Source organism: Canis aureus, chromosome 23 (genome assembly GCF_053574225.1).
Source record: "Canis aureus isolate CA01 chromosome 23, VMU_Caureus_v.1.0, whole genome shotgun sequence".
Lineage (NCBI taxonomy): Eukaryota > Metazoa > Chordata > Mammalia > Carnivora > Canidae > Canis > Canis aureus.
The window spans coordinates 4349409-4493587 of NC_135633.1; the positions used below are offsets into that span (position 1 = coordinate 4349409).

General features: G+C 35.6%; 2 long non-coding RNA genes and 1 other non-coding gene across 7 annotated transcripts; 2 read left to right on the top strand and 1 right to left on the bottom strand.

Moving 5' to 3' along the window:
• Positions 1 to 21890: 21890 nt before the first annotated feature.
• On the bottom strand, positions 21891 to 87165 carry LOC144294513 (uncharacterized). 4 transcript variants are annotated; one of them, XR_013361874.1, is made up of 5 exons: positions 87102 to 87164; positions 52537 to 52619; positions 50151 to 50284; positions 47226 to 47331; positions 34327 to 34517 (listed from the first exon to the last, which is right to left on the bottom strand). It is a non-coding gene; the product is annotated as an uncharacterized LOC144294513 (long non-coding RNA). The 4 variants fall into 4 exon arrangements; XR_013361876.1 differs by lacking the exons at positions 34327 to 34517; positions 47226 to 47331 and adding an exon at positions 21891 to 22397; XR_013361873.1 differs by lacking the exons at positions 34327 to 34517; positions 47226 to 47331 and adding an exon at positions 48469 to 48810.
• Positions 25524 to 37093, top strand: LOC144294512 (uncharacterized). Of its 2 annotated transcripts, XR_013361872.1 has the most exons (4): positions 25524 to 25718; positions 27819 to 27849; positions 30827 to 30971; positions 36356 to 37093. It is a non-coding gene; the product is annotated as an uncharacterized LOC144294512 (long non-coding RNA). The 2 variants fall into 2 exon arrangements; XR_013361871.1 differs by lacking the exon at positions 36356 to 37093 and having other exon boundaries at positions 30827 to 31035.
• LOC144295595 (U6 spliceosomal RNA) lies at positions 86525 to 86631 on the top strand. Its single transcript, XR_013362676.1, has one exon. It is a non-coding gene; the product is annotated as a U6 spliceosomal RNA (small nuclear RNA).
• Positions 87166 to 144179: the final 57014 nt, after the last annotated feature.

Consider the following 144179-nt stretch of genomic DNA (forward strand, 5'->3'; position numbering starts at 1 on the left):
TCCAAATACGGGGATGTTACCTATCACATAAGAATGAGGGCCTTATGATCTACTTTGGGGGAAGGTCAGAAAGTCCTTCTTGCCCTGTAGTTTCTCAAATTCCTTCCGTTTAAAATATTCAATTTGCCAAGGTCCATCTTCATGGGGTAGTGTGTCCTGAACCCCATTATCTACAGTAAGTAAATGGGACTCTAGTATGGATATATGGTGTGTGTGGATGGTTGATGGTGTGTGTGTATTCTCATTTTTCATATGTTGATGATGAAAGAGCCTATATGAGATTTGGCACCTATGTGAATTTAGTGAAGATAATGCAATAATCTGAGATCCCTGTTGCATGATGGCAAGCTTTTATTCTAAGATGCTGGTCAATTGCTTTTGAACTGCTTTGGGTCCTGGTTAACAGAATAATTTCAAAGAAAAATTTCTTACAATAGTTATGGAAAAAATGTGTCTAACACCTTAATATCAAAAGATGTCAAAATGTTGTTTTAGCCCTTCCATTCAAAATCATCTCAAAAAGCATTTACAGGGCAGCATGGGTGGCTCAGTGGTTTAGCACCGCTTTTAGCCCAGGGCATGATCCTGGAGACCCGGGATCAAGTCCCATGTCGGGATCCCTGCATGGAGCCTGCTTCTCCCTCTGCCTGTGTCTCTGCCTCTGTCTCTCTTTGTCTCTCATTAATAAATAAAATATTTTTTAAAAAAGCATTTACAATAGCATTCTATGTAATACTTTATTTTTTTCTAAAAGATGTACCTATTTCTTGGATCCCTTTAAAAGATGGACAATGTCTACCACAAGAGTGGGAATGATGCAATCACTGATGAGGCCCAGATCCTGACCTAAAGTAGTCCTAGATTCAAGTCATTTTGTTTTCTGAGTACAAACCACATATTTAAAAAAGAAAAAAAAATTATAAGTAGATTTGTGAAGAGTGTTGTGCATTTCAGACATCAGAGAAAATACATCCTGTCTATAGCCGGAGTTATTCAATAGAGTTTATAAATTTTAAGAACTGCTATATAGAAAACCACATCAAAGTCTTGATTTCTTCCATGGGGTTAATAATAGTAGTTTTCAGCCTTAAAAGAAATTAAGGCAGAAGGAATAGAAGTTTCTTAAAATTAAAAAAAATCATGGTTTTGAATCATCTAAGTTGGCTGATTTGATGTGCTGAATTTTAAAGGGATAAGTATATTTCAGCTAACTAATCAAAGCTACTTCAGAGGAGAAGACAAATACTTGCATGTGGCCTCACATGGTCCGCATTGAGTGAGCTTTCTTTTTGGGTCCCAAATATCAAATTGATATGTAGAGGAGAGGAGGAAGACATCAGCATAATTTAGCACCATGTCAGAAGCTGAAAAAGGACACAGGGTTCTCGGTATCTGTAAACGTAACATGGGATCACATGATGATGCAGCCCCCCTCTCTCTTCACTCCCAAAATAAGTCAGTCATCTCTTCTTTAACCTTGGCTACTGGATTCAGTTGCTTTCATCTTTGTGAAAATAGCCAAAGTGATCAGAGTAGTGCATCTAACATGATGTGAGCGCTATGTCTTTCAAGGAATGACTGAAAGAGCTGAGAAGGAATAAGGGGGGAAAAGACAATCATCTGCCCATATCCATCCTAAAAGCTAGAGTGGAGAACTATGACTAGTTTGATAGATGTAACAGAGAAGCTGACTTTCCCTTAACGTAAGAGAGAATTTAAAAATGATTAGAATTGTTCAACTATGAAATAGGTTATCCCCCACAGTGATTTCCCAATAGCTAGAAAATGTTACATTATGGTCAGGATGAGCATGTACTGGAGAGCAATGCCCCTCAAGTTTAATCTGTCTAAAACCACCTGGGGATCTTGTGAAAATGAAGGTCTCGATTCCATAGGTGAGAGAGGGAATGGATCGTTTCTTATTTCTAAAAAGTCAATTTTGATACTAATATTGCTTGTCTATGGACTGTGCTTAGAATATAATGTAGAGAGATTGCAGAGACTTTTTCGTAGCTTTCTTTTAACCTTGAGAGCTCACTAGCTCTTGATGGGTACGGCATGAACACAGAAGTGTCTCAGGTTAGACATTTGCTCACCCATCCCACTCTGGTCAAGACAGAAGTAAAATTTTTCACAGAATATGCAAGAAGAACAAGTGAGGCTCCATTGCCTAATGGAGAGGAAATCTTCTTCCCAGTATGTGTGTTGCCACACACATTACATTACTTTTGCCTTCTAAATTAAGTTTTTGAAAACGAATGTCACTCATAAACTATTTTCCAGTGCCTTTTAGTAAATACTTGTATTTGTGTCGCTTCTCCTTGCTTTCATTAATATTGTTGGTAATGAAACTCTTTACTACGATGACTGCATCAAGGTCGTACCTAACTCCATATGGATCTCAACCAATTGCATGTGGCAGGTGATAATTTGAAACATTACTCAACTTTCAAAGTCTTTTCTTGTGATTTTATATCTTTGCCATTCTTGTTATAATGGAGGACAACTAAAACTTCAGACCCTTGGCCATCAATTTGAAGGATGGTGGCTGAATCATCTTTTGGAAGAGAATGTCTGGGCACTATATCTTTTTTTTTTTTTTTTAGCACACAGAAGAATACAAACGCTATTTGATTTGGCCATATTTGAATCTTTTCTTTGAAGATGAATTGCAGTGTGTGCTGCTTAAGAAAGTTTTGCTCAATTGGTGCTTCTCAGAGAGATGGTTGATTTCGGTTTTAGTTTATATCAAGGACTAAAAGGAAAATCAAGGACTAAAAAATAAAGATTCAAAAATTATTTTCAGATCCTCGGATAGAACAGGCAAAACAATCAACATTTCCCCCGTCTCACTTTGAGATTTCAAATCATAGTAAAAAAAATGTCATTTCTATAGTTCGATGTTTAACTCACATTTCACTCTTTTAATATCCAAGCTTAATAACTCTATCACCTTTAATGAGCTAATCTGTACCAATAAGTTCCAGAAAGCTGAAAGGAGTGAGGAGAATAAAAAGAATTAAAAGGTTTTTTAATTTTTAACACAAGTAACCAAGAAATCTAATTAAAGAAAATATATTAATTGGCTTATTCCAGATTGCATGGCAAATCATGATAATTTTAATTTGGAGCAAGGAGCTAAGCTCTAAGCTTTGTGCCCTGACATAGAAACCAGTCTCTGATTCATCAGATGCAATAAAGAACATTTGCCTTAGAAGAATTTAGGTTGACAGACTTGATTCATCCTCTTAGGGGAAAGTAAAACCATATATTCCTTGAGTTCAGATGTCAATCAATGAAAAAACAATTCTTATAAATAAATAGTTTATTGTTATCTCATCTATCTTCCTGCCTCCTCTAGAATGAGACTGTCACAAAAATATTTTAGAAGAGTAATCTTGGCTCAGGTCCATGTCTCGGAAGTGCATGATGAGCTATCAAAACCAGTTCTATAGAGTGTTAGCTTTACGAAAGATGGAAAAATACATTTCTTCCAAACTCAATGAGAAAAATAAACTCTGGGGTGCTTTAGGTTATAGAAAATTACACAAAATCATCCTGAGGTATATATGTGTGTGTTACACATGCATGTCTCTATATGCACACACATATGTAACATGTATGTGCTACATATATATGTAACCCATACATGTATAATATATAAGGGTATGTGTTAGGGTCAGGGTCATGATTATCACTGGTGTTCATGTTTCTTATCTCCCAAGTGATCTTTACATTGTCTTGTAGCTCTGAAATTTATGACTCTCATAGTCTAGCTGGAAGAAATCCTGTGAAAATTCTTGAGCTGGTGGAAATCACACAGTCCCTCACTAAGCTTCTGGTGACAGGATGAAGAAAATGCTCAAAATGCATGGTTTTCTCTTGCTGTGGCCTTTGTTCTCTTCCTGTAACTTTTATTGTATGCATAAAGAGAGGGTCAAGAATTTGGTGTGTTTCACATAGCACTCCTGGCAAAACTCAGAGGAAGTTTAGGGTTAGGTGACACATATTCAGAATAGAGAGATGATAGGTAGGTAGATAGATAGGCAGCCATATCCTACCTACATATATATATATATATAAAGATCAGTGACTGTTAGAGACATTGAAAAAAATGAAATTATCTTAGCAATAAGAGAAATATGACTTGGAAAGCAATTTGAATACTAACTATCATTATAGGTAATGATAGGCTCTTATCTATATTCTGGGTCCATACAACACATGTTCCTTAGACTGTAATTCCCGAAAGTAATGTCCTAGTTTCTATTTTGGTAGAGCATTTTTGACAGCCACAGAAACTTATTCCTGGATACGTAATGCTTGCAGTCTTCCGTAGTAGTAGTAGTAGCAGCAGCATCCCTATTACTGAAACCATTTCTTTTGAAGTTTCTTTATTTTCCTGGGCGATTTCCCTAAAACCCAGTGGCACAGTAGTATGTGATAAGGAAGCAAAGTACAATGAATGGCCCCACTAAGCCAATAGCTCCTCAGCATTAGGATGCTATTTTTCTCAAAGATTTATGTCCCGATATAGTTGGGGCTCATGATTATAGCTGAAGGTTATGATCTTAGAACTACTGGAAAAGAAACAACAAGCAGCGCAGAGTATGAAAATATAGCCCGTTCAGCTTGTCACATGCAATTATCTCTGCAAAATAGAGATACAGTTACACACAGTTTTTGCGTGAGAAAGCTATTTGGTCAAAAATATATATTCTTATTTATGTATTTAAATACCATATTAAGAAGGGGAGAAGAAACTGAGAGAAGTGCACGTGTGTGTGTGTGCGCGTGTGATTGTGTATTTCTTAGCTGGTCAAAGTGTGTACGTTTATATTGCCAAATAATCCAGAGGAATGCATGATTATACCCTGCAATGTGAAAAAACTGTAATTTTAACATTGTATCATGCGTTGACTATGTCTGAAGCACTCTTGTAAGCCAGCTACGTGTTAATCATTCAATCCTCACAACTCTACAAGATTTTATTATCATTCCCAACTGAAAAGTAAGAGACCTGAGATCCCAGGAGGTAGAATGATCCATGAGAGGTCAGGGGGTTCATGTTGGTGGAACCAGAATTCAACCAGGACAGTCTGGCTCCGGAGTGGTCTCTATCCATCGTTCTCCTGCATCTCTTCACAAATAGAGAACTTTAACCCTGCTTTCTCTGCTCAGTTAATAGCGTCCTTGTCTCACTTTCCTGAAGCTGTGGAAGGGAGATGTGCAGCCTTGACAATCAGGCACTGCTGCCACATTTCCACAGTCCAGTAGAGATAACTTGGTTAAAAAAAAAAAAAAAAAAAAAAACAAAAACAAAAACAAAAAAAAAAAACAGTTCTGATCAAAATGTACACTTTTTTTTTTTTTTTGTATCACACTGCCCCCTTGCTACTAGGTAATTTGTAAACTTAAAGAGCTAAAAATAGTACAAATGTAGGTTTTTACACTTTGCGTTGCATACATTAGAATAAGAAAATTCTCATGTGCATTTTTAAACTGTCATTTTCAGTAATCAAGAACCTGTCATTTTCTTGTGTGCTGAAGAGCTCAGTCTCAGCTATTTTCAAAGTTACACGATGGCACTTACGAATTGAGAACATAGTAGGTGGGCTATTGGAAAAATGTATGAAAATATGAATGTGTCCATCTTAGATTTGAAGCATCAAGGACTGTATGATAGCATGTTTTTAAACAGTTTAATTAAAATATTCAGCCTAAACACCTTTAACTTTTTTCTGTATCATTTAAAATTATTTTTTAAATAAATAATCATCTCTATGGACAAGAAGCAAAACCCACTTTTATGTTTTAAATAGTTTATTTCACATAGCCAGCCCTTTCAGTTGAATAGAATCATCTGTATTTTTTTTAATGGAAACAAAAGAGAATCATGGACACTCATAATCATCTCTTGAAACAAAGTTTTGGGTTGGTGTTGGGATTTTCCCTAAAGATCCAAATTCACATATACGGCCTACCCCAGTACTACTGGGGAGCCCTCAGATGTAGCATAAGACCATCCAACACCCCCTAAATCTTAGACATAATGGCTTCATCAAGGTTTAAGCAAAAGAATAGCCCAAGGATAAACTCTATCATCTTTCTAGAAGAAAGTGAATGTTTTTTGAGCTGACACACCCTCACCTCCCTGCTCATACAAATGCACGGATGTCTTCCTCAGCAACAGAGAGAACTTGTCCGGTTTTATTCTGCAGACACAGATCCACCTGCGTGGTCAGTACGTAGGGTGCTTATTTCTTTTATGGTTCTTAAGCTGCAATTTGTTTTCTGTGTTCATCAGCTTTTACTGTTATAATGTGCTTCCAGCTGACGCTTCTACAGATGACGTAGGCATAGTAAGGATAAGAAATGAACATTTCCTGTTAATTGTATCTATGTATCTATATCTATATACCAAGCTAATCATCTATCTGTGTGTGTGTGTGTGTGTGTGTGTGTGTGTGTGTGTATGAACTTTAAGTTTCAGGTGATTTTAGGCCCATTGGCTATTTTAAGACACAGAGAAATCCTTTGTGGTTTTATCCCAATTCTCCTCAATGGCAGCACCTTGCATAACTATAATTTAATTTTCCATAACAAGAAAAATGACCTAAATACAATCCATGAAACTTATTCAGATTTGAGATTGCACCAGCTTACATTTTGACTTATTTACTTCAATTGAGTCTTCCAATCCATGAACACAGTATGACTCTCTCCTTTTTTTTTTTTTTTTAGGTCTTTGATTTTCTTCAACAGCCTTTTGTAATTTTCGGTATGTAAATATTATACGTTTTGTTAGATTTAGACAAAATATTTCCTTTTCTTTGGAGCCATTAAAATCTGTATTGTACTTCTGATTTCAGCATCCACATGTTTGTTTCTAGTATATAAAAATGTGATTGAGGGGCACCTGCCTGGCTCAGTCAGTAGAGGATGCAACTCTTGATCTCAGGGTTGTGAGTTCAAGTCCCACGCTTGGTACAGAGAAACTTTCAATCAATCAATCAATCAAAGAAAAGTTTTTAAAAAAGTGAAAGTGATTGATTTTTGTACATTGACCTTTTATACTTGGTAAAGTCACTAATTCTCAGAGATTTTTCTTTGTTGTAGTTAAATTATTGCTATTTTTTATTGACTTGTTAGGATCTAAACAGATAATCATGTCATCTTTGTAGAGGGCAGTTTTTCTTTTTTCCTTTCTAATGTGTATGACTTTTATTTATTTATTTTTCTTAGCTTATTGTGCTGGCTAGAACTTCCTGCACTATGTTGAATAAAAGTGAACAGAGGTTATTCTTGCCTTGTTCCTGATCTTCGAGGGAAAACATTCAGTCTTTTATCATTAAGGATATGAGCAACTGGAGATTTCTTTTACAGATGCTCTTTATCAGAGTGAGATAATCCCATTCTATTCCTTACTTGCTGAGAAATATTATCATAAATTGGTGTGGATTTGTGTCCACTGCTTTTTTTGCACCAATTGCTATCATGCACTTTTGTCTTTAACTTCTTCATAAGGCAGTTACATCAATTGATTTCCAAATACTGAATTAGTCTTGCTTCCTTGGAACCAATTCTATTTGATGATGTTGTGTATTTGCTTTATATATTGCTGAATTCTATTTGCTAATATTTTGACAAGAATTTATATGTCTATATTCATGAAGTATATATATTTTTTGGGGGGAACTCTTTCTGATTTTGGTCCCAGTGTAATACCAGCTTCATAAAATGACTTCGATTATGTTCTCTCTCTTCTATTTTCTGACAGTGATTGCATAAAATGAGTGTTAGTTTTCATTTAAAAATTTGGTAGAATTTTTCAGTGAAGCCTTCTGAGAGTAGTTCTTTTTTTTTTTTCCTTTTCTAAATGATACATTTATTTATTTTAGAGATTGAGAGAGAGAGAGAGAGAGAGAGAGAGAGAATGTGTGGAGAAAGAGGCAGATGGAAAGAATATCCAAGCCAACTTCCCCTGAGTGCAGAGGCCAACATGGTCCTCAGTCTCATGAATGATGAGATCAAGACCTGAGCCAAAACGAGAGTTGGATACTTCACCAGCTAAGCCATCCAGGCACCCCTGAAGTTTCCATTAAGGGTTACATTTTTATTTAGATTATCTATTTTACCTTGACAGAGTTTTAGTAGCTTCTGGTCTTGAGAATTTGTCCATTTCTTCTAATTTAACAAATTTTTCAACATAACATCTTTCATAGCATTCCCTTCTCTTCTAAATGATGTAGCCTCAGTAGTCATATTCCCCATTTCATCTGTAAAACTAATATATGTTTTTTCAGTGATATCTTTTTCATAATTTTTGTTTTCAATTTAAGTATGTCATTGCATTTGAAGTGATCATCTTGTAGAAAGTACATAGCTCCATCATTTTATTTTTTATTTTTTATTTTTTATTCTTTATTCACTCTTCTAGTCTACATTTTAATTCATGTATTTAGACTATTTATACTTAATGTAATTATCACTCAATTGAAACTTAAGTCTTGCATTTTACTATTTTTGTTTTTGTTTGTTTTCTCTGGTTCTTGTTTCTCTGCTTTTCCTCATGTGGTAATTTGAACATTGTTTAGCATTCTGTCTTGCTGTATTTGCGACTTTTTTCAGTATATTGCTTTTTTTTTTTTTTAGTATTGCTCTAGGTATTACAATATATATATGTATATATATATATGTATGTATATATGCAACTGCTGTCTACCATTTTATTACTTCAAGTGAAATGTAGACTCTTACCCCTTTATGAGTTCTTTTATACTGAATGTTTCTTCTCCATTTGAAAATCACAATTGACAATGTTATAGTTTTTGTTTGAAAATTTGATTTTTAATCTTTTCTTTTATAAAGTTTATTGCTCTTTCCTTTTCTGGAATTTTAAGACTTCTGTAATTAGTGCCATTCTGTCTTGATAACTTTTTTGTTATTCTACAGGAGTAGCTCTTCTAGTGACAGATTCTCATAGTTTTTTCTTCTGAGAATTTTTTTGTTCCCTCTTCATTCCTAAATGATACTTTCATTAATTATAGAATTCAGTTACACATTTTTTCTTTCATCATTTGAAAAATGTCATCTCCTTGGCTTCCATGGCTTCATGTGAAAATTGTTATCATTCAAGTCAATGTTACCCTGTATGTAATTCATCCTATCTCTCATCACTTTCAGGATTTTTTCTCTTTTTAACTCTTAAGAGGTTAATTATGATGTATTTGCATTTATATTTGAAAGTTTTTGACGTTTTCAGGAGATCCAACTTTCTAAATTTATAAGTGTATGTCTTTTGTCAAATTTAGGAAATTTTGAGCCTTTACTTTCCAAATATTCTTCTCAGTGTTACTCTTTCTCCTCTCTAGGATTCTAACAACAAAAATTTGGAGATCATTCATTACTTTCTTATAGTATATATTTATTCTGCTATTGAGTCTCTTCATTTTCATTTAGTTTTCTATATTGTATTTTTCAAAGTCAATTTTCTTTTGGTTGTTTTTCATATCTTTATTGCTTTGGTGCTTTGATGAGGTTCTCTCTTTTTTTTTCATTTGTTTAAAGGTTATTTGTAATTGGTTGTTAAAGCATTTTATGATGGTTACTTTAAAATCTTTGATAATTCCAACCTCTGATTTATCTCTATATAGTATACAGTGATCATTTTTTTTCTTATTCAAATTGCGAATGTCTTGATTCTTGGTACGATTAATTTTTTTTTCATTTATTGTATACATTTTGGTTATATGTTAGAATACATCATGTACCATTTAATTTTTTTAAAAGATTGTATTTACTTATTCATGAGAGACACAGAGAGAGGCAGAGACACAGGCAGAGGGAAAAACATGCTCCATGTGGGGAGCCCAGTGCGGGACTTGATTCCAGGACCCCAGGATCATGCCCTGGGCCAAAGACAGACACTCAACCACTAAGCCACCCAGGCATCCCACCACTTAAATTTGTTACTTTAGCCAACCTGTTGAAATAAGCATGCGGAATTTGTTTTGGCTTTGGCTCCAGTAACAATGTAATTTTTAGAGATCTTATGTTGCTTTTGGTCTGACTTTTGTCTTTTGTTTCTGAGGTTCTTGCTAGTCCCTCCTGGTGCTGCTGGATTGCCTGGTACATCTAGGTAGGGGATAGAAGATGCAGCCCATCTAGACAGAGAATACTTCCTTAGGCCTCTTCACTGGACATCTCCTACCACTTCCTTGTCATGCCACAGTGTTGCCCCTACATAGGCACCATTCCCCATGACTCCACATAGGGACAGTCTCCCTAGTCCTGGCTTCTTCCTGTTGGTTCAATCCCAAAGCAAAACCTATAGCTCCTTGGGGGCTGAGAGTGCTTCCATAAACCAACACACTGTTTTTTGTAGAAATCACCTGCTGGTGCATGGGATTCCTCATATTTTCAGTGGGACTCCCATACAATCCACAGTGAATGCATCTACCTGGGCTCTCTTCTGCTGCTTTGTTGGGGTTCAGAAGATACTGGGTCTGTATTACATTCTGGGCAGGGTGGAAGTCATGAGATGCTACTCTTCCAATCTTGTGATCTTTCTTTAGTCCATCTTCCCTTTCTTAACATTTTTTTTTTTTTTTTAGTATCCTTCTTTGTTTACTTGTTGTTGATTTCTGAGTTTTATAGTTTTATTAAGGGAGAATTGGAAAGAGATGAGCTTATACCATCTTATTGGGACTAGAAGTGTACATTCCCTGTTGATCATATTTGTGCTTCTCAGAAATAGAATCAAATAGCAAATTGAAATGATCACTGTAAGAATGGGTAATTGGCATATTTAAGTGAGAAACTAAAAATCCAAACAAAACCAGGAATAAGTTAAAGTTGTAGCATCAGAGCTCTAAGCATTGGCCCTGGGGGAATTCTTTCCTTGTAAGGAACTTCCTGCACACTTAGTATCAAAACTTCAGTTCGCACACTGAGTGCCTCAGACAATAACATTATCGATCACCAATTATTCTAACTCATTCTAATCCCCTCCCTCCCGCAATCCAAGTATATATACATGTAGTTTCTTAGAGTTCAGGATATACTGTTACCTAAAATCCTTTCAGGAATTACCAGTTTTACACTAAACCAGAGTGAAAAGCAGCAAAAGATTTTATCGGAAAAATGGTAAAATTGAGTTTTAGCATAAGTGATAAAGCAAGTGTCGTTTCAATGGATTCATTAATATATGGTAGCTATAGGTCATAAGATTTAGTGAGTAAAACTGAAGTCAATAGTTGGGTAATGAGTGGTCATAGCAAAGAAACTCCATCATCTTAACTAGAAAATGTTAAACATTTACAGTCACAATGTAAAAACTACTTACTTATTTACTTACTTTTTTATCTTCTTTCATATATTCATTTGGGTGAATAGTTTTTAGTCACCCATTGAGTTTATTTTTTGTTTTTTCCCTGAATTCCAGTGGAATTATGTTCACATGGCTTCTCCCTGTTCTTACTGTTTCGTGGGGTGCTTTGTATAAACTTCAGACCTTTAGTTGGTTTGTAAATAAATTAATGGAGTAGAGCAGAGGAAAACTTGACATTTCAACTGGGATAGATTTGTCTTCGTTTATATTATGAGCATATTGGGCTGGCTATTTCCACTTAGAACTAACAATATTATCTTTAGCATGTTTTTTTTCTACTTTTCTAATACCTTTAAGAGAGACAATTTCAAGTAATATCACAGTGCCTGTTGACCTTAGTTATCTTTTATCCTTATAAAATTGTTCTCTACAAGGCTTATTTCTGTAGAATATGAAGCTGTTTGTTCTTACATACCAGAAAAGAATCTCACAAGATAGAGGATAGGTAGGCATGTAGATAGATAGATAGATAGATAGATAGATAGATAGAATGCAAAATTGAGGATATAACTTAGCCTATCATTCCACAGTCATCGTTTAGCTATAACTACTAGATAATGTGAATACATATATATTTTTTTAAATTTTTATAATAAAGTCTTCCAAACCCAAAATAAATTTGGCAACATGTTAGTGTTTGTTAATAGTGTACATATTATTTTATGCATTTTTGTAAGTTTGAAATATTTCATAGGATGAAATATATTGTAACTCATCATGTGCTTTTCTCTAGCCTACACTAGACAGTTATATTAAAATGTTCTCAATACTCTGCATCCCCATTTCAAGGGAATATCAAGGAAAAATTTACTATTTCTTTTCACAGGGGAAACAAGGACAAATCCACTGAAGGCCTTGCCATTTATATAAACTGTATTTTGCTTCTTGGAAGAACATTTGTTATTCATCATATATTATATGTCGTTTTCTGAAATACAAGACTTCATAACCAAAGCAGTGGTGGGGGAAAATTTTTTTCTATTTTTAGAACAGAAGTAATCCTGTGTTTATCAGATTTTCTGTCCATCATTCCTTTTTCTTAGTGTCTTGCAATTATTAACATTCTATTATTGTGAGGATACATAGGACCACTGAAATAATTATTTTTCACATTATTTAGTACATACTAAGGAAGAATAAAATTTTGGAGTTCTTATTTAGCTAATACGAAATAAGATTATACTACTTGATTTATACAGTACTCTTCTGAGGGAATTACAAAAAGAGAGAGAATATAAGTGGAGAAACACCTGATTAGAAAATCATTTGGGCTCTGTGAAAGTACCCAATATGTTCTTATGAGAAAAAGTGCTTTTAGCAAGCACCAGAAGTACAGTAATAAAATCTTTTTTGTAATAATCAGGAAGGATTTGACCAGAGTGCAAGCTACTTGTTACTATGAATAAATTAGGTTGTCTTTATATTCACAGAATAAGAGTTTTAAGGGGATTTATACACCCTATCACCCAACTGCTTGATTTTATAGTCAAGGAAACTGAGCCCCAGAGCAATTGAATGATTTGCCCAGTAAAGCACCTGCAACCCTCACATATTTTATTACAGAAAAATAAAATCTTCTAGTTTTAATAATGTTTTTTGTACATATTTCCTTGTGTCCTCCACTCCACTTTCGAAATATGCATTTGATAGTGATAAAGGATTTGAAGTCTAAAACCAGAAGTTGAAAAATCTTACTGATATTCTTTTTTTATTTATGCAAACTGGAAAATCCTGAATCTCTGAAATATAAAACCCATGTAAACACAGGATAAAATAGTAACTCTGATCTTCATAAGATTTAAGATTGTTCTTTATTCAAGATTTTGCCAGATATTTTATAGACGTTTTCAATTATCTTTCTACCCATGTTTTATTTTTTTTTTCTCCTGAGGGTATAATGGGATAATATATTGAAATTGGTGTCTCTTTGTATCCAAATTCTTGTATTTTTCTATAAATGGACCTATTAAATACTATTGTTGGTATGTTTTGAATTACTATAATATATAATATTGTGGATATGTTTTGAATCTATATTTATCACATTCAATACATATTTTGCATTCTATTGGCTCACTCAATATTGTGTAATCTAAATCTAGTTTATTCATTTTATTTACTGGATAGAAATTTATTACATGATTTTACATAACTAAATTTGTCTATCCCTTTTTTCAGGAACATTTTGGTTTCTAGTTTTTTGATTATATACACTTTGCTGTAAAAACTATTCATCTACATATTGTGAAAGAAATCTTACACCAGACAGAGTACCAGACAGAGTAATACAAAGATGTTATTCAACACTAAACAATGTGGAAGAGAGACTGAATTTAATCTCACCAAAATGAAAGTGGGAGGAATTGTAAGCATGAGGGTGAGCAAGCAGAAAAAAAATGAGTGGGAAATATCAGAAAGGGAGACAGAACATGAGAGACTCCTAACTCTGGGAAACGAACAGGGGTGGTAGAAAGGGAGGTGGGCAAGGGTGGGCGTGACTGGGTGACGGGCACTGAGGGGGGCACTTGATGGGATGAGCGCTGGGTGTTATTCCATATGTTGGCAAATTGAACACCAATAAAAAAATAAATATATATATATATATATATATATATATATATATATATATATAAATACTGGAGGTTGTGGAAGGTTGGTTAATGGGACATGTCCAGCACAGTGAGTCACCCTTGAGTTTCAATCTGTGTTGCTACTGGCCTTATCAAAGTTAGGTTCCCACAGAATTTTTTTTTTTCCCACAGAAATTTTATTTACCTCTGCACCGTACAACTCCGTATTTTATGTGACAGGCTTACTTACAAGTTATGGGAAAAGAACAGTGAAAAAATAGTCAAATGTTTGCTCTTCACTGGAGCTAATGTTCTTGTGGAGATAGGCAATGAAAATAACTAAAAAGATAGTTAAGCTTCAGACGTAAATAAATTAAAAAAAAAGAATTAAGAATGGGAACCATTAGTTTTTCTTTTTTTAAAGAATGGACAGCACATTCATCATTAAGAGAATTGTATTTAAGACATGGAAGTAGATGAGGAGCAAGCCATGTGTTTATTGAGGAGAAAGAGTTACAGATAAATTGAAGAGCAAAGACAAGACCTGAGGCAAGAATATGCCTCATGGGTTTGAGGAACACCCAGATGGACACTACAGCTAGAGCAGATTGATACACCATCTGGTAGACACTTTTAACAACTTTGACTTTTACTTTGAGAGAAATAGGGAGCCAACAAAAGTTTTGAGCAAAACAATGATAATGACACTTAGGCACTAGAAGTAATATTATGACCACTCTGTTGACAGTAGAGAAACAGTTCTTAAGAACAGGAGCAGGAAGGGAATTGGGAAAGCTATTCTAATAAGCCAGGTATAAAGGTAATGAAATAATTGTCAAATAATTTGTATTTTGAAGGTGGAGATAAAAGTATTTTGGCGAATCATAAGCCGGCTGGAGTGAGAGTGGAAAGTAAAGATGAATTAGAAATTTTGGGCCTGTCAATTAGAAACATTTTCATTTTGCATCTGTTTCTTTGAGATGGATAATTATAAAACTTTATTAGATCAAGATATGAAAAAGCTGAGTATATAGATATAATTGTAGTTTCATGGGAAACATTGTCCTTTTTATTTTATATTTGAAAATCATTTGGACAATTCTTGGCTCTAATTTTGTAAAGAAATTTTTATATGAGCTTGTTAAAGTCTGTGAAAATCCTGATGATATTTTGCTGCTGTCATTGTTTTGAATATATTAACAGTTTTACTCTCCTGGTGAGTAAAACAATAATTAATTACTTATAAATACATTATCCATATAGCAAATTTTATGTCTTTATTGCCTAAACTAGGCCTTTAAGATTAATCTCAGATAATTTCCATTTTCATTGGATTAACCTCTTTTAAAAATAATTTTAATTAAATTAAAATTGACATTCAGGTAAAAAAAATATGCAATAACATATTTAACCAAGAAACTGGAAACTGTGACCTAAGTTCTTTTAGTCAAAAAGAGAAAATAGCTTTTAGAATCTAACATAAAAAAATTCCCAATTAAAACTATCAAAATTACACGAGAATAAGCCATTTAAATGCTTTGAATAGAAGCTCAAAGAACAGATATAATTTGATGCAATGGCCTTTAATACTTCAATGTTCCCTGGTGGCTCAAAGAAATAATTTCTACTTGACAGATGTAGTAATTAGGAAATACTGCACTTAATTATTATAATTGGGATTGGGTTAGATTTATAGATGACTTTAAATAGAGAACATAAATTAACTGGAATAGTTACAAATTGATGTAACAAAAGAAAGTCAATGAAAATATTTTAGTCTATTTCAAATAAGGCTTAAATTTTTGAAAAAAATATAATTTCAGGATAGAAATAATTGTAAAAAATACCTAGGCTTAACATGACTAATTTTTACTCTGATTAGATAATCACTCTAATTAGCATTTATATAATTTAAAGATTCAGATCTTTATTGATCACTTTGAAATAGTATTTAATGAAATTAAATACCTGGTTGTTTTTCAGTCCCGAGGGGAAAAGATAATGAACATTTATAATTGGCTATTGCCCCAAGAGAGTTCGTCCAATATGTCCCACTGACTACAAATTGTATTTGCAAGTATCTATTCTTTTTGCCAGTAAATATGAACAAAACAAATGTCACAGAGATTTTTTTTAAATTTTAATAATTTAAAAGCTATTAAGATACATTGAAAATAAATTAATCAACTCCTTGTACCTGCTATGAAAAGAAGTGAAGATGAGATGATTCTATGTGTGAGTTCCCACAATCTCTTTCTCATAATGTGTGTTTATGTGTTCTGTATATTATATATATCAATAATTTGAGCAGCTGCAGTACTATAGTTGATTTTCTAAAATGTTTTGTATTACCTGGGAAAAAAATCATATTCTCCAAATAATTGACTTAGTGACAGTGGGTGGGGAATGTGTTAGGAATTATGTCTAGTTGGCCAAATCCAATTGCTACACTGAATTTATTTTAATTCCTTTGTTGCTTCTTTTTTATTATCAAGGTGTATAAAATGCATATTGACTGGTAAACTTTTGGAGTCAGTAAAACAGCATACTATTTTATTTTTATTTTTTAAGATTTTATTTCTTTATTTGAAAGAGAGAGAGTGCATGCCCATGCAAGCACGCCCACGCATGAGTGGGTGGAGAGGCAGAGGGAGAGAGAAAAAGAATCTCAAGCGGACTTTCTGCTGATCACAGAGCTGAGGACCTTGAGAACATGACCTGAGCTGAAATCAAGAGTCAGATACCCTATCTACTGACTCGCCCAGATACCCCATCATATCAATTCTGTAAGTGTTTGTCCTGAGGGTCAACACTGAATGGAAATACACTCTATATTTTATTATCTATGAATGCAGGATAAAAAATTATCCAATCAGACACATACAATGCAGAGAACTTACCCGACATCAAACTTCACTACTAAATTCAATGATATGGGTCATTTTGAGCTCTAGGAAAAGCAGGGAACATTAATCTTAGGTCCTGTCTGTCCACATAAGAATGTACTTTGGACCAGATTTTTGTTATGGATCTCTCTAAATATTGCAAACAAAGTATTACTTACAGAAAGTGATGCAATTTTGGTAATCAAACATCTCCATTTTATACTCTGATAGTTATATAAGGTGACATTTTGTAGAGATGAGCAGAATGTAAATCTATACATTCCACGATTATTTACCATAGTTGATCCCAGACAGAACAGGTTCAGCCTGCTAACAGCATTCCATACTTATGCATTTTTCCACGGATTTCCCCATAATTGTGTCTGCCAGTACATCTGTCACTATAATCTTTAGCAATAATTTTCCTCCCTTCCTTCCACTCTTCTCTTTCCTTCCCCCACTTTTTCCTTCCAGCCTTTGATTCTTGGATTTCCACAGGAAAAGTAGGAGTTAGATTTCAAGTGTTACTGCCATTACTTTCTTTCCAACATGCAAAGAAAAATAACCACCTAAAGAAAGGATGACAAGTCTTCTGAAATCTCCCCAAGTCATATCAGATGTGCCAAGCACCTAATACGCCTCCTTCAAACAGTGCAGATGAGTAAGGTTCTCAAAAATTGGTTTACTGTATGGTATCACTTGTATGTGGAATTAACAAAAAATCTGACTTCATAGAAATGGAGAATAGGATGGTGGGTTGCCAGGGGCTGGGGAGAGGGAAACAGGTCAAACTTTCAGTTCTGAGGATCTCTTGTAGAACATGGTGTCTATAGTTAATAAGGAAGTATTGTACACTTGCAAGGTGTTGACAATAGATCTTAAGGGCTCTCACCACACACAAAGTTAACATTGTAAAGTGATGACCACGATCTTACTTATCTTGATCTTGGTAATCAATCCACAGTGTAAACGTACATCCAATCATCACGTTATACACCTTAGGTATATGTAATCATATCTGTCAAGTGTTCTTCAAATAATAAGTTCGAGGAAAAAAGAAAAAAAAAATTGTTTCCAGAATCACTTTTGAATGTGAAATTTTTAAAGACATTATCTCACTCTAGATTAGAAAAGGATACAAATTGAATGAGCACTAGATCGCAGGCAATGAGCCCAAATCCTGCTTCCGTATTCCTTGTAAGAAATTACACTAATTTTCAAAAGGAAAATAAAAAGAGTGGGGACATATTTATTTATTTATATATTTTAGATTTTTATTTATTTATGATAGTCACACACACAGAGAGAGAGAGAGAGAGAGGCAGAGACACAGGCAGAGGGAGAGCAGGCTCCATGCACCGGGAGCCCGACGTGGGATTCGATCCCGGGTCTCCAGGATCGTGCCCTGGGCCAAAGGCAGGCGCCAAAGTGCTGTGCCACCCAGGGATCCCGAGGGGGCATATTTATGATATAAGAAAATTATAGAAGATGCGAGATTTTTAGCTTCTTTGTATGTAGTCTTTGGGGGAAAGACAAAAGTTGCTTCAGATTTTCCGAATCAAGGAATCATTGGTAAAATCCACCTGTGTAAGATTACTTTTTTTTTTTTTAACAAAAAAGACAAGTAAAGATTGTATATTTATTTTAAATAACATTAATTCCATTTAGGATTTAAGTCTCTTTTAAACTGAAGAACAAAAGATAGTCATGTGGGATGGTACCATTGACCACTGATCAGTTGATTGATTTCCTTGAAATTGAAACACCCATGGAAAGTGAAATAAGTCAGCAAAAAGAATTGTGGTGTAATAAATATAAGATAAATATACTCACAGAATGATTTATCTTACCATAAATTTAATGAGATGGTAGAAATTGGGCAGCATCTGTCATAGGGAAAAAGAAAGAAAATTGGAAGTTAACATCATAGTTATTCTAGAATTCGATATTTATTTTCTAGATTTAGGAGCAAATTTCATACGTGGAAATGGTTTAAATGAAAATTGAATGTGAAAGTAAGTGTCCTTTCATTTTTATCACAAGTACCTCTGTTCTATTCCTTATCTTTCCTCCTATGAAATCTGCTGCTTCACATGTCAGTCACACTTCGAGAAAAATTAAATTTCATTTTAACCTTACTGAACTGTTTAATCAGTTTTATTATGCCTACAAGAATTCATCTTTAAATAACTTGTCAAAACCTCTTGCAGAAGAATTGAAGAAGAGTAGCATCTGATTAAAATGCTGGGTAAAAATATTGTCAAATAAGTAAGTTCTAGAGGCGCCTGGGTGGCTCAGTCGGTGAGGCGTCTGCCTTCGGCTCAGTTTATGATCCGGGGGTCCTGGGATTGAGCCCCACGTTGGGCTCGCTGCCCAGCGAGGAGCCCGCTTCTCCCTCTGCCTCTGCTTCCAGCTCCCCCGGCTTGTGTGCTTTCTCTCTCTCAGATAAACAAATAAAATCTTCTTAAAAAATAAATAAATAAATAAATAAATAAATAAATAAATAAATAAATAATAAATAAATAACTTCTTTCCTGAATGACATAGTATATCTTCCCTTCAATTCTTTATCCATATGAATTCTGCCTTGTTCTTAATATAACATGTTGTGTTGTTCTGTTTCTACTATATTATAGATTGCATTTCATAATTTAATGATTCCGATCATTCCATGTAGCTGATGCGTGATCACTGATTTCTGGTAACCTCCTTCCCATAATAATAGAAGAATTGTTCCTCCTCATGTCCTCTGCTGCGTTGCCCTTTGTGTTCAAGTAGACTGTGGCGGAATTATTGTCTCTCTCACCTGTATCGTTAATTTCCTGTGTATATTCCATCTTTTTCTTTTCTTTCTTTTTTTTTTTTTTGACACACAGGTGCCTTAAAAACAACCATCATTAAAAGAAAAGAAAAGAAAAAGCCTCTCCCACCCCACTCTCCATGTTACCTGTATCTTGAATCATCTCACATCGCAAAGCGTCACACTTGCTGTTTCCACCGCACACGACTCATTCTTCCTGAAAGCTATTCCTCTCGGGCTTATTAAAGCCTCCAACGGCAAGTACGAGGCCGAAGTCAGTGAGTAATGATTCCTCCTCCTCCCACTCGGTCCCTCAACGGTATTCGGTGTGGTTGGCATCTCCCTACTTCTCTTGGGGGGCTTTGCTGTCTAAACCCCCTGGACGCCACACTCATTCCTCCATCCCCTTATCATCTGGGCCATCTCAGCCTCCCCGGCGCCCCCCCAGACCTCCAGATGTCGGCCTGCCCAGTGCTCCGTCCCCAGCCCGCCCTTAGAGGTGCCATCTCGCTGTCAGGACTGCAGTAAGATGAGCAGGTGGATGAATTTCTGGTCCGCAGCCCTCGCCAGGAACGCTCCCCCGAGCTGAGATGTTCCGTGTCCAGGGAACATGACGTTGCCGCATGTGACGTCAGGCTCCTCCCCCCCTCCCATTGCCCGTTCGAATGAACCAACCACCCAGTGACTTCTGCATTTAAATATTTAAATAGTTCTTGATGTCACAGGACACGACGTTGTAGGATGTGACGTCAGGCTCCTCCCTTCTCCAATTGGCCCGTTCTAATGAACGAACCACCCCGTGACACACGACACACTCAAGGCTACGAAACAAAGGCGCGGAGACAGATTCAAACTGAAACGAATACTCGGTTGACAACGTAGTGGGTGTGACCCCGAAGCGGAAGTGATGTCACAGGACACGACGTTGCCAGATGTGACGTCAGGCTCCTCCCGCTTCTCCGGTTGGCCCGTTCGAACGAACGAACCACCCAGTGACTTCTGCATTTAAATATTTAAATAGTTCTTGATGTCACAGGCACGACGTTGCCAGATGTGACGTCAGGCTCCTCCCCCCTCTCCCATTGGCCCGTTCGAATGAACGAACCACCCAGTGACACACTGAAGGCTATGAGACAAAGGCGCAGAGACAGATTCAAACTGAAATGAATAAGGTTGACGTCGTATGGGGTGTGACCTGAGAGCGGAAGTGATGTCACAGGACACGACGTTGCTGGATGTGACGTCAGGCTCCTCCCCCTCTCCCATTCGCCCATTCGAATGAACCAACCACCCAGTGACTTCTGCATTTAAGTATTTAAATAGTTCTTCAGTTGCCAAATCAGAGCTCTTGCCATATTTACCTCCCTCAAATTGCTCCTTCCGGATCCCTCCTCACTAACTGGTTCCAGCTCTGTTTTGAGGGCTCACGGCACCCGGCCCCAAGAAGCACCCATCGGGAAACAGCAGAAGTGGTGTGTGTGGCTCAGGAAGTAAGCGGGGGTACTTTCTGTAAAGAATTCTGAAATGTCACACACACACACACAAATACCTAAAATCTTAACCATGCAATGGGAAACCTAAATAATGTCTGTGGGAAAAAAAAAAAAAAAAGATTGGCTCTAAATTCTAAAATATCTTCCCTGATCACCATCGCTTCTGAATATATGTCAATTAAAGTGAGGACTTTTTTTTTTTTTTCTTTCCACTCGCCCTGTGATAGGCCCCTGGTTGCATCTAGAAGGTGATGGGGGTGACTCCCTGACACACAGACTCTGCTTTCCTTGCTCCTCTGAGGGCAGGCAGTGCCCTGGCTCCGTGTGGCCTGTGGCTGTTTGCATCTGTGCCTCTAAGCCCTGTGGCACGACACATCCTTGCCTGTGAGCAGAATATTCAAAATAAACAGAAAAAAAATAAAATAAAAAAAAAATAAAAGTCTTTGATTACACACTTTGGAAATTCTGTAGGGACGTTTGGGCTGTCTATTCTCGTTCAGGATTTGAAACAGGGAGATGGTTCAAAGTGTTATTTTGCCTGCTAAGTGTAGATTCTGGTTCCCATGAGAGAACAGCCTTCCTGAATGTAAATACCACCTTTAAAACTAAAAGGCAAAAAAATTAAAATAATAATAATAATAATAATAATAAATAAAAAACTGAAAGGCATTCTTCTTGATGATGGTCACTTATATCTTAAAGCTAAATGATGAGTCGAGAAGGTGGTCATTATTACTCAGTATCCTGTAATTATTTTTCAAGACAATTGTGTTGTAGGGAGGAGAAGTCACTGGAAGTGATGCTCAAGGGGTTTCTCAGGCTGTGCCCCCTTCGGAGCAGCCTCTGAGGAAGCAAGAGGTTGGAAGAGGGTGGAAAGAACACGTGGTTTCAGTTGTCACTAGTCCCCGTTAATAATGTTAAGGGCTTCTCTTCTCACCTTGGTTCTGCTCTCCTCTCAATGTTGGTTTCAGCCTGTGGTTGGTTTATTGTCAAGTAGCCATAGAAGATGGATGCAAGCAAGTCCAGCTTTGAATGTTTTGGTAGCTTATCCTTCTGGTTATGAGAAAGACCATCTCCCCCCCACACACACACACCACCACATATATATGAACTGTAGGGGATCATTCTCATTGGCTCAGTCCAATCTTCAAGCCAATAATCCTGACCACACAGATGGGGTGCTCTTGTACATGATGGATCTTCCTCCATTTATGATGGGGTTGTGTTCCAGTAAACCCATTTTAACTTGAAAAAATCCTAAGGGAAAAAAATACATTTAATGTATTTTTCAAGGTATACTTAACCTACCAAACATCATAGCTTAAACTAGTCTACTTCAAGTGTGCTCAGAACACACCTGTATTAGCCTACAGGTAAGCAAAACCATGTAGCACAAATCCCATTTGATAACAAAATGCTGAATAGCTCATGTAATTTATTGAATATTGTGCTGAAAGTAAAAAACAGAATGGTTGTAGGAGTACAGAATGGTTGGAGGGGTACAGAGTGGTTGGAGGGTACAGAACAGTTGTATATATATTGGCTATTTACCCTCGTGATCGTGTGGCTTCCTGGGAGCTGTGGCTCACTGCCTGGCATCAACAGAGAGGATCCCACTGCAGATCACTAGCCCAGGAAAAAGTACAAATTCAAAATTTGAAGTAGGGTTTCTACCGAATGTGTATTTTTTTTTTTTTGCAACATCGTGAGGTGGAAAAACTGTAAATTAAGCCATCATAAATCAGAAACCATTTATAGTTTGAATTAAGTCTCTGCTCCTTTTGTTTGCAGATTCTCTGTGATAGACTTAGTATAGTCACACTGATTGTTTTAAGATTAATTCCCAAAAGAAAATTAAAAAAAATCTCATCACAACTATGTGATAAAATAAGGGAAGACGGGAAATAAAATACAAAATGTGGCCCATTATAAACATAGGAATTATACACTTTTTTCTACTTCTTTTTCTTGGATATTTATTCAGGAAACACTCAAGAATATCTTTATGAGATCAATGCACACGCATTTCCCTACATTTATTAATATTGCCATATTGTTTTCCTAAAGGAATGAACATTTTGCAGGACAGGGAATAGTTGAATAAACTACTTTTACAATAATTTCACCATTGTTACTAGCATTATTTTCCATTTTTCACAAATTTGAGTATAGTAAATTATAATTTATTTTTTAGTACTGTGATGTAAAACATTTTTAGTAGAGTCACTCCTAGTGTGGTCGAACATTGTTTTATACATATTATTCTTGCACTATTATTTCTTATGTGAACTGCTCCTTTATGCCTCTCATCCATTCAACTATTTTGAAGATTACTAGGTTTTATATTCTAAAAACAAATGTACTTCCTCATTCTTCTGTGTCTTTTTAATTGATTAATTATTTTTCAGAAATGATCAGATACAAAGTAACTACTAATTGAACTACTACTGAGAATATACAGTGAAGAAGAACATCTGGTCACACTTTTCCTGGAGTTAATTTTATTAAGTCTACTTAACATTTCTCAGAAGTATAAACAGTGTTCTGTTTCTCAGAAGTATAAACAGTGTTCATAGTCAACCATGCAAATATTTCTTTTCTACATTTTTAAAATATTTGTATTTCATAATTTTAAAAAATCTGAAAAAAACAAAAAACAAAAATGAAAAATTATCTGTAATATTCAATGTTTCTAGGATTTCTCCTCTGAGAGAGAACTTCACAGGCATTAATATATTTTAATAGCCTTTTTTTTTATTAGCCTACTGTTTATTTTTTGTTTTTTTTAAATATTATTTGCGGAACTTTTGAAACCTATTTTTCAGAAGCATTTTAATATATGCATTTTCAGGCTATCAACTTATTTAACTGGTATTGATATTCTATTGTACCAAATTTATTCATTTATTTATTTATTTATTTATTTATTTATTTATTTGACAGAAAGCGCACAAGCAGGGGAGTAGCAGAGAGACAGAGAAGCTGACTTCCCCCTGAGCAGGGAGCTGATGAAGGGCTCGATCCGGGGACCCTGGGATCATGACCTGAGCCATGAGTGAGGCAGACACTCAACCACTGAGCCACACAGGTGTCCCCTGTACTGAAATTATTGATCAAATTAGTGAAACTCACAAGGAAGGATATGAAGTATTTTTTTTCTCCAAGAACATTATACGCCTTTCCATTATGAAAATTTTATTTTTTAAAGGTTTTATTTATTCATGAGAGACAGAAAGAGGCAGAGACACAGGCAGAGGGAGAAGCAGGCTCCCCGCAGGGAGCCTGATGTGGGACTCGATCCCAGGACCCCAGGATCACGACCTGAGCCCAAAGGCAGACGCTCAACCACTGAGCCACGCAGGGGTCCCCATTATGAAAATTTCAAATTCTATTAAAGATAAAGATATATATTTTATTTTGTTACTTTTTGGTATTTTTGATAATTTTTATTTTATTTTGGTAGTAGACAGTTTATTTTGGTAATAGACAGTTATTCTGTATACTGATTCTTTAACATTTCTCCATCAATGTAAATACGAAAGCTCCAAGTTTTTTGTCCATTTATTTGTTTTTTTGTTCTAACACAGTTACAATTAAGGAACAGCCATCATCATTCATATTTTAAAAATATTTTCAAACAAAAATCACATGCAATTTAACTAAATCTTGCTGTCTTAATTTTTATTTTATGATAGAATAAGTTTTGTATTTAAGTTAGAAATAATGTTTTTTGGACAAGATTATTTTATGTGACAAATGACTATAAGATATATTACATATTTTACTTGAAATTACCATATATAACCATATATATGTATATGGTTTTATATATATACTCAGTTTAATAAATTGTGTTGATTTTCTGAGACATATGGAGAGTATTTTTATTAAATTATGATAACTTTTTCTCCCTATCTTATACATTATTCAGGTTGATCATACATCTTAATAAATTTAGCTCTGAATAGCTATGCACATGTATTTCCTTACATTTTGATACATTTAAAAAAAAGCATTAAACATGCAATACTACACTTCTCAGAGAACAAGCTTTTGTGATGATACTAGATTTAATTTAAAAATCTGTACCACAGACAGCTTGGGGTTATCAGACTGACGATCTGGGTATAAGGAGTTATGCCAATTCTTCTAGTAATTCACTTTGTGACATGAGACAAATTACTTTCGCATCTAGACCCTGGGTTTCCAAATGAATATATGTATCCTGGACAATGCTTGTGTCCTATGCAGCATTCTATTGGGGTATCTAACACATCCTACTACTCAGCCACTATGACTTTGATGAAACTGTCACCTGTTCCAGAATCTAGAGTGATAATGGTAACCCAAATTGGCCAATCTAAATTCCATTTCCATGGCAACATTCACATTTTCAGTGATTGACTACGACTCAAATGAGGCCAATAGAATCAATCCTAAAAGTTTTTCTGACATTTTGAGAAGACATATCCTCTTCCTGCTGAGATTTTGAAGGGGGTAGAATTTTAGGTTAACCCTGTTAGGCATCTTTGTCTGGGAATAAAGCCAACAGAGAGGAAAACGATTTGGAGAGAAACAGTTAAGAAATAATACAAGACTCTTTATTGTAAATAGTCTATGCCTAGTTGTTATATTCCATTATGAATTCATTGATCTTTTTCCAAACTCTTACACTGTAGCCAACCTATGCTTGCAATTTAAAAACAAGGGTAGTTCTGACATATCGATTGTTTTCACTTATAGTTATGTGTAAAACCGAAATGAACAAGAAAAATATATTGCCAAATCTTTGCTTATCACAGATTTGAATCACTTCTTTACTGAATTACATGTAATTTTTGAATATCAGAAGAAATTCATCGCCTTTTTTTCTATTTACAATGTAATGGCTAAAGATATGATATACTTTTAAGTTTAATTTATCCTATTAATATTTTCTGCATTACTCTAGCCAATCAACATAATAATGACTGAAGTCTCAATTTGTACTATTGGCCAGTTTCTGTTTTATAAACTTACAAATTTCTACTATGGCTTATTTTATTGGTGACATCTCAATGATGTCATATTGGTGACACTGTGAAAAAATCTATATTTCCACCCTATGTACACACACACAAAAAAGATTCAAACAATCTCAAGAGTACAGGTTATAGAAAATTTAGTAAGATGATTAGGAAATTATGAACTTTGAATATGTATTATTTTTGTGTTTAATATGACATACTTAAGTCTAAATTAAATCAATTTTAAATAATGGTTGCATTTAACAACTTTAACAATTTGCTTGCAAACATCTTAAAAATTTAACATTTTCCACATTAGGACTTCAATCTTTGAGTCACAGTTTTTGGATTTAAAGTAGATAGTCTTGAGTACAAATGAGATGATTTGTGCCAAATGGAAAAGAAAACTGTGATTCTTTTGAAAACAAAAAGCCTCCTTGGTACCATTAACCTCAGGAAGGTATTCAACTTCACTGAACATCAATTCCCTTAAAAATAAAATAGGATTGATAAGAGACTCTTCTTTATAGGGTTATTTTAAGAACTAAATGAGACTTAGGAATCTCTTAGCCCAATTCATGGACATAAAAAATTGAGTAATACTATCTATTGCATTACTATAGTTATTAAATCATTACTTTTCTTTCCTAGAGTTGAAGGCTTTAGTTCCTGAGGTTATATCTCCCCTTACTTTTGCTCATAATGTAGAATAGAAGTTTCAGCCACTCAATTTGTCTTGGCAAACTTGTGTCCTCTTGATGGATTCACTTGTCATGCTTCTGTGATATGCTGTTACCTGGCTGAAATTTATTTCACGTTTTTGAAACTCTAGCCAGCTTCTCCTAATTCTTAACTCTCTGGACCCTCCAAACATGTGGATAATCCTCAGGATCTCCAATGTGCTTCCTTTCACATATTATCTATTGCTTAATCACTTACCCACAATTATCTCCATGATAGGTTCTATCAGTGAGTTTAGGAGTTTAGGTATCGCAACATAGCTCTACTACTGAGGGCCAAGGAAATAAATACATAATGTACACTCTTTTTGAAATGCAAATCATCATTATCACTCTTCTTGGGAGCACTGTGTTTGGTAAGTCGGGAGTTTGCTGGTCCATTCATCATGGAGAGTTATTCAAACAGGGAACCTGCTCTTCCATGGTGTGCCAGTTAATCCTTGGATGAAATCAATCAGGAGAGTTTTCAATGAATGTCCGCTTTCTTCCAATTCCAGTTAAAACTAGGTAAACTGATTTTAAACCTGTACCATTTTCTCAACTGTAATTTTAAACACAAGTTTTTACAAAATATAATTACTAAAATGGTGTCTATTCTTCATTATAAGGCCTACATACAGTTTTTAAAATGTAGTGTTAAATTGTTACATGCTTTTTCATTAGCTCAAATCTATATTGAAGCTTATAGTCTTAGATTCCCTAATAGAACATCATTCACTTTTTAAGACTCCTTACTCAAGTAATTTTAGACTCCTCTATGTGGAATTATAATGATTAAAGACCTTCATTCTGACATGATCTTGATTCACTCATAATATAGTGTTTCTTAGTTTCAATATTCCTTTCTGAATCTTCAGTTTATTTTTGCCAGTGGAATTAAACCATATTTTAAGTAAATTTTCCTTCATAAACTGAAGTTTTATTACTTGTAGAATGTGCTGGAACAACGGTCAACTGAAGCAGGTAAGAAGCTTTAGGTTATATTACAAGGGTTATAAAGCTAGGAATAAACATTATTTCTGCCACATGAAAGGGCCATGACTTCAAGGTAGTCTCTTTTTTTATCAATGCATTTTCATTTTTCTTTATTATATATCCATATCTACCTATCAGAATTATAAAATATATAAAGTAAAATGATAAAAATAATGTATACGATACAAACTAAATGAAATTAAAAATGCTTGGCCCACAAGAATTGCATAGTGAATGTAATTTCCATTGTTGTTTGGGATGACATCATAAATATAAGATAACTTACTTATTAACCGAACATTTAATGACAGCCTAAAACGCCCCAAATACAAGCCTAGACATTGGGTATATAATGGTGAATGGAATAAGTCATAATCTCTGTCCCCATGGAGTTAACTTATAAAAAGGTGACTAATGATCCATAATTCTTATAAACTTAATATAATGCATCTTATTGTACACTAAGATAAGAGATATGCTTAAGTTTCTTATGGGAAAACAATGAGAGAAAGCTGGATGTTTATCAAAATCCAGGAACTATAGGTGAAAGTCATAGCAGCACAGAGCTAGATACTTTTCTTTGAAAGCCTCAGCAAATACAATGGAGGCAAAGAAATTTCAGACCTTTGAGATGAGTCTTAGTCTTCTGGGGGACAGAGTTGACATTTGTGTAAGACGGAGCTAATGTTGGCAGGCCAGGCTACTTTGAAATGTACTGATGAGCTCTAGCATGGAATTAGTGTGGAGAACGCTAATATTATTTCCCAGTATGTTATAAAAAGTACAGAAATTTCTAACTGCTTTTAGACACAGAAAACCCCACAGATAAAGATTTGGGCATTTTGGTAGATTATTTTTCAAAATAGTCACTCTCCCTTCCCTCCTCCATAGAAAGATTATTTTACCAGTTTGTTCAGTCATACATCTTGCTGAAGGTGATAGGATGTTAGCAGATATGAGATGAGCCAAGGCTTAAAGTGTGCTTGTGGGGTTGAACTGATCTTTTGCAAACCTACCGTATCAACGAGAAAGTAATAGGCCTCAGGTAGCTGCACCTCCCTCAGTCCAGCACTAGAATAAATTCATCCTGAGCATATCGGAATGAAATGCACGGCTAACTATGCAGCTGGAGACAGAGCCACTCAAGCAAGCCCAGCCTGTGTCTAGTAGACACACGGCTATGATAACTAGAAAAAAAATGTTGCTTTAAGTCACTGAGTTAATTATTGTAATATCTACAATATTATACCTAATAAATAGACAAATTAGTAACAAAAAGGGAATAGTACTTTAACAAAAAACCCAAACTACTTGGCAATAGATTTTGATGTCAGGTAGTGAAGAGAGAGAGGAGATTGCAAGCAAACCAGCCTCCTCTTCATAATTACATGAAGAAGGGGGAGGGATTGTAAGAATTTATTATCCAAATGTATGGAGAAAACTCTGCAGGGTTATCCATGAAAGTGAATTGAGAATTTAAGGTTATTATCACACATATACAGATGGTATTAAAATATTTAACAAATGAAAGAGAACAGGTACTATCCATGTTAAATAGGTACAACGAATAAAAATGGATTTTGGTCATAAACAACTGGTATGAATGCAATGGTGTGTACTAGTTTAACACACACTTTAATTCAAGATTCTTTACTACTTAACACAAGTGGAAAGATTTATATTGATTGGAAAAAAAAAGTAAGATAGCAAGTAATTTTTTTTTTCAAACAGACAAGGAAATAACATTCTATTCAATGACTTTCTTCACAATAATTATTTTTCTTCCACCCCAAAACTTACAATAAGGACTCTTTCTTTCCCTACTTTTCTTCATTGATGAAAAATTAGGGTTGAGACACAGCCTTCAACTACATGGTGCTAAAATATAAAATACAAACCCAGGGTCAATATTCAATCAGGATTTTTTCAGTTATTTTTGCATGTGATTCTGTAAAGGTCTGTTCTGCTCCCCTGCTGCATGTTGCATCTAAGGAAAAGAAGTGACATTTTGAATATTTGCCTGTAATATTCTCTCCTCTGTGAATGCATTTCTTATTCTTTACCTAATGAAAATCCTTTTTGAGGCACATTTTACTGGTTATTTCCATTTGCTCCACTAGATTTTCTACTTTTTTCTGCCTTGTTCTGTGCAAAGAGTCTGACCTCTGTTTTGTAGGATGTAAGCCCAAGTTCACACTGGGTTCTGGTTAGATTCAGTAACTGGGAGTAACAGGTAGTAGATCATATGGAGAGAGAAGTAAGATATTGAGGGAATCTTTATTTTTATTTTCCACAGCTAATTGTATTCACTCCCTCCTTCTGGAATAGTTATATTCCGATATAGGTATCCAATTCTGGTATTATGTCCCAATTTATTTACCAGAGAAACCATAAGGCTGACAGCTTGCCATGAGGTTCAGGTCAACAGAAAGTTTTCAGAACACAAACAATAGCATTACATGGCTTGCAAAAAGAAAAAAAAAAAAGAAAGACAGAAAGAAAAGAAAGAAAGAAAGAAACTTTAGAAAATAAATGATAGTTGAGGTATTCCTGGCACATAGGAGACATACATGGAGTCTCAGGGATGATCCTTCCAATAGGACAAACAGAATAGGAGTCCATTCTGTTGCTAGGATTTTGAAGTAATGCAACACTACCTATCTGTTTTAAATAATCTCCATTTGAAAAGTGTCTCTGGGGCTACTGCTGGATCCCTGTAAAAGGTTTATGAATGCTTTGTGGGATGCCAAGTGACTATGGAAACAAAGAGATATGAACTTTGAGTTACCATATTTGCTAAATGATAGAATGGGATGCAGACAATTGCATTCTATTCTTAAACAGAAGTAATATGAAGGAAACTGATTAATTTTGCCTGAAATAAACAAAGAAATTTAATGAAGAGCAAACATAGACTCTCATAGTTCTTCCACCGTGTTGTTATCTCTCCCTTAACACAATCCAGTGGCTTCATGAAGAATTCCCTATGACTCGTTGATTTGAAAAGATGAATTTCCGGCCTACTTTACAGATGGAGATGGCACTCAACAACAACCACAACAAATGGCCCCGCATTTTAGCTGCTGTCAGGATGTCTCCGAAAGACAATGGTGAAAAAAATATATCTTTCCAGTTAACAGATCTATGGGCAATACATCTTGTTGTCTCCTTCAACATGAGTGTGGAACTGTACTAATTAAGGCACACTTTCTAATGGGTTGGCTAGCTGGTAGGGAAATTGGAATTAAATTAGGTTGGCCTCGAAGTCTTGAAGTGAAGTAAGGTTCAACTTCTTGTAATGAGCACAAATCTGAAGGTACCTGGGTCCTATAGAAATACCCGTTAAATGCCATCTATGAGTCTCTTCATAATCAGAGAGAAAAGACAGTCTCCTTTGAAGTTGTTCTGCCTCTTTCCAGACTCCAGAGTTTACTCAATGACCCAAAGTATAATGGTAAAAATGGTGTATATTAATGTGCTTAATTACATTGTTATTTTACCAAGACCGCCTTGCTGTTACCATATCTGAATGTTCACAATGCTGACATGGGAGGCTCCGTTACTCAGAGAGACCAGTCCCCCACCAGAATGTAGATTGATTGCTTTGGACACGTGACGGGAGATGACAGCAAAGTTACATCAAAGAAATAGAATCCTGATTCTAGATAGATTTTGTTCTTGCCTGGGCAAAAAGCATGTCTACCAGCATACAATTTCTGGGCTTATACAATATGTAATAATATGCATGATATTCCATAAAACATTGCCTTTATTAAGGAATTAATTATACAGTGGAGTACATAAGAGGTAAGTGATGGTAGTAGGCTCACACACAGAACTGAGAAATTTTACCATATGCCATGTCACTTAAAGAAACTGACCTGATAGGACGGCCAGTGCCTTACAGACATTAATTTTTGTCACTGAGTGGGAAAGCTCCTGGAATTTGGGGTCTGATCTATATCTTAAGATCTGATCTGTATCTTAAACCAGCCACCAGTCTATTGTGTGTTTTTCCACATAGCCAGAATAGAAGGGTCTAGAAACCAAGACTTGGAGGCAAAGCGTAGCTTATTTTAGTATTTGATGTAAAAGCCCACTTCTAAAGAAATTTTGTTTACTATCCACACTACTTTGCAATTAGTAGATGTGGAGGCCTATTGGCCGAAATAGGGACTTTTCCACTAAGGAACACTGCCATGGTTCTACTGAATTCTAAAGTGCAAGCTCCTGTTGGGTTGTTCTTTTGTTTCATGGCTTTAACATCTCTCCAGACATCATTAACCTTCAATAACCCCTTCCTTCCTCTGGTTCCTCTATTTCTAGATGTGATAACAACTCCTTGATGTTTACAGACCCTAGGGACTTCATTTGCTTGTTAGATACCTCAACTACTATAAATAATCTCTCATTAAATTCCCTTCAGTTAAAGTCCTTGTGTGTCCTGTTTCCTGCCAGTATTGTGCCTGCAACATGCACCAATGAAATTCCCCCTAAATATTCCCTTCATTTTTTTCCAATTTTCTTTCCTTTAGTCCTTGTCTAATCTCTACCTGCATTAAAATGTCCCAGAAAGAAGTGATTTTATTCCTTGCTATAGATGACATTTTATTTGTCTCATTTAAATTGCATGACATTTTAATTAGGCATTAAAATCATACTCTTAAAAAATGACAGTGAACCAGGGATTTTTTATCCCTCTGGATAATAGAACTGTTTCAGCCTATTGGAATTTTAACTTAGAGGGATTTCTCTTCCGAAACATCTTTCCTTATACACTTCTACTAACCAAGGTCACTGAGCTACTTCAATTTCTTTGGGTTAGTGAACATGAAATCTAGAAGGGATTTTAGAGTCTAACCAAATCCAGTTTCCTTATTTGATCAGCCAAGAAACCAAAGAAGGCTAAGTGTGAAGTGACTTGTGTGAAGTGAGTAAGTGTGAAGTGCTTGGAATGCAAAGCCAGGTTGGGTTCCTGACTCCCAATGTATCAATGACCTATTACTTCTGGAAAAGATACCTTACTTCTTAGATAAAAATGGTACTACTAAAAATAAAGTACATATTTCTTTATATGTAAAAATGAATGTAAATGCATTTACAAGGGGCATGCTCTGGAAAGTTATAGGTATAATCATACAGATACAAATAAACACAAGGATTAAGTGATCTGCTAAGCAGGAAGGATGGGCTTTCATTAAAGGATGGAACTTCTGAGTAGGAATGATGTCTTCCTGTCTTATTGCACTAACTGTAGTTCTCTAGATCAAAGAAACTACCAGTATCCCTATTCTGGAACGGCCAATAGACTCTCTTGTTCTTACAGCCTTTGGATTGGGTTTAACATAAAAGAATAAAACAACTGCAAATGGCCTGAAGGCAACTGCATTCATTGCCTCTCTGATTGGATTGAACTCCAGTGCCTGAGAGCTCCTAGAGACCTTGCCTAGTCTGATTTGAAAGGTGTTTTATGGAGAAATAGTAATTTCTGCCATTGCCTGAGAGCTCCTAGAGACCTTGCCTAGTCTGATTTGAAAGGTGTTTTATGGAGAAATAGTAATTTCTGCCATTGCGGGGCTCGATCCATTTAATATACTTGCTTCCTTTATTTGCATCCAATTAAAAATATCTTGGATGTAAATCAGGATAATTTATAAAATTCCTTTAGGATTCTCTGTATACACATGTCTGCTAAAACAGATCCGCTCTGTGGGCATCCAGTGAATAAATCCAAATGTAACTCCTTAGTCCAGGTCCAACTGTAGCAAATGGGGAGACGTGAAGATGTATATGAAGCCTGTGTATATGGGCAGGCATGGATGTCTAGGTCAGTTGTAGCTTTGGTAGCTGTGGACAGCCTATATTAGTATATTGGGTCACTGCCTCTACAGTGGAACTTCACACAATAGTATCTAAAGCTTTTAGAATCCTAATGCCTAGTGCTTTTAGAATTCTTTCTATTTTATTTTATTTTATTTTACTTTATTTTATTTTATTTTATTTTATTTTTTTGCTTTTAGAATTCTTAAGTGTATAATCCTGTGAACAATCTAAACAAAAATAAAACCACACAAACAAATAGAAAGGTATACATCACCTGTTTGTACATTTTCTGGATCTATGTTATTAGGCACAGATGCCTGTGTAGATATGTGCACACATTCATGTCAGGGGTATACAAATACAGGCATGTGTATGTGCCTAACATACGTGACAGCAAATATGAATGTGCACAAATGCTAGGAACCATAAATAAATACATAAACACAAGCCTATGAGAATGCCCACAGTGGGACTCTACAGAGAGCAAGATACACCAAAGGAGACCTAGACTTATACAAACATACATATATGTGCAGAAATGACAATTTTTGACTAATGAGGAAGAAGGAAAACAAGGAAACAGAAGAAAGAAGGAAGGAAAGAAGGAAACATTTGTGTTCTAGAAGGAAGTGAAGTTTATTGAAAGACTCAAACACCAGAAAAATCTTTGTTTTTTTATCCCCCCAAATAAGTGATGGTGAGTGACAGTTAATGCAGAAATCACAGGCAGGGGACGTAATACCGTGAGGTACGGAGATCTGTCCTAGGTGTTCTTTCAAAAGCTTTTCTGTTTCTCCAGAGAAGGTTTCTTCCAGGGTTCTGATTTCCTGAAACTGTAATCAATTCTTTAATACCTTATTTTGTGTCTTGAAGTTAGTTACTCTGAAGACACAGAAAGGAAAGTCCCAATTTACCACTGCCTTTTGAGAATATTTTCTTTTTTTCAAGGATTCTAGATAACTTCATTATCACCCCCTGCACTTGGCTGAACACACCTCGCTATTCTCCCGTTTAACTCATTCAATTAAGGGAAAACAATAAAAATACAGCGTGCACTACCATATCAGAAAAAAAGAAAAGAGAAAAATTTCTTTCTTTCAAACCCAAACAGGATGGATATTTATCGACACATGGATTTGTTGCTCATTTAATAAGGGGTGAGTGTAGAGCCTGAGCAGAGCTAACAAAATTCCTGCTGTATCCTTTAAGACTTAAGCAGGACCAATCTGTTAAATATATGTCCCTAGACTTATGCTGATGAAATTTTCATCTAATAGCCAGATTTTATGCAATGATAGTATAACGGACTGGCCAGAATTAAAAGAGAGAGAAAGAGAGAAAGAGAGAGAAGGACCTGCTTTTACTCTCTATTTTCTCCTCTGGCGGAGATATTAGCCATGGAAGCTAGAGGTCTGGTCGCTGCATAAGCAGGAGTACCTGTGGAGGTGGAGGGCAAGGCCGCTGGGTATGGGGACATGGCATTGCCTGTTCTCAAGACATTACTCTATCTGAGAGGCATTAGGTAGAATGATTCACTCAAAGGAGTTAAGCAGTTTGGTTTGAGCTAAGGTAGATAAAGGAAAACGCATGCACATATTTTCACTTATGTTGATGCTGTCATGGTACATGGTATAGAACATTTTGGATCAATAATTAATTGTAGTATCAAAATTCTGGCCTTCTGATACGCGCACACTCTAGAAATACAATGGAGAGAGAGATAGACACACACAGAATATAAAATATCTACAGGAAAAGAAATAAGTTCAAAAGGCAACTAACTTAAAGAAGCTCAGAAATCTTAGCTTGCACAGAATAAATCGCAATGGGCATGATTTTGAGTGATGGTATTATTCTCTACCCACCCCATACACGAAATTATTTGGTTATTTGAATCCCAGCAGATGCTTTCAAATATTTCAAGACAGTATCTGAATAAAATACACAATTTCATTATGGAGGTTTTAGAAATCCATAGAGAAGAATGTATTAGCTAAACCTAATTCAAATTCTATTTCCTCAGTGAAATCATCAAACAACTCGAACACATTCTGGTGCCTTTGAACCAGGATCCGAATGTTTTTCTTGGTCGTAGTTATCACAGTCTGTAATTATATGTTTAATTGCAGGCTGTGTGGCTGAATGTTTGTCTCTTCCACCACAATTTCGGCTGTGTTAAGACAGGGCTCTGGCCTTTTCTGCAGAAGCCGTATTGAGATGCTGGTTAGACACATGGACTCTGCAGTTGATCACCAGGCCACCTTCCCACCTCATGCTCTCACAAGAGTAAGCAGGGACAGGTGATGTAGCATCCTTGAAGTCATTTTCCTCCTCTGTAACCTAAGGACAAATATAGCATCGACTTCCCAGAGTGTTGTGAGGACTTAGTAAGTTAATACATGAAGAAGCATTTAGACCAGTATGTGGATCATAAGAATATTAGTATTTTATTATATATTTTTCTTTATTGTTGTATTTCTAGTAGCTTGTATAATTCCTGACACGTTGTATTAAAAAAGTGATTCTAGAATAGTTTGATGACTAAACTATTTAATGAATAAGTGATAGGAAAGACATCATAGATATCTTCTTTGGTCATTATCAAACCATTTTAGCCATGGATGCCATTGTTTGTTTGTTTGTTTTTTTAATTTTTATTTATTTATGATAGTCACAGAGAGAGAAAGAGAGAGAGGCAGAGATACAGGCAGAGGGAGAAGCAGGCTCCATGCACCAGGAGCCCGACGTGGGATTCAATTCCGGGTCTCCAGGATCGCGCCCTGGGCCAAAGGCAGGTGCCAAACCCTGGGATCCCGGATGCCATTGTTTGAATCAAAATTACAGATAGAATATCAGTGCATTAGCCTGATACAAGTTGAAATACAAGAGAAGATACTATAATTTAATGAGGAGGAGAGAAAGTCTGTGGACTCCAGAGCCTTATCCTTTACCTCCCAAGAGTCTGTTTATGTCCTAAGCAGTTCCAGAGTTTTCTGCCAAAAGACTAACCATCCACAGGAAGAAATAGGAAAATCAATCAACGCATAAGGATCAAGAGGAAAAACTTCTCTATGTCCAATCGAGAACTAAAGCCTTCTGCCTCTCCGTCCATGGAGTATACTTTGTCTTCACATTTCTTTCAAAAACATACTTGCCTTGGGCACTAGAAGGACACAGGTGCTCTCTCTCTCTCTCTCTCTCTCTCATACAAGCTATATATCTATTCAATTTACCATACAGTTGGGATATATAAAATGAAACCAAAGTACAAAAGAAAATCCTAACTTAGAAATAAACCTACGTAACATATTAATAAACATTTTAAAAGAATTGGAAAGAGCTAAACTACTTTTGTGTTTGTTAAGACCTCTGTCAAAGTGCACTTTTTCAAGGGACAACATGGCTGCTTCTCAAGAATTACTTTATATTACATGGACAATGGACAGTCTTTCACTCCTTGTTATTATAGGTATGCCGCACAATTTTATCACTTTTATCCAACACTTGGATTAATGTTTTATTTTACATTAAGGTAATTGGGCTCTGTATGTTAACAAGCTAAAAAGATCACACACACACACACATATATATATATATTTCTTAAAAAATGTATGATACCTATATTCTAGTCAAAAAGCCATAGACATTATATAAATAATTTAAACCTTACTAGTGCTACTTTGAAAGCAAGTAAAAGAATATATAAAATAAATACATGTATTGACTTTAGTGTCATAGAATACAATGGGAATAATCTCAGGCATTCTGTTACTAAAGAAACATACATTCTTTTAAAATCCTTAAAAAGCCACTCTTGTTATCAATTGCTTTTATGGTAGAATAAATGATGCGATAGGTCCATTATAAGAACTACTTAAGGATGCATGGTTTTGTGTATCTGTGAAATACAAGAACACCCAGTGCTACAATGCCCACTTGATCATGCCATAAATTAAGAGATGAAAATTTGAGTATATTGTCATATCTTCGAGTGAAAATTTAGAAGAATTAAGAAAACAAATGGGAAAAAGTAAATTGTTTAAATCCGATTCTCCATCTAGAAAAATATTAGGCCAGTATGTTTTGGGTTTGCTTGTTCATTTTTAATCAATATATTACTGCCATATAATTCCTGGCAAAATCAGACTGATTCTCCTGTCAAGTCTCACAAATATTCAAATATGTATCATGTTAGTGTGAAATAACGACCAACCTTGCTTTATATTGCATAGGGTGGAGTGGGTGGGATGAGGGGTGGATCCAAAATTAAATTTGCTGTTCCTTTTCCATAAACTTGTAAAGACGGTTAAACCTCTCCCCTGAGAAAGGTGGAAAAGTAAGGGGACTTGTAAGACACTATATTCACCCAGAAAAACACATATTTTCAAGAACTAAGAAGAAGTCTTAGGAAGTCAACAGAAGTTTTTGATTCCTCAGGGTGCATGGGTGGCTCAGATGGTTAAACGTCCAATTCTTGGTTTCACTCAGGTCGTGATCTCACAGTTGTGGGATCAAGCCCCAGTCACGCTCTGCGTTCAATGCAGTATCTGCTTCAAATTCTCTCTCTCTCACTCCTCTCTCACATAAATAAATAAAATCTTTAAAAGAAGAGAAAATTTTTATTCCTTTTTGCCCTATTCACCACATCTGGGAACTCTAAATATCACCTATAAAATGGACTCTTTCTCTTTTTTTCTTTCTCACACTCTTGGTCTCTAGTTGTGCTATGGAAAACGTGAAAATAAAATCATAAAAGACACTTTTTAAGTAAAGTTTTTATATTCTAAAACAATAACTTAATACTAGTAATAATTTTCTAGTTCTCCAAATCACTAAATTACTTTGATATGTTATAACCAAAACTATGTATCCCCAAACAGAAGGTGAACTATTGATTTGAGCTTTTATTTAATATATATTTTTATAAATGAAATACTATATGCCTCTAGGTCTCTGGTCTTCCATACCTGAAGGCATTTTTGAGACAGTGTACATGGCCCAGGGCCTGTCATTTACATTATTTTGAATGTGCTCATTATGTCTTGGTACATTTATTTTGTAAAAAAAAAAAAAAAAAAAAAAAAGGATTTGTGTTTTTTGTGTTTGCAAAATGTATCTACCCAGAAAAATTGAATACACTCAGGGCAGAGAAATTACTCCTTCATTCAATCCATTTCACTTAACTTGAATCTATATGTTCAAGGCCCTATCAAGTCTCTCAATCAGTAATTATTCAAATACCAATTTCCTTAAACTTGAAACCCATTTCCAGAATGTTCAACAGTGCATTTGTTTGATTTCTCAGATCATATCAAGACTCTAGTTTTCTGTTATTATCAAAACCATTAAATCTGTAATAATACAAGATTTAAAAGTACAAGTCTAAGATTATCCTTGGTTGTACATGAATTTTTTCTTTCATTAAATCTTGCTTTCCTAAACTTCCCTTTTAAATAGAGCATGTTATCTGCTTGTTGTGTGTTTATTTTCTAGGATACTTCTTCCAGTCCACATTCCACTATCTGATTTACACAGAAAATAACATTAACCATTTCTAACTAGTCAACGATTTTTCTAAGTTGGGGTAATTCTGTGATACATACATAGGAGAATTGTCTTTAGAATGCTAAATAAACAAATTGAATCATTCATCCAATTATTTTTTCAAACAACATGCCAAATATCAGTTGTAATGAATTCCTTAACCAAGTATTAAATTATTTATTTTTTCTTAACATTCTATAGATATACTAGTATAAACTAAGTAGAGAAATAAAGCTCACAGTAATGGTACGCTCAAGTTAGCTCAGAATCCAGACTTGAGAAAAGTGACCTAATTGGGTGTGTAGATCAAATATTTATGGGATGGTTGTAAGTCCAATTCTATTAATGCTAAAGATCCACAAATTTTCATAATCCACAAAATGATTTTCATAACTGGATCATAGAAGGATTGGAAAATAGAATGAACTAGAAACATTAACTATTACATAACACTGCGCTCAAAACAGATGAATTCATAATTGGCAAGTTCCTAAAAAAAGCATATAGTCTTTATGAAATGATGTCGGTGGATATCTATTCCAAATAGATTACTTTTGAAGGATCCAAATTGGTCTGCCATCTTTTAGGGGAAAAAATGGACTACTTTACAAATACATAAAATTCTGTTTTAAAAATCATGCTTTTCAACCAATATAAGAGTTTAAAGTATATGAAGAAGCCAGCAACTAAGTGTATATAACTCAGCTTTTGGGTCTAATCTAGTTGTTTATGTATTTATAGTTTTTCTTCTGTATTTACTATTCCTTAGAAGCTGTTCAGTTGTTTTTCTTCCTGTGTGTGTATATGTGTGTATTTTGCATTCTAGTGCAAGGACACTTTTGAAATTTATTTTAAAATATTTACCAAAAAAATCAAAATTAATGTTATTTAATACATAAAATCTAGAATCCTAACAATTTAAGAATTAACTTATTTGGATCGACAAATTATGAAACATAAAAGTGATAAAGGAAACTAATATGAGACAAAATTTTTAAAACCTAAATATCATATATTCCTACTTATGTAATGCACAAAAACATTTTATTTGTTTTTATGTGGCAGGATACTTTAATAATGATTCTGAGAAGAATGTAGACAAACAATTACCTCTGACCTGTCCAAACAAAAGGATCAGAAGTATTGTATTGAAAGAGATAAGTCTTTTCATGATACAAAAGATTTTGTCAAACACAGAACGATGAGCGTTGAAGTTCAAAATAGTTTCCTCAGTTGCCTTAGTTTTGAGGGATGGGTCTAAGTTTATATTGTAACCTTTTCCAACAGACTATTCATCGATTTTGCATCATAAAAAAAAATGTGTGTAAACTTTGTTTTAGTCTTTGTTTCTGTTTTGTTTTGGGGGGGGTATTTCCCTCGCTCTCAAATTTTTGTGGACCTCACACAAACAGAATCATGTTATAAGCATACAGCCAGGCAAGGTGTGTGGAAGGTGCCAGGTGAGGAAACTGACTCCTTTTTACATCATACCTGTGTTAGAAGTTCACAGGAAAGGATCTACTGTAGTAGCTCTAATAATTGCTTTCTTAATCAGAACCAGAAATAGCTCCTGACAGTAGTGTTGCTTGGGAGACACTCTTCGTGCAACAAAGACAGATCCTATGGATGTTTGCACCAATTGTGAAGAGCACAAAAGTTAAATTTGAGGAGGAAAGGGAACAACAAATTCACTTGAATTCTTCACATTTGAGAAAGTCCCACCACTTTAATAAATGTGGGAAGGACAAAATAGAGAGAAAATCACAAACATCAGTGGGATCTCTAAGAAAAAAATCAAGTATTCACCGTGGCTTTCAACAGACATATAGGCATTCAGTTAATACAAACAGTTTCCACTAGAAATCTCTCTTTCTTTTCTTGTCTAAGTAAAATATTTTTATGTAAAAGAATTAGAAAAGCATTGAATTCATAAGGTGTCTAGACACTATAATTTAAAAAAATGATAATGACCTATGTGCTTTTAGATACAATAATAGAAGTCATGAAGTAATTTAAAAAAAATAATAATCAAACTGTCTAGGAAAAACTTCAACATCTTGTAACAGATAGTACCACACTGAAAACTAAGATACAATCTTTGGTTCTTCAGGAAATCTTCTCATATATCCACTTCAGTATTTTTTTAAAAAATTGAGTGCTTGTATTCTAAAACCATACCAGGTGTTTATTATCTGAATCCACACTTTTTAAAAACAGATTTTATTTATTTGAGAGAATAGAGAGAGAGAGCATGAGAGAGCAACCAGCAGTGGGTGAAGGGGCAGAGGCAGAGAGAAGCCGACTCCCCGCTGAGCAGGGAGCCCAGTGAAGCTCCTCCCAGGACCCTGAGATCATGACCTGAGTCACAGGCAGATGCTTAATCCACTGAGTCCCCCAGGCATCCCTGAGCCCACACTTTTCAGTGAGCATCCTAGGTGATTCAGAAGCCCAGTGAGGTTTGGAGTGTGCTACTTGACAGTGGTCAAATACAATATGAGGTAGATATAGTGTGAAAACTTTTCTAAATCTCTTCCTTTACCCTGAAACCCTTTTGGTATAGCATATCCCTTGACTACAGTCATGAAAAAGGCACTTTAGGGTATGCTGTAGTGTGGGTTCCTTCATTAATAAAAGCATAGATAATTATGAAGATAAAATTCTTTGATCATCCCAGCACCATTATTAAATTCGGAAATTAAAAAACATGATTGATGGCTGGAGATCAGCAACAACCTTGTCTGGGACGTTGATCTTATTGACAAAAATGCCTTTAAATGTGTTTTCTTTGTGCTTCTCAGGCATTATGAAAACTTAGCAAGATAGTGTTCATAAAATTTTTGGTGTTTTTCAAGGAGAAAGCAAGAGATAAGTCCAAAATAATTATGACTTGCAAATGTCATGTCTTAACTCTCTCATCAGCACTGTAGCTATTGTTGAAGCTGCCTTTACTCTGTAAGACTAGGAAGGGGGTGTGGATTCTTGACAGATTTCTCTCTACAGGGCTCTCAAGGCAAATAACACCTTGCCTTGGGGAAGAAAAATGATCAAAGAAAATGTCCCATGATTACTAATGCTGAAATCCTGGAAAACTGCCCCTTCTCCTGTGTTATGGTAAAAAGGCAGCATTATCAGGGTAAAGATAGAACTTGGCTTGAGAAGTTAGCCCAAGAACAGTGCATTTACCCAGGGAAGCAGCTTCACCCGCAGAGGGCACCAAGAGGTTTTGAATGGCAATCTACAGAACCAGAAAATCAAAATAGCAGAAAAGCGAACTATTGTTGGAACCAAATAAGTAAGCCAGACCCTACACACTAAACCTATTCAGGGTAATTGTCTACTAAAATAGAAGTGTTAAATACTACCGGAAGCTCTCCTGACATAATAACCTGCATCTATAGGATTCCTCCTAGAATCCTAAATCAAATCAAATCCTAAATCCTACTCAAAGCAAAATCCAGGAAAACTACAATTTGAATAAGGAAAGACCATCAACTAATGCCAATAACAAGATGCATCAGATCGTAAAATTACCTGACAAAGGTTTTAAAGCAGTCATCATAAATATGCTCCAAAAATCAATTTAAAGTTCTCTTGAAGAAAAAAAAGAATTAAAAAAAATCTCACCTTTTTATTAGAAAAGAAGTTATAAAGCAGTGCATAGTATACAAAAGACAGTTTAAAGAAGAAAAATCACCTGATCATATCATTTGATGAGATTCAATATATATTCATGATCCAAAAAAAAAAAAAAAGTGAGGCACTCTATGTAAGGAGGCTGGTAATCACCACTCTATCAAAGCAAAGAATAAATGAAAAACTAAATTAAATGAATAATGAACAACTCTTCTTGATCTCTACAAGATGGAAGGACACAGAGCAAACAAAGTTGGAGAAGCAGACAGATAAATATAGAGAGCTGAGGTTCACCAGAGCAGGGACTCATGACTGGGAGCCACCAGGAGAAGCTGTGCAGGATAAAAAATAATAATAATAATAACAACAACAACAACAACAACAACAACAAAAAACCAACCAGACTGTGATTGATGAATTGCTGGAGGCTTTGTGCCCACAGCTCTGAGACTTAAAAGCTCCAAGTAAATCCAGTTAAGAGGTAGGGAGACAATAATATTGTAGGAATTACCTGGAGAAACTCAAAAAGATTCCCACATAAATATCAAAGAAATAACCCCTTCTGGTTCTGGCAGAGGGAGGGAAAGAGAAACCATTTGATACTGGAGCTTTTCTTAACAAAGCTTTTCTTAACAAAACTAGTTAACCAGAGCTTAACCCACAGGGTATTATCCAGGCCTAACTGACCTGGGGCAAAGGAAATACTCAACTCCAGCCGGCTCAGGTCTTCCCTGTGGGACAAGGAAACATCCAACTTGAGCCCACTCTAGCCAACCTACCTCACCAAAGGACGGAGAACAAAACTGAGAAATACTTGTGAATATCACAGTTCAGAGGCACAGGACCCATAAAAGGCAGAGACTGAATGACAGGACTGTGGGCTGCTTCCACTCCCCACTCACACCACCCCTGCATTACCAAAGGCCTACTGATAGTGGTCTCTGCTACCCCCTACATCATCCCCAGCTATCAGAAGAATATTGCAAGTCATACCAATAGGCAAAAAAAGGAAATGGTCTGAAGACACAGAGGAAGCGTCAGAACCAGATGTGAGGACACAGGAATTATAAGGTCACACATCTAAAACAACCCTGATGAATAAATGTGCTGAGGGTTCTCAAGGACAAAGCAGACAGGATGGAAGAACAAATGGGCAAAGTAAGCAGACAGAAGGAAGTCCTAAGAAAGTACCAAAGAGAAATGCTAAATTAAAAAAAAAAATGCCTTTCATGGGCTAATTAGCAGACTGGACATGGAAAGAATCTCTGAGCTAGAGGATGTATCAATAAAATCTTCAAAAACTAAAAAGCAAAGAACAAGTCTGAAGCAGCAAAACAGCATATCCAAGGTATATGCTGGGACATCAAAAAATGTGTAGCACATACTTAACGGAAATAAATGGTGTACAAATTAGGGGGAAAAAGAGAATTAACTTTGTTTGCAGATGACATGATCATCTCTGTAGAAAATCCAAGAGAAATGACCAAAAACCCCCCAAAATTCCATAAAATGAAGTATTATGCAGTGTTAAAAAGAAATGAGCTCAGCCCTAAAATGCATATTACCAAGTGAAAGAAGCCAGTCTGAAAGGCTACATACTCTATTATTCCAACTGCATGAGATTCAGAAAATGCAAAACTATGAAGACAATTTTAAAAGATTGGTTCTTTGGCGGGTGCATTGGGGCAGATGAAGAGGTGCAGCACAGAGGAATTTTAGGGCTCTGAGAATACTCTACATGACACTGTAATGATTGATACTTAACATCATCTATTTTCCAGAACCATAGAATGTTTCACACCAAGAGTCAAAAACTTAGTGTAAACTATAGCGCAAATTATAGACTTTTGGTGATTATGATGTGTCAATGTAAGTTCATCAATTGAAATAGACCGTTTTGGTGGGGGATGTTGATAATGCATGTGTGGGGCCAGGTGGTATATGGAAAATCTCTATCTTCCTTTTGGTTATGCTGTAAACAGTAAGCTGCTCTTAAAAAAAAAAAAAAAAGAGAGAGAGAGAGAGAGAGAGAAGTCTTCATGAAAAAAAAATCAGAAAACTCAAAATGGAAGAAAACTTCTTCAGTTGATAAAGAACATCCACTGGAACAAAAATTATAGTGGCTAACATCATACTTAAGGGTGAAAGACTGAATACTTTGGCCCTAAAATCAGGGACAAGGCAAGAGTGTCCACATTCACCACTGCCATTCAAATGGAATACTGCGAGTCCTAGTCAGCTCAGTAAGTCAAGAAAAATGAAGTAAAAAACCTACAGTTTGAAAAGGTACAGCCCCTACTTGCAGATGGCGTAATTATTATTTAGAAAATCCCAATATATGTATAAGAAAAATTAAAAATTGATGAGTTCCATTTGCAGGATAAAATGTGCCTGTATCAACTGTATTCCTGAAGATAATAAGTAGTAGGTCACCAATATTAAAGAATATAATAGCCTTCCAAAATAAAATAACTAGTTGTTAAAAAAAAAAATAACTAGTTGTTAATGTAGTAACAGACATGCAAGACTTATATCCTGAAACTTACAAAATATTGATGAAATAAGTTTAAAAGGGTCTAAATAATTGGACAAACAGGCAGTGTTATAGATTGGAAGGCTCAATATGGCAAAGATGCAAATCCTCCCTAAATTGATCTATCGCTTTAACACTGTTCCTGTCAAAATTTCAGCAAAATTTTTATAGACACAGAAAAAAATATTTTAAGGTTCGTATTGGAAAAGCCCTAGAATAGCTAAAACAATTTTTTTTTGAAAAAGAAAAAATGAAGTGGGAGGGAACACTCTTCCTGATGATATAATTAAGACTGCGTGGGAATCGACTGAGGGAATATACATATCTACAGAACCAAACAAAGATCTCAGATGCAGAGATCCACAAATTCCCCCCCATTAATATTTTACTAACAATCTGAGATTGAGATCAATCTGGTTGGTCTTATTCTGACTACATTGGGTGCATTTCAGCTTCCTAATTCTACGGATTTCCTTCTCATTTTATTCCAATAACGATCAATGATGTGAAACAATTAAAGTGTATTTTAGGTAGTATTATGTAGCCAGAAATCACACAGAGTAGCATTTTATCATTACGTATTGTATATACTACGTAATAGAAAAATACAGGATAATTTTAATGCCGCATGATTAATGTTAATAGAACCTACTTAAAGTAATGGATTGTTAAATACATCAGAAAGTACTATTTTTACACAAAACAAAAAACAAACAACAAACTTTATCCAGTTTACTTGCCATGCACAGATTTACTGTCGCATTGCCCTCAGGGGAAAGCTGTGTCTTCGAGATGGAAAATGAATGTCGCAGTGATTGCAGGAGGCTGTCCTTCTGCGTGTGCGGCTGTAAACTATTTCTCAGGAAACTCCCTTAAAAACCCTGAGCTACTGCATCTGTTCTCTGACACTGGGTAGATGGATCCAAGATTATTGGGGTAAATGAAGTTATTTCTATTAGCATGTCACACATCTAATAGGCTCCAGTGAATGGGAACTCCTACCCTGTGAGCATTTGACTTTGCACTCAGGAGTTTTTGCCAGCTGCCAGCCATGTGGGTTGCCTTCAATCCTGCCATAGGTTTTGGGAAGAGATTTTTTTTTTAAGAGCTACTGCCTTTTAATGAGCAATTTAAAGGACAAATCCCCAAGGCTAATAACTTCTGTGGAGTTAAAACCTTAGAAGCAGGGACGCCTGGGTGACTCAGTGGTTGAGCGTCTGCCTTTGGCTCAGGTCGTGACCCCCGGATCCTGGGATCGAGTCCTGCATTGGGCTCCCTGCATGGAGCCTGCTTCTCCCTCTGCCTGTGTCTCTGCTTCTCTCTCTCTGTCTCTCATGAATAAATAAATGCAATCTTAAAAGAAAAATGTTAGAAGCCTCTCTTTCACCCTGCCATTTCCCCTGGTCCTCCACTAGGAAACATGATCACAGAACTTCAAAGTCACTGCCTCTAAATTTGACCCCTCCTTAAATATTCTTGTGCACATAACACAAAGGAAGAGTAGGAGGTTTTTGAGTTCCAAAAGATTGGATGTGAAGGAAAAAACAAACAACTCAAAAATTGAAAACGCCTTTCCAATCAAGAAAACATCCCACACTGGCTTTTCTAATTTTCCATATTTGAGCACATGTACATTTGGATATCGGCATGCTTTTTGATGGCAAAAAGTATAAAAGATACGTTTTGCCAAATTCGCCGTGCATTTTTCTTCCCCCTGTTTGGATCTGGAATGATGAGAGAGGAGGAAGGCAAGGTAAGAATAAAAAAGACGGATAAGACTGTTTTATTTAAAAAGTGAGATGAGATTCGGAATTGTGGGCAACATACTCACCTTGAGGGATCATAGCAAAGGCATGGTAAGGCTGGCACGGCTGCATTTAAGACCAACAGCTACAACAAAAGAGTCTGCACCCTCCATTTAGGAAGCAGGCTGACTTCTTATACCGGTAAGCATAAACACAAGCATAAACGAGACATTTAATCGCCCCTAATACATTCTTTCCTTCTTTCGCCAACGCTGACTAGATTAATTATTACATTTTCATTCTTTAATTTCTGCCTGATGCAATCTACTTAAATACGGGACTCTTGGAAAGACTCAGAGGATACCTCATATACACTTTTTAAAACAAAACGAGTACATAGTATTGAACACGCTGGCTAATCTAATGTTCAAGTTATAAAATCTGCTTTGTGCTGAATCTGTGGCCTTGGGTAAGTACCTTAATTTCTTTCACATTCACTTTTCTTATGTATAAAATAAAACAATTCTGTTTGTCCTGGGTACTTGGTTATTTTTCCTGTTTTGTTTGAATGTGTCGCCCCATTTCTTAGAAGATAGTTGTTACCATTCACAGAGTTGGCTGATATTAGGCAATTCTAGTCACAAAAATACTATCAATGTGGTGAAAGATATCTCAAATATTTAAAATGGTAGTTACGAGGGAGGAAGGGCTCAATGTAGTAGGCATTCCTTCACAGATTTAGCTAGGATAATGGAGTGGGGCAGTGTGGGGAAGTTGGATTGAAACCTCTGCCAAATAATCATCTATTAAATTTAGATATAGCCCTAAATGGAGCTAACTATCTTAAGACCAACTGCAGTCCCTTGGCTCTGTAAATATTTATAACAAGCCAGAAAACATCTCTCTGGGACAGTCATAAGTCAGATTCATGTAATGGATTCAGGCATGTTCAAAGTGCTCCCTACCTAACTTGAGACTCCGTTGAACGATGTGAAAGAAAACAAGTTGGCCATGTTGATCTAGGGGTGCCATGGCCCAAAGGTTTCTCCAACATTTGATGATTGTACTTGTCAGGAAAAAATACTGACATCAAGCTGTTGAAATTTGGTCTGTTCACGCCCAGAAAATTACATCCTACTCACATTTCTTAAGTGATTGATTTTATACAAGAAACTAAGAAAAGGGATAAGGACAGTAATTACAAAGGAGATTTAGATTCAACAATCAACTTGAGTACAAGGTAGTTTAATGCACATTATATATCTCCTCCTAACCCCAACTCGGCAAAATGTGTGTCAACACTATTTTAGAGTTGATAATTGGGCTAAACATTATGAGTAAACAATGACTGTATAAAATGTCTGTTTTCCTCAAAGAAAATCAGTAGACATAGTAAAAATGGGAAAAATTAAAAAAACAGTAGTATTTGATGCGTTATAAACTAACACTGATACGGAAGTTCTGAACTAGAAGAACTTAGTGGAAATTGCAAGAGCTCAACACCGTGAACTTTGGAGTAGGAAGACGTGGGTGTGAATTTTATTTAGAATTTCCTTATGTGTAAAATCAGTGTCATATTTATTGCAAGTTACTGCCTGTTATCCACGTACTCTTGGGCCAGTTACTTAATCCTTTTGAGTCTTGTGTTCATTGTCCATATTTCCAACATCACTAAAGGAAGGATACAAAAATAACTCATTTTGTGGTGTTGATGTAAGGATTAATGAAGTAACACTAAAAAGTTCTTATATAGTTCTGGGAAATGCTATGTTCTCAGGAAACCTTACCTATGATCACTAGGACAGCATTTTTTCTTACATACACACAGATACACATTTGCTAAATTCTAGTTATCTATAAATTATGATTCTTGTCACATGTCCCATTTGTTAAATAATTTAGATTATGATTAATCTTTTCAGGCATACTTGTGTCTATCAAATGCCAACCTGAATACTTTTGCTTGTCACACAAACATAACAAATAGGATCACTGTTGGTTCAAACATAATGAAATTAAATCATTATGTTCTTTTACTTGCAATGCTTTTGTAATAATAAATTGACTCAGGAATTTGGATACAATCTAAAGATGAAAATATCTTAAATATGTTTACGATTCAGTTTCTTTCCATTCTGGAATTTCCTCTTTGAAGTAAATGATCTTCAATCATATTAAAACTTTATATGATTGGAAAGGTACAAAATAAATAGTTGAATATACGAAGGATAGTTTATTAATGTTACCACAATAACATGACATATTTTTAGTGATGGAGCATTTCTTAAAAATGTTTAAAGATGTGAAAAACACTTATAATAGAAGGATAAGATAAAATTTATTTAGATGATTATTATGACTACACAAAAGGAGTTGTTCCTATAACAAAATGGAAATAAAAAGATAAAATTGTCAATATAGTCATCTTTGGGTGCAAGAATAAGAGGATAATATTTCCTTAGGTAGACACCTCTCATTATTTTTGCAAAAATTTCTGGGGGCATGTAATGAACCCAGGAATTCTTTGTGTATACATAATCAAAATATATACTGAAAAAAATATTTTATATATAACCAAAAGTCTTGTGCTTCTGGAAGTAAGTTTTTTGACTATGCTGAAACAAAGCCTAGGTGTTTGATTCTGCTAAACAGGACAGAAGGAAACAGAATTAAATGTGTACTGATCAGAGAACACGGGCAGTCCATGTTTTGGTAGATGTCTACTAGGAAGCTATCTCTTTGCTACTCACTGTAGACCTACCAGTCAAGGAGAATAAATCCTCCCCCCATGGATACTCTTTGGAATAATCATAAGATGAGGAGAGAGACAAAAGAGAGAGGAAGAGAGGGACGAAAGGAGGAAAGACTGGAGGGAAAAAGGAGGGAGGGAGAATGAGAGATGGAGGATGATAAGTATCAAATTGCTCATTTCCTCCTGCTCTTTTTATTTCTGTTCTCCCTCCCTCCACCCCATGTGCCCCTCATCTTCTCCCTTACTTTCTCAGACTTACCAAAGGAGGAGAAAAGGACAGTAAAATTTAATCCACTGGCAGCAGATCAAGCTTCTAAGTCTTAGAACGAAAATTCAACCTGGATGCATCTGACTTGAAACTTCATGCTATTTCTACTCAGCAGCATCCAGACTCTGGAAAAGTACAACATTAGTTAAGGTAAAAATAGGAGATGTGACATTAGACAGGCTTGACTTAAATTTTAGATCTGCTACTTGATGATGTAGGACCTTGGGACAGCTACTCAAGTACTCAATTTTAGTGTCATCCTCAGAAAAAGCAGGTTAATAATATATAGCTCAAATAATTATTGTAAATGGCATATTCAGGATAGGCATTTACAGGTCCAAACATTTAATATTAGTTCAATCTCTCTCTCTCTCTTCTCTTTCTCTTCTCTTCTCTCTCTCTCTCTCTCTCTTTCTCCTTTCTGAATTCCCATATCCTCTTTCCTTTCCACTCTCTTGGTTTATGTTTTTACAAGTTATTTTTATTTTTATTTATTTTTATTTTTTTTTTAAATTTTATTTATTTATTCATGATAGACAGAGAGAGAGAGAGAGGCAGAGACACAGGCAGAGGGATAAGCAGGCTCCATGCACCGGGAGCCTGACGTGGGATTCGATCCCGGGTCTCCAGGATCGCGCCCTGGGTCAAAGGCAGGCGCTAAACCACTGCGCCACCCAGGGATCCCTACAAGTTATTTTTAAACTAGAACATATCAATGTCCCAATCTACTTATAAGTAAAAAAAAAAAGTTCTCATAAGAACATAAATGTTCTGTCACTTTATTTTTTAGTTTAGTTTTTATTAGAGAGAGAGAAAGGAGGGGCAGAGGGAGAGAGAGAATCTTAAGCAGGCTCTACATCCATTATGGAGACCAACACAGGGCTCCATCCATCTCATGAACCCGAGATCATGACGTGATCCAAAAATCAAGATTTGGATGCTTAACAAACTGTGCCACCCAGGTGCCTCTGTTCTCTCACTTCAAAAAGAATTGCCATTTATAAAAATAGGAGTATCTGTTCAGGTGGCCCATGTACTTATTAATATATGTATGTATGTATGTATATATATAAATGTATATATGTATAATTTACACATATAATATATGTATAAATATATATATATATTTAAACCAATGCCTTTATCTATATATGGTGGGCAGTTAATTAAGATACTTTCTATCTTACAGGAAACAAAAAAAAATGAAGGTGGTAAGCTTAAGAATTGAACAAAAGAGTACAATGAAAGTCTAGGCACAGGTCGTCAAAACACTTATATTATCTTGATTAGTTAAAAGTTCAGCTTGATGAGAAAAAGTACCAGCCTTTAGAAATTCATGTGATAAAATATGCAGTTTGATCAGGAAATCATGCACAAATTCAGCTGCTTCAATATGCAGTTTGCCCATTTAATTATACAGGAGACCTGGGGAGGAGCACAGCTGGGTCTGTAAATTATGAAATGGGACAAGCCACGAATGCATCTTTATTAAAATGATTACCCAGCCTCTCTCCTACATATGAATCTCCATCAAGAGATATCAGAATAATCAATTTATTTCTGTCCTAAAACGACAATCTTTCATCAGCTAAAATGAGAGAATCTAGCAACGAAAACATGTGAGATAACACCGAAACTCTTACATTGGTAAATAAAGGTAAGTACTTATATAAGTGAGTAAATGCCCCTAATCACTTAACTCTTTGCATGAAAAACAGCACACAACCCATAATGAGAAGGATGTTATACTATATATTCCCAAATAGTCAGCAGAATTTCATTGCAGTTGGGAGAGACAGGCTTCAATCTGAATTTGAGTTTTAACTCCCCCTAGTACCAACTATGAAAATAAAGTTAAAAACATAGATTCCAAGACTTTTTATTGTATAGGATGGTAAAATCAAGTACCAGTAACAAAAACTGAGGTTGCCAAGCGCAAAATTTGACAATAAAACAAATGAACTAAAAAACAAAACCAACTACTACCTTTTACATGTTAACCCTCAAAACTTAAGAGATATTCAGTATAAAAACAATTTCTATACTTTAAAAAAAATAATTCATGGAGGTCACTATTTTCACTATTTTATCCCTATTTTCTCATTCATACAGGTTATTTTTTAATCTTTGGATTGTTGAGAACATTATCAAAAGCTATTCCTTGTTTGTGGATTAGTGTTGGAAAACACAGACTTAATCTGTTGTAAAAAATGAGTATAAGGAAGCTTATTCTTAAAATACTGACATTGATTTGAAATGAAATAATGGATGCAACACACATCTGGGAAATACATAATAAATACATAACAAATGTGAGTTAATTTCTGGCCCTTCTGGAGGTAACATAATATAGTGAAAAGCATGAAGAATTGCCTACCCCATGTTTAGCTTCTTTTGCTACTTATAAGCTACATTGACTTGGGAAAGTTTCTGTATCTCACTGATGTTCTGATTCTTCTTCTGTAAAGAACATAAAACATCCTTATTTTAAGGGATTGTTGGATATTAAATTTAATAAGAATAAATTACAATTTTTTATAAAATATATAGTCCATTGTAGGTGATCAATTAAATTTTGTTTGTCCTGTTTCTCTCTCTTTTTTTTTTTTTTTTACCTTGCCTTCCTTTCTTTCCATCAAAATATCTATATATTAGTAATAAATGCATGGATCTTATGAGGGTAGAAATAGTAAAATTTATTTTCATTTTGGTATTTTTGTTGTCATTACAAAACATTACAAAAGCTAAAAACATAGCTATTGGTTCATCAGTCCAGACCATCTGACCTAGCCTTCAGAATTTTTAAATTATTATTTTAAACTCTTTAATATGCACATGTTTGGTTTCAAAGCAAATATTCTCATTTGAAAATTTTTGTTGAATTAAATTTGTATTAAAAAAGACATGTACTGGGAGCCTCAGTGGCTCAGTCGGTTTAAGTGTCTACCTTTGGTTGAGATCATGATCCAGGACCCTGGTATCAAGTCCCAAATAGGGCTCTCTGCTCATCAGGGAGCCTGTTTCCTCCTCTCCCTCTGCCTGCTACTCCTCCTGCTTGTGCTCTCTCTCTGTCACATAAATAAATAAAGTCTTAAAAGAAAAAAAAAAAAAAAGACATGTACCAAGGAATTCTTAAAGCTTGTTTCTTGAAAGTCTCTTAAATGGGAATGTCATTCTTGTTTGTTTGTCTTACAGTAACCTAATTCTCTAGCAAGAAGAAGAAGAAGAAGAAGAAGAAGAAGAAGAAGAAGGTGAAGAAGAAGAAGAAGAAGAAGAAGAAGAAGAAGAAGAAGAAGAAGAAGAAGAAGAAGAAGAAGAAAGAAGAAGAAAGCATAAGTAACATCAATAGAGGGGTTAAGGCTTTGCAGTGATTTGTTGACAAGTCTTGGTTGAGTTTGTACCTATCTTACCAGTCTCTTATTTTGGTTCTATATTGCAAGAGAATACATTGTCTAATTCATTTTCTGCAAAACTCTTAAAAAACCCCAACAACATTGAAAGAAAATGCATTACCGGTAAACAGAAACTATAGCGACTAGAATTATCTATACTAGAACAAATCAACACTCCAAACCTACTTAATTGAGAGGTGAGAGTAGAAGCTGAAATTAAGCATTTTTTTCCTAGAATATTACAAAGGTGGAAAATTGCAATTAAATTCTAAGCTGCTTAGAAATGTGTGCATTTTGAGACAGTTCTCTGTGATACTACCACCGTTCGTTTCATTCATTACAAAGTGCACTTTAGTACTGATAACTATTTAGAAATCTTCAGATATTTGAAAAACATAGGGAAAAACAAAGATATTACAAAAGAAAAATATGATTCTGAATCAAAACAATAAATGTGAGGCCACTTAACAAAGTCAATAAGATATTAGCATGAGAATGAATATGGGAGTCTCAATACTGATTCCCTATCAAATGACCTGAGGATTCCAGGCAGTCTTCCCTCCCTCCGTCATTTCTCAAATCTGAACTCAAACTATTATCTTTTTGAGATATATCTTTCCTGTAGCTTCACATATATGCAAGTCTGTTTGATAAATGATATTAAACATTTGCTATGGCAAATATTTTGATAGGTGTTGAAGGAACAATGCTTTGTAGAATCTGTATTCTCAAATTTCTTCCAATCTAAAGCAAAAAAAAAAAAAAAGAGAATCTTTAAAGGTAATTAAAATTCTAGTTATAAGATTTCTGGCTTAACAATACGGTGAAGTCTCATGTCCACAGAGTACAACTGTAATCTTGGAATATGTAAGATCAAGCAAGAACTCTAACAGGTGGGAAAAGAAAAACAAATGGGTAAAGACCGCATGATTGGGAAAGAAACATGGCAACAGGCAGGGCATCTTATGACCCAGACATAAAACAAGGCACCCACTTCACTAAATCAGTACCTAAACATGCGAACCTTACCCATTTGGCCTTAAATAACAAACAAACAGCAAACAAATTACTGACCAAGATATCCTCCTTCATTTACATTTATATGAGTTTCACTTCACAGTGGGATACTCATAGGTATATGGCTCTTTCTCTGTCTTTTCACCCTTTCTGTTTTTGTCCTCCTTCTGCATATTTATAGTTTGTATTATCCTCTCTGAATATTCCCTCTAAGCTAGAAAAAACAATTAAGCTGATTAAGCTGGAAATCACGCTTTGTGGTTGGCCTTTAAACTAATACACAGGCCAGCGGGCTGAGATAGATGTGAATGGTGGATCCAGGATTGGAAATGGGTAGCGCTTGTCCTCAGAGGGATTATATTAGTTTCAGGCACACAATATACTGATTTCAACAATTTCATAAGCTATGTGGTGCTATGCAGTGCTCACCACAAAAAGTGCAGCCACCATCTGTCACCCTACAATGTTATTGCCAGATTATGGACTATATTCCCAATGTTGTGCTTTTCATCTCAATGTATTTATTGTATAACTGAAAGTTTATACCTTTTAATCCCCTTCATCTATTTCACTCATCCCCCCCAGGCACCTCTCCTCTGGCAACCACCGGTTTGTTCTCTGTATTTATGAGTATGTTTTTGTTTTTTGTCTATTTGTCCATTTGTTTTTGTTTTTTTTAATATTCTTCATATAAATGAAATCACAGGGGTTTGTCTTTCTCTGACTTATTTTACTTAGCAAATACCCTCTAGGTTTATCCATGTTGTTGCAAATAGCACACAGCAAAGGAAACCATCAACAAAACAGGAGGGCAACCTCTGAATGGAAGAAGATATTTGCAAATGATGTATTTGATAGAGGTCTAATATTCAAAATATATGTCACTTATATAACACACCAGAAAACAAACAGAAACAAACAAACAAACAAAAAAACAAAACAAAACAAAAAACCCAATCTTATTTAAAAATGGACAGAGGATCTGAACAGACATCTTTCCAGAGAAGACATCCAGATGGCCAACAAACACATGAAAAGATGCTCAACATCACTCATCACCAGGAGAATGCGAATCAGAAGCACCCTGGGCTATTCCCTCACACCTGTCAGAATGGGCTAACATCAGAAAGACAAGAAGCAACAAATGTTGCTGAGGATGTGGAGAGAAGGGAACCGTGTGCTCCGTTGGTGGGAATGTAAATTGGTGCAGCCAGGGTGGAAAACACTATGGAGGTTCCTCAAAAAAATCAAGAATAAAATTACCATACGATCCAGTAATTCCACCACTGGGTATTTATCCAAAGAAAACAAAAACACGAATCCACACAAAGATAGGCACCTCTGGGGTCATTGCTACATAATTTACAATAGCCAAGAAAGGGAAGCTGTGGTGGTGTGCTTTGATTGAAAGGGTTAAGAGCAAATCTGTTTGGAATAATAAGAAAACATATGTTGAGCTTTGAAGGACAGAATGAAGTTGACAAATTCGGCAACACTGAGGGAGGGCATGACGGGATACATGAGACAACATGAACAAAGACCTGGAGGTGGGAGAGTCAGAGTCCCTCTGAAACAGTAGGTTGGCCAATTTGGCTGCTTATAGGGTAAGATGAGTATAGACTAGGAAGGTAATGCTTGAAAGGAAGGAAGAAGGTTTAAAGGGTTTACAGATTTAGCTAGTGAGTGTGAATTTAAGTCATTCGTGTGGACCCACTTATACGTTTTTAAGGGAGTAAAATGGCATCCTGAAGCTCCTTACAGAATGATGTGGCCATAGTCAGTGCAAAAATTGAGAATGGAGAAGATTTTGGCGTGTGAATCCAGTTAAAGAGCTCCTTAAGATCAGGAAATCTCAAAGGGCCAAATTAAGGCGTCAACAGTGGAGATGTGACAAAAGTATGCTTCTCTTAATTGGAAAAGAAAAAAATAGAACCTGTATAATTTGGAAAATTCAAGTGAAATAGAGATGAAAGGAAAGGGGCTGTGTTTAGTTTAAGTAAAAAACGTTTAAAACCCTTGCATCTTCCAGGAAAGACTAAAAGCAGCCAAGAGCAGAGCATGAGAAAGGGTCAGGGGAAAGCATGTATTCTAACTAAAATTTATTTGACATTCAAAATGTTTTTCCTATGGCTGAAAAACTGTAGGTACATTTAAGGTATAAAGCTACTGAGGACCAAAGAAGCATAAGTAAACACTAATATTAAAACCACTTGTCTCTCTTGACATTCATGACAAGAGCCTAGCTACAAAATAGACTAAGTTAAAGAATGGAATTAAATTACATTAATAGGCATCAGTGCAATTTTAGTATGTTTTATTTTTGTTGAATAATCACAAAATGGAATAAACCATCCACCTTCTTTCTATAAATCATATTTATAGTATAATTATACTATAACTACATCAAACAAAATTAAAAATAAAATTCACCTATTATTGTAGCACTCATTATTTTTACTCCTCTAGGTTGTCCATGTCCTTATATGTGTATATTTTACACGGATAAAATGACGATGCCTGTAGTATTTTGCATTCTAGTTTTGTGAATATAAATCATAAATGTTTTTTTCATATTGCTTTGTGGTTTAAGCATTTATATTTTAAATTTTCAAACAATATTCCGTTGATTAAATTTGTGGACAAAATGTAGATTTATTTTTCGGTGGTTGAAGTGTTAGGCTTTTTTGAGGTTTTCTATTATTAAAACTAATGTTGTGATTAACATCAGTCTCCATATGACAAGCCTCTTCTATAAATCCTATTGATTCATCCCAGATATTTCCCTGAATCTTTTTGCTAGGCTGCTAACTCCAACTGAGAAGCCATTTTGCCTTATTCCCCATTGCATCTGCTGAAATTAGCATATGCCATGCCCTTAACAAATGTCTGTTTAGTGTTTTTTTTTTCTCTTTTCATCATTCATTAAAGTAGGGAGAAAAGAATGAACAATATATACTGAATGAAAGGGAAATGAATGTAGAAAACCTCTCCAAATGATTGAGTACCTTGGTTCCAGTAGAGGGCATTGCCCAGATTTTCCCACTACGAATTATTGTTTTGTTTTGTTTTTTCTATTCCTCCCTCCCAATCTTCTGAAACAGCCTTTGTTGCAGTTCATTCTCAAACTCCTCTCTCCAGTCCCCCCCTTGACACTGCAACATCCTAACATTCTGTCAATAAATCCCATTGGTTTAACTTGGGGAGAATTGCTTTTGTTTTAACCAAAGAGGTCTGCTGCTACAAGTAATCAAAATAGGAAATCCAAAGAATTTGTCTAAGGAGCTGTGGTAGAGCGACAGCTGGGTTAAGCATCTGCCTTCAGGCTCAGGTCATAATCCCAGGGTTTTGGGATGGAGCCCTAAGAAGGGCTCTGTGCTCACCAGGAAGCCTGCTACTCCCTTTCCCTCTGCCTGTGGCTCTCACTGCTTGTGCTTTCTCTCTGTCAAATAAATAAATAAAATCAAGAAAGAAAGAAAAGAAGAAAGTAGAAAGAAAAGAAAGAAAGATGAAAGAAAAGAAAGAAAGAAAGAAAAGAAAAGAAAAAAGGAAGAAAGAAAAGAAAAAAGAAAAGAAAAAAGAAGAAAGAGAAAAAAGAAAAGAAAGAAAAGGAAAGGAAACGAAAGGAAAAGAAAGACAAGAAAAGAAAAAAAAAGAAAAGAAGAAAAAAGAAAAAAGAAAAGAAAAGAAAAGAAAAGAAAGAAAAGAAAAGAAAGAAAAGAAAAGAAAGAAAAGAAAAGATAAAAGAAAAGAAAAAAAGAAAAGAAAAGAAAAGAAAGAAAGAAAGAAAAGAAGAAAAGAAAACAAAAGAAAAGAAAAGAAAAGAAAAGAAAAGAAAAGAAAAGAAAAAAGAAAAGAAAAGAAAAAAAAGAAAAGAAAAGGAGCAAGCTGTGGTAGAGACACTGGGAAACCACAAGAGGGAAACCTAACCCAGCTCAGAGGGTAATAGCAGCCTACTCAAGACAGATGGCCCATTTCAAAATATTATCTAATTTAATACATGCCTAAAATAAATACATATTGTTGTTTTAATTAGCATGCTTGTGTTTATTAATTCTATTCTTTCCTGCAAACATTGTGCATTTCAGGAAATTCATTTAGCTTTTTATGGAGAGGCAAAAAGAAGGAATATGTCCAGAATACAACATGCCGTTGTCAGTTTCATTTTGCAATTTATTTCTTTATTTTTCATGCCGAGTTGAGAGTCCTAGTCAACGCCATCAAAGACTAAGAAGCTTGGATTAATGATGCTGGTGCACAGAGAGTGAGAGTGGGCAGGTGTGAAGGATTGACAAGGTAACTTTCTCTTGGATTGATGCCACCCCTTTTAGCAACTGGGAAGTATTAAGGAGGCACTTGTATTGAGCACTGGGGGTTAGATGTAAGTGATGAATCAATAAATTCTACTCCTGAAATCAATATTACACTATATGTTAACTAATTAGAATTTAAATAACCCTTTTTTTAAAAGAGAGGATACCATCAACTTATTTTATAGAACACAACTAATTGTAATTAATTCAGAGAAGCATGATACAAGAAAAGGTTATATTATAAGTAAGTCTCAGTCATGTAAGTATACTAAATAAATGTTAAGATCAAATTTATCAATGTATCAAAACATATATGGTGATTTTTATTTTAAACCATGATTGAGTAATCCAGCCTAGACTTACTTTTCGTCTGTAAATGATAAGAAAAAAATTATAGGAAGTAGTGATTTTCAGATATTGGGCAATAGACAGTATGAAACCATAATATTGAGAGAAGACAAAAAAATGACATCGCTCTAAGATTTCCTCAGTTTATTGCCTGGAAAAAAATTCTGCGCCGTGGTAGAGAAGGGAGGAACTCTATCAGTGGAAGGAAAAAATTGAAATAAATAAATAATAGAAACAAGTCCAACATTATTTAAAAGTATGCAACAAAATTTCACACCCCAAAACATATAATTCACTATATCCAGCAACCAATAAAAAAAAAATTCTCAAGCACAGAAATAAAGGGGAAAACGTGATTCTTAATTAGGCCAAAGAAAGCAACAAAATACAACAGCTAAAAACCCAGTCAACATGAAGTGACCCAGAAATGGCATAGATGACTAAAAAGAGCAGCCAGAGATATTAAAAAAGCTGCTATAAGTATGCTTTACAATTTCTTGAAGTTACAAAAAAACTAGATGAAAAAAATTGGAAAATTTAATAAAGGTCTAGGGATCCCTGGGTGGCGCAGCGGTTTAGCGCCTGCCTTTGGCCCAGGGCGCGATCCTGGAGACCCAGGATCGAATCCCACGTCAGGCTCCCGGTGCATGGAGCCTGCTTCTCCTTCTACCTATGTCTCTGCCTCTCTCTCTCTCTATCTGTGTGACTATCATAAATTAAAATAAATAAATAAATAAATAAATAAATAAATAAATAAATAAATAAATAGGTCTAAACGAAACTTCAATATAAAATTATTCAAATATTGAAAATGAAAAATACGCCATAAGTACTTACTAGCAAATTAGACATTGAAAAAGAAAAGGTAAGTGAACTCACAGAACTAGCAATAAAAATATTCTAAATGATGAGATTAAAAATAATGAAACTTAACTATAGGAAAATATCAAACATAATATATATGCGATTGGAGTTGAAGAAGGAAGGTGGGAGAGAGTGAGTGAACCATGTTTGAAGAACTGATGAAATTTGAGAAACAAAACAAAGAAAAAAGAAACAAACAAAAACCAGACTCTTAAATACAGCGGACAACCTGGGGGTTGCCCCAGGGGAGGCAGGGGCTGGAGGTGGGGAGTAGATGAAGGGGCTTACGAGTATACTTATCTTGATGAGAACTGATTAATGTATGAATTGTTGAATTGCTATATTGTACACCTGAAGCCAATATAATTGCATATTAATTATAGTTGAATTTTAACAAATAAAGGCAACATTTTTTCTAAACTATTCAGTTTAGAATAGTTAATGCCAATGTCCAAGACACCTGTTACATTCCAAGAAGAATAACTTGAAAAAGAAAAATACACTAAAGTATATCATGATCATCAGAGGAAAACATAAACACACGAACACACACACACACACACACACACGAGTGGATCACAGATAATATTATCTGAAACTGCCTACCAGACACAATGACGTCTCTAAAGTAAATTGCTAATCTATATTCTATTCCCAATTAAAAATATTCAAAAATAAATATGAAATAAAAAGAGATTAAAAGATCCTCTTCCAAACTACACACACACACACACATACACACTCAAAACCTGGTAGAGGTTATTGTCAACAGATTTGCAGTCTAAGAAACATAAATCAAAAGAGTTTCTTTGGCAAGAAGAAAAAAGGTACCACATGGCAATTTGTCTATACAAACAGTGACAGGAACAAAAAGATGAGAAATATGTGTCCAAATATAAATCATTAAAAAAAACTCTTTAAAAATGAAACTGATTTTTAAAACACAAATAATAGTATTTTATTTTTGTTTTATATATAATTAAATAAGTAGTAAAAGGCATCACAAATTAGCACAAAGTACAAAATATGCATAAATGGACATAAACCCTAACAGCATTCTTATTAAATATGTGAAATCATATTTGAAGGTTGACAAGTCTAAGTTGAAAATGTATATTATAGACCACAGAAAACCACAAAAAAATAAAATAAAGGGATATAGGTAATAAACTGAGGTGGAAACAAATTGAAAGCTTAAGAAAAACCCTTGATTTAACCCTTGATTGATATGGGAAGAAAGTAGAACTGATGAGACAAATAAATTGCAAATATCAGACAGTGGTTATAAAACCAAGCATGTTTATTTCTCATTGGTATATATTCTTGAATATGGATCTATTTTCATTTTTGCCCTCTTTTTATCAGGTTGTTTCCTTCTTATTGGGTGATGAAAGCTTTTCATATTTTTTCTATACATGTTCTTTCTCAAGTATATATTTCACAAATAATTTTTCCTTCCATATGGCTTGTCTTTTCATTTCCTTAACAAGTTCTCTGGAAAAACAAACATTTCCAGTCTAAGAAATTGCATCCTATCTTAAGAAATATTTTACTAACCCAAGGTCACAGATTCTTTTCTAACTTTTTCCTTTAGAAAAAGTTTGATAGTTTAGCTTTCAGAGTCTACATAAATTAATTTCAAGTTAATTATTTTACATAGTAAGAGATAAGTGCTGGATTCATTTTTCCCCTTATAGATATCCAATTGACTTAGTAGAATTTACCAAATGGAGTATTCTTTACCCATCACATTATCTTGAATCCTTTTGCCCAAAAAAGACAGTGCACTGTTAAGAATTTAACATCTTTTTTTTAAGATTTTATTTATTGATTTTTTTTTTTTTAATTTAGAGCATGTGAGCAGGGGGAGGGACAGAGGGATAGAATCTTAAGCAAGCTCCATGCCTATGCAAGCCTGACACAGGGCTCCATCTCATGACTCTGAGATCATGACCTGAGCTGAAACCAAGAGTTGGCAGCTTAACCAACTAGGCCACCCAGGCACGCCTGTGAGGGTGTGGTCTTAAAATCTGTTTTGTTCCATTGATTTTTATTTCCATGTTTACCCAGGTGAAAAAAAGTCTTGCTTAGTGCACCTTTAAGTAAGTCCTAAAATCATAAAGTCTAATATTTCCATCTTTTTATTCTTTTTAAAAATCATTATGGCTATCTTAAATTATTTGTGTTTTCATATAAATTTCAGATTCAGGCTGTGAGTTCCCCAGAAGGGAATTATAGTGGGAATTAATGAGTTTACAACTAGTAGATCAATTTGGGAATCAGGAGATCAATTTGGGAAGAACAGATTTCTTTAAACATTGTGTGGTATAATTCATGCCACTCAGTTTAATTTTTTTTTTTTTAGAAAAGAATATTTTATTGAAGCAGTTTCTCAATTAATAATGGGCCAAAGTACAATTTGACTCAAACCTGTCCAATCAGCCTCAACCGCTAGTGAAAGAACCCAAACATACAGGACGGGGTGGGACCTTTAGGTCTTATTTCTGTCAATGTGGCAAAAAATAAATAAATAAATAAAAATAAAAAATAAAAAATAAAGGAAAAGAGGACAAAAGACAGACACAACCAGGTTTCCCCTTGCCCTGGGAGCTGGGTGGCAGCTGTGGCTCCTGCTCCAGGTAGAATCCTGGAGGACAGGCTCCCCAACATTGGCATGGTATTCGATTGTTCAAACAATTTTATTCATAATAGCCAAAAGTTGGAAACAAGGTGCATGTCCATCAACAGGTTTATGGATAAAGAAATTGTGGAATAAGTATGCATTGAAATACTACAAAATAGAACTAATACATGTAGAAGCAACCTCACAAATAAGTTTCAAAGGCATAATGTACTAAAGACGCCACACTCAAAACACAATGGGTTTGTATCCATAGTGACAGCAGGCAGATCAGTTGTTGCCAGATGTCGCAGAGAAGAGGATAGGATTGCCTCTAAATGATTATGTGAGACTTTTCTAAGGTGATAGAAATGTTCCATATAGTTACGATTGTGATTGTATTCATACAACTGTCTACCATTGTCAAAATTCACTTAATTGCTTAATTGGGTGCAATATATATTTGTATTGATATAGTTCACTAAATAGTGTTGGCAGATGAGGTCCACCATGGACCTCGAAACATGCCTTCATGGTCTTTCTGAATATGCCAAACTTCAAGGCTTGTCAATCTTCTGACAGGGAGCACCTTCTCTAAATATTTGCCTAGACTACTCATTAGGGCAGAGATATCATAGGGTGAGCACCATGGAATTGTTTGCTCCTTGAGGAAGTTTCTTTCTTTCTTTTTTTGTTTTTTAATTAACAGGGCCAATATATGAAACGGAAATTCCAGAAGGCCAACCCAACTGTCAGCAAACTGCTAACTCCTCTTGTGATGAGGAACACAGAGATGAATGCAGTGTTTAGAATTATGACCCGATTGACCCACCTCAGTTCTCAGAAGTTCTGACTAAAATAAAACTGTGAGCTTTCTCATGGCAAAAATAGTACCTCTTCCATCTTTGCAAATGCCCCATGTCATCTTTTTGGGAAGAGCCATTGAAAGAGATGCAGCCGCTCATGTTAGGAAAGGTCAGGAAATGGGAATGTGTGGCTCTCGCCCACACTGAACATGACTTAGGAAACAAAACATAAAGTTTCTTGTAACAAATATTATTTAAGCACATCTGGGGGAATATTAAGCTCAAGACAGATTGAAATATCCATAAAAAGCCTATAGTAGGACTGAATTGAAGGCAGAAAAAAGAAAGTTCATACTTAGAAATGACTGAAAAAATCTGCATTCACTGTGACCAAAGTTATTATTGAAATGTTCTTTTTTCTAGTCCATAAAGATAAAACTCTTCCTTTTGATCAATTTTGAAATATTGAATTCTAGTGGGTTGAGGCTCTTCAAAGTACTACCTTTGGTTAATCATGGATCTCTTATATATACTCAAAAATAACAAAAGGAGAACCTAGTAAAAGAGTAGGGTTTTCTTTAAAATCATTTGGGTGACTCTAATGTCTAATAATATATAATTATATGATTCCCTTCCACATATATCTAAGGGGAAATAAAATCCCACAGTTTTAATTAACACTTCTATGGCTTTTTGAAGTCCTTAGATAAAAGGTACTAACACAGTATAAAGTATTATAATGAATGTTCTAAAAAATGTAGATTTTAATTTGCTTTTCAATAGTGTTCCAAGATTTGAGAGTGTGTGTTACCACACAACAGGAGAACTGGTTATAATTAAGCACAAAGAGATAGCTCGAGTAAAATTATTCACATTGACTCTGAATTTAGTTACTAATGGAATTTAAGGGAAAAAAATCACAGAAATCATTTTTTTTGTGTGTGTGCTGAGGATGAATGATATTTAATGTGGCTGTCTCCTGGCTCTATTTAACTAATATTGGAATTAGAAAAAAGTGGATAAGGAAGAAGGATATGGCTCATTTGGAATTATACTCCCCATACACAAAATAATTGAATTACAATAATGGTTATAATGAAACATTACTAAAAAACAAACTTTTTCCCTTCGATATTGGATGCTTATAAGAAGGAGAAGCTTTGTAACTTTATGTATTTTTAAAAGTTATATTTATATTTCAACAAACACTTGTTGAAATCTCTTAGTGAGCAACGTGCTAGATCCTGAAGGGGTTATACATATTCAGACAGATTTATACTATTTTACATTTGAAGGAAAGGGGAAATTGTTATGTAAAGACTATAGCAATTTTTAGGTAATACTTGCTGCACAAACTTGGAACATATTATTATATTTCTGAGTCCTAATTTTGTAGTCCAAAAATTCTATCTAATTTTATATAAAATTTAATTCAGTCCCTTGAAAAAAAGAACATGAAACAGTTACTTCTGTTTTTCTTTCTAAAAAAATAATAATTCCCCTCTTTCTTAATACAGATGGGGAAGATATATTTGAAGGTATATTTGAAGATTTATCATTTACAAAATTTGGAAGCAAATAGCTTGCACTAGAATTCAAGCTCAATATTGGGTTGGTTTTATAATATTCAGGAAGATACTTATACTCTCTCTGCTTTAGTGTTCTCATTTGTAAAATGAGAATAATTACATATTTTTTATTTTATGAGTATTGAGTGAGTTTATTCATGAAAAGTGATTAGAATAGCACTTTCTGCAATTTAAGTTTCCAGCGAAGTATTTTTAATTAATATTTAGCTATTATTACTGTTATTATTGGGTTTTTAAAAAGCTCTAAAAACAAATTTTCTGTGCTACTCTGTGAAATATAAAAGCAGTTAGTTAGGCAACAGTTTTAAGAAATTTGGGAAACAAGTAAATAAAAATAATAAGTAATGCTCATGCAAATAGAAATTCAATTTTAAACCCATAAAGGTTAGTTCAGAAATACTAAAAAGAAACGCAGAACTTCATAAAGTAAAATTCATGGAGAATCTCCCTTAGGCTATCAAGATGGGATAGAAACAGTTCCTGGACAATTAAATTTGGAGACAGAGAAGAAGCATTCTCTATGAAAATGGATTTGTAATGACCTTGCTCTGCAAGTAGGTGTCTTCTACAAATTAATTTATTCTGTTTTGGATATTCCAAGCAGACCAAAGTGAACTTAGGTCCCCAAGCATGAAAGTCATTAACTTGTATTGGGATGTGAGTGGGGAAGAGGGTATGTGGGACTGAGAGGAAGAAATTACAGGCTAAAAGGGTAGATCAGGGCCAGACTGTAAGGAGCCCTGTTTAGACTGGATCTGGCAACGGTTGACCAAATGGAAATCAATACAGCAGAATTTTATTCATGCCTTTCCCTCTTCACATGAACAAAGTCCCCACAGTGAACTGGGTACAGGTCACTCACTGGCCATGGAACAATCATGAGCAACAAGGATCAGAAAACGTCAACGTTACTGCTACTGGACCCCCAAAACCAGGTTCTTGAGTCTCAATGTCATAGAAATGAACACTAAGCTGGAGAGAGAGAAAACAGGCAGAGTTCATCAGACATGGTTTGTATACAAGGGGGCTGGCAAGAAAGAGGAACGTCGCTTCCCCAAGGTGTGGCATGCCGGGCTTAGAAAGGCACTTTTCCCAACAGTGCCAGGCAGGGAGTAGGGATGTCTTTCATTCCTGGGGTCATTGTCCTGCGGTTGTTACTTTCTAGTGGACACAAGACAATCACAGGATGCCCTTCTCCATGGTTGACATTCTCACAGAGCTCCCAGAGAATAGAAATACTTGTGCAAGCAGCCTTTATACTGTTGCTTCTGATCCTGCTCAGACAACCATTCCTGCCTGTCTGCTGTTACCTCTCATTTGTTCTCTTTCCCAGAAGGAGATGTTTGTCTCTACGAGTAGGAGAATTTTTACCCCTTGCTTCACAGGAACTAAGTCCCTCTTGCCTGCCCTAGACTGTCTCACTGATTCGTTGTAGGACATGTGTGAGGGAGGGGGGCTGGGAAGATACTGACCATCCTAAAGAATTGTGGATTTGTGTCAATAAGCTTGGGCTGGAAACTTAGGGAGCACATGTGATATTCAGGTGCAGGTAACCAGCTTTCACTTAGAAATGAGTGCCTGGTTTTCAAGAATAAAAGATGAGCTGTTAGAAAATGAATCAATGTGCTAGGAAAAGCAGAGCTGCAGCCTTGGGTCTGAGTGTGGTCACTGAAGAGGAAAATACAGGGAAGATGAGAACAGAGCATACTGTGAACTTCGCAAGTTGTGGAATAAATACTAGGATGCAGAGCCAAATGGGTAGGTAGGCAGACACATAAGTGAATCATCAAGACAGCGAGACGTCCCAGATGATTAGGCAACAGAAGATTTTCTGTGGGGCAGTTGTATGTGCAGCGTGACAGGCTACAGAAAAGTCCATGAGAAACCGGGGAGAAGAGAAGCCATTTAATTTGTCTTCTTAATTTATGATTCTTTTATCTTTCTGTCCTTATCAATATCTAAACTGTCTTTAAATTCTTTCACTGTCAAAGTTGAGGAACAGAAGCAGCCTTTAGTTATGGTTTCAATACCTGGTGTCAATGTTAAAAATATGTCTCATGGATGCTGTTATATGTTATTAGAATCAGTTTACTAATCCTCTTGTTCACCAAATGTTCACTTCATTCTTAATACAGAATAACTGCTTTTCCATGCACTAGAAGTATGATGATTAAAAAGAAAATTCCCCCTTCTTGGAATTCATATTACAAATGGAAATATTAAAAGTCATATATAAATATAAAAAGGTAATTGTAGACAGCAGTAGATGCTATGAAGAAAATAGCTGCAAAAGAAACTAGAATGTCGGAGATTTAATTGATGGAAGCAATTTTTCATCCCTCTCTAAAGCCACCCCTTTGCATATAATTAAAGGTTTTTCTCTATCCCCATCAAGATATGGAATATATTCCCCCATCCTACTGTTCCTGAAACTGGCCACTTAATTTACATTGGCAAGTGAGATGTCAGCATATATAATATAAGCAGACACTTATAAGGAGCTTATGCTTGGATTTTCTATATCACTTCTCCATCATCATAAAAAGATGTGCCTGGAGAAAAAAAATTGGAAGATACCTCCTCCCCAATTTCAAATTGTACTATAAATCCACCGTAAACAAGGCAGGATAGGTACTGGTGAAAGTATAGACATATAGATCAATGCAGCAGAATAGAGAACCCAAAAATAGGTCCACATAAATACAGTCAACTGATCTTTGCAAAAGGAACAACACAATCCAAGAGAATGAATGATCTTTTCAACAAATGATGCTGGAAAAATTGAACATTCACAGACAGAAAATTCAACCTAGAAACAGACTTTATACCTTCCCGAAACGTCACTCATAATAGATAATAGATCTAAGTTTAAAAAAATAAGAACCCATAAAACTTCTGGAAGAAAAAATAGGAGAAACTCTCTGTGGACTTGGGTTTGATGATTTTTTTTTTTTTTTTTTAGCAAAACATGATCCATGGGGGAAAAACTAATACGTTGTTATTTATATTCATAGCCAGAAACAATAAAAATATATGAATAAATCTTTAATGTGTATTGCCATGTGAAAGAAGCTAGTCTGAAAAGGTGACATAGTATATGATTCCTATTATATTAAGTTTTATAAAAGACAAAACAATAGTGTTGGTACAGAGATCAGTGTCTCCTCCTGAGCCTAATGGTTCAGAGGAAGAGGGACAGAGCTGAATAGATGAAGTACAGGGCAATTTTTAAGGAGGTGAACAATGATTCTGTATGATACTGCAATGGGGGAACAACTGACCCTCTCTCTTTGTAAGAACACATAGGACTTTAAGCACAAAAAGTAAAACTTACAAATTAAAAACAAATCTCTGGGAAGCCCAGGTGGCTCAGTGGTTTAGCACCACCTTCAGTCCAGGGCATGATCCTGGAGTCCCAAGATCAAGTCCCATGTTGGGCTCCCTGCTTGGAGCCTGCTTCTCCCTCTGCCTGTGGCTCTGCCTCTCTCTCTCTCTCTCTCTCTCTCTCTCTCATAAATAAATAAATAAAATCTTTAAAAAAATAAAATAAAAACAAATCACTTAAGACATTGGGAAATCATGGCCTAGAATGCAGGATATGAAAAATAGCAGCCTAGCTACATTACAAATATATGAAACAATGGCACCAAAGGGGTTGAGATGACAATGAGCTGAGGTAGGTCATTTTGGAAATGAATAAAGTGTCAGTAAGACCGAATGCTGAGTGAAGTAAGTCCATCATATGGACTATGGAGAAGGACAATCATCATATCATTTCACTCATAGGTGGAATATAAGGAATAGTGAAAGGGGCTATAAGGGAAGGGAGGGAAACTGAGTGGGGAAAATCTGAGAAGAAGACAAATATGAGAAACTCCTGACTCTGGGAAACAAACAAAAGGTTGCAGAAGGGGAGGTGGGGGGGGTTGGTAACTGGGTGACGAGCACTGAGGAGGGCACTTGATGGGATGAGCACTGGCTATTATACTATATGTTGGCAAGTTGAATTTAAATAAAATACTAAAAAAATAAAATAAAAAATTCAATGATTTAAAAAAAAAGACTGAATGCAAAAGGAACTCTACAGAGGCACTGTTGTCTAGGTGGCAGACGTGTTTCCCCCGGGGACAAGATTTGAGAATTATGACCCTGAAATTGAATGAATAAATAAATAAATGGAAGATGATAGGAACTTGGTTTCTTATTGTTGGAGTGAGAATTTAGAGGTGAGTGGGAAAAAGGAGTTTAGAATGACCCAGAATTGGAGTAATCTGAATGGATTCATATTTTACTTAATATACAGGTAGCTACCTATAGAAATATTTATGAATCTGGGATACATATGGTCAGTACCAATGAAAATATTTCCTTCGTTAGCTGAGTGAGAGTAAAACAATAGCACCCTAGGAGCAATGATTATGTCTGGTGGCTAAATATTGGTTTCTAAAGCCATCCCCCGCTAAGGGTACAAAGGCTTCTTGGAGAAAAGACTGGTTCTAGGACTAGGGTTGGAAACATACTAGACAATCTTACAGTGCTAGAAAGTAAGAAGTGCTTAACAAAAACAAACCTATCGCAGTCATGGAGGTGTGTTAGAAGTGTTCAGGAACCAACTGAAATGGGAAAGAGTCCCCAGTTGCCAAAGCTCACACGATTTGCACAATGAAAAGAAATAAAAATAATTTTGCATTATAACTCATAGTTTAAAATAAATATCCATAAGTCCATAGTGATAGCAATAAATGATTGAAGACCTAAGTTAATGGGAGGGGAGAGTGATAAATGCAACTCCTGTCCAGGAGAATTCCAGATAATTTATATAGATACTCTGCCTTCAAGGAGTTAGAGTCCAACTCTTTACCCCTTAAGTGTCCTCCTGCAGAGAGCAACTTCTTTCCCCAAAGTATAGACAGAAATGGGAACAGAGTCATTTTATAGGGATCTCACTATAGAAATCTCAAACACTACCTCAGCAATGTGATTAAGTCCAACATCAGTAGTGGTTAAATCATGTTGACAGCATGTATCTTTGATCATAGGAGATGAAAATGACATTTTCTCTTCGTGGTTTTCCTCCCTGAAACTTGTGACCCTCATCTAATCATGAGAAACGCATCAGACAAATCCCCTTAATGGACATTCTGGAAAATACCTAACCAATAACTCCTCAAAGTTGTCCATGTTCTGAAAACAAAGATAATGTGAGAAATTCACACACAGGGGTGCCCGGGTGGCTCAGTCGGTTTCAGTTAAGCATCTGCCTTTGGCTCTCTCAGGTCACGATCTCAGGGTCCTGGGATGGAGCCCCATGTCGGAGCAGGGAGGCTGCTCTCCCTCTCAGTCTGCCCGCCACTCCCTCTGCTTGTGCTCTCTTTCTCTCTATTAAATAAATAAAATCTTAAAAAAAAAAAAAAAGAAACAGACAAAACAAGCTTAAGGAGGTATAATGACTTAATGTAATGAGATGTCTTAGGACCCTGAAAAAGGATATTAGGTGAAAAATAAGAAAAACAAATCAAGTGTGGACTTTAATTATAATGTATTGATATTGGTCCATTAGTTATGTCAAGTGTCACTTGCTATTATAAGATGTTAAAAATGGTAGGAGATAAAGTTTGGAATAAGAGACCAGTGTTTAAATACTGACCCCTATCACTTTCTGGTTATGCAACTTGGACAATTTACTAAACTCTCTAGGCCTCGAATCTCACTTCTGTAAAATGAGGATAATGTCAGAAACTTCCTCATATGATTGTCGTGAAAATTAAATTAGTAGGGTTCCTAAAACACTTAGGATATTAGTGATACGCAGTAAGTGTGTATATTTGATAAGTAAAAATGAATTTGGTTTCTAGTTCCCTTTTACTTGCTATTTACGTATCATAAAAAGAGGCAAAATAAGCAACCCTGAAAGCTTGAGATCTGACAGGGATAGTAGATTTTAGCAGGAGTAGCAAATATGCCATAAGCTCATAGGATTTCCATTATTTAAATTGCTGAGGGCCACAGTGAATCTGATATAAAGATGCTAAGGGATCTTGGGAGCTGAAATATTACAGAAAGAGTAAGTCTAGGTGATTACTGACATTTTTATTAATGTCCTATGTTGTGATAGATTTGATCCTATTCCTAAAAGAATCATCTGGTTGCATTATTGTTGCATTAAAGTGCTAAAAACACAATAAAAGCACATGATTTCAGAGTGTTAAACCAACAAAAGACTCATGAGGACCAAGAGCCTTTATTAGAGCTGTTTTATTTTAAATGACATTAACTTAAAAATGCATAATTTCAGTATGAATTTTTCTAATGTTCATAATATCATACAACCCAACTTCAAACACAAGTAAATGTGAAATAGAAACACAACGGAGCCAGAAAAAAGAAATAATAAGGTGTGACTTGGGGTGTGGCTGTAAGAATGCATGTGGAAGGCAGGAGAAAATTGCACCAATAATAAGGTCATAATATTCAAGGTACTTGCATAGCTGAGGTGTAAATTTAATTCTGACCTTCCTTGAAGCCAAATTAAAGTAAAACATAGCCTGTTTTACAATCCTTGTTATCAAGGACTAGAAAAGATACCAGAGACTTAGAAGGAGCAAAGCTATTGCAAGCAATAAGCTCGAAAATAAAACTCTCACAAAAAAAATAAATAAAAATAAAATAAATAAAATAAAATAAAATAAAACTCTCACAAACCAAGGTCATAGCTCAACTCAAGAAAATGAATTATTTCAGAAACCAAGATAATATGGTCCAAATTTATGGCTCTTCTTAAAACAAGGATAAAGATAAAATATTTTAATAGTTTTCCTCCTAACACACACAAAGTGGGATGAAAAACCAAAACTTTCTTTTTTTTTTCCTATGGTCTACGTTCCACATCCTTGTTCTCACCCACACTAAAGAATGAGCTAAAGTGCAAATGACAGAAAGTCAGTTCCATCCTCTCCGATCTGTGAGGCGAGCAGTTTCCTCAGTGTTGTATTCTTCACAGCTAGCAGTTTTGACACGCAGTATTTTGTGTAATAAACTATTTAAAATGTTGTCTAAAAATTAAGTCTTGAGTAGTCCTGGGCTAAACTAAGGGGGTATGAGGGCCATCATGGAGATCCCCGAGTGTTGCCTAGATCCTCAGACAATTTGTCCAGTGATAAAGCCTGGTGGGAAAGTCTGAAGCAACAAAAGCTAAGTGGGAGGATATTCATGCCCATGTAGATGCCTCCTTCTAGAGAGACAGCTGGGGACTGTACTACAGCAGGAGAGATCCAGAAGATCAGATTCTTCAAACATGTCGCTGAAAACAGATCCAGCAAACAACACTTGGTTCATTAAAAACAAATGACCTCTCCAGAGTCATAATGAAGAAGCATGGAATTTCTCCAAAAATTAGGGATCTTTGGTAAGACATTTATGAGGAACTTTGGTCATAGGAGCATGATAAAGAGGCCTTGAGAGCAAAGCAATGAGGACAGGACGTGTAACACGTTTGCGATTGGCAAAAAGGGAACCAGGGTCAGAAAATTCTTGGAGAAACCTCTATACACAAGAGGTTATTATTTTAACTATTATTAAAAAATATGTAACTTGCCCGTCACTTCGGAAACAGTAATAATGCACAAATGTGTTTCGACATAATGATTAGAACTATGAGTAGTGACCCCCACACTGAGTTGTATGTAGTCACCCTACAGGTGCATACGATGGTTTGTGGAAAGAATCTAGTGCACCTTCTCCTCCTCCTCTTCCTCTTCATCCTCCTTCTCCTCCTCCTCCTCTCTCTCTCTGTGTATATATATATCAAACACATATGGTCAATATATAAAATATATATCAAATATTTTGATAATTGGTATATAGAGGATTTGTATATTTATAAAAACAGATAAATAAAATATTTGATAATTTGTATATAAAGGATTAGTATATTTATAAAAATAGATAAATAATATATAAATAATTTAACCATTTATATAAATATGTGCCTGGTATATGTGTGTGTGTGTCTAATCCTTTACTCTTTTCTAATTGGAAACTTGATTTACAATAAATATGTAACATAGCATATTAACAATAGTAATATATTGGTAATATCCCTCACTTATTGAGTGTTTAATATATGCCCACCATCATTATAAGTACTTAACGTGTATTCAACAATTCAGTCCTCACAACAAGGATGTGTCTGTACATATGTCGTTACTGAATAAAATTGGTACCATTATTAGTCCATCTCTTAGGATGGAGTTAGCAGTAGGACCCACCGAGAAAATAATTTACCTAAGGCCACACATCTAGAAAATGACAGAGGCATAATTCAAATCTAAGCAGTCCGGCTCCGGAATCGGTGCTGCTGAACTACAGGAATACAGGTGTTTAAGGTATAATTGATAACATATAAGCATGTTTCGGGGTGTGTGCTCAAGAAATCTGATAAAAAAGACCAAAACTATCTTAATGTGTTTAAGATTATTTATCTCATGAGACTAATGAATTAATGAAATGGAAACACTTGATAGTGGTTGCAAGAACCGCTCTAGGATTGAATACAGTTAATACACCAACTCGGCTGCTTTGCAAATATGTGTAAAGCACACGCATTCTGTTCAGGGGCACTGATCTGTACGCTGAGGGTAATACTTGATATTTACAGCTCACATACACAGATCATGTCTGCTTGTCACTTTACCATCTTTCTAAGGAGGTTGAAAGTCAACACTCCCTGAACACACACAGACACCCACCCACACACACACACCCAAAACATTAAAATTAAGGTTAACCTTGACCTCAGGTTTTTGTGGCAACATCTGGTCCTGTCAATGGTAACATCTTGTGATTAACATTGAGAGAACTGGCCTTGAATCACTATCATATGTGTAAGGAGCTGATTTAGTTTCTAAATTACACGGAAATGGCTTGGCATAACATCTGGTTAATGTGCTACTAAAAATGAATTTCATTTTAATAGATTAAAGTTATATAAGTCTCCTTTGGGAAGAAGAGCAGACAAATTGAATTTTCTCAAAAGTAAGAATTGTGTGTAATACAAATTTCTGAAATGGGAAATTTTTATTAAGTGGGGTGTATGTGATACTTTCAGACGTAAAAATCTAAAATAATGAGTATTTCTTACAATATCTTTTATCAGTTTCCTCTCTTCTTTCAAGAGAACATAGTTTTCTTTCTATTTCTATTTCTTTCTATTGTCTTTTTATGTACGTATGTATGTATTTTTGGTGCGTATAATGGGAGAATGGAGGGATCTGTTCCATTTCTATCTTTGATGACGGATTTTGGATGAGATTGCTTCATATCTATAATACTGACCTATGATTACTTAAGTCAAGCTCATGTTTCCATCAGAGTTTTTCAATTTTCTGTAGTATCTATTTTACAGATGGTAAATTCAAAATACTTTTGTGAGTGGTTGAGAACTTGATGATGCCTCCTACGTCCTTTCTCCCTTAATTGAGTGTTAAAGTCTATGGATAGACTTAAGGTGAATAATTATATTATGCATATATAAAAATGGGTACATTTTTCTCTGGAGAGGATTTGTGGCTTTCCCAAGATTCTCAAATGAGCAAGCATCAGGAAAAGAAACAGGAATAAGTGTAATGTTTTAGATGAACATTGAATTTCTCAAAAAAGTCATTCCAGTAGCAGTTAGTTTTCTCAGGGTCAGAACTAAGTTGTTACAGGATCTAAACCACTCAGTTAGTGACTTCAGTTAATTGATCTCTAAAGCAAGTACTTTGGAACAAACTCACGTTAAGTGTCTTTTCTAACTAAAAGAGCCAATGAGTGTTTGGATTCATGACAAAGTAGCAAACACTTCTAGCTCATGTGGAGAAATAGAGAAAATATTCTCATTTAAATTTACGTAACCAATGGTTATTTATTTCAACTTTCTAAAGTTATTATTTATTCAAGTTGTTAATAAGTAATAACTTTGTTTCTAAAGTTACTGTTATTTTTAAAGCCAAAGTTATTATTTCTTATATATGGGCTATTTATTAACATTGTAAATTTTAATATATATTTAGCAACTGCCCATAGGACAATGATATGCAATTCTATTTATTAATGGAATTTTGATCGATCCTCAGTCGACTTTTAGGTATTTTCAAGAAATTATTGTGTAAAAGATCTGGTAAATGCTATCTCATATTATTCCTTCTTACTTGGAATCTATTATCTTTTTAAAACAGTATGTGTACACACACACCACGTGTGATGTCCTGTCATTTATGATAGTCCTGTTATGTTTTTTACATGATTATAAGATGTGGAAGCTTTCCTGGAATATCTAAGCCCATGAAGAAAAGCAGCAACAAGGTGTCAATATAATTTCATTATATGTATTCTCCTACTTCATTCAATTTTTCATAGATCTTTAATAACAACCTATTAAATTAAAGGCATTTGTAGTATATATTTATTTAGTGAAAAAGAGAAGAGAGCCTAAGTGGCAGAGGGTGGAGGGACAGAAGGAGAGGGAGAGAGAATCCCAAGCAGGCTCCATGCTCAGGGGGAGCTCAACACAGGGTCGATCTTACAACCCTGAGATCATGACCTCGGTCAAAATCAAGAGTTGGATGCTTAAGGGACTGAGCCATGGAGGTGCCCCTAATCTGCGTGCCATTTGAGAAGTGTTTTCTCTGCCCTATTGTCCCATCCTTATTTTCTTTCTCTCTTCACACCTTTGGTTCCATTCTTCATTTAGCTAAAGAGACACCACATACAAATTAAGATAGTATCTCGGACTTCGTGAGGCTTATATTAAACAGTCTGCTAAAAATAGTTTCTTATTCACACAACCCTATGTCTCGCCCATAGTGGTGTGCCAAAATGTATTTAGGCATTATATTTCACATGTCTGGAACTTCACCTTTACTATTAGAATTTATCGTAAGAAATAATTAGATCATTTCAGTGGTTCTCTTCTTAGCTATTCAGTCTGCTTCAAAGCAGTGATTGTCTTCTCCACTAACTTTCAGGACCAAGCATATCACAATATATATATATATATATATATATATATATATATATATATATATATATTTATTTAAGTTTTTATTTAAATTCCAGTTAGTTAACTTATGGTGTCATAGTAGTCCCAGGTGTGCAATAGAGTGATTCAGCACTTCCCTACATCACCCAGTGATCGTAGCAGCAAACACACTCCTTAATCCCCATCAATAGTTTACCCACTCCCCCACCCACCTCCCCTCCAATAACCATCAGTTTATTTCCTGTAGTTAAGAGTCTGTTTCTTGGTTTGCCTTGCTCTCCCATGTTTGTTTTTTTTTTTTTTTTTTTATCCCTTTGCATGTTTGGTTTGTTTTTTACACTTCCACATATGAATGAAATCATATGGTATTTGTCTTTCTGTGACTGATTTCTTTCCCTTAGCACAATAGTCTTCAGCTACAGCTATGTCATTGCAAGTGGCAAGATCTAGCATGTCATATTTTTCTTGCAAGTACTTTAACTGGGTGTATTATTGTGATATATATAGTAAATTACATAACAACGGGCACCAACCAACAGGACTGATGCTGCTTCTATGCTTGAGTCCAGGAATGCTCTGTTGGAAGAGTTATTAACCATTTAGTGTCTGGATAATAGCAAGTCCAGGCAATTCAGAGGAATGGGCCAGGATGACCTACGTAGTGACTATTTACCAAGTAATACAGAAGCATTTCAATATTTTAAGCATTCTTAATGCTATCCTGGCACATACATTTATATAACAGTCTTCTTTATAGCAGATTTGTCTCTCCACCTGTGCTGTTTATTGCTCATCACTCTCACTAGATAATATTCTCCAACACCATAAACACTGTTTCTGTTCTAAGAACTAAACTATAATAGCTAGAGATGACTAATGAATAAATAGATTACCTATACTGGTGCTTGATATTTCACTATATATGTCTTCTATTAAGAAAAAAATGTCCTAAAAAAAATGTCCTATACTCTCTTCCAAAGTACCTAGAATTATTTTTTACCGATTTTTTTTTTTTAAGATTTTATTTATTTACTCATGAGAAACAAAGAGAGAGAGGCAGAGACATGGGCAGAGGGAGAAGCAGGCTCCCTGTGGGGAGCCCAATATGGGACTTGATCCCAGGACCCCAGGGTCATGACCTGAGCTGAAGGCAGATGCTCAACCACTGAGCCCCCCAGGGGCCCATTTTTTTCTTGATTTGTATTTGGAAAGCCTAGTTTTTATATTTGTTTTTTTTTATTTTTTTTATTTTTTGTATATTTTTTATTGGAGTTCAATTTGCCAACATATAGCATAATACCGAGTGCTCATACTGTCCAGTGCCCCCCTCAGTGCCCGTCACCCAGTCACCCCATCCACCCGCCCACCTCCCCTTCCACTACCCCTTGTTCGTCATCCAGAATTAGGAGTCACTCATGTTCTGTCTCCCTCTCTGATAATTCCCACTCATTTTCTCTCCTCTACCCTCTAATCCCTTTCACTATTTTTTATATTCCCCGTATGAATGAAGCCATATAATGTTTGTCCTTCTCTGATTGACTTCTTTCACTCAGCATAATACCCTCCAGTTCTATCCATGTTGAAGCAAATGGTGGGTATCCGTCCTTTCTGACAGCTGAGGAACATCCCACTGTATACATAGACCACATCTTTATCCATCATGTGTTGATGGGCACCGAGTCTCCTTCCACAGTTTGGCTATTGTGGACATTGCTACTATAAACATCGGGGTGCAGGTGTCCTGCCGTTTCACTGAATCTGTGTCTTTGGGGTGAATCCCCAGCAGTGCAATTGCTGGGTCGTAGGGCAGGTCTATTTCTCACTCTTTGAGGAACCTCCACACAGTTTTCCAGAGTGGCGACACCAGGTCACATTCCCACCAACAATGCAAGAGGGTTTCCCTTTCTCCACCTCCTCTCCAACATGTGTGGTTTCCTGTCTTGTTAATTTTCCCCATTCTCACTAGTGTGAAGTGGGATCTCATCATGGTTTTGGTGTGTATTTCCCAGATAAGCCTAGTCTTTATAAGTAGGAACATTCCACCTAGTTGAGAACTTGGCAGAGCTTGAATCCACTCCATAACAGAAGAAAGAATACTTCTCAAGGAGTTATTATGGTTCATCATGAAGTTAACCTGACAGACAATGGCTATGGTTTATTAATACTATAAAATATTAATATTAAAAATTAATACTATATAAAATCTTGCTAAGGAGCTAGGGATAAAATACATAACTAAATTGTATAGATGCTGGGGATCCTTGGGTGGCTCAGTGGTTTAGCGCCTGCCTTCCACCCAGGGTGTGACCCGGGGTCCTGGAATCGAGTCCCACGTTGGGCTCGCCCCAGGGAGTCTGCTTCTCCCTCTGCCCCCCTCTCTCTCTCTCTCTCTCTCTGTGTGTGTCTCTTTTGAATAAATAAAAATTTTAAAAAATTTTTATAGCTGGCACAATTACTAAGTCAGTAGTGAATATATTCCATAGATACTTTTATCTAATTGAGTATTATTGAAGATAATGGTCTTTTTTTTTTTGACTGTCACCTTTTTAAATTTAAATTTAAATTCAGTTAAGTAACATATAGTGTACTAGTTTCAGAGGTAGAGTTTTGTGATTCATCAGTTGCATACAACACCCAGTGCTCATCCTTCATGCCCGTCACCCAGCTACCTCATCCCCCCACTCACCTCCCCTCCAGCAACCCTCAGTTTCCTATAGTTAAGAGTCTCTTCTGGTTTGCCTCCCTCGCTGATTTTGTCTTATTTTATTTTTCCCTCCCTTCCCCTTGATCCTTAATTTTGTTTCTTAAATTCCACATATGAGTCAAAATCATATGGTATGTGTCTTCTCTGATTGACATATTTCACTTAGCATTGTACCATATCCGTATCTTTACAAATGGCAAGGTTTCATTCTTTTTGCTGGGTGAGTAATATTCCATTGTGTATATACACCACATCTTCTCTCTCTCTCTCTCTCTCTCTAATGTGCCTAAATACCATTTCTCTTCCTTTTTAATTTATTTTTTGCTTTTGTCATTTTTAAAAAGATTTATTTATTTATTTGAGAGAGTGAGAGAGAGAGAGAAGTGAGAGGGGCAGAGGAAGACGGGAGAGAGAATCTCAAGCAGATTCCTGCTGTGTGTGGAGCTAAATCTGGGGCTCAACCCCACAACCTTGAGATCATGACCTGAATTGACACCAAGACTTGGACTCAACCAACTGAGCCACCCAGGTGCCCCTACCCTCCCTTTTTAATGTAGCATTTAACTCTCTAATGTACTATAATTATGTTTTTTGAGATTTTAAAAATTTATTTGGTTACTAAGCATTGCCTATATCTACCCTCTTGAATATACACTAGATCAAGCAAGGAATCATGTCTCTTGTTCACTGATGTAAACATTTAAAACATAGAAGGGCCTTCATAAATATTTAGTTGAATGAATATATGATTGTTACACTGTGATATGCCATAGAAAGTTGTAAGATTTTAGATCCTGTAGTAAAAGTTGTTATCAAAACACTTCAATGGAATTGAATTAGTGCTCAATAAATAATACATACAATAATAATAGTACTAATATTAATATAAAGATATATGGTCTCATGTTTTTGGTAATCCGATTGCTACCAATTTATTTGACATCTAGTCATCTTGTTTCCCAGATATAAAATTTTCCTCAAGTATTGGAGTCATTTTCTGTAATATTGTTGACATTTTTTATATCTCTCCTAATTTTTATTCTATTTGTTTTATCAATTTGTTACATCAGTTACCAAGAAAATTGTGTTAAAATCTTAAAATCTATCATGTTTGTGAATTTGTCCATTTATCCTTCTAGTTTTGAGAGTCACCTTTTAATTGTAAAACAGATAACTTCCAAAATATATTTGCTAATGATGCATATGTTATACTTACATTTTCAAATATACGTCAGTATAAACATTAAGATTAAAAGAAATTTCATGGACCAGTTGCAATCAAGAATTATTTACTCAAATAAGGATGTGTGCACATATGATAAAGTATAGATCTCTTCAGTGGATAAGCTAGAAAGGGAGAAGTTACGGAATCTGGCTTAAGACTCTTGAACCCATATTTTAAAAGACTAATAAATTTAAAATGGATATTTAATAGATAAATTGAGTTAAAAAGTTATATAATATAGCACATTTACTTAGTGTACAAGGAAATATGAAAATGAAGAAATCACACTGTTATTCTAAAAATAGATTTCAAGGAGGAGGGCAAGGACTTGAGTTCTGATTCTGGTTCTATCTCCAAGCACATAAGCCTGAAAATGATGTTAGTTCTCCATGTTTCCATCACCCCTCACCCACGAAGAAGGAATAACAATGTCATTCTATCAATCTGATGGGTAATGCTGATATTGAGGCATTAGATCAAGTTAGATCCTAGAAGTATAATACAATTGACAAGCATAAAATATTTTGCAAATGCCAAATTTTCTTAAAATCATTTAAACTGTTAAAAACAGTTACCCAGAAAAATCTCCCTAATTTGAAGGTCTATATGCCCCCCCTCTGTGTATTTCAGCATTATTTACAGTAGGCAAACTATGAAAGTTGTGTTAATTGTCCATCGATAGATGAATGGATAAAGAAAGGTGGTCTATATACACAATGGAATATTATTCAGCCATATAAAAGAATGAAATCTTGCCATTTGTAAAGATGGATGGAGCTAGATAGTATTATGCAAAGTGAAATAAGTCAGAAGAGAAAGACAAATACTATTTGATTTTACCCGTATGTGTAATTTATGAGACAAAACAGAGGAGCAAAGGAAAAGAGAGAGAGAGAAACCAAGAAACAGACTTTTAACTATAGAGAATAAACTGAGGGTTACAGAGGGGAGGTGGGTGGGGAGATGGGTGAAGTAGGGGATTGGGATTAAAGAGCACACTTATCATGATAATAAAATAAAATAAAATTATAAAAAATGTGAGAAAGTGAATGGAAACCTAAACTGTGACCTGCTTATGCAGTGGAAAGCTACTAGTTATTACATCAATGATCTACTGAAATACACCGCAAAATGAATGGATCTCAGAAATATTATGCTGAATGAATGAATGGAAGAAGTTTATAATTTGAATGGAAGAAGTTTATAATTTGAATGGAAGAAGTTTATTCATATGAATATTCTAGTACAGGAAGAAGTTTATTCTAGAATATTCTAGAATTCTACAGTTTTAGAATCAGAAAAAAAAATTCTCTGGGGTGATGGAAATGTTCTATAATCTGGTTTTATTAGTTCTTATATGGATTTAGATATTTGTCAACTATAAAGCTGTACTCTCAAATCTACACATTTTTTTGTATTTGGTATATAAGTCATAATTTAATAAACTATGTTTCAATAAAGCATGGTTCTTCAAAGATAAATAGACAAACCACTTAAAAATTAGAAAAAACAAAAAAAAATGAAATCATAAAATGTGAGATTCAGCAGAAAAGTCTTTTTTCATTTACTTGTTTACTTTAATTTTTTTTTAAATGTTTAATAATGAATTCTGGAGTAAATATCTTTGCTTTATAGGGTCTGAGTATAATTTTTCTCTATATTTGACAAAGGCCTTTCAGCACATTATTGTATATAGAACTTAAAATACACATAATTCACAATAAGATTATCTGGGGCTTATTCCAGTCTCTGCAAAGCATGATCACAATCTTTGTGTTCATACAAGACTTAAAGATCGAAACACAATAAGCTGTTCTGTTTGCCTGTGGGATAATATCGAGTTTAGATCAGTGATTTTGGCTTTCATAAAAAATATTTATAATTATATCCCCATTTCTTAGCCTTATTGCTCCCTCATAAACCTCTGAAAAGACTGATTTCCACTGAACTGCTTCATTTGGCATTGCTCTTGTCTTACAGTTAGAGAGGTCACATATCAGAAATAAGAGCTCTCAGGTAGGGCCGAAATGTTTATCCAGCTTGCCTTAACGGTTACATTGATTTTGTCTACTGCAGTCCCCTCAGCACTTAATTTGTTTTTGTATCGTGATCTGGAATTCACAGCTAGAAAATTAACAAATAAACTCCTTTAAATTGAATTTTTGTTACCGAACATGAGAAAAATCCATTTTTTTTGTTTACTCTGGCAGTTCAGTAGGTTAAACATTACAAAGAGACTCTAGAAATTTTATTGTTCCTCATCCTTTAATCATCCTTTAGTCACTCATTTATCCATCCATTACTTCACTGGGTTTTCCATTTATCACTTCAGCTACTTGCAAGTAGTCAACCCAGTTACTTGCCATCCCACCCATTAATCCTTCATCTTCCGCTCATTACATACCTCCAGTGCGTCATCTGTGCATCTGTACCAGGGCGTATCTACACACTTACCAATCCATCCATCGTCCATCCTTCATCCATCCACTCATCCACCTAACTTGGCATCCACTTAGCCACTCCACATTAGTAAAACAGATTGTGAATTTGGCCTAGTAGAGATTTCGGGAAAAAGAAAGAATCTCTTATTTATTTATTTATTTATTTATTTATTTATTTATTTATTTTAAGAAAGAATTTCATAATTTTTTCATAAAACATCTCACACAAGAGAGGAGGTGAAGCTTATTATTAAATTTTTTTAAAGTTGTAAATGATTTTCAGATAACTTTCTGATGTTCATCTTTTCATCCCTATTTACTTAAATCATGAATATTCATAGCAATGTGGTTACATAGATAAGCAACTACTTGTGAAATCTGAGGAAATTACAGATACCTTGGGTTCGATCCAAAATTTCAGTTTAGAATATCCAGCAATTTAGCCTCAGCAGCAAATATTTTGACAACTCCACATTGATTTAGGTGCATAGCCAGTATTCAGAACCACCGGCTTCTGAGAAATCTTACAGTGCAGTTTTCATCCAATAGTATGTTTCCATAACTCACCTCAGGAGAACATAGGTATAGGTCTGAATCAGGCTTACCATACAACGTAAATCTCACGTTGTGCAAAGCTATACAAAAATAAATATGAACCAACATATTTAATCTGTGTTTACAGTTGTTAAAAAAAAAAAACCTGCACATGTTAATGAAATGGCATGTTTTATAACAGACTTACATTTATCAAGAAAAAAAAAGATTAGATTTCTTTATAGTTGACTCTCCTTACAGTTTTATAGAGAGCTCCTTCTCCATTTTCCAGGAGGAAATAATACCGGAGACATATTTCTGGATAATCTGGTCACAGCTCATTAAAGCAGGAGAGGTGTTTTTGTGAGTGGTGGGTTGAGAGTCTAAAATTCATTGATCCTTTTTTCTCTCTCTTTCTATTCTGCAAAGTTAAGGTAAATCATCTGCAGCCTGGTGATTTCTTTATTCTTCTGTTGAAACTCCCCTGTGTAATAAATATCCCTCCCCAAACTCTGTATAATAAGCAGAGTTGATTTACAGCCTAAAAAGCCTGCTTTCTAGAAGCATTTGTGGAGACTTTCTCTCTGTCTTGCTTTTAGGATTTTATGAATATTAGACTGTAATTTGCTCTGTAGCTGGTCTGGAATCTGTCTTTCAAACCCAATCAATTCTCATACGCAGATATAGATTGAGGACGCCAAGAGAAGAAATGGAGAAACAAATATGATAGAAAACTTTTGTGGCCTAATAGTCATTGCTGGTAAGTCTGGGAAGTTAGCTAAGGGGATGGTTCATGGAGAACTTTCAATGCCATGGGAAAGAGGCCTGGCTTCATCCTATAAGGTTCAGGAAGCTATGAGGGATTTGAGAGAGGAGGAAATGAACCCATCTGCATTTTGGACAGACAACTATTCAAGCTACAGTATGGGAGACACTATTCATGCTGCTTAAGTAGTCCATGGAGGAGAGGACTGAGGCAGGGGGAATTGTGTGGTAGGCCCTGCAGTGATTCGGAGGAAACAATAATTAATTAGTCAATTTAAATTCATTTTAATTTTGTGTCATCATAAATACATGTGCGATCACTTTTGGCATGACTCTTAGATCTCCTGCTTCGCTAATTCCCAGAATTAGACAAGTAAGATCCTCTGCTTCATCGTTTTGGGGGTGTTCCTATTATTAAAAACAGCAGGGAGAAAGATGTGGAAGGGAGGGATGCATTTTGACATGTGAATACGTTGCTAAGTCTCTGAAACTGGCAAATAGGAGTCCGTTCTGAGAAATATGCTTCTCACCAGTGGCAACTGGTGGTTCATTCTGAGATGTTTTCCAGGTTGCAAAGGACTTAGGATTTCACTGCAAAGATTTCAGGGGAAAGTATTTGCCTTTGCTGCTTTCGGCCTCATTGCTCTGAGTCCTTGCTCTGAGTTCATTGCTCATGAACTTTGCATGGATGCAGGAATGAGCATATGAATCTTATTTAAGATGCTCTATCCAGGGGCACCTGGGGGGCTCAGTGGTGGAGTGTCTGCCTTTGGCTCAGGGCATGATCCTGGGGTCCTGGGATCGAGTTCCCCACCTGCTTCTCCCTCTGCCTGTGTCTCTGCCTCTCTCTGTGTCTCTCACTAATAAATAAATACAATCTTTTTTAAAAAAAAGATGCTCTATCCCTATCAATTTTCAGTTAAATTCAGAAAGCTATACCCAAACTGAGTAGTAAAGCTTAAGATCTTTAGCCTGCCATACAAGGGTTCCAATATCTTCTCAACTTCCGCTGGGCTGCCTCTGATCCCTGAGCTATTTGTCTTTTCCAAGCTCTCTGAGTGGCTCTGTCTCTGTGCATTTGTTCAAGCGATGACCTCTGTCTCGGTGTCCCCTCCCCCATTCCTACACTCCGGTGGCCCCTCTTTCTAAATTCACTTCACAGTTTAATTTCTCTCTGAAATATTTCTTACACTCCTCAACCATTTCAGCCCCCTCACGCTACCCCCCAATCTATGCAGTCTTCCAACGCCACACTTTTCCAGCTTATTCTGAGAATTTTACGAATTTTAATGCACACATGATCAGCAAATCAGCATTTAAGTTTACTTAAGAGAGGCTCATAAAAGCAATCAGATTATTTTAGAAAAAAAAAAACTCCTATGTATATAATCAAAATTAGAGCTTCCATCTGTTAATCCCAGAAAAAATACATGACAGGCCATCGATACGAAAAATGTAATCCTTCAGATCTTTTTCCAGATGGCAATTGGCAGCAACCAAGTTAATGAATTGCATTTAGTGCTTGTTCTCAATACCCATTTCACTTCTTTAATAAAGAAGCTTATGGAAAACTTTTATTTGGACAAAATATTCCAGGGATGATTTCATTTCAGAAAAGCTATAAAGAGCTTGCTTTTGGTAGCCTGCTACCTACCAGAGACCATAAGCTGAGTCCCCTCTTGAATGAGCTGAAGAAGCTTTTGCTTCTACAAGGTTTAAATAAACAAAACAAATGTTTTACCTCAGGTGAAATGATTGAATTGCTCTCTGCTCACCTACAGGGCAGCTGTGTAGCTAGAGGAACAACTGGCCTGGAATATATTCCACATAACACAAAGATTGAAAAGTACGAGGCTCTGAGTTAAAAAAAAAGTGTAACATATATCTTGAAAGGGAAAAAGTAATAATTTTAGATTCTGATAAAGTAGTCTGAAAGCTCCTTGAGAAATACAACATTTTTGAAAAGTGGGTAGCAGTTCATTAATAGTTTATAGAAATTTGTAGAAAGAGAATATTTCCATGTCAGGAGTACACTCGCAACAACACTTGACTATTACCAGCTTCACTAAAATTCCAAACTTCTAGTTGTTGACACGTAGTGGGAAATGTAGGATATACCCAAACTGTCAAGTGGGGTAAAGGAGAGATTATTCAATGCCAAAGAAGACATGAAGTGAAAAGTTATTGGTATTTATAGTTTCAGACTCTTTTTGCCTTTTAATTGCTGCCTAAGTGGCAGGAGTTCCTGGCATTAACATGACTTTAATAACCTCCTTAAATATCAACCTGTCTCACCCTCCTTTTCCCATCTGCCTTCAACTGTACCATGAACAACCCAGTGCCTTCTCATTTCTGCTGAAAATGCAAACCCTCCTGGGAATGGGAACCAGGTACATGATTCAGTTAAATTCTCCTTCCGAGGGGGATTTGAGAAATTGAACATAGAGGACAAAGAAGTTAGGCACTGAGGATAGAAAATGAAACAAAACTCGAATCCAGGAAGAAGAAGGAGGAAGGGGTGCAAGGAGGATGAGAAGAAAAGTAAAAGCATGAGTGCAAGGATGAGACCTTGTCTCTCTCTATAGATGGGAACCCATATTTTCTGTCCATATCTACAACATCAGTTTTTGCTGAGAAAGGGATATGCATTTCCTAACAAAACTAGAAAGGGGAAAATAGCTTGATTATAGTGCACCAATTTCTAACCACCGAAATTAAAATAATAGTGGGGTGCTCGCTTCAGCAGCACATATACTAAAATTGGAACGATACAGAGAAGATTAGCATGGTCCCTGCGCAAGGATGACACGCAAATTAGTGAAGTGTTCCATATTTTTTAGAAATGACAAATACCCACCATTTGCTCTGACGTGGAGGGACCTGGAGGGTATTATGCTGAGTGAAATAAGTCAATCGGAGAAGGACAAACATTATATGGTCTTTCATTTGGGGAATATAAAAAATAGTGAAAGGGAATAAAGGGGAAAGGAGAAAAAATGAGTGAGAAATATCAGAAAGGGAGACAGAACATGAGAGACTCCTAACTCTGAGAAACGAACTAGGGGTAGTGGAAGGGGAGGTGGGCAGGGGGTGGGGTGACTGGGTGACAGGCACTGAGGGGGGCACTCGATGGGATGAGCACTGGGTGTTATGCTATATGTTAGCAAATTGAACACCAATTAAAAAATATATTTGAAAAAAATTTTAAAAATAATAAAAAATAAATTTGATTAGGTGAGATAATATCTTCAGTATCTTCCAGTTTTAACATTGATTTTATATATTAAAGATATTTAAGATAACCTACCTTCTGCAAATGTAACTGTCACAGTCTCTCTGAGTTATGCCCATTATCTGTAGTCCATTGAAGCTGAAATGAGAACATTTTTTTCAGTAAAAACAACAAAGCATTTATATGAAAAAAACAAAAATAAAATAAAATAAAATAAAATAAAATATAAAATAAAATAAAATAAAATAAAATAAAATAAAATAAAATAATAAAATAATAGTTGGGACAATCCTTTTAATACTCTGCCTTGGCTGAATGAGCCTCATGTTAGTTGCAATGGGATTTATAAATTTCATTCCCATGAATTATTAATTTGGGCTCATTGATTTGGATTAAGTCTTTATAATCTTAGCCTCCTACACTATTGTCTGACATTCAGAAGACATTACAAACCATCATTAGTTGAATTGATGGGTTAATTTTATTACTAAATTCCTTAAAAGTGAGAGAAGAACCCCCTTTTTCCAGAATGTTAAAGTCCAGACTTCAAATACGTAGACATATAGAGCAAATGGTTCAGTTCTAACAAACATATTGCAGTGCATTTATGTTACAGAGAACTAGTATAAGAAGAATCTAGGCATTAGTAAACAGAAAAGCAGATATAAATATTCTCCAAGGAAAGAAACATACAGATGATTCTTAGAAGTCTAAAAAGTGCAGGGAAGGCTAGATTATTTTTTCTAAATGTCATGTTAGGTGAAATGCTCTCACTGAAGAGACATTTTTATGAATGTGATAATTCATTAATTATGCAAAATTTTTCTTTACAAATTTAGTTTTATACAAAAGTTTTACAACTCACATCTTGAAGTTCTTATCTATGAATAAAGCCTATGGTATTAGTATTATTTTTTTGACATTCCGATTTTTTAATCAGTTAGTAATAAATGTATGGACTTCCTCCAAACAGAAGTCCAGAAAATCATTTTATCAAAAAACAAAATTGATGACATCCAGACAGAAGTAAATTGAGTTTCTATTTTTCAGATTGGATAAAAACAATTGGTGCCATTTAGCGACTAGCAGATCATTCAGATGGTCCACTGGAATCATCCATTATGTCTAAACAGAATCAGAGAAATATAAATATAGGAGCTTGGTACTCACAGATCTCACATGTTAGAGAGAGTGCAGTATGAACCTAAGATAAACAATTAACACCATGTAGTTTAATAGATTATATATATATATGATATACAGACACAAAATAAATGTACACACATGTAGCTTTAATTACATACATAATGTATATATGCATACACGTTATGAAAATTATATACATATTAAGAACAATAAAAGATACCTATGATTATTGCCCTCTTTTACATTATCCTATGAGAAATTCAAGTAGCAGATAAACCTATGAGTTTTGATTCCATTTTTTAAGACAACGATACAAAGTATATATGTACATGTGTTTGGCTACATGAAATTTTAGAAATGAGGAAAAGCATATACTCGTTTGTTAAATATCAGACTATTATATTGCATGAATGTCTAGAAAATGAAACTGTATCTGTAATTAAAATTCAAATTCATATGTCTAAAGATTCCAGAAGCATTTATTTAAAGACTGGAAGGCAAAATATGCAAATGGAAACCTCTACTTGATTAGCTTATGTGATTATAGGTAATTTTCTTCATCAATTTATTATTTATGTTACTTTCTGTTATTTACAGAGTTATATCATTTTAATAGAGTTTAATATGTCAATATAGTTACAAAATAATCTATATGGTTATATATTTCAATACAGACTTCAAACTTAAATTTAAACACTAAAACAGAATTAAAGAAAATGTATTATATCAGTGTAATATTATTGAAGATGCTGCTGGTAATGCATAAAAAGAAGAAAGTAATAAAGAGTTGAGACCTGAATGGGTTCTTCTGTAGTTTTTGCTATTTCTATTTAGGATCTGTTCCCTTGTCTGAACTAAAAGCTGACTGTCAGAGTTTTTCTGGGTTCCTAGTGTCTGAAAGTGCCCTACTTGGAGTTGGTATTCAGGGAATATTTGTCACTAAAGGTGATTCCAAAGTAGAGTGACTCAGAATTCAGAACCTTGGTGTGACAGTGTTTATTACTTCATCATAACAACAACTGCAAATCATAAGGAGTTGTTTTGAAAAAAAAAATCTGAAATTTCCACTAGTTTGGTCCTCACAGAACTCCTTAAGAACACAAAAGAGGAAACATTTTATAAATAAAATGCAATGGTATTAAGGCATGTCATTCCTCTGATGTCGGGCTTTCTTGAAAAACCGCAGCAGATTATTTTAAAAATCCACAGCAATGCACTCCCCCAAGATACTGTATCTCTTAGTGATAATCTTTATGCCCCTATTATGGTGGTTCATATCTCTGCCCTTTCACTAGATTTGCAGCCTCTTATTTTTAAGAACTATGTTTCCTTCATTTTATTATTTTTTTAAGTTCTTATGGGTTTCCTTAGTGAAAAGGACAAATTAGGTATTCAACAAATGTTGAAAGAATTAAATACACAGTGGAAGAGTTGTATCCTCAGTCCGAGGTCCTTATATCTAAAATGCCAAATATAGCTCTCTTTTGTGGTGCCTCTCTTATTTTAGGGATGAAGCTGGACATCTCTTTCCTGGATACTGGCTGCCAGAAACTCATGGAAGTGGATGATGAATGCAAACTTTGTATCTTTTATGAGAAGCGTATGGCCACAGAAGCTGCTGCTGATGCTCTGGGGGAAGAATTGGAAGGGTTATGTGGTCTGAATCAGTGGTGACAATGATAAACAAGGCTTCCCCGTGAAGTAGTGTGTCTTGATCTATGGGCATGTCCACCTGCTGCTGAATAAGGAGCATTCCTGCTACAGACCAAGGAAGACTAGAGAAAGAAAGTTCAAATCTGTCCAGGGTTGGACTGTGGATGTCAATCTCAGGTTCTCAAGTGGTCACTGTAAAAAAAATGGGAGGAGAAGGATATTCCTTGACTCACCCATATTACTGCACCTCTTTCCTGGGTCCCAAAAGAGTTAGCAGAATCCACAAACTTGTTGACCTCTCTGAAGAGGATGTCCACCAGTATGTTGTGAGAATGCCACTAATCAGAGAAGAAATCTAGAAACAAGGTGCTCAAGATTCAGCATCTTGTTTCACCACGTGTCCTCTAAGACAAAAGTCAGTGTATTGCTCCAAAGAAACAGTTACTAAGAACAAGAAAGAGGCTGCCAAATTTGCTAAACTTTTGGCCAAGACAGTGAAGGAAGTGAGAGAAAAATGCCAGAAACAGATTGCCAAGAGACAGAGACAATCCTCCCTGAAAGCTTCTACCTCTGTCTGAGTCCATTTAAAAATGAGATTTTCTAAAAGTAAAAAAAAAATTAAGTGGTCTTAGATGTATATAACGTATATAAACGATTATAAAGAGATATTATAGGATATTTAAAATTTTATATTTGAGAATAATCACTTTTGCAATGACTTATTTTAGATAAGAAAATTAAAGTTATGTTTCTGTCTAAACAAATCATCTCCTCAGTTGATGCCAATGAATAGAGTTCCCAGAATCTCATTGTATTTAATTTATGTATGAAGTTCCCCATGACCCAGTTTTGATGTGCTCTCAGGGCTCAACATCTACTCATCACAGAATCCTTATTCATAAATCAGGGTTACAAGATTGATTGGATGAACTGCTTGCTACTCGCCGCCAAGCACCTGCCTAGTTTACAAACAATGATTCCATTCAGTCATGTTAACAACAAAGTCATGAGCCTGTGCCTGTGTATATCTTCTATAAATATCTTATGGAAAAAAAATTTCTTTCCAATCACTGTATAACGGTCACATGAAATCACATTGTTCAAAATAAAATCATTTATTTGTTTGGCTCTTTGACATGTCACATCAATCGCCTTTTAATTGCGTATTTCACCTATTCTATTATTTTTAAGATGCAGACATATGTTTTGATGAGTGCATGTTCTTGTTACCACAGCTATATCCTCATATGATTTTAGGATGCCCTACTTCTCTAGCACATTCGTATGATCATAATGACGTGTAGTTGTCTCATCATAAAATTCATATTTGGCAGTGTTTTATATTAATATGGTTTTTAGAGGAGATCTTGTATACTCTGTGGTGCAATAAAGGAAAGTGTTCCTTTAACTAAAATGCAATATTTCAAAGTGAAACAGGAGCTTGAATCTAGTGTCTGAGACCATTCAGCCATCCGAAATATATAAAGAACTTATGCAACTCAACATCAAAAATAAACAATTTTAAAATGGTCAGAGAAGCTGAATGGATATTTTTCCAAAGAAGATATATAGATGCCCAATGGTTACACATAAATATGCTCAACATCTCTAACCATCAGAGAAGTGCAAATTAAAACCACAGTGGGTTTCACCTTACACCTGTCAGAATGGCTAGAAACAAGTGTTGCCAAGGATGTGAGAGAAAGAAACCCTCATGCACTATTGGTGGAAATGTAAATTGGTACAGTCACTGTGGAAAACAGTGTGAAGGATCCTCAAAAAGTTAATACCATAAATACCAGGTAATCCAGTAATTCCACTACTGGGTATTTGCCCAAAGAACATGAGAACACTAATTCAAAAAATATATATGTGGATCCCATGGTCATTGCAGCATTTACAACAGTCAAGATTGAAGCAACCCAAGTATCCACTGATAGACGAATGGATAAGGAACATGGGCACGCACACCCACACACAGAGAAATATTACACAGCCATTTGTGATGACACAGACAGACCTAGAAGGCAGTATGCTGCATGAAATAAGGCAGGCTGAGAAAGAAAAATTTTATATGATTTCATTCGTATGTGGAATCTAAAAACAAAACAATGAACAAACAAACAAACAAAAAGAAGAAATAGACCAGTAGATACAGGGAACAAATTGATGGTTGCCAGTGAGGAACAGGTGAGGAAATGAGCAAAAATGGGTGGAGGGAAGTGGAAGATACGGGCCTCCAGTTCGGGAATGAGTTAGTGATGGGAATAGAAGTGCAGCACAGGGAATATAGTCAACGCCACCTTGATAGCACTGTATGGCGACAGGTGGTATGTGTACTTGTGGTGAGCATAGAATAAAGTAGAGAGAAGAGGAGTCATTATGTCGTATACCCAAAAGTAACATAACATTGTGTGTCATCTATACTCAAATAACATTTTTTAAAAATAATTTAAATTGAAAAAGGTGTATTTTAGTTATAGCAAGGGTAAATTAATTTAATTTTCTCCTGTCTCTTTTGTCATATTCCAAGGTGATTAAGCAGCCTAGTGAATGTTTTAGTAAAAATATCTTTACCATTTTGGCCAATGCACCTGGACTGTTGTAGAGGAGACTCAGGACCCCAGACCTGGCTATCCACAAAGCTACCTAGAAATGGGCAATGATTACGATGCTCTCTTGGGCGGAGTCATTCTAGGCAACAGTGTAGAGCAACTTATTCCCATTATGCTAAACTACATACTCATAGTTTAAAGCTTAGAACAAAGTTTCTCTTACCAGAGTACAACAGCAGAGTGGCCTGGAGGACTCATAAAGCACAGATTTCTTCAAAAATCCCCAGAATCAGTAATTCTGGGATGAGGCCAGGTATCTTATGTTTCTGACAAGTTCCCATATGAGGTCAAAGCTGCTGGTCTCGAGATCACACTTGGAGAACCATCAAGTTAGTGACTTTCATTCTTTTTAAAGATATTCGTAACTGGGCATAACTACCAGAAGCCACATTACTAACTGATCCAAATGTCCCTGAAAGCTGCACATGGTAAAGGCAGGAAAGGGGGTGTCCATCCTATACTGTGATTTCCTAATGTCAATCACTTTAGAGTCATGGATAGTATAGGTAACTGGAAAGAGGGTGTTGACTCTCAAACCATTTATGGGTGTAATTATTTTTCCCCTCATATTTTTTGTAACTTCAGGGACAATCATACTTTGATAATTCATTCACATTAAGAATGTAATCTCTATATTTTGCAAACACACATGAATCACATCTATGTTCATCTACAGAACGGTTTGCAATTTGTTGAATGAGTATTGAAAACGCCCCAGGTGGCCCAGGTGGCCAGAGGCATGGACCCAGGGATCCAGGATTCCTTAGGAAAAGCAGTGCAAACAGAAAGAAAACCTCATCCAGAAACAGCGATGCAAAATTGCTAAACCAAAGATCAAACATCAAGGACCTTAGAAGCTACAATTCGACAGCTGACTTTAAAAAAAAAAAAAAAAAGAAAGATTACTTCAAAATCTTCAGAAGCTATACGTGATAATATAACTTACAACATAATTTAAATAATCAAAATAATGTCCTCATTTTAATATAAAAGCAATATGAATGGGAAATTATAACAAATATAAATGTTTAAGCATGACTACTTTGAAAACCTAATTAAGGGGCTAGAGGTTTGCACCTATCTGTAAAATAGTCATTAATGCAACAACTTCCGGTAAAGATTGTTACAAAAGTGTTAGTACAACTCAAATCTCGTAATCAGCTCTGCTATTAGTGACATGATTGTATGGAATTTGTACAGTCCTTGGTAAAGTTCTGAATGAGACAAGTATTATTCTTCCTGAATTTGTTAGTTGAATACATTTATTTATTGTAAATTAAACAATTCATAAAATGAGTAATATCCTTGAGAAACACTTTATGTTGATTTATAGAAACAGTCTGCAGTCTAGGCTCAGGTAATCATGACCATGTGGTCAGGATTTTAAAGTTGTGTTGGAGAAAATAAAAATAAAGATAAAGTTGTGTTGGGTGTGCAGCGATACTTTGTTTAGGACAGTCCTGGCCATTGTAGGATGACTCATCATTACTTCCTAATCATTACGAAAACTGTAATACTGTCCTCCTCTCTAAGAGTCCCACAATGCCTCCTGTGGGTAGTACCACCAATGTTAAAAACAACAGTTTCCAGATAGATTTTTTTCAGTAAGCAATCCATTTTCACTACTGACAACTTACAGCAATTGTAGCCAATTATAAAATATTTGCCCAAAACACCATGCAATTTCGCCTAAAATGGGATTCTCACTTTTCTTATAAAATCTTTTATTGTCTTTTGATAAAACGATTCACTTTTTGAGAGTTAGCTGAGGGCCACCTGAGGGGCTCAGTCGGATGAGGGTCCCAACCCTGGGATCTGGCCCAGGTCATGGTCCTGGTCTTGCAATCAAGCCCTGTGCTGGGCTCCGTGCTCAGTGTGGAGTCGGCTTGTCCCTCTCTCTCTGCTTGTTCCCCCATACTCTCTTAATCTCTAGAATAAATAAAATCTTTAAAAAAAAGAGCTGAGGTGATACTTCTCTAGGAACATTCCCTAATTCTCCAGCCCAGATCCTGTCTTTAGTCTACACAGAGTCCTTCTCTGCTCTTATACTGAGCATTAGTAGTGAAATGATCGGTCTACAAATCCACTTCACCAACTGGGCTATAAAGCGTCCTTTAAGATGACAGGAGTATCTATCTGCAAAAAATACTGGGCGTATTGCAGGCATTTAAATTTAGTATTACCTGATTTTCAGTTTCCAAAGGGCGTTCAGCTACTTCTCACTAGAGTTTCCAATTAAGTTAAAATGTTTCAAAATAGTTATAATCCCGATCTACTGCCATTTTATTGTCCTGGAGAAAAAAAATTTCTGCCATCCAACATCCTAGGTTGACTTTTGTCGACCTTAAAAATAAAACAGCTAGTTACTTGAGCAGCAAAGTGGGTTTGTTAGCAAAGGAATTGCAGTTTGGGACAAGCAGGCCAGAACAAAAACCTACATAGGCAAGTTCAACAGGCAAAGGAGTGGAATGTTACTTGATAGAGAAAAAGCGAAAGTTGGGAGAGGTCTTTTCAAATGGGTGGTAGCTGTTTCTCATTGGCCGAATTGCTGGGCAGGGAAGGACATCCTTTCTCCTGCTGGTGTAGGAAACCTGTAAGTGGATTTGCAAGGGGCATCTCCTCCCCATTGAGGTCTGGGATTGACGACCCTTCCTGCTGGGGTCTGTAATTGAGGGGCAGTGGTATTGACCGAAGGTCCCTCGTATGGCCTCCTGACTCCATTTCAAATGAGCTTTCCTGTATCAGTTTGCAAACTTCCCAGTTGGACTCCCTTGTGGAAAACATGCTACTTCAGATCTCTGAAGATCTCTCCAGATTTTTTTTTCCACTCCCTAAAATAGCAATCCTCTTGGCAAGAGAATCTGCTTCTTCTGTGATGAGTATATCCCTGTCTTTAGTACAGTGCCCTGTCCTCCTGGTTTAGAAATTGGGACTAAATATATGGCACACCATTCACTACAGAAGATTATTTTATAAAAGACACGTGTGCAAAAGCCTTGCAAAATGCTCCCTGTGGGTATATACGGGGCAGGGCGGGGGGAGCTGGTGAGAGGGATGAGTGATAAGATTGAAGAGATCACTTAGCCATGAACTGAATGAGGCCCGTTGTGTCAGATGAAGGGAAACCTTTGAAGATATTTACTGGAAATCACATCTTCATGCTTACACTTTAGAAAAATTGCTATTCTGGAGCCGGAATTCATTTCTATATCCTCTACTGCACTTTCTGGGGCCTCTGGCAGTTAATTTACCCTCAGTGTTTATAGATAGAGAACAGAATGATTCTCTTTATGGTTTACTTCTTTTGGGCCAAATTTTAGTAGATTGGTTGCAAATATGCACAGGAGTTTCCCCATCTGTATGTGTGCCCCTTTTCAACAGACTGCACAACCCTCTTAGAGAAAAAGAGGAATCTACTTCTCCACACCTCAAGTCCGAGATGGCCCCGTAACTTCATGTGGCTGGTAGAAAGCAGCTGCAATAGCTGCATGTTAGTTCCAAGCCTAAAGACTCAAAAGGTTTGGCCATTTCTACTTTTATCCTTGAACCCCCCCCATGCCTCCCCCCAACACGATCATCACTGTGCAACCATGGGCCAGCCAGTAGGCTGGGATGCTGCTCAATGAGACCACACGGAGGAGAGACCATTCAGCTCAGCTGAGGGCATCTGGACCCAGGTAACCCTTCCCTGACCCACCAAACGACCACATGCTCATGAAGAAATCCAGCTGAGGTCAGTTGAGTGTAACACAGCTGAAAAACCTGTTCAGCAGATTTATGGGAAAATATAAATGTTTACTGTTAGAAGCCGTTGGAGTTGGGCTGACATGGAACGCACACTATTATGGCAGTGGATGACTGGTACACAGACACTGCACAGTGTTTTAATACGTGGCTTTACTTGATGCCCATATCTACTTTGCAAGGCAAACATTATAGTCTTCATTCTGTAGAGGATAAATCTGAGGCTGAGACCGTTAATCTTCTTTCCCCATTGCCACTAAAATGATAAATCACAAAGCGGCGGTTTAAGTTTTGTCTACCTATTGCTAAAGCACAGAATCTTCTCTGTCAACTATGTGGTCTGTTCAAATTTCTCTATCTTGAGAGAAAAAGAATAAAGTCAAATACTTTTGGTCTACCGTGCAACTCATGGACAAATGAGCTGAATCTCGGTGAAAAAAAAAAAAAATATATATATAGCCATTGATTTAATCATTAATGAGTTTTTATTCCAAGAAGGCTCCAGCCCCCTGGACAGGCAGTGTAAGTAATTATTCTTTAAAAAGCATCATCATTCCTAGAATAGAAACTAAAAAGAAATACGTTGCAAAATCATTACAAAGGGTTAGTAATTCCATCAGAATTACCACCATGGGTATTCTCACCCCAGCCTACCCAATTAGTGGGCATGAGTGATTGACTGCTGTGGTTGCAAACAGAATTCTCTCTTCTCAGCCTACGGGAAAAGCAAATTATTTTTTAAATGCCATCAGGAAAATTATCATTCCCTTTTCCTGAGGCCCAGAACATAAAAATGCACTACATATTTCCACATTCTTGGGGAAAATGTGTTAGCTACTTAAGCCCTATTCAGGTCACTTGTTTAAATAATAATGTTATGGGCAGCCATTGCGAGTCAGTAAACTTGATATAGCAACAACATCAGGGTTAACGTATTACAGAGAATATATTCACACCTGGCTTATAATTTTTGCATTAATTGGAACTTGCCAAAAATTCACTGCTGTGATACAATCGAATGTTCCTCGGCTACAAAAAAGGATGAGATTACGTCATGTGCAACAGGATGGATGAACCTAGAGAGGTGATGTGAAGTGAAATAAGTCAGCTAGAGAAACGCACGTGTACAAATCCACTTGTATGTGGAAAACAAACCAAATGGGTAAACACAGGGACATATTGTGAGCACCAACACCGGAAGTCTCATCACCAAGAAACCGGTAACTGATCTCAGCCAAAAGTCCATGCTGTGTATTTATTAGAAGTGTGCAGTATTCCCAGACACACCTTTCTTTTTTTCCTTTTCTTTCTTCCTTTCTTTCTTTCTTTCTTCTTTCTTTCTTTCTTTCTTTCTTTCTTTCTTTCTTTCTTTCTTTTTTTTTTTTTTTTTTTTTTTTAATATTTTGCAGGTTTTGAGAGGCTCCTTTTCCAGGGAAGAGAAATCCCAAATCCCAACCTGGTGTTCCTTTCAACCTATGAGTTCGCCCTAGTGTCATCTTGTTTGGGCCTTTTTAGTTCCTATAGTTATTGAAAGTGAAACTCCAGGCTGCCTCCCCAGTTTGCAAAGTTCAGAGAACAGCAAATTTCTGCTTTCAATCTCTCTCACCACTGTGCCAAGAAAACATTTGTCTTCTTTATGAGCCAATGTATTTTTTGTTGTTGTTTTCTTTGTGTGTGCCTTTTTAATTTTGTTTTGCTATTGCTATGTGTTATGCAACTGGGAGTATATTGAACTTCTAAACATGGAATCCACTATGAAGGTCTTTTTTAAATTATTTTTTTAATTTTTAATTTTAATTCCAGCATAGTTAGCGTACGGTGTCCTATTAGTTTCAGGTGTACAATATAGTCGTTCAGCAATTCTATACATCATGACTCAGTGCTGGTCATGATAAATGTACTCTTAATCCTCTTCACCTATTTCACTCATTCCCCCCGTCTACCTCCCCTCTGTTAACCACCACTTTGTTCTCCATAGGTAACAGTCTGCATTTTGGTTTTCATTTGTTTGGTTGGTTTGGTTTGTTTCTTTTATTCTTTATTGGTTTTGTCTCTTAAATTCCACATATGAGTGAATTTGTATGATATTTTTATTTCTCTGACTTATTTCACTTAGCATTATACCACCTGGATCCGTGTTGTTGCAAAGGGTAACATTTCATTATTTTTTATGGCTGAGTAATATTTCATTGTGTGTGTGTGTGTATGCGCGCGCGTGTGTGTGATATGTTTATACATATATATCACATCTTCTTTATCCATTTATCTAGTGATGGGCACTTGCTTGCTTCCGAGTTTTGGTTATAGTAATTAATGCTGCAGTAAACATAGGGGCACATATATCCCTTCAAATTAGTGTTTTCATATTGTTTGGGTACTCAGTACTGCAATTACTGGATTGCATGGTAAATCAACTTTTAATTTTTTGAGGAAACCCTAGAATGTTTTCCACAGTGGCTACACCAGCTTGCCTTCCCATCAACAGTCCATGAAAGTGCCTTTTTCTCCACATTCTCACCAAGTCTTGCTGTTTCTTGTGTTTTTGATTTTAGCCATTCTGACAGGTGTGAAGTAATACCTCATTGTAGTTTTGATTTGCATTTGTCTGATGATGAGTGATGTTGAGCATCTCTTCATGTGTCTGGTAGCCATCTGTGTGCCTTTGGAGAAATGTCTGTTCATGTCTTCTGCCCACTTTTAATTGGATTATTGGGGAGTTTTTTTGTGTTGAATCATGTAATTTTTTAATGTATTTTGGATACTAATCCTTCGCCAGATATGTCATTTACAAATATCTTTTCCCATTAAGTAGGCTCTTTTGGTTTTGTTGATTGTTTCCTTTGCTATATAGAAGTTATTTATTATTCTAATGTAGTCCCAATAGTTTACTTCTGTTTTTGTTTTCTTTGCCTCAGGAGACATATCTAGAAAAATGTTTGTATGGCCTATTACTGCCTGTGCTGTCTTCTAGGACTTTTGTGGTTTTAAGGAATCCACATTAACTTTTAAATATCTTTGATTTATGATATTCACTTGCATATCAGGTGTCTGTTCCTCTTTATATGTTTAGATATTTTTCTAAAAATTTCGAAAAACTTCTGTTCATCAAATGAGATTTTCTCCCTTTTTCCAATCAAAGATAGTTTCAATTAAAGGATAATTCTAGTTATTCTAGTTATGACTTAGTCTCTACCTACTTCCTAACTTCTCAAGTTTGTTTCCTTTGGCATTGCCTTAAAAAACTACAGATATGTATATTTATCTATAATTTAATATCTATTTATCAACCCTCAACTACATATATATGTATAATTTAATCAAAACAACTAAGTGTATATATGCATATAAATATATATTTTGTATGTAAAGTTTTGTTTTCATCATATTAGGTCTCTATTGAAGAAGATCATAATGACTTCTAATTGTTTATCATATCAAGTATCAGTTCCTCAGGCATTCTTCTCAAAAACACTGATTGTTCCCCATATGTTATTTCACATTAGGAGCATTCTCTTTGATTGATAAGTGAATTAAATCCAACAGCTATTATCTCAATTTTTTTTTTTTTCTGTGTAGAATGTCCTGAACAAAACACAATTCAGGCCCTCAAGCATTTTGTTTCATACAAGGGTGCTAAAATAAGTATTCTAAGAAGTTTAAAAAGAAAAGATATGTGTTAGTTTTATAAGTGTTTGGGGTAAGATTAAATAATTATTTTAAGTTTATTTTCAGAAATGATAATGATGTAATGATATTATAATGATATAATAATATTACCCAAAAACTTCTTATCAGTTTTTGATTAGAATAAGAATATAAAGTACACTGAGGAAAAGAGGATGAGCTCTCAGTTAAATTCACCTGGTCCGGGACCATGGCTCTATGAATCTCTAGCTATTTGGACTGACCTCTCTGGCCTGGAGGCCCTAGTCATGGACATGGGAATAATGATGGTACCGTCTCACAGAGCTGATAAAGGTATTGAGAAAACAGAATTATAAAGCCTTTAGGGAGTGCATTTCTTTTATTTTTTCATCTGCGCCACCATATTCCTTAGTGCTCCACAGACTTTAAGTCTAGTTAAAAAAGAAAAGAAAAGGAAAAGAAAAGAGTAGTGATCTCTTAATGGAGAATCTGTTTGGCTGGGACACTCCAGTGAAATAATGTTCTCAAAAATTAAGGATGAAATTTCATTTAAGCTACCTGAAAATAAATTAGAGACCCAATAATTTCTTAAAGTTCAGCATGCTTTGGAGCGAGAACTAAATTAATTGTATTAATTAAATTAAATCCACTTGCTTATATGGATTTAAGACTTATTGGAATGGGAAGAAAAAGTATAGTGATGAGAATCTCCCAAAGGTTAATGTTTGCCCAAACAGTGAATGGGTTTGATGAAGGAGTTTTTAGTTGTTGTACAATCATTAGAGAGATAAGTCTGCTTTACACGCTGGTTCCATGGGCAGGCCAAGTTGATATTGATTGAAAACCTGATTCTTCCTTAGAAAACAACTTGAATGATTTATATCATTCCCTTCCCAAGGACAGTTATATGTCATCTATTGCAGAGCAATTTGGATCTATTTAACTTGAGGAAGAGAACAAATTGAGTTGTGTTGTCTTTTACCACTGGTTAGATGCTTTCAGCTTGATGTCTATTTGAATCATTCTTGAGCGTAAGGAGGGCTAACGGACAGTTTTAGGATGAACTGCTCAGCGTTTTCCATTAAACAAAATTAGTTCAGAGATTTGGACGGGAAAGCATGAAGGTAGCTTGACACCAAACTCAAAACGCGCCTTAACTAGCATCACACTTAACCTGCTCCAGCCATCAACTTAAGCACATGTTGGCTTAGTCCTGTCTGCACACTTTTGCTCATAAATTTACATCCTATGTGTTCCTTCAGTTTGTCTTCCTTTCACTCACTCTTAAAAATGGAATAATAGTATCACAGTGGCCAAGCATGTCGTGAAGGGAACCGGGGCTTCTTATAGGAAACATGCTGTGCTACACAAATTTTCTCTTTTGAAAGTCAGTTGCCTCCAAGTGAACTCACTCCATGTGAATGGATATTTTAATTTTCCAGGCAACATTGTGTATCTACATTATTGAACCATTTAGAAGATGAATCTCTTGTATGATGATACTTGAAGCACTCCAGGCTCAAGGCTACCTTTTGGCATATCTACGATGGTCTCCAATAGCACTTAAAATGTCACCATTACAGTTATGTACTTTATTTATAGGAGCATTACCATACACTCATCACTCTGTCAAGCATTCATTGAACATGTGTGTGAACCAGGTATAAAAGCACAAGATATGATACTTGACACAGAGGTCCTCATTGTTTATTGGAAAATGGATATAAATGGTACAATACACTAAACTAAACTAATAAAAGGTATACATCACTATTTAAAATAAAGCATACTTGACCTTCACATAAAGTGCATATTCCCTGGGGAACAATATCAGAAAATATTTGGGAGATAACATCAACAATTAATGGTCAATAGAATATCATTAAATTTATATCACCATCATTTTTATAAGGCACGCTTTTCTGGGTTTTTAATAGCAGCCCTATTGCAAGGTAATTCACATGCCATAAATTCAGTGTTTTCAGTATATTCTCAGCCATCAGGACAATCTTATTTAAAATATTTTTAACACCATGAAAAGAAACTTCATTTCCTTGGGTATGAAGTGGCAGTCCAGTTGTTTAAAAAAATATCACCGGTGCTGAATCTACTAATATACCATACGAAACAGGACTAGCAGGTGCGATGTATCAAATATTGAAGGGGTGTGAAAGATTTGTAGCTATGAGAATGGTGAGATCTTACAGCTATTGCCAAGTGCCATTTATATACACAAAAAAGTAATGAACAGGCCAGGATGGGTAACAGGCAGTTAAAATTAAAGTATGATGAAATCCCAAGGGAAGTTTCTGATGAGCTCCCATCATCTACTGCAGGAAGATGGGGGAAATCGAAAACCAAGCACAGGATCCACCAGGAGCTGAATATCAAGGACGGTTAAATGCTGTCAAAACAGGTCTGTTTTGACAAGGCAAAGGTCCAGACAACACGATGAAGACATCTGAGTCAGTGCCTATGAAGGTTTTTTACTCCCCTGAATCTTCTGAACCTATAACTTAAACACATGGCTCACCCCTCTCTGTAAAGTAGTTGTGGTGATCACCCTCATGATTGAATAAAATGCGGAGGCCTCCCCTCCACAAGACAGCAGCTGCTTTCCTTAAGTCCTGCCAGTCTTCCCCTCCTGTTTACTGGGTCTAAAACTAAAGTTAAGTCACAGCAGCACCCACTTGAAATATGCTCAACTGGATAATGGAGAAAAATACTCTAATACTCCAAAGGACTTGTAAGATCTCACTAGCATCTAACTTATGATTTTCCACCACTCTCCAACCTTGTATGTACACACAAGTCTACCTTATTACTCAGTTTAGGATCAATCTTGCTGTGCTAATAACAAATGAGTCTATAATCTTAGAATTGAGTTGATTTACCCTTTTCACACTGGTTTATTGCTATACATCTGCCAAGGGAGAGCAATCTTCGCCCCCACCCCCAGCTCCATGAATTTTTCCCGGTGGGATTCAGAGCAACCCACTTTGGAACAATGGTTCTCTCTACAGGTAACATGAAGAAAGGAAACACTGGCTTTTAAATCTTCATCTTGGAGGATCCCTGGGTGGCTAGGCGGTTTGGTGCCTGCCTTTGGCTCAGGGCCTGATCCTGGGGTTCCAGGATCGAGTCCCCCATTGGGCTCCCTGCATGGAACCTGCTTCTCCCACTGCCTGTGTCTCTGCCTCTCTCTCTCTCTCTCTCTCTCTCTCTCTCTGTCTCTCATGAATAAATAAATAAAATATTAAAAAAATAAATCATCTTGGAAGCTGCATGCATTCCTTCTAGTCACATTGGTAAAGCAAGACACATGGCAAGTTGGTCCCTATCACAAAAAATAAATATTTTAGAATAGAATTTTAGCAGAGGATATTTCGAACACTAATACAATCTGCCACACAACTTTTTATTTTTAATGACTGAGTAGTATTCCACAATATAAATGTACTTTAATTTACATAACGCTTTCTCTACTGATGAATATTTTCAGTGTCTCACATATTTCACTGTTAGAACCCACACTGAACAGAACATGAATCAACCCCTATACACCTGTCCAAGTATTATTTTTTAGATCAGATTTGATAAATACAAAGAATATAGAATTATTTTTTTCAGATCTGAAAACCTTCTGATCAGCCTTGTGTATTTGCCTTTGCCCCACATTATATTTTTTCTTTCTTGTTTCTATAAATAGCTTCATCATTCCAAAAATATCTGACAAAGCTGTTCTAAAAAATGCATAATTTCAGGGACACCTGGGTGGCTCAGCAGTTTAGCATCTCCCTTTGGCTATGGGCATGATCTCAGGGTCCTGGGATCGAGTCCCACATCGGGCTCCCTGCATGGAGCCTGCTTCTCCCTCTGCCTGTGTCTCTGCCTCTTTTTCTGTGTCTCTCATGAATAAAGAAATACAATCTTTTAAAAAATGCATACTATCAGTGGTGGGGCAGAGTGCCAGACCACCTTTACCTTTGGTCATTAGAAAATGGACATTTCAATGTCTAACAAGGTCTGTCCTGCTATGGAGAGAGGAGGAAGGATGAGTCACCATGTTCTGATATGCTTTGCTCACCACTGTTTCATGTATTTTCTCCCATTGGACACAAGTTTTATAAGAAGACAATTATTTATAAGCTCTGTGACCACATTGGGTCTAATGGCTAAATTCTGATCAACGTTGTGACCATTTTTATTCCTTCATCCATCCCAGGTCCTAACACAGAGCTGATATTTCCTGCTTCAATGAGATGATTCCACTCTTTTCCAATTCATGGAACAAAGTAAATCAAAGTTTGTGTAAGTCTCTTAATCCAGAGCAAAATTATCAAAAAGGTATTATCAGAAATAACGGAGACACTGCCAAACGTAATTAACTATAAGTATTTTCAAACCTGTGTGTTTATTTGTGGCTGTAACAGTCTTTGCAGAAATGATTAATCACATCTAGCATATAAGGTGAAATTACAGTTTAGTATTCAAAATTAAATATAACATTTCCTGGTGTTACCTAAAGAGTAGAGTTTTAAACAATTTTCAATTACAGACGTATAAATTGTTAGTTTTTGTTCCTTCATTCATCATGAAAGTCACGTCAACAATTATTTAAGGCCCTTCATGAAAGACAATAGATGCTTCAGGGTTTCTGAAAACTTGGGAGAAAGACATGAGTATGTTCCCTGAAACACATGTGTAGGAATTGGACTCATATAAAAGTTGAAAAACTTTCTCTTCTATAACAGAGGAAAGAGAAGAAAGTATGAGTATGGACAATGGCAGGTTTTGAGTTATGATAGGGATCAGTTAAAAGTTTTCAGTACTGATGGGCTGAAAGTGACAGAAACTATTGTTTATGTATTAAAGTTCTGGCATCAGGCAACTGAGGCTCAGACTTGGTCTTTAGTATTTAGGGGCTTGCAATTCCCTTTCAGATAATAAATCTAAACCCTCACAACACTCATGAGGTGTAATATAGTCATTACTATTTCTTTTGCAAAAGAGGAAATTTCAATTTGAAATGTAAGTCACATGACTACTGCCATAAACAGGTATTATATGATCACATAAAATAAAAAGACAAATTCAGTGTATGCTGGGTGGGTTTGAGAATTCTTCAAAGAGAGGATAGAAAGAGTTACATCTAGATTACAGAGAAGCAAGAAAAATTTTTTTATAAAAAATGGATACGAATATATGGGAGAAAATCCATGTGAAAACAAGAGATAAATTTAGTATATTAGTGAGTATACTACTTTGACTTTAATAGGGGATTCTTGAGACACCTGAGTGGCTCAGCAGTTGAGCATCTGCCTTCGGCTTGGGGTGTGATCCCGGGTTCCTGGGATTAAGTCCCACGTCGTGCTCCCTGCATAGAGCCTGCTTCTCCCACTGCCTGTGTCTCTGCCTCTCTGTCTGTGTCTCTAATGAATAAATAAATAAAATCTTAAACAAAATAATAGGGGATTCTTGTAAAGAATAGAGAATAAGAGATTAGATAGCAATTTTTTTATATTGACCTAGCCTTGAATGACAGGATACAGATTTTTTTTTTAAAGATGTGTTTTTATTTAGTGTGAGCAGAGGGTGGGTAAGGGAGAGGGAGAGAATCTCAAGCAAACTCACTCTGCTGAGTGCAGAGCCCGACACAGGGCTTGATCTCACAACCCTGAGATCATGACCTGAGCCGAAATTACGAGTTGGACATTAAACCAACAGAGCCCCTAGGATATAGGTGCCCCTAGGATATAGATTTTAAGCTTTACTCATCAAAATAGCTCCAAATATTTAAGGGTTTACATGTATAAGGCACTGGCACGACAATTAACATAAAATATGTCATGTAGACTTCTCAGTAACACTAACAAGACAACTGATGTTCTCTTGATTATTACAGGCATATCAATCAGTGAGTCTGTTAACTATGGTCACTTGAAGGATAGAAATGTACCCATTGAGGGATCCCTGGGTGGTGCAGCGGTTTGGAGCCTGCCTTTGGCCCAGGGCGCGATCCTGGAGAGCCGGGATCGAGTCCCATGTCGGGCTCCCTGCATGGAGCCTGCTTCTCCCTCTGCCTGTGTCTCTGCCTCTCTCTCTCTCTCTCTCTGTGTGTGACTATCATAAATAAATTTTAAAAAAATTAAAAAAAATGTACCCATTGAAAGCAGTGATCTGGCTAAGAAGATTGATAGACAAATGTTAAATATGCCATTTGGTTTCTCTTAAAAGCATAGGAGGAATAGTCAAATTTGCAAGCAGAAATTAGTAAAAAATATATACATGTGAAGACAATCTCAGTAGTCCAGTGAGCCGAAGAAATTTATGACAGGCAAAGACCAAATCCAGGGCAATAACAGTAAAATATGTCCACAAGGCTGTCATACTTTTGTTTGTATGTCTGAAGAATTTAAGTTATTGCCTCTTAGACATTGTCATGTAGGCAGAAGAATTTCTATGAGTCTTATAGCACAGAATAGAAATGTGAGTGTGTCAGATAGACTTGCGGGTGGTGCAAAGGTTTTTGTTTTTGTTTTTTGATGTAGGCTCCATACCCAGCATAGAAAGGGACTTCTCCATGTAGAGAAGAAATGAAGTGCCCAAACCAAAAATAAGCACATAATGGTAGATGCATGATGAGACCTTCTCTTACCTTATAGCTTCAGCCTATCAAGTGCTGCAGTCATATGACCCCAGGTGATGTGACATGGAAGCAAAGAACTACCAGATGACTTAGTCAACACATGAGAGACAATAAATCACTTCTGCTTTAAGCTATTACGTTTGGTTCATTTTTTTTTCTACAACAATAAATAATTGAAAAATTTTTTTTAAAATAACTCATTTCAAAGGGAGAAAATACAAGGACTTATTGTTTTTATTTTAAATTTTTGTTATCCCCTCATAAAAATCCTTACTATCATTACAATAAGAGTATAAACTATAATGATATTTTATTCAATATCACAGGTTCCATTTTAAAATTTCAGTTCTGACCTTTGAAGTCTATCTCTACAAATAAAAGTTCTATATCTTCTGGTTCTTTGGCTAAACCTGTGCTATCAATGAATGAAAGTGGAAAAAAATCCAGTTTGTGAGTGGAAATGATATTCTAATTTTAGGCTTAACTAATAAATTGGGAAGTAGGGAAGAAATATGTGGGAAAACATATTTCTCTTTACTTATATGAAAGGAGGAGTCTCATCTTAGCCAGGCAGCAGGGATATATATTGCATCCTCTGTCCCAACATTAGGTTCTGTTTTTCAGTTTGATAAGATTCCATTAAAAAATGATTTATTTTTATTTTAAAAACTAAGACAGTATGTCTCCAATCAATGACAGAACTATATTACCCTTACATACTACATGGATGCTGCCTTTTAGAAAATTTATGGATTTTATTTTAATATAACTAGAGAAAATACATATATTCCTCATTATGCATTAAGTCTAAATACATAGTTAGCATTTATCTTAATATAGTTTGGAAGGAGAATTATTTATATATGAAAAATGGAACTTGGTCATTACATAGATGATAGAGAATGGAATGGGATTTAGTAGAATGGGATGGAATATAATGGAAAAGTCTGGAGACCCTTGGGAGAGGCTCTTGTGGTATTAAGAATCTGTGATGCAGAAGATCTTTATGCAGCTTGGATAGAAATCACAAAGTCACAGAAACTCAGGAAACATAATTTATTATTTCCAAAAATTTAAGTCTGAACAACAAATTTTTAAAAATGTGACCACAACATCACATGATTTAGCAGATCAATCTCTCCATGCAAAAACCTTTTCCCATGTCAAAAGATATTTGTAACCTTCCACAGAGAACATCATGAACAAAGTAAAAAAAAAAAATTGACATAGAGATCATTCTAAATGGACTGAAATTTGTTGTAAAAAAAATATGTTCAACTAGCTCTGTTCATCACATTCATTTAATAGGTCACTTTGGGATGATTTTATAGCATTTATTTTGCTTTTTCTGGAAAGCAAAACTCTTGTATAACATAATGTTACCAGTCTACAGACTTGTACATGCCCAGAAATTTAAAGAACAGCCTTCCTTCTCCCCCTCCACCCTTTTGCCCTTTATCAAGACATACCTAACTTATGTTACTTATATATCTACAACCCGATATACCCTGCAGATTTTGCTTTGACCCTAGAAGGATGTATATTAGAACTGGCTCACAAAGCTGTGGAACAAATTTAAAGATCTTTAGCTTATTTCTTTCACCAAAATTCATTTGCTTTGCCTCTTTCCCTATCCCTCACGTTACAGTAGCTCTCCTTCTGAGTTAATTTGTACCTCCCACCTTTCTCTTCTCACCAGTCCCTGTGGTCTCCTAAGAGTTACTGTCTGAATACTTGACCCATGATGATCTTGAACTGGTATCCTTAGTGACTCTTTATCATGTTTCACATTCTGCGACTTCCAGATGATAACCAATAAGATAAAGTGACCAGTATCAGACGGACCATGAATTTTGTTTAGCAGGAAAAACAAAGCAAAACAACAAAAACAAGGCTTGGAATTTGGAAGAAAGAACATGATTTTTGTTTTGAAAAAATAATGACTCAGTGTATGGATTTGCACATCTGGTTGGATCCTAAAGATATTTATTTAGTCAACACTTCCAGTTAAGTCTTGCTGTAGAACAAATAACCGGAAAACATAGTGCCTTTAAACAACACATTTTATTATATCTGGTAGGTTATTTTTAGGGTCAGAAATTCAGGCAGGTGGACTTTAAGTTTCCACTTCTTTAGGTAAGGAGCTTGCAGGTCACCAAGTAAGTGAGTAAGAAGTAAGAAGTAATAGTAAGTAAGTAAAAGTAAGAAGTAATCAATAAGAAGATGACCAGACTGAAAAATCAACAAATCTTCTTGGATCCCTAGAAAGAAGAATACACAGGACTGAAAAGACAGGTGAATGCAGAGACACAGCTGATCAGAGCAGGGCCTCATGAGCTGAAACCGCAACAGGAACTGCTGTCGAGACAGGGAAAACTGAGCACTAAGGTGAAATTATGGGCTTGGGGTGATGATGATGATACACCATATAGGTTCATTCTTGGTAAAAAAAAAATGCACTATCTGGGGAATGATGTTGATCATAGAGGGAACTGTGCATGTGTGGAGGGGATATATGGGAAGTCTCTGTACTTCATCTCAAGTTCATGGTAAACTGCACCAAAAAAATAGAGCCTTAATAAGTCATAAAAAAATTCAGGCAGGGATCTCTCTAGGTGATTCTTCTCCCTTACATGGTTTTGATGAAGGTTATTAGCCTGGAAACTAGATTGTCTGGAGCATCCAGCCGGCTTTACTCATGTATCCGGTGTCAGTGTCTGGATGGCTGGACAGACGGCTGACCTGGATCTCTCAATCAGAGTGCCTCCACTTGCTGTTCTGATGGTTCTCCCAGATAGTGCTCAGAGAGTGGGAAATGGAACCTGACAGCTTCTTCAGTCCCTAACTCCACAGGACTTCCCTTCTTGGCATGTTACTGGTCAAAGCAGTTAGAGAATTTGCCCAGAACAAAGGAAGGGATGTAGATCACAACTCTCGATATTGGGAATGTCAAAGAATATAAAAGGTCTTTAACTCAGTAAAACTTTCAAGGTGAGCATGCAGTTTTCCTGGTCTATTTTCAAGCGAAAATTACATGTTTTCTTAAAGACGATTGTGGTTCCACACAAAATATTGTAATCACATAACTGCAATTATTACTAGTAATCTGGGTGCAAATGTAAATAATAATAAATGGACGTGGGCATAATGAATAGACAAGGTGGTTATAATTGGATACTCATAGTTTCTTGTATAGCATCTTACTATGTCAATTTACCACCAGCTTTCAACTACAGAGCCAGGATTAGCTCATAAATCTAGAAGCCTAATTTCATTGTATCAAATAGGGCTTAATGACTGTTATTAGTTATTTTCCATATTCATAACTATGTTTGACATACCTGGCCCACATTTACTAGCAAGTTAATTCATTTTTAAAAAACCTTAACTGTCATTGGCAATAAAAAAAAAAAAAAGCCCACCTCAGTACTTAAAAAACAAATGTTTGCTATTAAAGAGTTATGTTTCTACAAAATCTTTAACTTGGAATTACTCTCAAGTTTTGGGAGCTAGGTAATAGAAATGAGAGTTTCATCAGAATTTCAATTACTAGAGAGCATGGATAAAGCTTCTATAAACATTTATCTATAATTTTTTGCCTAAACATTGTTTTTATTTCATTAGGGTAAATGCTGAGCAGTGGGATTGCTGGGCCATATTCTGAGTGCATATTTAACTTTTTTTAATAATAAATTTGTTTTTTGTTGGTGTTCAATTTGCCAATATACAGAATAACATCCAGTGCTCATCCCGTCAGGTGCCACCCTCAGTGCCCGTCACCCAGTCACCCCCACCCCCTGCCCTCCTCCCCTTCCATCACCCCTAGTTCGTTTCCCAGAGTTAGGAGTCTTTATGTTCTGTCTCCCTTTCTGATATTTCCTACCCGTTTCTTCTCCCTTCCCCTCTATTCCCTTTCACTATTATTTATATTCCCCAAATGAATGAGACCATATAATGTTTGTCCTTCTCCAATTGACTTACTTCATTCAGCATAATACCCTCCAGTTCCATCCATGTTGAAGCAAATGGTGGGTATTTGTCATTTCTAATAGCTGAGTAATATTCCATTGTATACATAAACCACATCTTCTTTATCCATCATCTGTCGATGGACACCGAGGCTCCTTCCACAGTCTGGCTATTGTGGACATTGAGGCTATAAACATCGGGGTGCAGGTGTCCTGGCGTTTCACTGCATCTGTATCTTTGGGGTAAATCCCCAGCAGTGCAGTTGCTGGGGTGTAGGGCAGCTCTATTTTTAACTCTTTGAGGAACATCCAACCTAATTTTTTTTTAAGCCTAAATGTTCTTTAAATGGTGACTGAATAAGCCAGCTATAGTCCATCCATACAATGGAATACTATTCAGCACTAAAAAGAAATGAACTGTGGATATACACAAGAACATGGATACATCTCAAATTTATTATGCTAAGTGAAAGAAACTAGACTCAAAAAGCTACATATTACATTATTGCATTAAATGAAATTTTGGAAAAGGCAAAACTATCTGATGCAGAACAGATCAGTAGTTTCCAGGGCCTAGTGGTATGGGTAGGAACCTGGGGGAATTTGACTAGATGAAACTATTCTACACCTTGTTTTCCATGGTGAAGTGGTTATATGACTTTTTACTTTTGCCAAAACTCACAAAACTATACACCAACAGGGATAAATTTTAATACATGTAAATTATGTTTTAATGAAAAATGAAAAAATAGTATTATATATCATATACATACTATATGTGATACCCACCTTTAAAATATATGAATAAACTATTGTTAAACTATGAAAAAAAAGAATTTCAATTACTAATAATACCAATAATAACTATCCAGAAAAACATTTATTGGAGTTAGTTGACATCAATAATTCGATTCATTTTTCTTTCAACGTTGGTCCTGTGAAACACCGTGGATGGGAGTATCCAAATAAAATACATACTTTCACAGAGACTGTTGTCTACAGAGAAAAAATAACATGTGCAATGTTCCTAATTTCTTTCCAATGACTAACAATACATTTTTAAAAATTCTATACAGGATTTCTAAAGACACACACATATACCAACACATACAATCATATACATACACATATATATATATATATATATATACACACACATATATATCCATATATATAGCAAATACTATATTTAGTTTTACATATTTTTTCTTACAATATTTTTGTGAACATTTTTTTTTTTTTTTGGTTAAAGAAAACATTCTACAAATAGATTAGCTGGATAAAAGATCTGATCATTTAGGGGCTTAAGACATTTGAATAGGGACCTAATAGAGAGATGAAAAGCATCCCAGATGTAAAGGACCTCAAGTGCAAAGGCCCTGAGACAGAGGCAGGCCTGACAAGTTACGAACATCACAGGGAGCGAGTCTGGCAGGGGCGGAGCAGTAAGGAGGGAGAACAGAAAGGATAAGAATCGAAAGGTAACTGGGAAGCCAATCATGTAGGTAGCCTTTTAAGTCACTCTAAGGACTTGGTTCTTAACTCGGAGAGAGAAAAGAAACCATTACACAATTTGGGGCAGAGATGATCTCAATTATATCTTAACAGCACTGTTCAGGATCTTTGGTTAAATGTATGTTGAGTGAGTGGGGAGAAGCTGGAGAATGAGTTCATCAGAACTCGGTAATCTCAGTAAAAGATATAGAGGGCTTGGATACGGGCTAAAGGTGTCAAAAATATTCAATATTTCAGATTCTAAACATATTTATGTTAGTATCAAAATGGATGTGGCAATTGAAAGTGGGATATGAGAGGGAAAAAGGCATCAAAATGATTCTGAGGCTTTCAGCATCAACACAGAGAAAAAGGGAATTGGGATTCACTGCAATCATGGAGAATTCTTTTCCTCCAAATTTTGTCTCATTACCCATGTGCCCTAGATCCCACATAGTATATCTTGCTTACACTTTGAGCCAGTGCTGTCAGTGGAAAGTTTAGCACCATTGCCTTGGCAAAAAGAGGATTTTCCAGATAAAATCCCTTGCAATTTAAAATAAAGCAGTATTAACCAGACATAGAAGTTAATAGCTAGGTACTCTATGCAGGACCTCTCTCTTCACACATTCTAGGGCGAGAATCTGCCTTTTGTGCCATTTTGAGAAATGCTGCGATTAATGTTCTTATACTGACTTTCTCTTTCTTTGGAGGAAATATGGGTTGGTGTTGGCATGGCTGTTACAGTAAAGGGAGAAGAAGAGAAATAGAATTGAAAAGAAAGAAAAAAAATGGAGGCAAAAATTCTCTTTTTGCTATATATGGAACTCAGGTCCATACCAATTGGGCATTCTTTCTCACACTAGTACATAGTGGCCTTTCCTAGAATACCAATTTCTTCCTTTCTAATTGGCTAAATCTTAGATATATTTCAACAATTTACTCTGGTGTCATCTTCAGAAAACCTTAGTTGATCTTGTCTACCTATGGGAGTCTGAATTAATGCTGCCATGGCCTTGGGCTGTTTGGCAATGGTGGTGGTTTTTAATGTTACCAATCACGCACATACCTATTTCTTCCATTAAACAGAGGCTGTCTGACTACAAGGATAGCCTAATCAATTTCCTATTACCGACACCTACTCTGGCACCTTTTAGTGCTAACATCAACTTTATACATTAATTTAACAAATGTGCTTACTATTTATCAGGTGTTCTGACAGGCACTGATGATAAAATACCAGACACATGAGTGCCTGACTTCATGACCTGTGTAGACTGAAGAAAGACTTGTGAAAGCAATGACAAACCCACATGCTGTCTACACCAGCAATTCCACCAAGCACAATCATGAAAAGGCATCCTCGGATGGCTGCAATAGCCATGTGGGGTATCACTAGTAAGCCTGATGTTCTATTATTTGGGCAAAAGTTTCCTTTCATCTTAGTAGCTTTTAACATGACAAATGACAGTGACCCCAAACCAGAGCTTTGTAGTGGATCCATCATTCTGAACCTTAAAGCCCTTTCTCAGAGAACAGGTGATGAGAATAAATTTATTCAGAGGAATTTTTCTTTTGCGTACAGTGCATGCTAACTTATAAGGAAGAAAAAAAACAAGGACAACATATTTACATTTCTGAAATGGTCAATGATAAATAGAACAAACACAACCAAAATTTTAAGACAATAACTAAATATTATTCTCTGTAAACCACAAGGAAGGGAGAAGGCTGCTCGTCATTGTCAGCTCATCTCTACCAGAATCTGCCTCAGACATGAAAGACATGTTTTCAAAGACATTTTCTGCCTCTCCTCTCTTGGATGATATTCATGAATCAATGCAGTCTTAGAACTAGGTGTTTACTCTGGGACTCATGAGATCTCTCTATGAATCATCCATTCTTTGAGTTTAACTTTGTCGAGTCCCCCAATTTTAGAAATAAAGTTCTTTCATCGTTGTTCATACTAAGGTATTTATTCTTCTTCACTGTCTCCCTTTCTCTGTCTCCTTTCCCAGAACTCTATTTCAGATATTTGATGATTTGTTACTTTTAAAACATTTATTAATGTAATTACACATTGTTGACTGAGTATCTATTCTATACCAAGTACTCTCCTAGGCACCGAGACTATACCTTCGAGTAAAACAGAGGCCTTGGATATGGGTGAAAGTGGCAAAAATATTCAATAGTTCCAGATTCTAAATATATTTATATGCTAGGGCCAAAATGAATGTGACAATTGAAAGTGGGATATGAGAGGAAAAAAGGCATCAAAAATGACTCTGAGGGTTTCAGCATCAACAAAGAGAAAAATGGAATATTTGAGTAAAACAGATCAGGTTTCTGCTCAAATGGAGCTTATATTGTGACAATGAAAAGTTTATTGAGACATCAAATGTGAATTTTTCTAGGGACTAAATTACTGCTCATTATTTATGATAAGTCTTAAAAAATTGACTTTCACATCCATAAAAGTCAAGAAGGACACAAGGATAGAAATAAACAAGAAATAAACAAGTGCAATAGGATGAACCTTATTTATCTGTGTTATTGATATATACGAAAATAGTTTTCTTTTGCAGTACTTATAAGAAAGTGCAGAGGTAACATGCTAAAAATAACAGGCTTTATGTTACCCCAAACCTCATGTTAAAAATTTTATCTTTAATAATTTAAATCATGTGACATCTAAACATTATATTTAGAGAAAATCATGTTTAGAAATCCACGTGATTCAGAATGAATGTTGTAAAACTGTAACTTTTCATTTTAACTCTGTTTTCTCAATGTCCTTTATTTAACCTTTACTACAGCAGGTAGTTTTATAAACAATCCCTTTTTCATATTTTTGCCAGCCAGTCTGAAATATTTCTATCAGGTAAGAGGATATGAAACATTTTTTTGAGTATAATCACTCTAATTCTCCATAATGGTATCTTATTGCTTTAAAAATAAGGTCAGAAATCTATTTTCAACATTCAGCAGTAGCTAGGTCAAATCTGTTGTTCAGCTAGACACCAGTTAAATGTGGTAATTTTACCTTTCTTTCTGCTACTCAAAAAAATGCTTATGTGGAGCTTTATACATGCTACTTCTAGCATTTCTCTGAGGGAAATATCTTGAGAGCAGAAGCTCCCACTTACCCCAATGGTCTCTACTGGATTGTGTGAGTTATATGTTTTACTTCACTTTATTATTGCTCTGTGATAACTTGATATTTAATCCTTGGATATTATGCTAAAACAGATCATTAGAATAGAAACTATTTGAGACTGTGGGAAAAAAAAAGCAATCTGTGAAGAATAAGAGTCCAGTAAGCCAATGCAGTTCTAATAGGATAAATTCTGGAGAATGGAGGATAGATCCAGAATCTGCAGGAAACATCTTAAAATTCAGGAAAAGAGTAAGAATGATCCAACATTTGCAGACTGCCTATTGGGCATATACCTCATTGCCCTATGCAAAGAAAATATCTAATTGAGCCACACTCATCACCACCACAAACCCCCAACACGTGAAAAATTAAAAACGGTCATTAAGTACAATTTAATACAATGAAATCAGGCTTCTAGATTTATAGGAGTTTCTCATCAGATGTTTGACTAATACGACACGAATTTTGAAAGAATCTCAGTCTCCTAACTCTGATACATTGCCTCTTTTGGTCTTTGTTTTTTCAGAGGAGGAAAAAATGACCTTTGGAGTGAAAAAGAAATGCATATCTTAAAGTGAATATTAAAACATGGATGAAAAACTAAGAATATATGCTAAGCCCAGAAGTAAAACATGAACCAAGGTATGGAGTTGTAAAAATCTTTAGAAGCCATTGCACAAATCATTATTTGGGCTATGCCTGACACTGTACTTAGGGATTTATATACATTATTTCTTACAGTTTACAAGACAACGCCATGATCTAAAGGCTGCTCCTCCATGTTATACCCACGGGAACCAAAGGTCAGGGAGGACACATAACTTGCTCAGGATTATTTAGCTAGTGAGCAGTGGAACTGGTATTTAAACACAAAACTTTCTGATTCCAAAGTTCAGTCTCTTTTAACTATTTCTGAAGTTGATCCTCCCCTCATGTTGTAAGACTGATTTTGGACTTTGGGTAAAACACTTCACCTCTCTGAGCCTTAGTTCCAACATATATCAAATAGAGATAACACTTTGGTATCCTGTAAGGCTGTATGTATTGGGATTAAATGTTTCTCCCCCTCCCGGGGAACAATTATATACTTACTTATCACATGCGATGTGTGTGTGTGTGTGTGTGTGTGTGTGTGTGTGTGTCTGACAAAGATATGGTATCTACAATATATAACTCCTATGACTTAATAACAACAACCACCTAATAGAAATGTGGTCAAAAAGGTTTGAATACTTCAAAAAGGAAGTTATACAAATGACTAGCAAGCACATTAAAATACGCACAACATTCTTATGCATCAGTGACTAGCAAATTAAACTGACAGCACCAACAAGAGAAAGGCTTGACTTAAAAAAGATTGACAGCATCAAATATTGGTGTGGATATGGAGAGAAGACACTCTCACACTGTTGGCGGAGGAGAGTGTAAACTATTACAGCAACTTTGAAAAAATTATAGTAGTTTCTTATAAAACTAAATATAAAATTCTTCAGTGACTCATATTTGAAAAAAATACTTGTAGTCACAAGAAGAAACCCATAAAATGTTCACAAAATCTTTATTCATGATGGCTGACAATTTTAAGTAGCTAAAAAGTTCATTAACAAGAGAATGAAAAAGGAAACAAACAAAAAAAACTGTGATATATTCATAAAATGGAATATTGCTTAGCATAAAAATAGAACAAGCCATGGATATGAGCAAAAATACTAATGCATCTCAAAAAAATTATGCAGAGGGAAAGAAAACTTTAGAATATGCAAAGTCGATCTATGATGAAAATCATCATCACAGTTGTTGCATCTGGCTGGGGTTGAGAGAAGCAGAAATTGATTGGGCAGGGACACAAATGACTTTTCTGGGGGTGATGGTGACATTCAATATCTTGATGTAACAAAACTATATTCATTTGTCAAAACTCTGCAAATGGCACACATGAGACTTGTGGATTTTATCCATCACACTTCCACTAAAATAAATAAATGAAAATATTGAACTCTGGTTAATGATATTCAGGCTGAATTCTCTAGGAGTGAAGGATACCGAGTTTATAACTAGGGGTTAAGCACATCTAACATATGACAGCTGAACTGCAACCACAAAAAAAGGGCATATGGATGATAGGATTGAGAAGTGGCTAGAATATGCTAAAGCAAATATAGCAAAGTATTTATTATTGACTATATATGGTGTTATATAGTTCTTTCAAATTTTCTGTAAGTTTGAAAATTTTTCTAATAAATGTTGGGGGACTTGCAGAGTGGTAGCAACATTAGGACAAAAGATATATTTGGAGGCATCTGGTAACTCATAATTTGGTTTACATGAAGTCCTCCTAAAATAACTTTTTAAATAATGTCATGAATATTTTATCCTCCAGCATTGGTTTGAATCAGAATCTGCAAGACCAGTATAGTGTTTGTTAACTGTGTTCAGGAAAGAGACTATCAGTGTCCCTTTTGGCTCAAAGGTTTAGGATAAATCTGGTTTTATGAAAACAGAAACACTTGATACATTGACAAGATAATAAGGCTTCTCATTGTGTATTTTTAAACAGAGATGTCAAAATATTCGAGGACACATAATATTTCTATGCAGGAGAAAAGCTACCCTATAGAACATGAGACTATTTTAGGATTTATCTTTGCATGGCTCTCACTCAGCTTTTTTAAAATAAGATTTTTACTACTGTCTTTTAGTTTAAACATTAGAAAACTTCCTTTCTCTCTCAAGGAAAATTCAATTTACAGATTTAGTCAGTATTTCCTTGGGATTATTAATTCTGACCTACAAAGAGAAGATAAAACCCTCTCTCTAGAATTGTGCAAATACACAAAAGACTTGGAAGAACCTTCAAGATCATCTAGTTTGTTGGTTTTCAAATTGTTTTCCTTGAACCCTTAATATGTAAAAGCACTCTATTTGACCTAGGGAGTTAGGGCCCCATTTCAATTAGAGAAACTTCCCTTATATCTGTTTTACAGATTTGGGTTGTAAGACTCTATTTGAAAAATATGTACGGCAGCAGGAAAAAATGCATGTCTGGAAACACTATTCACGTGACAACTTCCTCGCTTAACAGATCAGAAACCTGAAGGTTAGAGAAGCTAAGTTAAATGACAGGAGGTAAAACGACTAAATAGTACCCGAACTAAAAGTGGAACACTTTTCTGAGCTTTAATTTAGTGCTCTGTCTCAGGAATTCTCCAAACCACTGTAACATTGCCCTTATCTCCGTTGTCTGCTTTTGCTTGGGTAGCATCATATCCTCTGATCACTGAGAAAAATTAAACTCCTTCGGTGGAAATACAAAAAAAAAAAAAAAAAACCCACAAAAACCCACAAAACACAAACAACACACCCCCACCCCGAATTTAATTGTTAAGTAGCACTATTTGTATTGAAAGCAGTTCTGTCATTCTCAAGCCTGGCACCCCATTACAATCACCAGGAAAATATGCTTAAAAATATAGACCTAGTCTCCATAGCTTGAGGTCCTATTGCTGTAATATCAGGAAAGAGCTTAGGCAGCTGTGCTTTTAGTACACAGTTTCATGTGGAATCTTCTGTTGTGTTCTGAAACTGTTGATTCAAGCAACACACTTCTGATGGTTGGTGTTTCCCAAACCTGGCTGATAGTAGACGTACCTGAAGAGGTTTTTGAAATTATGGAATACTCAGCTAAGACCTATTTGCACAGACTTTCTGATGAGCAAATGAGACCCACATTTTGTATTTTAAAAATCCTAAGGAGGCCAAACAAGGAAGCATACAAACAAGAACAATCTCTGTGGAGCTCTGATTTGGGAATCAATGTTAGGTGACGATGTCATGTACCCAGGGACATCTGTGGTAGCTTTCTGTCGAACAAAGCAAACTGATTTTTTAAAAGTTAGATATCTCAAGGAGTCACATTAGATTGCACTTTCAGGACAAAGCCAATTTCATTCTATAAAAATTGGAGTGAACATTTGTTTTAGGCAATAACTTCATTTTCACAATTGTGTAGATGTATTATTACTATGTTTATTATGGTACCATTCTTGTGAACAAATATATATATATATATATATATATATATATATATATATATGATATTGTTTGAAAAAACAAACGTTTATTCCCTCTAAAATTAGATGGAAGATACACAAACAAAAAAAAAATAAAAACAAATTTAAAAATCTTCATCTAGGACAGCAGTATTTTAGCAGGTAAATATGCACCTGTTCCAGGTGAGTTTCATTAGCTCATGTGTATCAGACACTGACTCCTAACTTGCTTCCTCAGATTTTGGCCTATGCTTCCTCTGCACCAGAATCACCTAGGTGCATTTGAGAAATGCGGATTGCTGCATGGCCATGGCCACTAGGTACGTTGAGAGAAGGTGTAAGTTAAGTGATAGAGGTGGGATGGACAGAGGGCTAGTAAGAATACCAACAACTAACTCAGGATGCAAGGGTCAGAGTAGCAGAAGCTAGGTTTAGACAATTAGATTAAGGGTTCAACCAGTTGGGTCTGAAATGCCAGCATAACTAATTAATTGCTAAAGTATGTGCAGGGCAGGAGTGGTGGAGGCAGAGATGAAGGGTTTGGAATGTTACCAATCTAGCTATTCCTTGTCATATTCTAGGGAAGAATGGTACACTTGGAGGCCACAATGTACTCACTCATGTCCCCTCCCTGTCCTTAAAGAAGTGTAGTCTCTTCCCTCTAATTATATGCCTGGAAACTCCTACACATCTTGAGATCCACCAAAAATGTCACATCTCCCCCCCTGAAAACTTTCTACTTTGCATTTCTTTTAAATACATAATTCTTGCTCAACTCTGTTATCATAGAATTATACTAATCCTTGGTTTTAGCATTTTAGTCAAGGAAATGGGTCTGAAATTCTCATCTGTACAATAGTTTTGTTTTGTTTTGTTTTTTTGTTTTTTGTTTTTTTTTTTGTTTTTTTTTTTTTTTTAGCAGTATTCATGCCATAGATGTCTTGGGGGATTAACTGGAATAACCTATGTAAGGTATTAGAACAGCATCTGGCATGTAGCAAGTGGTGTGCAAATACTAGCCATTGAGAGCTGCTATATAGCACTTACTACCTTGAACTAAAGCCATTGGTCTACATCCGTCTTGTTTAGCTAAAAAGCAGTTTTTTAAAGGATGAAATGTGCCTTAATGTAAATGGAGAAAGCACCCAAGAAGAGTAACTTGGCTATAGCTGTTGCTCAGTAAATGTGGCTACATTAGGTGGGAACATGAGACTAACAATCCCAGGGCGGTGCTTTACAGGGTAGAACTAATCAGCGATATGAGGAATCGATCACGATAAGGGAGACATTTTTTTGTGACCACATAAAACATTCACAAATGTTTTACAAAAGAACCATAAAGGACTCTTTCATACAAGAGTTTTCTGTACCACGTAGACAGTTCTTCTGTCTAAAGCCAGAATAGTTGCCAAGTCTCATATTTCATACACATCTCATTATGATAATGCATTACCTTGCTAGGGTTGCTATAACAAAGCCCCACAAATGGAGTGATTTAAACAGAAATGTCTTGCCTCACGGTTCTGGAGGGTAGTAGTCCAAGATCAAGGTGGCAGCACTTGGTTTCTTCTGAGGGTCATGAGGAATAAGCTGTTTTGTAATCCCCGATTCTGTGGCTTTCCATGGTTGTTGGCAATCTTTGGTGTTTCTTGACTTGTAGAAATATCGCCCAATTCTCTGCTTTCATCTTTACATGGCTTTCTCCCTGGTGTGCCCAAAATTCCCCTTTTTATGACGACACTGGTCACATTGGTTGAAGGCCCACACTAACGGCCTCATCTTGTCTAATTACACCTGCAGCAAAGCAATTTCCAAATAAGGTCACATCTGGATATTAGGACTTCTTACGAATTTGGGGCAATGAGGAGGGAACTCAATTCAACCTACAGTCGGTGGACTAAAAATTTTAATACAGGGTATCCTAGGTAAAGAATTCTCTCTCTTCACATAATGTTACATCTGAAAAACACATCAACTCCCAAGGTCACTTTAACCAAGAGTCATTGGAATTTCTCATGTCTAGAAGGACCTAACCAATTTTTTCTGATGTATTTTCTTCTAAATATTCATATTTTCATAATAGCTTTGAGCCTGATCTCTGCTTTTCTAAAAAGACTTAATGGACACATTTGAGTCCCAAGAAATTTCACACAACGATAAAGAGAATATTTATTCAGGTATAATGAGAATATTTATTTTCACTAAGTGGCACTACTTTAATATAAATTCTGCTGAATGACTGGGCCAAGAGATCTATTAAGCTGCTATCACATAATATGTATAGATAAAATTTAACTCACAATATTTACCCAGGCAGTAAAAACATTTTTCTTAATAAATATGGATTAAAGAAAGGAAAGTAAATTGAAAGTATATATGGCAGGAAAACTTGATTTTGACATTCGATGTCCCTAGGGACACGATGCAGAACTGAGGAACATCAGATCAAAGTGCATTGCAGAAACTCTAGATAATTTCCAGTGAATACTGATGTCAGTAGCTATATCCTCAAAAAATTTGATATGCCTCATCTGTATGCAATCATTTTTTTTCCTAAAAAGAACTAAGCTTAACAAGTGTCTGAAAACAGCTCTACTGTAGAAGACAAGGCTAGTTTGGTTGGTGATGTGAGCAATTATGTCGTACTTGTTCTTGTGTTCCTTCTGTAATGTTCACAGGTGCAATCACAAAGATGAGAATTATAGTTATTCTATAAGATTTAAGGTGGCCATTAAAATTATCCCTATTTTACAAATAAAGAAATGGAGGCAGAGAGAATGAGTGACAAAGCCAGAGCTTGGATTCCTGTTTTCATTTACTTAACCACTAAACTACACCATTTCTTACTTAGACCAGCACTTAATTTCCTTAATTGCACTTGACCTTGAACTGCTCATTCAGCTGATGTGTAAATGCTAGCTTAATGGGAAAAATAAACTCATTATAAAATTTTAACCATGAACTATTAAAGAGGTTCATTAATCATTCATCCAATATTTATTGAACATTTACTCTGCCAGGCTTTGGATGACACTTTAGGTAATAGCTGTAGAGGACACAGACAGAAAATGGGCTCTCAGGGAGTTAAATCTGGACTCAAGGAGGGAAGGGGAGCAGTATAAAGGCAACAAAGCAAAAATAAATAAATAAATAATTTTTTTTAAAAAGCTTCATTTTAAAAAGAAAGTAAAAGAGGTGACAAGACACAAAGTATTGAGACAGAAAGATTGTTTGAAAGGATGGCAAATGTGATCTCAGAAGGTGAGACATTTGGGTGACACTTCGGCTATAAAACTCTGGTTATGAAAGAGGCCTGTGTACGAGTGTTCCAGGAAATGAATGAGGAAAGCGAATAAAGAGGTAACTTGCTTGGTACTGGCAGCAAAGGTTAAAGAACTCTGCACCAAGTCTCAGGATCAATTTCAGGAGATTTCATGAAATTTTATGGAGACTTTTATGATCGAAGACTCAAGTTATTTCTGCTTGTTCTTCCCATGCTATGACAAAATTCCTCACAAGCATAAATGGGAGGTCACCAGCTTGTGGTTCCATATCAACTAGAATTTGGGGCATGTAAAAGTCAAACCTCTGTAGAAACTAATTAAGATTATTTCTGGGTAATCAAAATGGATGTATTATTGAAATACATAAGGGAAGGGAAGGAAATAAATAAGATAAAAACCATGAGGGAAGCGAACCATGAGACTCTTAACTATAGGGAACAAACTGAGGGTTGTTGGAGGGGAGGGGGGCAGGGGATGGGGTAAATGGGTGACGGGCATTAAGAAGGGCACTCGTTGTGATGAGCACTGGGTGTTATATGTAAGTGATGAATCACTAAATTCTATTCCTGAAACCAATACTACACTGTATGTTAACTGACTTGAATTTAAATAAAATTTTGGATAAGGAAAAAAAAAACATATTCCATCTTTGTATAAAGCAATGCATTATCATAAATAGTTACATAGCCTCTTTATGCATATATGAATAACTTTATGTTAAATAAAATGACATCTGCAATTTTAATCTTTCTCTTTTTTTACTTATTATTGCTCTTATAAATCTATTACTTTTTAAAATACAATATAATTTGCAAATTTTTCATTATTGTTTATGAATTTTTACTTTCGACAGAATATGAGTTTCATGAGTGCAGAGGTATCTATTATGTTCAATAATGTAGAACCCAGAAAAATGCTTGATATATTGTGGATACTTAATATTGAATAAGTAAATAGATTAATGAGTAAATGATTTTTTTTAGAAATCTTTATTTATTTATTCATGAGAAACACAGAGAGGCAGAGACACAGGCAGAGGGAGAAGCAGGCTCCCTGCAGGGATCCTGATGTGGAACTCGATCCCGGGACCCCAGGGTCACAACCTGAGCCAAAGGCAGATGCTCAACCACTGAGCCACCCAGGAGTCCCTAAATAAATGAATTTAAAATGATGTTTAGTGGCTATAAATTCAAAATAATATATGCTACTTTTGTGAGGGGTAGGACACCAGAAAGTATGAATATGAGCCAGGCCATCTCTTAAGCTTTTTAAAGCCTTACCAATCCATGATTCTATGTCACAACCATTTAGTTTAACATCTACTTGTGAATGTTCTAGATATATATCTATATCTATATATCTTTATCTACAACTATCTCTCTCTCTCTATATATATATATATATACATATACACACATACATGTATGTAATACTCTAAGTAAATGTTTTGTTAAATATTTTTATTTTACATTAAAATAGTAGTTTTTATGATTCTCTAAAATGTGCATAGACAAAATGCACGAAATTTATATTTTTGGTAGCAATTTCTTCTTGGAGAATTCTAAGATCTGAAAGGAATTTAGACTTCAAATAAAAAAGATAAAAAATTTAATTGGATTGACTATATTTGCTTTGTTAATGTGCAAATACATACCAAGACACCAAACACATGATTCACAAAAGGCTGGTACTATGGAAGAAGAAACAAGTCTTTAGCATTTTTACACTCGAAAACTTTAGTTTATGAGGTTTATATCCAGTCCATATCCATATAAAACACGACAATTCTTGCCTTCCCAAGCACACAGATAAATTTTATTTATTATAGAATTACAACTACCTGATTAGTGTATGACATTCATAAATATTTTAATTTAAACTTAGTAGATTTTCAAAGTACCGATTAATCATCTACAGTCAATGGACTAAATCATTCACGTTTAGTGTAGCATAGAGAGAGGGAATGAAACTTAAGCTTCAGTTCATGCCTTAAACCTAGTATTTTCCCCTTATCTCAACTTCTTTCTCTACAAAGATGATAAATGTATCTTAAAAAATTTTTATACTCTTCTTTATCCCCAAAATGAACATCATCCCCAGAAATACGTATGATGGCATTGGTAGAGAACCGTCAATGACTCATGCTATTTTAAAAGGGAAAAGTATTCATCGTATAGAGTGTATTTTAGGAAACTTTCCAAAATAAGAATTTGGTTAAGACTTATTTATCGTAATTGTGGACAGCCTTATTTTTGGAAAGCAATTTTGAAAAAATAGAATATTTGTATAAGATCTTACTGATTTAGCAAACAAAATAAAAAGCCATAACTATGTGTGACCTAATTTATGAAAGTTATACGAATATCATTGATAAAAAACATGCACATGTTTTTCTCAAACTGTAATAAAATCCCAATTATCCAAAATAACTTGAGGAAGGAACAAGCATATATTGGCGTTTACCCTAATCTAGTCCTATGTACACATTTTCTGGCCATTAAAGATTTTACATAATCATTCCATTCAATCCTCAAAATATCTGGCCAAAAAAAAGTTTAAAACTTGAGTTTCATTAGTGACAAGATTGAGAATCACAGAAAATGAACAAGTTGTCTTCTGCTACAAAGTAAGAAACACAGGATTCAAATCAAATTTGGACTGATTCAGTTATTAATCTTTTAGGTATTCTCCACTGTGTGTTAAGAGAGGTGACAGGAAGACCAGAAGAGAAGGAAGAGAAATTTGGTTAAATAAATTTTTTTATTATGTGAGTCTCTTACCTAAAATGCCTTTTCTCCTACAGACTTATAATTGTTTTAGAAATTTCTGTTACCTTTATAGAAATACAAGGTTCACAAAGTAAGTCAGTGCAATGAATATACTATTTATTTGATGGCTGGGGATTTTATAGAACCTTAGGAGATACTTTGAGACTATCAACTCTCACATGTCAGCATGAGAAAACCACTGCAGTATTTCTGTTTGAAATTTTTGTTTTTTAAGATTTTATTAATTTATCTGAGAGAGAGAAAAAGGGGAAAAGAGCATCAACAGGGGGAGGGATGGAAGGAGAGGGAGAAGTAGATTCCCTGCTGAGTGCAGAGACCCACACAGGCTCCACCTCAAGACCCCAAGATCATGACTTGAGCCAAAGTGAGATGCAACTGACTGAGTCACCCAGGAGCCCCTGTTTGAGAATTTTTCTCTTTTGTTTATATAATTAGAGTGCTTGAAGGCAAACAAATAAACATACCATTCTAATACTGCCAGAAGTGACCTTGGGCAGTCAGTCATTTGAAGCCCAACAGATTTTTATTCTAGATTTTTAGTTTCGATACCAAAAAACAAGAAGGTGATGGATGAAATAATCGTTTTACAGCATGGTGGTCAAAAGCTTGGGCTCTGGAGCCAGATTCTGATCCTCTGAATTATAATAGTAGATCACCATGTAACAGCTACATAATTTTAGGAGATTTAATATTCCTCTCAGTTTCCCCATCTGTAACATGGGGTTAACAAATATACCCATCTCTTGGTGTTTTGCTGAGGGTTAAAAAAAAAAAATTAAAGAAGGCTCACTTTGGAAGTATACCTAGGTTTTTATTATCAGGATGCAGATGGAGAGAAAGGTTACTTTGCTTCTGTAATTCCGGACAAGCCCCTCACTTCTCCATCTTGTGGTTGTTCATCTGCAAGATGCTGATACTAGGTCAGAATCCTCTGTTAGAAAAGTGAGCAGATGATGCCCTCTCAACCCAAGAAGCCTTCGGGCTCCTGTTCTTGTGCATTCAAGTAGCTCTGGGCATGGTGGAACTGGGTGAAAAAGAAAACCTAACTATGTGACACATAGACTATTTAATAAACCATATAGACACTACTGGGATATTTTAGGAACTTTGGAAAGAGAATATATAAAAGGAACTAGGTGTCCAATATCAGGGACAGGTATTCATATCTGAAGGAAGCTCACTAAGGGTGTGAAAATTGCCATCATTACCAAATTAACTTTTCCAATTAGGGTAAAAAAAAAAAAAAAAAAAAAAAAAAAAAAAAGCCAGTGTTTAAGAAATGTAGAGAATGGTGAGACATGCTCTTCAAATTATTTTATTTTATACCAACCAGAATATAGGACGTGGCGAAGCATGTTTTGGCCTATTCAGAAATGTCAGTTCTCAAATAAAAATAACAGTATCTGAGACCTCATTTTCCTCTTTCTCTGTGAAATTGAAAGCTTGTGACTCACGAAGGCTGGCCACAGTGACCGTCGGTGAAATATCTGTGCCAGAATAGATAATTCTATCCCCTAAAAATGCCAGGGCAGGGAGGCTCTGTGCTGCGACTGTGTGAACTACAACTGATGTTATGGCGAAGGAAAGAGCGTCCACGACCAGGCCAAGTCAGGGAGGCCCCGGTACACGGGGTGTCCTGCATTTATGGGAGTAAGAAACTTCTCACAGGAGTGACCACACTGTGCAAAATGATTATTGCAACAAGCCATTTGGCATTTTTGGAATCTGCACAATGTGGATCGAAGTTCTGCTTCTGTCTCTCATGACCTTGGGCAAATTTCCCACTGCTCTGAGTCTCCACTTTCTCACCCATAATTACAGGTACAGACTTTGTCACCATCTTCCTCCAGCTCTCGGGTGCAAGTGACTCAGAAAGATATTGTTAACATTTGGAATGGACTCACAGCAAGTGTGTTATGAGCTTTGCTAAGTAAACACTGTACCTGAATACAGTCTACGCGAGCTTATTGACATTTAACTGAAGTTCTCTCCTCTCTTTGCATTTCTTGACTGTTCTCACAGTTTCTGGCTCAGATGGATTCTCTCCATTTTCACTTCTCTTCAGAAGACTCAGAAATCCACGGCTGGAATGTTATCCACTCTCTAGGTCCAGCCTCATATTTCTGACAGCCTAATTCACATTTATTTCTGGCCATTTAACTAAATCTCTAAATCATTTTTATTTTGATTTCTTCATGTGTTGTTTACTCTGTATATTATAGTACATTTCAATTCATCACGTCTGCCCTGATATTCATGTGTTCACTTAACACATATTTACTGAGAACTATGTTCAGCCACTTAAAAAAAAAAAACTACCATAAATGAGGTAAATTCAGGTAAATAGATTTAAAAAGATATGAAACAAAAGCCTAGAAGAGTTCCAAAGACGTAGAAAGGAATACATTTTCTATAAATCAGTATCAGTCATTATGCAAAATAGTTACTAGTGATTACTATTTATAAGCATAGGGTTTTATTAATTTTAACATGTTAATTGCATATTAATAAAGATGCTATAGAACATTAAACAGGGGATATGACATGGTTTCACCCCAATTGACTATTTCTACTATTTTTTCCTCTAATATCTTAATGCAACAAACAGAAGATCACTTAAAATATTATGTCTAATTCTATTGCCCCTGCCTCACTACATAAAACTTTATCACAGCTCACCATCATAATTTTAAAAAATTCAAATACACACTCTGCTCACAGGATATATATGACCTGGACACTGTGAGGCTCTTGAATCAATGATATATCTCTCTTTCAACGGATTTCTTTTTTTTTTTTTTTAAGATTGTATTTATTTATTCATGAGAGACTCATAGAGAGAGGCAGAGACACAGGCAGAGGGAGAAGCAGGCTCCATGTAGGGAGCCTGATGCGAGACTCGATCCTGGGACTCCGGGATCAGGCCCTAAGCCAGAGGAAGATGCTCAACTGCTGAGCCACCCATGTGCCCCTCTTTCAATGAATTTCTGAAGCTAGCTGCACTAGCCCTCTTTCTGTTCCTGAGGTTGTCCTCCTCTGAAAACCCCTTTATTGGTTGACTTTGCTTCTTAAGGTGAATATGAGATTAGTAATGCTATCATGTGATCATGTTGTAGTAATTTCAGCCCATTAAACTAACACTCTGTATAAACTACGTAATTTGCAAATCCCAAAGCAAAATTAAAATGTGAGGCTTTTTGTCCAAAAAGAAAAAGAGTGTTTTTTTTTTAACCTGTTTCTAAAAACAAACTAATATAGGGGCACCTAGGTGGCTCAGTTGATTAAGTCTGACTCCTGATTTTGATCTCAGTGTCATGAGAGCAAACCCCATGATGGGCTGGGCACTAGGGGATGGAGTCTGGTTAAGATTCTCTCTCTCCTCTCCCTTTGCCTCTCCAACCCATGTCCTCACATTCTCTTTCAATAAATAAATAAATAAATAGATAAATAAATAGATAAATAAACAAACAAATATTTTTTTTAAAAAGATACTAATATATAAAGCTTTCTCCTTTCTTTTGTGGTCTTCCTCTCCACTCATGTTCCATCACACATGCTGTATGTTAACGAGGTAGCAAGGACAATAGACATTTGTATTGTGCATATCTCCTCTACTCATCTTCCTGGTCTTTTGTCTCCTCAGACTTCCCTTACACAACAAACTTAAAAATAAAATTATCAAAATTTCAAAACAACAAAAGCAGAACATTAAACCGACTGTCAAGCTGAGAGTGAAACCTTGTGCAGTTGCCTGGGTCTCCAGCCCGTGAAGATGGCCTTTCTCCCATCCATGGCCTAGTCTCTCAAGTATACTATAAGTGATTCCTTTAAAATACAGTTCAGGTCATGTAATGACATTTAATGCCCTTCCATAACTCTAAAAATATTTTATTCTTCTTTTTATTGTTAACATCTACAGGAATGGAGAGCATAGTAAAAGTTAAATGAGTAACTGATGAGCAACTATTTAAGAGGATTATAAACCCTCTATGAAGTCAGGGGCTAATTTATTTGCAAGAATAACTGGCTTAAAGGACCTAACTTCCATAATCGGAATGTGACCTCTTTCTCTTGAGACTGCTTTCTCTCTTGATTTATTCTCAAGAAAGATATATCTACAGACCAGCCATGTTTGTCACTGTTAGTTTTAAGTTTTCATCCTAGCATTTTTACTCAGTTAAATGAGGACTTTCCATATCATTATTTTGAGCAGAACTATGGAACTTAACTCTAGTTGGCCCAAATTAAATTACACGTCAATACCTGAACAAATGACTTTGATTCTAGATAAAGCCAAATTATTCTCAAAGATGGTAGGACCAGTGGATCACAATTATAATTTAATTTGGGAAAAATATTAAACCAAAATTTTATGAGTGTAGTTGGGTAGATAACATGAGAAAGGTATACATTTTATTGATAGAATTATTGTTTCCAATATACAGAAAAAATAAGCTCCTTGAATTTGAGAAATCTGGAAAGTCAGGGATCCATGACAGTTATATCTACAAGCTATAAAGTCTCCATAGATGTTGTGAAAATGGTACAATAAGTGAATATTGGCTACTCAGTAAGCAAGGACACTTGGTCTATTTCTCTAGATTTTTCAATAGGAAGAATCTGGGCTTACTAGAGAGTTGGCAACTAATGTGATACAGAACATGGAGTGGAAAACTGATTACTACAGAGAGTCTAATTGTTTCATTGTCCCCGAAAAACTGAGATAATGATATTAGACTTTGGGTTTAGCAAGTAACATTTATTACATGTGCATTATATACCAAGCACCGTGTTCTTTCATGCGATCTTCACAACTCTCTGATCTAGCAACAGTAATCAGCCCCAAAATATACTTGAAAAAATGACCTCTTGAAGAGGTTCAAGAATATAAGTTAGGTCAAATAAAGATAATTACACAGATAAACAGATGTGTCTATCCCTCGCTTCCAGGATTATGGCAAGCGCCTCTCATCATTGTCTTCTTCCCTCATTGTGTTTGAATCAGGCATGTTTCCTGCCTGGCAGGAGTAGTTGTGATATAAACATCAGCAATCTAATCCTTTGCTGAGGGAAATTTATGGCAGGTTATCTTAATTACACTTAAATTTGCCCAGGACAGCATTTATAGTTGGGAGAAACTTGTAGCTGAGGCCTAACATCCTTTTTAATGCTGATTCTAGAAAACATGTTTCCCCTTTTTACTCCAAAAGCCTAGCATGCTCATGATGCCATATACACTCTCTTCATACACACAGGAGAAATAGACTTCATGGTGTTAGTACTCTGGTATGCCTGCGTTAAAAATAGAGGATATCATAATTCAAAGGGAAATTTGCTAGCAGTAAATTGAGACACCATAAAAAGTCAGTCGGGGTAATATTTGGTTGGTATTAGGTCATGCCATGAATGCTTCTGGGATCTGATAATTGGTAGTTGGCAGTGTGATGGATGGTGTCTCCATAGAGAAAAATTTCCCGCCCAAAATTCCTCCTTGCTTAAAATGCTTTAAGATGCCAGCTCAAACCTTGTGGTAATAGCACACATAGGTGAATTTTTCCCATGTGAATACTATTCAAACTTGAATTCTTTGCATGAGACTTTTTTTTAAGATTTTAATTTATTTATCAGTTCATGAGAGACACCGAGAGAGAGGCAGAGACACAGGCAGAGGGAGAAGCAGGCTCCATGCAGGGAGCCCGACATAGGCCTTGATCCCCGGTCCTGGGATCACATTCTGAGATGCAGGCAGACGCTCAACTGCTGAGCCACCCAGGCGTCCCACTTTGCATGGAACTTTAAAGTATAAATATCCTTAATAATAGCTACTACCTCTGCTTGTATCCTAAGCAATGATTTTGAGTCTTAAACATTCATCTGCTTGATATTTAAACCCAAAACAAGTGTTAAAATTGAGTTGAACTTTATAGTTAAACATCCTGTTTTCAGATAAAGACTTTACTACCTACTAGCTTGGGGTCCTGTGTAAATGACTTAGTCTCCCTGAAATTCAGCTTCTTCTTCTGAAAGATAGGATTGTCAGCATAACTATCTCTTAGGATTGTTATGAAGATAAAATATAAAGAGGCCATAAATGCGCTTTAAAGAGCTGGAGAAACGTTAGATACATTTTCTGAAATAGAAGCTATACTCTGTTTTTGTGTGCAGAATGTGGTATTGTGATTAACAGGTCCCCGAGGTTTTGGAGGCTGACTGCCTGAATTCAAGCTCTAGTAACACCATTTGTATTCTATGATGGTGGGCAAACAGTTTCATCTATAAAGAAGATTAATAATAATCTAACCCATGGGTTTATCATGTGGATCAAATGAAGAATATATGTAGACCGCTTAGCAAAATGCCTGGCATATAGAAAATAGTAAATGAACGTTAAATGATGATGATGATGGATGGATGAAAATGCCAACAGATATTTTCCAGGTTCTGTGACCACCAAGTATTATTACTTAGTTAGTTACAGGACACTATTTGTAATAGCTATAATTTATTAGTCATCCACAGAAAATGCTTAGAATATGAAAAATATTTCAAGATTCTGGCAACTTTTATCTTTGAATCATACTTCATTAACTCCATCATGTTGTACAAAAGTATCCTCTGTTAAGCAAAACGCAAAGTCCAGTCTTCGTCTTACCATCAAGACTAAATACCTGGGAGCTCAATATGTTAGGATGCATAATGACTGACTTAGTAGAAATATAAGTTATATATTTATCAACAAATACTTTATCTGTGCTTAACCCAAATAAGAATATTTTTATGGGATTTTGTGTTGTTTTAAACCAGTAGGTCTGTTTCCCTTCCTCTAGGGCTGATAAAGCAGCAAAGCTAAACTAAATTCCATTCCTTTTTTTTTTTTTTTTTTTTAGATTTTTATTTATTCATGAAAGACACACAGAGAGAGAGACAGAGAGGCAGAGACACAGGCAGAGGGAGAAGCAGGCTCCATGCAGGAAACCAACGTGGGACTCGATCCCGGGTCTCCAGGATCAGGCCCTGGGCTGCAGGCGGCGCTAAACCGCTGCGCCACCGGGGCTGCCCCTAAATTCCATTTCTTAAGCAGGGGGATAAGAAAATGAAAATCATGTTAAAAGAATTCACCACTTTTTGCACAGGTATTCAAAAATAACTGGGTCTGTCTGCTTGGATTGCTGGGCTGTAAGAAATCGGAAATCTTGGAAAAATCAAGTGCCATGATTAAAGAGAAATGTCTGCCATGGGAACATAGAAATCACAAGTGGAACTGTGTATCCAAAGATTTGTCACCTCTGATTTTTATAGCATAGAATAAGTACATGGATGTTTAGGACTTTTTATGGAACATGGAAAAAATAACTTCTTGATATCATCCACAAAAATATCCTCTACAAATGTGTTTTATTTTACAGTATTTATCAATATTAAACTTATTTCCCAAAGAAGAACAAAAAGATGCATGGATACACATTCAATATTGTTTGGCAAATGGCACTATTACGGAAAAATCCCAGCAGTGACTTTCATTTTAGAAAAAAAATTGTTTCTTTTTGTTTCTTTTTTTTTTGTGTGTGTGTGGCTTTATTTAAAACATATTATTTTTAGACCAGTTTTAGGTTCACTGTAATATAGAGCAGAAAATATAAAGATTTCTAATTTCTAATTTTTCCATATCCTCATGCTTCCTCTACATATGTCTTCATAATTTCCCTCTGTTATAATCAATGAACCTACAGTGACACATCATTATCACTAATATATAAATCAGTAATAAATATTAAGTCGATAAGTGGATAAATAATATAAGTTGATAGCTTATATTAAGGTTCATTTTGGTGAAATAGGAAATTACACTATTTTTATTTTGCTGTTTATGCATGCATACATATTTTGCTCATAACATTGAAAAACTCTCAAATTTAAAAAAAATTTGATTTGCATATATTCTACTTAACATGATCTACCTTCTGCTTACTGATGAGGAAGGAAAGACTAAAAAGAAAAATATTAAAAAAAAGAAGAAGAAAAATATAAGTTATATAACTGTCTATTTACTTTTATGGCATCATTTGCAGCATAAGTTGCTTGTCTTAGTCCATTGGGGCTACTATCTCAAAAATATTGTAGACTAGAAGTTCATAGCTTATAGTGTAGACATAGGGGACTATTTTGGGCACTGTACACATAATCTTTATTTGTGTTCCTATGACTTCTATGTTACATACTGCTTCTACTGAAAATGGAAGCCATTTTCTCTGCAGGAAAGATAAATCAAGATAAAAGCATTAAAAATAATGAATAGGACCTCAGGGACCCGTGAGGCAATACCAAAAGCTCTGTAATTGAGTGCTGGAAAGAAAGACATAGATTTAAATATATATATAGTGAAATTGTTGAAAATTAAAGACAATAAGAAAATCTTGAGACAACCAAGAAAAGTGACAAATTACATGGAAACATATCAGTTCAAATGAATATGCACTTCTCATTAAAGAAGTTAGAAGACTGTGGAAAGAACTTTAAAATGCTTGAAATAACACTAAGTTCAGAGTTTTTTACCAAGTGAAAATACCCTCTAAGAACAAAGGAGAAATAAAGACATTTTCAGATAAAAGGGCACTAAGAAAATTCATTGACACCAAGTTTGCGCTTCAAGAAATGATTATGGGTTTTTTCAAGGCTTAAGAAAAATGGTAAGAGATGGAGATACAGGTTTTCATTAAGGAATTAAGAGCATTGGAAATAACATAAATATTTGTGTAAATAAAAATATTATTTTTCATCTTAATATTTTTAAAATACCTATGACTTTCAAAGCAAAAAAAATATACTGACAATTTGTTAGGAATATATTGCTCTGGATATGCTATACACGAGAACTACAGTATAATATGGTACGAGGATAAATGGGCCTCTCTGCGGCAAAGTTCTATATTTTCTATTAGATGATAGATTTGTTAATTCTAAGTAGGATATGCATAGAAAGCTTTATATAAATTTTAATCCCCAGAGCAGCCACTTTTTGCAAAAATTTTGCAAAAAGTTGTAGCCAAATATTAAATAGATTAATTACAATCAAATTCTAGAAACCATGTAAATAATCCAAAAAATTATAGAAAAAGTAGAACTGAAGAAAACTTAAAGGATGTAAGCAAGAGATCCAATAATAAAATGGTAGACTTAAACCCAACCACATGAATTAAGTCTCAGTCAGTGTTCTACAGTCACACAGAACCAAATGGGTTTTACAGACATCTACCTAATTCTAGCTCTATTTATCTCTATACCTCTGTACTGATACGCATGCAGCCAAAGCTGAAGTGTTGTTTGTTTGTTTCTTGGTTTTTTTAAGAATTGGCTCACGAGACTGTGGGATCTGGCAAGTCCAAAATCTGCAGGGCAGGCTCCAAGGTGTCCCTAAATGTTCAAACTTTTAAGAGAGTCTCCACTCTCAACCATACATTCTGCAGTTATCCTAAGAGCACCCGAGACACAAGGAGAAAAAGAGAAACCCAGAAACAATGCTGTTAATTGTATCAGTATTTATTTGGGGGTTTGATTCTAAGACTGATAATGCTACTACTTTTCCTGGGATAGTGAATTCCTAAACTACAGATATTTGACCAAGATTATAATAGTTGCCAGTGGGAGATCTCTCAAGTTCATTGTGCTTTACAGGCAAGCATAAAAGCGGAGTTCATCCTTTACTCAAATGTTCCCTTCAGTTCAGTTCATATATGTATTTAAAAGAACCCGGAATACATATTTAAAATAATGTGGAAGAAGGTAAAGAATAATAAGAGCACTGTGACGAATACAAAAATGACTAGGTGGGTTCCTGTTTCCCAGGAGGTCACTACCCAGAAAAAGAAATCCTATAAGGCAGTACTGTTCCCAGAGTGGGCAGAGTGGCTCCGCTGCAGAAAGATTCAAAGGGACCTGGGGTTTGACACAACTCCATCGTTTCCCAACAGGGAAATGGGGGTGATTTTGTTAACCATGCCATGCTTCAGTTTTCCTTATTAACAAAATGAGGGTCATAATTTTATCTAACCCCTAGGGCTACATTGCTGCTGTGCTGGAACTAACTTGTATTCATTCATCAGAGCCTTTTATTAAATATTCAGGAGATCTGCAAGCTGGTCATTCAACCACTGGTAGGTTGAAATGGACCCAGGGCTCCTGGGGGGCTCAGTGGTTGAGCGTCTGCCTTCAGTTCAGGTCGTGACCCCGAGATCTCAGGATCGAGTCCCACGTTGGGCTCCCTGCATGGAGCCCGCTTCTCCCTCTGCCTGTATCTCTGCCTCTCTCTCTTTCTGGGTCTTTCATGAATAAATAAATAAAATCTTTAAAATAAAATAAAATCCCCATACTTAATTCTTTTTTTTCCCATACTTAATTCTGAACAAGACCCTACACGATTTCTGTGTTCCAATCTGTTGACAATATTTGAATCAACAGTCATAGGGTTTTCTTCTTTTTTTATTTTTCCCAGAGCCTCTACATCTCAAGACAAGGTGATTACACTATGAACACGTGGATAATCCAAGATATTCTCACTATTTTAAAGTTATCTAATTAGGAAGGAACTTAATTCCATCTTGCAACCTTAATTTCCTTTTACCATGTTACGTGACATGTTCACAGGTTCAGAGAGTTAGGATGTGGATAGATTTAGAGGTGATCATTCTCCCTACCACAAGCGTGCATAGAAGAAGGGTAGATTCTGGCCATTTTTGCCCAAAGTGAGGCTCCGCAGTGGGCACTGTTTACATTAGAGCTCCCCATCGCAATGGCGGCAGCTTCCTCTGAGCTGACGACACTGCCAGGACCCTCCTCACTGGTCTTCCTTCCTAATTTCTTCCACATTGTCAGGTCTGCAGGGCTTCTTGAGATCTTTCTCTGCCTACTTCTGTTTCCTCCTCTACCTTTCAAAGGTATTACATCCAATAAATGTTTTATAATTTTAAAAGACTATTTATTTATTTATTTATTTATTTATTTATTTATTTATTTAGAGAGAATGCGGTGTAAGGTGAAGGACAAGAGGGAGAGGGAGAGAATCTCAAGCAGACTCCCTGCTGGGCATGGAGCCCAACATGGGGCCCCATCTCATGACCTGGGACCATGACCTGAGCCGAAATCAAGAGTGGGACACTAACTGAACTCAAGAGTGGGACGTTAACTACCCAGGTGCCCCTAAATCTTTTCTACTTTTAGATCTCTCTTGGTGTCTGCTTCGTGGAAGGCCCAATGGACACGATGAGTCTCAAAAAGATATCAAACCAACCTAAAATAATTCATTGTTTCCACTCTGAAGAAGGATACTAGTTCTTGGCTTAAATACAACTTTAAAAATCACATACTGATGAATGCACACTTAAAAATTCACCATCAAATTAGAAACATGATGATTAATATCATTTGCATTCTAGTTATTAGTAAAACTTGATCAGTCTAAATCAAGTTAAGGATTAAGCAGGAACTGATAGACCATGGTGAGTAACAGTACCATCTTGTGCCAATGACATGCAGTGGTTTAAATCTACTTCCTCTAAAATAAATCAGCTATCACCAGAGTCCATATGTTTGCTATGTTACATATCCTTATAGATAAGCAAACCTGACTAATCTGTAGGGTAAGGAAGCTTAATAATTAGTAATTCAAGCTAAATAAATATATAAAATATAAATATAAATAAATAATAAAAATAAAAATAAAAATAAATATAAATATAAAAATAAAAATAAATATAAATATAAAAATAAATATAAATATAAATAAATATATTTCCAAGAACCCCTGCAGGCTTTTTAGGAAAAGTCACACTCTGATAAAGGAAGAAATCTGGCCTTTAGGCATCACTTAAAATTGGCTACTGGCCCACCTGCCTCTCTCCAGGCACACTTTCTGATGGTACCTGATTGTGATTTCAAGTGGCTTTGGTGAGCAGAGCCATGTTGCTGCTTTCTCTGGCTAACTAGCAAGCCATTTACAGTAAAGTGGCACCCCGGCTGAGAGCCGTTAAAATAGAGCGTGCATAGGCCTGGGAGTTCAGTGGTTGAGAAGTACAGACACAACGGCAGCACTTAAAGAGCATTTATTCCCTGGTGACTTGGTGCTGTTCTTTTCAAATGTGTAGAAGTCTGAATGTCACTAATGGGCAAGGTCAGGTAGGTTATAGATGCTTTTATAAACAGCAGCTATTTGAGGATAAGAAACTCCAGGGCTGGTCAGTTCAGTTGACGGAGTCTTTTTATTTGGACCCTAAAGAGGACTTTTGGCTCAAATTCATCCACCCCGAGGAGCAGGGCAAAGCTATTTTCTTGTCATAGACATTTCACACCTGAACTTCAAAGTTCGCTTGTGATTTTGTCAAGACTGTAAGAGCTACACTGTAAAATATCAAAACAATCGACTGTTGGCAGGCAAAATTGAAGCTATTCTGTGATTAAAATAAAGCAGTTCAATGAAAGACTCCTAACTCTGGGAAACGAACTAGGGGTGTTGGAAGGGGAGGTGGGCGGGGGGTGGGGGTGACTGGGTGGCGGGCACTGAGGTGGGCACTTGACGGGATGAGCACTGGGTGTTACTCTGCATGTTGACAAATTGAACATCAATAAAAATAAATTTATTAAAAAAATAAAAATAGATAAAGTTCAGATAGACCCCCCCAAAAATAAAATAAAATAAAGCAGTTCAAAACAGCTGTTTATAAAATTACATATTTTTGTGTTAATTGTTGAGAAGCTACTGATATAAGCAGTTTCGTTAATACTTTTACAATTACTATTACCAACAACGAACCATGTGTGATGAGTATCTTACAGTGTATCAGGCACAATTTTATCAATTGACTAACTTAATGTTTATTCCCACCTTCTGGAAACTATTAAAACAGTAAGAACAGTAAATTGAACACCAATAAAAAATAAATTAAAAAAAAAAAAAAAAAAACAGTAAGAACAGAACCTCAGAAAAGGAACAAAGAGAAGGACCAAGGCCAGGAATATGATCCCAATGGCATGACCTGCGACTTCTATACCAGAGCGCCAGCAAAATCTGCAAGAACGTCAGAGCCGTAGCTGGGAGCAGAACTAATGCCTCAGATTTTGATCACATGTCTCAGGCTGAAAACCTGATCAGAAGGAAGGAATTAGCAAAAACAAGACAATAGGCCCAAAGGGAGTCACTTATGCCAAGCCCCATGTCACCAAACTGAGACAGTGACAGTTTAGGCTCCCTCAGGAGTGGAGACAGAAACCAGTCAATTAGGAATTAACTGCCTGAGCAGCACTGGTCCCTTAACCTGCCTGACAGGCCGCCGCCATCTACCACCTAAAGGAAAGTGGTCTTGCGATAGCCAACCTGCTTTTTTGCCTAGTATACCTGCCTTGTTCCCAATCCCTTCAGTCAACAGAAATCTTCCATTTTGTTCAGGTTCTTGGAGCTTCTTTCTATCTGCTGCATAGGATGGTGCCAGATTCATGAACCACTGAAGAGTAGATCTTCAGAATATACTCAGGTGAATTTCACTGTAGCTCTTTAAAATATACTCAGTTGAACTTTGTTATTTCACAAAACAGATTTATTTCCATTGTACATTTAAAGTTCTTTTGGGAATTCAGGGGTGGCTCAGTGGTTGAGCGTCTGCCTTTGGCTCAGGGCATGACCCTGAGGTCCTGGGATCGGGTCCCACATCGGGCTCCCTGCATGGAGCCTGCTTCTCCCTCTGCCTATATCTCTGCCTCTCTCTGTCCCTCTCTCTGTGTCTCTCATGAATAAATAAATAAGATCTTTAAGAAAAATAAGAAATAAATCAAACTCTTTTAATGCTATTAACTAAGCTTCCATTTGTTAACTACTTCCATTGTTCTCTTATAGACCGCATCAAAATCAGATCATTGTAAAGGTTAAATGAGTTAGAACTATGACTGACCCAAAGTAACTGCAATGTAAATATTTATTATTTTTACCATTCTTTGTAAAGATAGGAAAAATAAGAAAATAATTGGAAGGGATTATTTTTTTTAATTTAGGGTGCTAAGTAAAAGTATATGAACCCAGACAACATTTTAAGACTTAGTTTAGAATTTAAAATTAAGGAAAAATAATGTTTTAAATAAATTAATTGATTTTTAAACGGGGGTAGGTGCCTGGGTGGCTCAGTCGGTTAAGCCGCAACTCTCAGGGTCCTGGGATAAGCCCTGCGTCAGCCTCCCTGCTCAGTGAGGAATCTGCTTGTTCTGCTCCCTACCCATGCTTGTATGTCTGCTCTCTGTCAAATACATGAATAGATATATCTGTATAAAAAACTAAACTAAATTAAGGTAAATGGTTCCAAATAGTGTAAGTGAAGCCATAGCTATTAAAACTCCCCATTGATTTTCCAATAACTTTCTTTACTCTTTCAAAAGTGATAATTAAGAGGTTTTTTTAATGATTAAACTATTAAGGATAACGAAGAAAACCCTAAAATTGTTACCTTTGAAGTGATTTATTTCATAGCTATGTTTTCTTTCTTTCTTTCTTTCTTTCTTTCTTTCTTTCTTTCTTTCTTTCTTTCTTTCTTTCTTTCTTTCTTTTTCTTTCTTTCTTTTTCTTTCTTTCTTTCTTCTTTCTTTCTTTCTTTCTTTCTTCTTTCTTTCTTTCTTTCTTTCTTTTTCTTTTTCTTCTTTCTTTCTTTCTTTCTTTCTTTCTTTCTTTCTTTCTTCTTTTCCTTCCTTCCTTCCTTCCTTCCTTCCTTCCTTCCTTCCTTCCTTCCTTCTTTCTTCTTTATTTTCTTTCATGTTTATTTCAGAGAGAGAACAAGAGAGAGAATGAGCACGTGCTGGGGCAAAGGAAGATGAAAAGAGAGAATCTTAAGCAGGCTCCATCCATCTCATCATCCTGAGATCATAACTTGAGCTGAAGTAGAGTCAGATGCTTAGTGGACTGACCACCCAGGTGCCCCTCATAGCTATTTAGACTCTTAAAACTAAATTTTACAAGTGTTTGCATAAAATTTCTCATTTGTGTATGTTTTTCAAGCTACTCAACTCTTAGGTAAATATTTCACTACATACAATGCTTATTAATGCCAAAATCATAGTGCAACTATTCCTTAATGGAGAGTAAGTCATTTACTAACCTTGAGTTCCTTGGCTTTGATTGACAATATTTTAATTTATCTTTCTACACGTTTCTCTCCACAATCTGTGAAGGGAAGGAGCTTTATAGCAGAAATAGTATATTATTTTCATTTGTAGAAGGTTATTTATGCTGATGATCCTTAATGCATTTTCATAATCTCCTCCTTGGGGACAATTTTCCATGTTAATATAAACCAAGATTCCTTTTACCACCCAAACAGAGAGATTAATTTGAATGCTATTTTTTTATAATGTGGCAAACCTAAAGAAAAAAAAAGGGCATGAGAGTGTTTACCTGGGAACATAGACCACATTAGATATTAAGAAACTATGCTAGGTTGGTGCTGCAAATTACTAAGAAAGATTATCTCAGCAGTTTCAGTCCCATTCTTTAAGCACTCAAGCCTATCCCCCTAGTACACCTGAATCCCTTTGCTTGCAATGCATTGTTTCCTCTACAGTTGTGCACAACTTTGTTCTCTTGAAGCAGCAGAACTTCACCTTTCAGATATAAAACTCATTTAAAGTGGGCTCCCCTCTATACTAATTTGTTTTCTCTGTTCTATCTTTATATACTTTGAGAGAAAATGGAGCATATATGTTGAGTTCCCTTTCTGATATCAAACAGACGTGGATTTGAATCTTAGCAAATTGCATTGCATTGAACAAAACCAAACATTATGATGCTAATGATGATGTTGATGACAAATATAAGTAATAAAAACCTCACTGGGGTAGAATCAAAATGTTGTTGGAGGGTAACTACATGTGGGCTGTCAGGGGGATAATTGAAGTTAAAATGCTTTAAGATTGTTATCTTTAGGAGGAATGGAGACATATGGGCAAATTTTAGATTTTAAATTAAGTACTGACATTAAAAATTAAGGATATCAGTAATAAAATAAAAATAGAATCCACAACTTTCAAAGAATTATAGAGAAAATACAAAATAAAAACTTTGAAAGGCAGTATACTAGAGTTTTCAGAAAAGCAGTATTGTTAAGATACCGAAGCGTGCACATGTACACATACACAAGAAAAGAAAGAGAAAGGTTTACTCTAAGGAATTGGTTTATATGATGGAGGCTGATAAATTCCGAGATCTTCAATGAGCATGTTAAATACCCAGGAGAGCTGATATATATCTTCCAGTCTAAATGCAAAGGTCTAAGACTTGGAAGAGTCAATGGTATAAGCTCCACTCTGTCTAAAGGCAAAGTTTTCCTTCTCAGCCTTTTTGTTCTGTTTGGGGCTTTACCAGATTGAATGAGGGTTACCACATTGGGAAAGGTAATCTGCTTTACTCACTCTATGAATTCCAATGTTAACTCACCCAGAAACACCTTCCTAGACACACACGGTATAATGTTTAACCAAATATCTGGTGGCCCTGTGGCCCTGTCAAGGGCCATCACAAAAACCAAATGTCCTATGTCTTGACTTAGGTGGTAACTATACAATTGTACAGATGCATCAAAAATCAGCAGGATATGCATTTCTTTTGATGCACTTTACATAAGGTATATCTCAATTTAAAAAAAAAATCAAGAAGGGAGAACAAAATGTATTGACAAACAAAACAAATGTAAAATAGAGATAATTATAAATATGATAACATATTTAAAATGAATAAAATCCCATCTAAATATATAAAGTTTAGATTGGATAAAAATAAATCCAGCTATATTTTATTTGCAAAAGTTAAACTAACTTTATAAAATTTCTTGCAACACTAATCAAAAGAACGCTGGTGTAGTGTTTGAGAGTATGGACTTGGGAGCCAGACTGCCTGGATTTAGAATTCTTGCTCTTGGAAATTCTGTCAAAATGGTCAAGTTACTTATATTCATCATCTGTATTGGAGGATTTTGACAATAACAATGCCTATTCATCATTTTATTGTGAGGATTAAATAAGATAATACAAATAAAGCAACCAAAAAATGGTGCATAGTGGATACTCAAAAATTGTTGGTCATTATTATTGTTGTTTTTAGTATTATGGTCATCTTCAAGTAAAATAAACTTTGTAGCATCATTAGATATTAAGAGGCCATATGTATAATGGATATATTTCAATTCACCAGGTAGATGTAGAATTCTAAACATATATGAATCTCTTATTACAATCTCAAGATATAGAAAGCAAATATGGGCAGAATTAAGCAGAACAATTGAAAAACCCATCACAAAAATATTTTAATGTTCCTGACTTAATACCTGATAGACTAAGAAAAGACCCCAAAAATGAGGAAGATTCTAGGATATTTATTAAAAAACTTATTCATGAACTTGGTCTAATGATACGGAGATAACTAATCTAACATTAGAGAATTCATATATTTAAGTAAGGCATTCATAGAAGTTATATAAACTGACCAACTATTAAGCTAAAAAAATTGTGAATCCACTTTAAAGCAACCAAATAGTTTCCACTTTCTGGGACCCAATAAAAATGAAAAAAAATAAAATAATAAGAGAAGTAAACATAGGATTATATTTTTAAAGTGTTCTAAGAATTTATGATTCAAGCAAATTGTAGTGGGAGTAAAATAAAGATATTGAAGATGCTGAATGCTTTTTATTAGTCTACAGTATTTTTTTTCTGAAACACATGGAAAGACTTTCAGTTTCTGAATTTAGCAACTCACTTGTTTCAAGGAAGTTCTGCATTTTATTTTGAAACTCTCCCATTATATAACTAAATATTTTGTTTCCATCATGCTGTTCTTTTATTTAAAAATATTAAATATGATACTTTGATATTACTTTTTGTCATTTATATTTTCTACCTATAATTTGATAAATATTTATCCTGTTTCATAGGTATATGTTCATTATAGACTAGCAGTAATTCAGTCCGACCAAGAAATCTCTTCCATTTACTTGGCTTTGCTTCTGTGCCTTCCCTCTTAATATGGGACAATTTGTGCACTACTGGGAAACTCCTCTTTTCAGATTACAGTTTTGGATTGTACCTGCTTTTCAATTTCATCTAAAATATTGTTTCCATTTTCTGTTGTCAACTGACATTATAAAGAAGTTTAAGCCTGAAATTGTTTTACACATCATCTTTGATGAGATTCCATCCTCTCATATTTGACTCTGTAAAATAAGATGTTGGTTTATTTTTCCCCATGAACTTTCCACTGTGGGTCAGAAAAAAATTTTAACACACTATTCATACTATATGGGTGTGCTGAAATTTTCCATGGTATACTGCTGTTGAGACAAATATACTGCCACTGTTAGCATTTGCTGGAAACTGGTCTGAGACACAGGTATGTTGCTCTGTGAAACTATCCTCTGAAATCGCATTTTTTTTCCTCCATTGTAGAGTCAACAGAATGAGCACATGACATAAGTGACCTGGATACAGGCTTTTAGTTGGAATAGACCTTAAAATGTTTAAAACCATCGATAAAATTCATGATATCTTACCTGCCTTCTGCATTCATATTAACAAAATTCCTGTTATTTAAAATGTTACTTTAAGAATATAACGGGTGTCCTTCAGTCACAATAGCAAAAACGATACCTATGCTTGTTTCTGAATCTTATATTTTGTTAACAGTATATTAAACTTTCCAGACTATTCACTTAAAAAAAAAAAAAAAAAAGAAAGAAACAAAGGATATAAAATTATCTCCTGCAGGTCATCAAGTTTTTGCATTCAAATTTTGACTAATTTTCATTTTTTATTTTTTGACTTATTTCTAAATAATATGCTATCTTTGTCAAGAATAAGTAGACTCAACAAAGATTTGTCAAATATTTTTACAGAAAAGAGACATCAAAGAATCACGGAAGCATAGAGAATAAACACCAATTACCT